Raw genomic sequence first — 144,179 nt, 5'->3', positions numbered from 1 at the left:
AAGACGCAGAGAGGGTGAGCGCATGAGTTCTGCATGTGTGGTTCCCAATGTCAAGCATGGAGGAGGCAGTGTCATGGTCTGGGGTTGCTTTGCTGGTGACAGAGTTGGTGATCTTTACCAAGTCCATGGCAAGCTCAACCAGCATGGCTATCATAGCATACTTCAAAGGCTTCTTCTCCATTCCATTAGGATTACGGCTAGTTGGCCAGTCCTTCAATCTTCAGCAAGATAATGACCCGAAACACACCTCAAAGTTGTGCAAGAACTATCTGGCAAAGAAGGAAAGTGAAGGACAACTCAATCTAATGACCTGGTCTGCCCAGTCTTCAGAGCTCAATCCCATAGTACTTGTATGGGACGAACTGGACAGAAGAGTCAAAGCAAAGCTACCCACAAGTGCACTACATCTCTGGGAATTGCTGCAGAAGAGCTAGGAAGACATGTCAGGTGATCTCCTGCTGAAACTTGTTAACCGAATGCCTCATGTTTGTGAGGCTGTTAAGGCAAAGGGTGGATATTTTGAAGAATCCAAGATTGAGACAATTTTCAATTTTCTTGAACATTGCTTTGATACTCCTTATGTTTTGTATATTGTAACATCTGTTTTCATTTTCAAGTATTTACAGAAACGTATACGACTTAAAACATTGTCAAAAACTAGTTTCCAGCAAGTGTACTCAAACTTTTGACTGGGCTTGTACACTGGGCAGGGCTGGCCCAAATCAGGCTTGATTGTTAATCAAAGTATTCAAACAGCAGACCCTAATTATCCTTTTAATTGGGTTGCGTTAACTAGGGGGGAAATAACTTTCACACCTGAAGATTACATGTTTGATTACCTTGCACGCAAACAAATGAAAGCAGCACCAAACTTTGGTGTAATTTTTTCTCTCAGACTCTCTCTGTATATTACAAGAACCCACAAAAAGATCTGACCAAATTCAATGTGAAAAATGCAGAAAATCAGACAGGGGGCAAATACTTTTTCATGGTACTGTGTGTATTGTGTTTGTTTAATATATATACACATACACACACACACATATATATATATATATATATATATATATATATATATATATATATATATATATATATATATATATATATATTTCCATGGTTCCAGTAGACAAAAAAGATTTCAAGCAAAAATGGATTGAAAGCACTTTGGGTTTCATTTTATCTACTCATCTTTACATGTTAACAGGCACCAATCCATTAGGGGGGTTAGGCTTTACTTCCACAATCTGCAGCATACACAACCCACCAACCACGGATACGACTACAGTACATACCATAAATATCCTCCTACATATGACAAAACAACATTATAACCTATATACCAACACAATTTTTTCCTATGTCACTTGAAATCTCTGGCTGATCACTTTTTTCCTGTGCAGTCTAAACAATCTTTCTTTGTCTGCTGACCTTTACTCAGCATGCCCGTCAGAGTCGCAGCATTCTTTACTTTCATAGGCTTCTAATACTTTTTTTTTTTTTTTTTTTTTTAGTTCAGTTTATTTTGATAAGAATTAAGTGCATGCAATCCGGTAACGTGCATATAAAAGTTACAGTACTTCATATAGAAGCCTACTCTAACAGTAAATAAAACTACAACAAACTAGACATTTCAGTATGCAGTATTTAATGTTTCCTAACAGAGTACGAAGCATGTCAGTGCCAGCTGTACACAAAATAAGTATCATGAAGTAAATCAAGTGTACCATACAGACAGACTCAACTTGATGACGATGACTTGCTAAAGAATGTTCATCAACATAAAGCTCTTGAAGAGACTGTATACATAATGTAAACATGTAACTGACATTGTAAAATAACCAGTAGCTTTGTCATTAGCTTTGGCAAGAATTAATCAGCTCCACAAAATCCAAATCATAAATGGACTGTACAATTCTCCAAAAGCAGCAAATCTCAGGAGAATGGCATAAGCATTTTGAAGAATCCTGAAATGGTGCCACACAGCCTATATAGAGCTGGCTGTCTAGTCAAAGCTATTCTAGGATTGCATTCTCACATGGTTTACAAGTAACCTGCTTACATTGAAACATCTCTTAAGCTATATTTGAACTATTCCACTTGAGGTTTGGCAGGTTAAATCACTTCCTTCAGACCAAAGTCATTTTCAACTTCCCCTCTTGTTGCTTCATTGGAAGTCTGTCATTTGATGCTAACATACTAAAGGGCAATTGTTTCATACAGAATATTTGCATTTATGTTCCTTTTATAGTCTGCAAACACACCCAATTTTAAAAGAAAGGGTTGGTATTGTCGTTACTCAATAGAAGAAAAAACTAACAAAACAAAAAAACCTGACCTTTTAACAAGTACTGCTGTTTTAATGGCATTAAAAGCGGCAAATCTCACTTAGTTTGTGAACCTAGTTAACTGGAAAGCAAACCTCTTAGCCCTGCTGTATTCAAGTGACATGCTGCTCCAAATAGGAAGAAGTTATCTGTCCCAAAGCATTCCACAAGCATGTTCCCAATTCTTCAGTTCAATCAACATCAACCAAAATCTGTCATATAGCATGTTATATTAATTAACCTAAATGAAATTCTAGTGGTTTAGTAGTTACAAAATAAAACTTGCAGTAGAATTGTATTGAAGTCAAGTAGAGAAACTTGCCTATACAGTGTTTTCAGTACCTTTAGTCTTTAAACTCCTTAGGTGTAGATCTTCAGGATATTGTTGAAGATTCTAGGTGATCAAGAAAGAGAAGAGGGCCCTGCACTTCACTCTATACGCCCTGCATTTCCTGGGACTCCTCCCTGCTCTTGAGAATTAGAACCCCACACTCTGCATTGGCCACCACAAGTTGAGTAAAAAGTAAACAATTCTTTAAAATTAGCTGAGTTTATGATGTTTTACAGGGCTGTAACGAAGGGTACATTTTGACCTTTGAAGGTTCAGAACACATTACCGAAGGAAGGTTGGTACTAAATTTGCATAACTTACTGGTGACGTCACCATAGCTACTTGTTTATATTGGATTGAAAAGTTTACAGGCAATCCAGATAAAACTGAATAAAAACACAGTAATCGTGTTTTTATAATTTAAATAAAAATAAAAAACATACATTGTTTATTTACACAATTGATGCTGCTTCGAGTAAGCTTGCACTGCAGAGAACCAACTGCAGGGGACTTAGGAAAAACAAATCTTTATTTAAACATTTTCACCATTGCAAGTAGGTTACCAGTCAGTCACATTTTACTAATACTAAAAATATTATTATTATTATTATTATTATTATTATTATTATTATTATTATTATGATGAACTTGCGCTTTTCAAGTGACCCTGGAGATTAAATGTGCCTCCATGATACATCTGATGCTTGCTCAGTTTGCATTCAACTTTTTTTTTTTTTTGTGTTCTGGGCATTTACCAAAAAAAAAAAAATCCTAAAAAGCAGAGGGGTTTCGAGACATTTTACGCTATAAAACGCTTTGCTGCCGAAATAACGTATTTAGAAATTAAAGTTCTGCCTCTGGATAATACAAGTTGGAGGAGGCAGGGATAGACAGCACTCGGTATTTGAAATTAAAACTATTAGTGTTAGCGTATATTTTGTATGTTTCAAATATTTCTACCATAGCACTTCTTACACTGTCTTGTACACCAGGTATTCAGTACATATTTTGCTGAAGCACTACAGCCGCAATAGGCATCCCCCCTTCCCCCGTGCTTTGGCGTAATAACATACCTTGCTTCATACATAGCAGCGGCGCCATATAGAGTTGCTAGGTATAACGATTTGGTAGTGGATTTGAAACTTTTGTTTAAGTAATATGCATTATCAGTGTTCCCGCCAAAGCTAAAATGCTGTGCATTTTTCACAGTAACTGCTAACAACTTTCGCATTAACTAACTTTTGCAAGTTATCATAAATATCAACCTCAAACCGAGACTCCAGCCTCTCGAGGTAAACCTATTTTGAGACCATTTGTGCAAAGCACTAACAAGCATATTCACGGCTGTCTTGCTGCTCATTCTCCGATTTCCCTATGGAAAAATGCACATCACGTTAGTGCAAAGCCTGCTCAGGCACCAGCAAAGGTTGGCGAAGCAGGAGTCTGGCGATTCTGTCTCTAGAGAGTGCTGCTCATGAGCTTTACAGTTTTTAACTTGTCGTATAATTGAATACTAAAAAATTAGTGAAGCACAACATCCGCATTATTTAGAAGTATAAATACTCCAGTTAAATACAAATCACAGTACTCACAGTGACAGATTTTGTTTTATTTTCTTTTTAAAAAACAACCATTTCAGTCATCTCAAGCGTGGAGTACTGTACATAGGATTACTCTCACATGACATTGCTGGACTGTTACTAAACTTTCATATTGTTTTTTATTGTTATTGTAAATGCTAGCAATAAGCTAAACAGGTCTTTTCAAAACACGTTTATTTGTAGACTGACAGCTTTAACTGTGCTGGACATTTGGTTTTCTGAACTGCTGCAATATAATAATTAGGTTTTCCTGCTTATTTTAATGCCAGCAGTGAGTCAAGTGATGTATATAAACATTATGACAGGTCTGAAGCGTCTTCAGGTGCTTTACTTATTACAGCAACATGAGTCTGATTGAAAAAAAAAAAGGTGGTAATATTTATTAAATGTACTTATTTTAACTAGCAACATAATATTTATGTTCAAATGCCATATTTATTTATTTATTAATACACTGATAAAAAAAGTGTTAACAAATGGAATTGGCAATTTTTGAAAAACCGCATTTTACATGTATGATAACAACTGACAGGGCTGCATAGGCTCAGAGGATGTTTCAAAATCTGAGGCAGAGCCACAATAAATGTCTTGTTTAAATTTAAAGCAAATTGTAAAATTGAGATACTTGTGTCAGAATATTGTATAATGCAACAAAAATATATATATATGGCCAAAGGTTTCTCACTGATAATTTACCCTCTCAGTCAAAATGACAAGATTCTCAGTATTAAAAAAGCTTAGAGAGAACACTGTGCATTATACAAATCAAAAGATCATATTTTGCATGCAAGTGTCATTTAGGGTGTGATTTGCAGTATTCACACACTGTAAAACAAATAAAATTTAATAAATAAAATAAAACCACATGTTGCGTGAATGGCATCTGACAAACAAACCTTTGATGGTTTAAAACAATCTTCGAATTCCTGGCTAGCAAACGAATTTTCTAACATCCCTAGTATTTTACTCAATCCCTCCGAACAGCTCAGATTCTCTTGCTTGGAAAATGCATACTAGGGTTCTTCATTCTCTGTATTTATTTATTTTCACATTTTTTGTGTGTATTTTTACAATTAAAATGTGAAGAAAAAAATAGTCAATGATGTTTAGTAAAATTTGGTATTTTTCAATAATGTGATCGTTTTGGTACTGTACATTGTTAAAATGACAAAAGAAAAAGCAACATACTTAACGTGCTTAGCGTTTCAGAAACACCCGTTTAACATTTTTAAATGCATAATAATGCCATCACTTAACATTTTGCATTAAACAAAACATAACTTCAATATACTCACTAAAGCATTCTATAAAAAAAAAATGATATCACCACCATCAGGTGTGGAAACTTGGTTAATGAAGAATTAACTCAAAAGCTGTTCTCTGAAAACATTTCACTCTTACTCGGCAAGAACCTAAAACAAGCACCAGTCAGATATTACCGTAGCTCAGGTGTCAAGTGATTTTAGAAAATAAAACCTTTTCGAAAGTGCTTTAGTTTTTACTTCTACTTTCCCCACCATTTTCTAGTTACCAAGGAAACCTGCCTAAAAAACACTGGATTTGAGGGAAAACAGAACATTAAAGGACAGGTAGCTAGCAGCTTTGTACAGTTCACTTTTTCAAAGCATTCCAAAGGCCAACATTAAGTGACAGGCAAAGTCTTGTATTTAATCTCAAACAGCATTCCTCAAAAGGCAGTACTACATTACAGTACCAGATAGCTTTCTAAAATGGTGGCCACTCAACCAGCTTTCAACTGAATCAGCACACGTGCTATAAAGCGTTACTCCATTACATGTTCAATATATTACAAAACGTTTTCCTTTGTGGCTCAACTATTTTTCACCAAGTTCGCTACTGTGGCGAAGGCTTTGAAAAATGTACTTGTGCAAGACTGCCAGCACGATTACTTTCAATGCGTGCTGGTAGATGAATCAATAAAGACTGTTTAGTTTGATTTAATTTTGCCCAATGGAAGCCCTTTAGCTTGTTCAAGTAAAATGTATGCCACAAATGTTGTGTTTGGCAGGAGGACAGAGGTTCCAATTAGAAACATTTTCACAGACACAGCTTTTTTTTTTTTTTTTTTTTTTTTTCTTTAAATCTCTTTAAAAATGTATTTAAATATATTTTGGAAATAGTAAGAGTGGATTTGAATGAGCAACAATTTAATAAAAAAAGAAACACTTATTAATTTAAAAAAAGAAGGATTTGTCTCTCGGTTTTAATGTCTGAATCAATGCAACATTATTGTCAGTATTCCCAGGTGAAGCACTATAAAAAAAAGTTTTTAAAACACAGTAGTGGTTGTACAATCCTACTAATATTAATAATTAGTACAAGCTTGTGTAACTAGAGCTGCAGTTGCTCAGGTAGGCATTAATATTAACATACACTAATACTAGCACTGTCCTGCAGTGGAAAGAAAACCACATCACAATCAAAATAATGTAAAGGATTATGCAGTATATCAATCTCTTTAAAAATCTACTTAGAATTTAGGAAATCTGTAATAACGTTCTTTCATGTGGGACTAAGTTTGGCATTTATTAAATGGTAATCAGGAGTTAATGTACACTTTAAATACACTGTTTATGTGTATTGTAAAGGGTAGGGTCTGTCATTTAAATATCTACGTGTTTTCAAATAAAACGCATCTTTTTGCCTTGTGAAACATTATGCTTAACTTGGTTTACAGTATTGTTGAGTGGCTTAATGTTAAAAAGTCTTAGAGGGAACATGGATGTCCTTATTTATAGAGTAGTCTCTGTGTATAGGAACACCGCCAAACGAAACGGCTAAAGGAACAGGAACTTCGCTTAATAAAATACCTTGGCACTGTTAGCGATTCGTTCAGAATGGATACAGTACTGTTTTGTAACCTGATAAACAAAAATTGAAATGATTTAGTCAGTCTTTTCAAAAGTAACTTTCTCTTACTTATTCAGTAAATGTCATAAGTCACGACAAGTAGTACATATGTATTTATATATTATTGGGTGTGGTGGTCAATCAGTCTTAGAGAACGCTTTGCTTGCTTCCCAAGGGGTGTTCTCTTAGCCGGAGACTACTGTACCAAGGGGAGGAGCTGTAGGACTGGAGAGGCCTAAATGTAGACTAGCTGCAGAATGGATTAACTGGGCTAATCTGTCAAACTCAATACAGTATGTGACAAGAAGACACAAACACATTCAACATGCACTTTGTAGTCACATTAAAACAGTAAAGTTCCAAGAATTTCTACGCCCAAGCTCCATTAGTTTAAAACTCAGATTTGAATAGGTGACGTTAGACCCCACGTCTACCGTACAATACAGAAACTGTACTTGCAGAGTCATCCACGAAATGAGATTATTCTTCCACTAAATTAACCTATTTTTACAGTGGCCTTTGTCAGACATCCCCTGATGCAATGTACAAAGCACGCTGGTTTAAAGAATCTGTGAAATGCATGTTGATTCCTTGCTTTGAGTTTGTCTACCGTACGACAACACTCCCACAAAAGGAATTCCTTTTACTGCCTGTATAGGGCTACACAGCAAGCTGGTTTTACTAAAATGAGCCACTGTGCTTCTGCTGGAGGCCAGGGAAAGGGAATCGCAGCTAGGCCAGCTGGGTTTCTTTGTATGGCCAGCTTGGTTTCCTCGAAACATCACAAATCAAATCGCTACTGACTATATATGGGAATGGGATTCCCATGGGAAAAACAGGCCCAGATTAAAAAAAAAAAAAAAAGAAAAAAAAAAGAAATAAAATTAAAAAATCAGAAGCCACACATTTCAGTGTTCGTTCCCACTGCGCAACCAAAACAATAGCTAGAAATGTAGGCTCTGCATTTGTTTCCATGGTCTGTAACTGTCATGAATAAAAAAAAAAAAAAAAAATTAAAAAAACCACACCAACCCAGCATCTGATAGGGCCATTAGTACTAAAGGGCCTTTAAAATTCAGTAAGGGTTAAAAACAAAATTAAGCTTCAAAGTAGATGGTAGAGTGAAATGGTACCGCTGTACTGGTGGGATGTACAGTAGGGCTGTTTGTTTAATTTCATAACCGTTCAGACTATTTTGAATGTTTGTAACCAATTTATTATACCCATCACAAGCAATTTAATTATATATGGAATATGAACTAGAACAAGCAGATACTTTACACTTAGGCCAACTAGGACTTAAGTGAACACATTTGGACTGTATATTTGGCAAAGTCTAAACATTTAGGCAAAATTCTGTTTTAAAAAGATGCCATTAAAAGTGAAACTTGGACAGTACCTGGATGACAATATACCTGGACTATGGTTTAGTTAATAAAGTTACCAGCAGATGTACGATACTTCTGGTTCAACAATTCCTGTCAGCTTCAAGCAAGGGTCCACACAAAAGAATCACCACATCATGCACAACTTCTATGTCTACTCCATATTTCTATGTTGTATCCCCTAGGGATGTAAATATCGTTTAATAAAAAAAAAAAACGAGGGGACACTGGCTTCACATAAAATAAAGCACAATTTAAAAAAACACATGTTAGCATCCCATAAATTAGCATAGCAATCAACAATTCATTTTTCAAGATTTTTTTTGTTGCCTGAAATGACCACAGATAAACTGCAACTTTAACAAACTGCCCACGACTACTGAACAAAAACATCTTCATTTTTTAACTAAGATTTAAACCACTGTAATCAAAGATGAATGAAAATGTAATCTGTTATAGAGCAGCGGTTCTCAAACTTCAATGCACTGTTTTATAGCCAACAGTAACCTAAAAAATTGCTTCTTGGCTGCAACGGTTTACGCTATGGTATCACAAGGACAGCTGCTTGTTGCAGCTTTTCACTGCCGAATAGGTCATTGTTGTCACCACTTCTTTTGCTACGGTGCCGCTCCAGTTTCCAACACTTTCCATCAGAAAACTGTCAATTGTTTGATATTTATAAAACAACTTTTTGAACTCCCTTCCCAACAAAAAATCAGAGACTTTAGCAATGCATCTGGCTGACATGGCAAGTTGGTTGCTAGGTAACCAGTTTAGAACTTTCAGACAAAGGCAGGTAGGGCAGGGATTCATTGAGAGTACAACCGAGTAAAAAGTGACTAATAATAATAATAATAATAATAATAATAATAAATAAATAAATAAAATGAACAAACACCACATTAACATACCTGCTTATGACAATAAAATATTTTGCAGGTATTCAACACCTAACTGTTTTGACTGCTCCATCTTTACACTCCCTTTTCTATTTTGGTGCCAGCTGTTGTGCTCAGGGTACGAAGACCGAAAATCGACAGTTTGTGTTAATGTCAGATTCAATTTCAAAGCAAACCATTTGACACTTAAATACATGGTAAAATTTGGTAAGACTTCTCTCTGGAATGCAACCGACTAAGCAAGATACAAATGAACCAGTTACAACCTGTAAAATAGGATAAACCAAAATAGTTTTCGTATTTCTGAATGACTACCTCTGTGATTTGGTTCGATTTAAAACTGCAATTACTCAGTGTTCTCAAACACCAAACTTTCTTATATAAACGTGCATCTTCAACAACATCTACAAAACCCTTCGTGCAGACATTTCAGATTTAGCAGAGTTGCGGCTCAAGTGGCCAGAGTAAGACCCCAGGGACTGCAACCCTGTTTTTAAGAAGCGCTCACATATGTGACTGAGAAGTAGGCCTAAAATGTGGCGAACAGCCCTTTTTTTTTTATTTTATTTTTTTTAAATGAAACTATAGCCTGCACTCAGAATGGAAGAGCTACCTATACAGTAATCCTTTTGTAGCAGATGTTTCTTAATATCCTATTTTTCAATGCAGCACAGTAGCAATTCTACGGTATATATTAAAAACACATTGACTATTTTGACTATTATGGTGTGTAACGGGTGACGGTCTGAACTTACCGCCACCCACAATCACATTATTCTCGTAAGAACACAGATTTAGTACGTGGGAAACAGCAACTTGCTAGTGTTGGCAGGTATAAATATTTATTTTCGTAATGGACACTTCACTCTGCTTGCAAATGACTATCAGGTTGTACACAATGACTGACATTCACAAGACAAAAACTCATGACTGACCACCTAATAGTACCACTGCTCCCTCCCAAGGAAAGGGAAACACATGTTTCTTCTCATTTATACATATTTATTTAACCTGCATTAATACAGTCTTTTTTTATGAACATGATCGTTAAACTATTCTATCATTTACTGGTTATTATTATTATCATTGTTATTATTCTCCAAGCCCTAACCATTAACAGTAAAGACTGAAGATCAGCATTATCCCTTCTCTTGGAAGATTACCGAACACATAGCTATAACAAAACCCTTGTCCCTCATGTAAACGCCAACTTCATTAAGGGAATTGCCCTAAATTCAGAAATACACCGTCACAAAAATACACTTTGCTCAACAACATGTCCTTTTTATAAAGGTGAACAACATTTTATCATTATACAATTAAGGCGTGAACAGCCTTGTCAACGCTTGTGACGGAAACATGAGTTCTGGTGATGAATCTTCCTCCCAACCTGTGAGGGCGCTAAAGAACGAGAGGAGAAGTATCTGGAAGGGCTGGCCTGACAGTTCGTTTCGGGGTCAGGGAAGTGGGTCAGCCTGGAAAGAAGCGAGACTCTGTTGTAAGACCGTACTGATTTGAAAGGTAAACGAGAGGCAGCTGCAACCGTTTACCTAGATATCATGCGGGATTACATATAGGGGCCAGGGTAACGCTGATCTTTTCCTTCGTTTGGGTAACTCTGACCATATTACGTGTTGTGTGTTGTCTTTGATTATAATTGTCTGTCTTTTTCACACCACTAGACAGTTAACGCACACCTCCAGAGCTGTCGCAACGTAAAGCACTATCCAGAGCACCACTGCAGAGCACCTGCACGTTTGAATATCACCCAGGACTGGTGACCGTGCCTTTGTTTGTGTGTGAGACTGTACTGTGTTCACCATCCCCGCGCTTTACACATTGTTGTGTACTGCCGGGGATTTATTATTTGACGGTCGCCAGACCTGGAAACAGCACAAATAAACACTTGTTCACTGAATCACTGTGGTATGTTCATCACTCCTGCATCGCATCACCGCTACATCTGTTCCCGTTACCAACCACTTTGCCACAACGCTATACTAAATAAACAAATCAATTATTTAAGAGAAGTGACATATAATTTTACAATAAAGTTAATCAATTATATTAAACTGACTGTTGATAATCCAGACAAATGTAAATATAGGACGTTGAAAAAGTATACTGTGCTGCAAGGTTTGGAGAAGGCGATTCTCTAAAAGCTGTGTGCGATGTCAGAAAGACAGCAGCCAAGAGCAGCTGGCATAGCAAGCTCTGGGTAACAGAACGCAGGAATTGAAACATGTATTATGTGTTGCTGAGTTTCCTTCAAAACCATTATCAAAATACAGTAACAGTTCACAGAAAGATCTTCCTTTGGAACTGATAAGGCTGCAGGTACCATCACTTGATCTAGAAGAAGCGTTTTTGCAGTTGAAAAATGCATTAACTGTTGTATAAACGAATTTCGATAACTGCGGTGTAGAATACAAGGAACAGTATTAATACCGTAATGTACCTAAACCGTGGTAAACCGAAAAACCGGTATACCGACCCATCCCTACCCTCACATGGTGCATCAACGGCCTTAATAGTTGTGGATGAGAACAGTATTTATGCGTGTGTAGCAGCTAAAATAAATTTATTTTTATATAATAATAATAATAATATTATAAATGAGCAATTTATATACACTGAAGACCTGAAAGGAGTAAGAATGTGCAATTAAGCCCGTTCTGTTACAATTCGATTTTATTCTGCCTAATCTTGTTTTTTTCTGCAGTACTGACAACTAAGTACACATTATTATTATTATTATTATATTTCTATATAGTATCTTTCATAGTGGACCACTATCACAAAGCGCTTTACAGAGATATGCTGTGAACCATGCATTATATGCAGAGTCACTTGCAATAGGACATTGATTTCACATCTCATCCGCAGGATGGAGAGAGGCAAAATGTATGGGCGGAGGAAGTAACAAACAGTCATGGATAGAGCATGTCAGCGTGAACTGGGCATTTGTTTAATTTCCTAATGCAGTTAAACTATCCAACACCTCAATTTAAGGTAGTGACAAAGTCCTTTCCAATAAACAAACATACACCAATTAATTAGAAAGTTCAACTCAAAAAACAAAAAACTAAAATAAAATAGCAATTGGTCAACATAAGGTTCTGATGTCTGGTGAACTTATAAAGTAACAGGACAGGCTTCACGGCTCGCAAAAACGCTACCCTGACGTTTCAGGACAACCAAAAAAAATCTGACAACGTCTTTTTTTTTTGGCTGCTTGCCCGATGGGCAATCCAGTTTTTTTACTCTATAAAAAGATAACGTTCTGTGCTTTAATCAAACAGCGGTTTCTCAAATCGAGATTCTGCTCACAGATCATCCCAGTAAAACACGTTTCGAGGGATCCATGTTTTTCATTGGTAATGCTTGAGTCATTTCCGAGGTGACGTACATGTAAACATTGCTTGTGACCAAATCCTGCGAGAATTGCCCCGTATAACACCCCTGACAACTCAAGCAATCCTATCTAGTCAGCGCGCTGGCATATGTCATGTGGCTGTGTCTGGTCAGTGAAGTGAAGAGTGAAATGGACACTACGACAGCCAAAGTATACTTTTATATTGAAAGCTATGATTTTTTAAACAAAGTTACACTCTGGAATTACAAGGTACTGTACTCTGCTCACCAAGATTCACACTTATCTTCTTGTTACCTTTATTAAATCGTTAACGTTATTTCCCAACACAGGAAAAAAAGTCAAATATGATTACCACAGACTCAGGTTTAGCATGTTGACATCGCTTTTTTCCTTTCTTTAATGCGATTAATAAAATGTACCAGTAATTTCATTTTAAATGAATGGTGCTTGCTTGGAGCTTATTGTACCATGAGCAGCAACAGTCTCGGGTCCAAACCGTCAGCCAAATGTAGATATACTATTTACATCCTCGCTATATGGCCATAATTGTACGGTTAAATACTGATTAAAAAAAAAAAAAAATCTAACTACTGCTGATGTTGGCTCGTACATGTCTTTGCAACACACACGGCAAATCAACATTTGATTTTTTTTTTTTTTTTTTTATAAGGAATCAATTTCAATTAACATTTGCAATTGAAACAAAACAAACTTTGAAGCGCTTTTTTTTGTACTGTGGGGTTGTACTGTGTTCTTCAATGAATGGGATATAGACAGAATACTGGATGCAGCAGACCACAAATAGGTACTGTACTTGTAATTCTACTTTTATTCACAATATCACTGCTGTTATTATTTTTACTATTATTATTAGTGCTAGTAGTGACAAATACTGTATTAAAGAAAATCAAAGAATAAAACTGTACTAATATTAATAATTTAGCTAATGCCTTTATCCAAGGTGACTTCCTTAACTTATACAGTTCGTTTCGGATTGTCCTTTTACTATAGCAAACAAAAGGCTTAGGACCCAGACAGGGCTGTTATAGCGACGGTGTACTGTATTTAGTATTTTATTAATGTGCTTATATGCTTAATACATGACATTTGCACATTTTAATATATAATGTGTGCAAATTTGTTATTTTATTTTTGTTATTTTTCACCACCCATAATGTTCAGCATTTAAGAGACGGTATAAAGAAGTTTGGATCAGAATCCAATACATCCCCCCCTTACAAAAAAGTAACATACTGCAAGTATACTACTGCCAGAATTGTCTGGTTTTAGTATACTATTGGTACCATTATTCTATCCTTGTTTGGCACACGTATACTTGCAGTATACAACTTGGTATATTCTTTTTGGAAGTAATGCAACGTAGTTCTCAAATATTGGACATTTCTTAGATTGTATCTTACTTCTCTTTTGCATACCTGCATTGTCTCTTGCTAGATATGCACCTCCAAATTCTGACAAATACTTTTAGAAAACCAGGAACAACTTCTGCTCTGGATCAAAAAGCTATAATGCTCTGCCGCTCCCCATGGATAACCATCAAAAAACTAGTAGAAAACACAAGTCTTGGAAAAACAAAATGGAAATCTGGAGAAAGTATGGAATTTTGATGTTGAAAAAGTATATAAACCCTGAGATACTGTACCTATATTGAATACAATGTACTTTGTACAAATCACAGTCCATAGGACAATTATGGCCAACTTGACATTTTTTTTAACAAACAAATGGGTCGACAATGGACTGCCCAAAGGGCAAGTACCATTACAAAAATGTTATAAGCCCTGGGCTTCTTGTGCCATACACTTGAGGGATGTTTGCTTCAGTATGTCAGTATGGGTTAGCTTATCAAGTTTTTGAAAACTGTTAGACTAGCTTACATGTTTAAAAAAGGCCACAGGTAATGGAAATGCCCCCAAAACAAACAGATTACAGTAAGTGAAATTTCACATTTAAAAAATGCATGTAATAATCAAATTTGTATTATATATACACTAGTAAAAAGTATAGACGGGAAAGCAGCATATTCAAATGCTCTTATAAGTTAATTGCTGTTAAAAGCAATTCAGTTAAATGGGAGACCAACTGATAAAAAAAAAAAGTCATATACTGAAAACTCAGCCATCACATGACACCTTCCTGCAGACACTACACTCTAACCTGTTGGCAAGGTGATCTGTGAGGGTATTTGACTTGTGTGTACCCGACAAAAATATACAACAATAACTGGGCTGCAAGTAAGACACATACAGTACCAACTGGGTACAGATAACTGAAATTACTCACTTCCCTAAAACTTGACAGGAATATTTTGCTTCACAGTGTTTAATAACATTTTGTAAAAACTCTGTACCCCAGTCCCCAGGAAAATTATATTTTTCAATGTATTCATTTTTTCTTAAAAAAAAAAAAAAAAAAAATGAAATACACATTCCATTAATTCCTACTGTTCTACACTTGGCTCCACTGCTGTAACGTTGAAAGCACTTCTAAAAGTTACTATTAAGGAGTCATTTAAGCAGACACTTATCCAGAGACCTAAGAGACTAGGGGGTGAACTATGCATTATCAACAAATGCTTTTGCAGAGTTACTTACAATAGGACCTGGTTTGTTTCAAGTCTCATCTGAAGGACAGAGCACAAGGAGGTTAAATAATTTGCTCAGGTTCACACACAGCAAGTCAGTGGCTAAGCAGGGATTGAACCAGGAACCTCCTGGTAACAAGTCCCTTTCTTTAACCTCTGGACTACCAAACCTCCTCCTGATGAGAGGACCCCATTGCAGTAGTGTACTCATTTCCTTTGTACTATACACTGATGGGTTGGAAATCACAGGCCAGTGTATAAAGGTGACAGCTGAGGAATGCCTCCACTCCTATTCCATGGTTTCGACTGATTGTCACTTCAGGAATGTACACTGTAGACTGACAGCCTGGAATGTACCCACCCATCAGATATCGGCACACACACACACCATATTACTGCTCACTACAAATCCACAGGTCCAATGATTCATGCTCCTCTACCTTTTCCTTTTTAAGCCCTGTGTCAGATCAATAATTCAGATTTCAGATGTAAACATTCCTCCTGCCTTGTCAACAGCCTGTTTAAATTTCCAAAAAGAACCTTCCATAATTTGCTTCAGTGTGTCCTGGGTCAGGTAGCATCTGTTTTTTCTTTTTTATAATTAGTAAATTCCAAAATGATTGTACAGCATATATTTTTTACCTTTTTGTATTTCACATGCTGCCGAGATACGACTCAACAACACAATTTTCATTCGGGCGCAGTTGAGTAAACCAATGTTGTTGCACTGGATTAAGAATCCAACCCTGGTGACACAGCAGCACTTAGGGAAATTTAAAGTTTCAACTACCAACTCCAAAACACTTGGTATCTCATTCCAGTCATTCAATCCCCTCCCCACCTCAAATAGATAAAGTAGCTAAGGCAAAAAATAGTAAGCGTTTCATTTCTGTATTAACAAAATTGACAGTGCAACATTTCAAACAGATCTGTTCCAGACTTGGTAATGCCTGTATTCATTTGGTTCCCAAAGTTTAAGATGGAAATAGGATTAATTTAACTGCAAGTGCACGAAAAAGCCATGTTACTTCTGTGAAAGGAGACCAGAATCTCTATAGTGATCAATTCAAGTACCAAATTTAGAATGATTTGATGAATCAGTCTAAACAGGACCTAGTGCCAGAAAAAAAAAAGAAACCAGACACGGGTAAAATGTTTCCAGTATACCTAATAAACATAAAATGTAGGTTTTGGTCTACTGAAGGTAGCACCCATATATTGTCCAGCCCTTATTTTTGTTATATGTAACTGAGGGCAAAAATGCCAATTCAGATCTACTTCCCTTAAGTGTTCTGTATATTCTTAATTTTAACATAAGGAAACTTCAAACGTTATACTTTTATTCAATAAATGGCAGACAACAAAATCAATAAGAACAGCTAGCCTCTACCATCACTGCAGTTTCTGTACCTAGTAAAATATATAATAGGGCTAGAGATTTTAGCCTGCATACCAGATTACTAAATTTTTTCATACTAACCCTACTGATTTCAAAAGCAAAGTCTCAACCATGAGCACCAAGGCACTTTCAAAAGAAGTCCGGGCCAAAGTTGTTGAAAGGCACAAATCAGGGGATGGGTATAAAAAAAAAAATATCAAAAGGCCTTGAATATGCCTTGGAGCATGGTCAAGATGACTTAAGAAGTGGAAGGTGTATGGCACAACCAAGACCCTGCCTAGATCAGGTTGTCCCTCCAAACTGGATGACCGAGCAAGGAGACTGATCAGAGAGGCTACCAAGAGGCCAATGGCAACTTTGCAAGAGCTACAGGCTTTTACGGCCAAGACAGGTCAAAGTGTGCATGTGACAACAATATCCCAAGCACTCCACAAATCTGGCCTGTATGGTAGGGTGGCAAGAAGGAAGCCATTACTCAAGAAAGCCCACCTTGAATCTCGTTTGAAGTATGCAAAAAAAAAAAAAGATTATGTAGCAGAAAGTTTTACGGTCTGACAAAACTAAAATGGAACTTTTTGGCCTAAATGCTAAGCGTTATGTTCTGCGCAAACCCAACACAGTGCATCACCCAAAGAACACCATCCCTACTGTGAAGCATGGTGTTGACAGCATCATGTTATGGGCATGTTTCTCATCGGCAGGGACTGGGGCACTTGTCAGAACAGAAGGGAAAATGAATGGAGCAAAGTACAGAGAAGTCCTTGAGGAAAACCTGCTGCCCTCTGCAAGAAAGCTGAAACTGGGACGGAAGTTCACCGTTCAGCATGACAACGACCCAAAGCACACAGTCAAAGCTACACTGGAGTGGCTAACGAACAAAAACATAAATGTCCTTGAGTGGTCCAGTCAAAGCCCTGACCTAAATCCAATCGAAAATTTGCAGCATCACTTGAAGATTCCTGTCCATCAATGCTCCCCTATCTATGGTGTGTAGATAAGTGGAAAAAAATCCTCATTAAAATGCATGAAACTGAGGCACTGACACAACAAAATGTGAAGAAAAGTTCAAGGGGGTGTAGACTTTCTATAGGCACTTTGTGTGTGTGTGTGTGTGTAATTATATATATATATATATATATATATATATATATATATATATATATATATATATATATATATACACACACACACACAATAAGACCCACAGAAAAACAGATATATACTTTAAAAGGCGATAAGTAGCTTATCAGAAGTCTTCATTTCCAGCATGGAGTTGAAAAAGCAAAATGTACTCTGCAGCTTCAAAGTTTACAGAAGGGCAGTTTTCTTTAACCAAAATTCCTCAGTTAAGCTAACCAAAAAAAGGCAGAAACCAGGATTTACAAAACATGCACTGCTAACACTGGACCTCATGCAATTGGTGCTTTAACTTTTAGTTCATTAGTATAATAGTGTGTACAATTATTATTTTTTCCCCTGATTTCCACCCAATTTGGAATGCCCCATCGCTTGTCCCCTCCCCACAACAATTACCCACATGGCACAGGAGACCTGAAGGTTCAGTGGGCATCATCTAACCCCACAACCAAGCCAGCTTCCTTTTTCACCCAGGAACTCGAGAGCAGAGGTCAGCAAGCTACCGACTTCTGGAGGACAAAGGCCAGCCCTGCAGATGTTCGTCTTTGAGCTCATTGGGTGCTTGGCCAGAGCCAATGCGACACTCCCTTTTGGAGTCTCCAGCGAAGGCCGACCTACTCGCACAGCTAGGCCCCAAATCTGTGCTGTACATCTACAAGGTGGGCCACTACTTTTTTTCACACTACAAGACAGCACGATTTAATTATTCCATAAACGTAAATAATGTGTAATGCGCTGATCCACTTAACAGTGCATAGTTTTCAATTATACCCTAACACTGAGTATATATACACAATACTACCTTCTTTATAAGGCAGTATGGTCATGGCTTCCATTTACACAATTACTTTTCACTAGCAATTGTTTGTTCATGGCAGAATACAAAACCGCAAAGGCTCTTAAACTTTGGATCCTGACTACAGTACAACACATTTATAAAACACAAGGTTACTTATCGACTTCAAAAGATGTGTATTAAAATGGCCTGTTAAAAAAAAAAAATGTGCACTGGTCAAAATAAGGCATTTTTGTAAATGCTTATTGAACAGTACCTGCGACACTCTGAGCCATTCATCTGTTATTCATCTGGAAACACTGTACTTTAAGCCAGCGTGTTTTAAATGATGATCAGATTGTTAATCTTTGCCACAACACATTGTAAACTACTGCATCAGTGACTAATGTAATTCCTAAACGAGATATATCACAGCTGTGTTTCCTTACATTCTCCCAAATGCTTGTGAACACATTTTACACTACACGAAACTATACAAATTGCTTTGTATAAACTCTGCCTTTGTGATGTTTGCTCATTTCATATAAATGTGAAGCTAATTTCCTTATACTAGAGGGTTTTCTTAAATGTAACTGACAAGTAGAATATGGGGAGTAATTAAGAAAAAACAAACTGTATATTATGCGAGATACCAGGACTTGCATGCAAAGCATCAACACTGTACTGGTTGCATGCAAGCCTCGATATTTTTTTTAAAACGCAAATGACAAGTTAGGTCATCATTTTTACCGTAAACGATTACTTAAGTAATTTTATACGGTAATGTCTGCTGTGCATCACTAGTCAATTACTTCCCTTGACCTTGCTGCCATTCAAATCGGCCCAGACACTGTCAAATCAACATACAACTGCTTTTACAATGCCCGTACCTTTCGCTTTGGTATTTTAAGATTTGCAGTAACATAGCTAGAAATCAACATATAATATGATTTTAGCTGGCATACATATTAAACCAAAACAGGATCTAAACAGTGTCGCAAAAGATCCTAGGCTTACTACCAACCAATCGCGTACTGAATGGAGCCTATTTGCAGGGAGTTAGGCCCGAGGGTCGGTGTTTTTTTTTCCCCCCCACAGTGGACTGCGGCATTGCTGTAAAACGAAAAATATTCCTAATACCGCATCCCCTCCCCAAGAAGATTACACTGACCAAGAAAATAAATTAGTGCAACTGAGATCTAAACAAAGCGATGGTAAATAAAAATGTAATGTTTGCGATTATATACGGTGATTGAATTTGAATTCTCTTGTTCTAGTCATAATCTAAAGTCATGTAATGAACAAAAAATTAAATCGCTAAATCGGGATACTGCACCTTCATTACATCGGCCTGCCTGTATCCCTAGCTGCTATTTACACTGAAATAAACAACAAATAAGAACCGTAGAGAAGCAACAGTGAAACAGTCTCATCCTAGCCAGTGAGACGAGTAACACCACCCGTGTCTCTCTCAACAGAGGCTATGCTATTTGACACAATACTTATTGCTGCGGACTACAACAATCAGACTTTACGTTACAGCTTTGTAATCGTTTACTTCCTCCAGCGTCTCCACCAAAAAAAAAAAAAAAAAAATACAGACTCGGGGTGAAAGTGTCCGCAAAAGCAGATTCAGATACGGTTCTCTTTTTGCTGTTGTGTTATTTAGCCACCCAAGGACCGTTTTAGAGACAGGTTTAGATTAGAAGACTACGGAAAAGCCACAAACCTGATGGAGGGCGGTGAGCCCGTCCACATTTGCGTAATTGATGTCAGCGCCCCGGTCCAGCAGTTTGAGAACCTCGTCGCTGTCGCCGCTTGAACAGGCAGCCAAGAAAACGGCGCCATCGTCGAACTTCACCTTGCTCTTGCTTTTCTTGAGGATGGGCGGCTCGAGGTCGGTGTCCGAGCCCAGCCACCGCTTTAGCTGCTCGTTCCGCTTCTGCTTGGCGTCCGCCATCTTCATCTCCCTCCTGCCCTGGCGTCTTATCCTCTTTCCTAGGGGCGAATATATTTTATACTGCCACTATCCTGCAGCTCTCCGGGGCGTGGGGAAAGGGGTGAGCGTCGGGTGGTGAAGAATAGATTTACATAAACTCGCGAGACAAAGAACAGGATTAGGAGGTGGAGGATGGTGATGAGGATGACGGCGGGGCGGCACCGTCTTCAGCCTCCACACAGCTCAGGCGGTGTCATCAGGTGACAGTTCAAACACACAAAAAGGAGGTTTTGCAATTGAACGGTCCTGGTGAAAATGGGAACAGTGACATTTGCCTGCTTCCTAGTAAAATATTGAAGTGAGGCTTGGAGCCTCTAGCAACGTGTACAGTGTTTAATAAAACACAATGACGTGTAAAAAGAATATCTTTGCAATAAAAAAACGACAGTGATCCATAAAGCTACCCCATAATTCAAGCTTTAATTTTTTTAATTACAGTATTTCCAAAAACACTATTTGTATTACAAAAACAGAATGCAGTGAAAGGAAATTTTGCTTCTCTGGGCTACCTTTTCATTTCCAGCAGGCCTAAAGAAGTAGGCGTTTTATTAGTCATGCACCACGATAGGATGTAGTCTCATATGTAAAGTTTTGAAAGTGGTGTCTGGTAATTATTTCATGTAACCCATTTAATTGGTGGGTGTTTTAGTTACCAACATACATAATTCTACTTTTGGTTTAAAAATTAATGTCTATAAATATATATGATTATGAAAGTCATCGATGAAGAGGCATGTGTTACATAATCTGTTTCTGTTTGTTTATTCAGATTCTATCAGTTTTGTTTTCCTTGATCAATTTCTAGGATGCAGATGATCCAATAACTCATTCTCAGTCATATTTGCTGAATGTGATTACAAATTGGGCAATAGGATATTTACATGTCAAATAACTGAAAACAGAAAGCATACAGTATTAATCTATTGCTGATATTTAATGAAATAACACAGTTTCTCCTGTTGTATACCACGTTCATTCCCTTACTGAGTAATGTAAAATGTTTGGAAAGTGCCTTTTGAAAATAAAAGGAAAATTACTGAAGAATTTGATATTTTTCACACCAATGCATATAGACAGTTTGTACTGTATATATTTCGATAAACATCATTATTAATAGTATATTTGAGTACAGTTAGAAGCTGGAAGCTTTAATCAGTTCATATGTCAGGAAATGGTTGGGAGTTCCACGCTGCCTCAGCAGAGTGGGACTTTATGGTAAAGGAATACTGAAACTACCAGTCTCTGCTGTAACCGAGGAGTTTAAGTGCGCCAGAGTCCGACTGGAAATGACATTAGTAGATTCACGTGACAAATACGTAAGGGAGGCGGCACCTGTGTTGAAAACTGGAAGAAAATGTGCGGCAAAGAAAGCTGTGGAAAATGCTAAGGCTGCCCTTCGAATTGGTGTTATTATGGGGCAAGTTCAGCATGGAAGAGGGGGTCTTGGTCTCAATTCAGCTCCTCTTACATGGCACAAGGCAACCCCAGCTCAATGGAGGAAGCTGGTAGTCAACGAGGTGCAAAAGCAGGAGGAGACGATCAGGTGTGTAAAGGCCGTTTCCCAGGCCAAGCAGGGAGCATGGATGAGATGGGAGAGTATGGAACAACGCAAGATCGGCTGGCAAGACCTATGGACAATGGAAAAGAGCAGGATCAATTTCCTCATCAAATCAACATATGATGCTCTCTCATCACCACATAACCTAAGCCACTGGTGGTCTTAGCCAAGGACAGTTTACTTGGTGCCATGACGAGGTGCTGCGATGTTTGCCTTAGCATTGGAAGACAAGCGTAACCTGACCAATAAGTTGCCACCAGTTCCATCAAAGCATTACACACAAAAGACAAAACTCCTCCATCCAGGAGAGCAACCACCAAGAAAAGGTATTAAAACCAAGCTTCGCACTTGAACAACTGGAAGCTGCTAGAGACTGAAAAATGCTGGAAGATGTTGGTCAACAGCTTATATTTCCACCTGAGATTGCCACCACTAACCTTCAACCAGACATTGTCTTGTGGTCTGGATCAGCACGGCTTGTTCATCTAGGAGGAGGATATGGTTGAGGCGTATGAGAGGAAGAAACTTCAGTATGCTCAACTAGCTGCTGAAGCAGAACAGCGAGGATGGAGAGTCCGGATTTACCCAGTGGAGGTGGGTTGTCAAGGATCTGTGACACAATTTACAACCCGGTTTCTCAGAGATGTCGGGTTCAGTGGCCAAGACTTGCGTCGCACAGTGAAGAAGTTATCTGAAGCAGCAGAAAGGAGTAGCAACTGGCTGTGGTTGAGACGGAAAGATTCTGGCTAGGGATCTCAAGCACAATAGAAAGAAAGCAACGCTGATGTACAGGTAAGTAAGCTGGGGGACAGAGGGGGGTGATGCTGGGACACCAGAATCACTGTTGAGCCCTCTTGAGGTGTTGTGGGCTAGTGGACGAAACACAGAGGACAGAAGGTGCCCACTTGAAGAACCCAGAGATAGCTCAATCAGTTGTCATGCTGATGCGCTGGGGAGACCGCACTGTGGTTGATCCCCGGAGCCAGCATCACAGCCGTTGTGTGTGCTGATGCACTGGGGAGGCAAAATTAGCTGATCCCTGGAGCCAGCATTACATTTCAGCCATAAACACCAGACAGAAGGATATCTACATCATCAGATGGAAAGAAACACAAATGGTTGGAGATGCAGATGGATCACATTAGTTTCATGTAAAGCTACGTCTTAGTTGGTGCTTATCTTGGCGAGAGCCGTGTTCAAATCAGCATGAAGTTTTAACATCTACTCTCATGTAATGGAAATCACACACATACAGTGTATAATAAACACAGGGCTATCTGCCTCTCTTATACAAAAATTAAACTACTTGTAAGATAACAGATAACTGTGACACAGTGTTAAAAATAGCCAAGATGGCCAGTAGATAGAAAGCCATACCCTAAAATCATGCAACAATATGCAGCTCAATAAAACAGATTTTCTGCAGATCAGTGGGACAGTGAAATAGCTACTTTTGAAAGTTGGATTTAAAATGCCTTTTACAGTACATCACTACTTTGAGATGTGAGTGTAACCCAATTTAATATATTTGTTTGTAAAGTGAGAGACCTAGAAATGCCCCACGGTGATCAATGGAAAATGATGAAAACCCTATTACCTCACCTCTCATGGAGTTTCCTGAGTTTCCTCATCTAAGTGTTCCCGTAACTGTTTTTATGAAGTCGCTGCTTGAAGTGTTGCTCGTGTCTACCTGAGTAGTCATTATCACTTGACTGGCTCACTAACAGAAGCTCAGTTGTGAGACAGTTAATGTTTAATAGATATGTCAATTCTACGTCATGGCTTTGTCTTAAGGGTTGCTTATTTCCTCTACTGATGGAAGCAGGATAAGCTCTTTTTGTCTAAACTCTCAAACTGAATAAAACTTATCATACCTTTTAAATAACAGATAGTTTCAGTACAGTATTGTCTAACTTTACCCCTAAATATATACTAGGTGTTTGAAGCAATCCAGAATGATTCCCTAGCGATGGAAAATGTTCCAGTAAAATCCATCTGTGTTTTGTCCCAATGTGGTAATTCATGATGAAACTGAACACTAAATACACGAGAATAGGATGAGCTCTATGAAAAAAGTATCAAAGAATTTAAGATTAAGATTAAGAAAGAGTGATCACTTGTACAAGAATTGCAGTTGCAGAAGAAAATCCTGTTCCATTGTGATTCAGCTCTGATTCTAAATGTATGAAAGGTTTCATAATTTAAATGCCTTAGTTATTACTGACCATTTATCAGGTTATGTTTCCATTAAAATGATCTGCATTATTTAAAAGAGTTTCCCCATTCTTTTAGAACAGATTGCTTATTTGTGAAGCCTGATATAGTACATAATTTCTTATAAGGTAACAGCTGTGTGGACTTTCCTGGTAAATGTAATGAGATATTCTATAGTTGACTTACAGTGCAAAACCATCATAATAAAACACCATCATTATACCAAATTACCAAATCATATTGCAGAAAATGACCTAAACTGTCATTTATACTACTGGAAAGATGATCTAATTAATTTAAAGTGTTTTATTTATTTATTTATGTATTTATTTTTTTCACTGATTCTTGTAAATCACGATACAGTTTGTTTCTATGTAGCAATTCCATGATATTCCAGATAGACTTCACGGATCACCTAGGGTGTTTGTGACTTGTCTCTACCAGATTTCTTCTTTTATGGAGTCACAAAAGATCAAACGCAGAAATGAGTTCAAAGGAAGGCAGTTGTGTTTTGTATGATTTACATAACTCCCATTACTCATTTGTGTTTAATTCTCAACACAGGAAATGTTATTTATGCTTCTCCTGTCCCTGTGACTTCTTATTGCATGTTTTATTTAAGAATAATTATCTTACAGCTGATTTGCTTATGTTTTATTACTATTATATGCAGCCTATTGTGAAAGATTGCATTCATAGTTTAGCTTGTTTCTTGCTTTCATGTATTGTGTTGTATTTAGACTTCAAGTGGGTGGTTCTGTCTCCATATGTGGTCATCACAGACCACAGATGGCTTAAAGCAAACCACAGCTCTACCAAACAAAGTTAAAGGTTGTGTTCTTATGATTTTATGAAGAAGTGAGGCCTTTTCATCATAAACAACATAATGACTCAGTCAGTCTCACATAAATCATACTGCTCAGCAGCTTTATGAATTTAATTACGAGTAGATGATTAACTGGCGTAGTAGCGCACCCAGTAGTTGCAAAGTTTGAATAAAGGGATCAGCCCTGGAGAGGTGTGGCATCTCTACTTTCATCATCAAGGAGATTAATAAGAACAATAGCATTTGTCCCACTTTTTTTTTTTTTTACTAATTGTAAATAAGTGTTAAAATAATGAAGCATGACAGGGGATGGGTGGACCTTATATAACACTTAAGGCATTGCAAGGCATGACGCGAAGCCTTAATACAATTATATTATTTAAACTTAGCAAACTACATAAATAAATCTGTTAAAACTTTAATTATATATCTCTGATTTTTGTAATAAAGAGTGTACTTGAAAATTGCCAGATGTTGTGCAGGTTGAAAAGACATGCTCTGAATTCCCTTTCCTGTTTGATGTTTCCTCTTGCATCCAACAATGGTAGCCAAGAAGGCCACAGAGATTGCTGTGGGCACTAACTCTAACATCTTCTCCCTGTTTGAGCAGGCTAAAAGAGTTTAAGAAAGCTTCCATCATCATGGATCAGAACAGGGATAGCATCATCAGCAAGGCAGACATTTTTGGATAACTTTGCAGCTCTTGGGCATGTCTGAATGTGAAGAGCGAGGAGATTGTTGGCTTGCTAAAGGATCAAAGAAGCATCCAGACCAATCGACTTCACCTTCTTAACTATGTCATGTGAAAAACTAAAAGGCTCTCATGCGGAAGAAACCAATATGAAGAAGTTCAGGGTTTTAGACCCTGAGGGCAAAGATGTTCTGAAGAAAGAATATGTTGAGGAAATGTAGACCGCCCAAGCAGAGTGGTTCTCAAGGAAGAGATGGAGCAGATGTTGCTCTCCCCTCACCCCACACCCCCACTCCGCCCCAGATGTTGCCAGAAGCCTGGAATACAGGAATCTGGTTTGTATCATTACTCATAGAGAGGAAACAGCAGAGCCTTCTCCTATATGTGCTATCCATCTTTACATGTATTGTTATTCATTGTGATTTCAGCTTCATTCTTTCTTTCTTCAGCTAGTGTTGTAGTTTGTACAATTCCTTTTTTGTTCCTGATAAAAGTAATGCCGCACCCATTAAAAAAAGCATATTGATACTGCTGTTTAAACTGTCAAGAAGAATGCAGCAGTACTGTATCTGGCAGTTCTTATAAATAAGCCTTATATATCACAGGAAAGCAAAGACATAAATAACTACATGACACAATCTGAGGGAATAGTTTGATTTGGGTGTAGCATTATAGATTTATTGTTCTTTTACAGAAAACTGTTACAGTGTATGCCTATTTACGTCTAGTGGAACTATTGCTTAAGCCAATCTACAAACTGTGCATACTGTAAAGGTCTGTCTGTTATTTGAAGTATTTGAAATCAGTTTATAACCAAAGATGATCTTGGGATACAAGCTATGGATAAGTATGTATACTTATTACATGCTATGAAATGGTGTAGTGCAAATAATACAATATAAAATTCCGGAATGTAGGTCAACATTTATATAGTCATTACGAAACCTTCACTACAAATACAATGACTAGGTTGGGAATATTTAATTTGTATTTATTTATTTATTTAATTTTAGAGTGACCAATTATTATTTTATTTATTTTCCCCCTATTTGTAATGTCCAGTTAAGTTTTATTTTTCTCCTCCCCGCATCAAGTCCCCATACATCACAGACATTCTGAGAGCATGCAAGCGTCCTCCGATCTCAGAAGCCTAAAGCCAGAATCGCTTTTACACCGAGCAATCCAGAGCAGAATGAATATTTCAGTTCTTACCTGTTTAATATCCTAGTATGTGTGTGTGTGTTTTAAATATAATTATGTATTGCTGTTTCTGCTGAGATCATTTACCAGGCCTAATAACTAATGTTCCATTTTTACCCAGGGGGGGTCTGCTTCTGGAAAGACTCCTAAAATCTGAATTTCTGGTTATTGAGCTGATTTCAATTATGACTTTCAGTGAGCTCAACAGTCGATCTAAACAATAGAGAACGGCGGTAAACACACAGAATAGGATATTAAACAGGTGCCAAATTAAATACAGTATAAATTACAATCCTTTTTAATATGGGCGTGGAGACAGAGATCAGAAACAGTATATCCTGGGGGATATAGATGGATCATGGTGGCTTAAGTAACTTCACAATTTGGTATCTTTCACACATATCACACTTCAACTAATAAAAAGCCACAGCATATAAAAAAAAAATCCTTTGCCTAGTGTAACATGAATTAATGTTATCAGGCAGAGGTGGCACTGAGGTACATAGCAACTAATAGCAATGCTGTCATAGGTCTCCTGCACATTTAAGCGTGGGAAGTGGACATGCTTGGGTAGACCTCTGTAAATGGCCTGTCGCCTTGTGAAAAGGGGTGGGAAAATAACAGGACTAAGGGTAAGTGGCTACACAAGTTTAAAATCAACTTTGAATGAAATGAGAATGCAGGGTGGGGACTGAGGAATGCAGGCGACAGGCTGGCCCGGTTTAAAACAGGAGAGGGCATGCGCTGCAGAGATTTTAACCAACTGCTGCCTATTAATCAAAGAGCTTCGAAGCCCAGAGAAAAGGGAGTTCCAGGAATTGATTCTGGAAGACACAAAGCATGAATCAAGATCTCGGCAGTATGAGATGATAACATTGAATGCAGCCCTGGCAGAGATCGTCTGATGGAAAAAAAAGACAGGGAGGCTTTTTATCATCTACTTTTTCCACAATAATCTTATATAGCCTATTATGTAGGTTCTGTATGATTCACAGCACAGCAGTTGTTTTTGATTAGTTCATTATTTGTCATGTTTTCTTACTATTCCAGCAAACATTCTTCTGTAAAGACTCCTCAAGGACTTTCCCACAATCAGCCTTGTCTTTTCAGAAGCAGAAACAACAGTAGACCAATATATAGAACATACAAACTAGATTATATTCTAGAGAAAAGGTAGCAAATATAAAGTATACCTTTAACACACGTTATTCTTTAATTAAAGTAAATACATGAGCAGTCCAATCTGTGCCTCGGAAGATATTCTCAGTAGCACTATATAGATGTTTTTACCTGGGCTTGCATGGAGATCTTGTAGGCTGATTCCAGAAAAAGCATGTGACCCGCTGACCATTAAACTTCGTAGACACTGGCTGTCTGGTTTCTTGCTACCATAGAGCAAGTTGGGTGAACAGGGTTGGAAGCCACCTGCTGGATAGTGAACACACTACAGCTGCATCCTGCATTAATCAAACCTTCAGTGCTTTCAGCCCTGGTCCTCAAGTGCAGTGCTTTCCTTTCCTTTGTTTTTTAAATTTGTATTTCAGTCTGATGATGACTCTAGAGCACTTACCATAGTGACACCATGTTCATAGGCTGTCATACGCTATCTGCTAAGTGCTGTCTCGTGTGCACTGGAAAACAATGTATGGTAAAACCAATTTTGTTCCCGGTTGAAACAAAAACCTTGTACTTGAGCACAGAGGTTGTAATCCACTTTTCTATATAATAAAACTACAGCATTAGATGTTGTCACCGCCCCATTGGAAGCAACTACACTTGTAATTTAGCTGAGAGCGTAGAATTTCAATGACAAAACACTCTAAATGTATAAACCACAACAGATTAAACATCTTTATATTAGCTTTTCATCAGTTTTTTTTTTATTACCTATAACATGTTTCTGAGTGTTTAGCAGCTACCCCTAATCATGTTGGGAGTGTATTTTCTCTTGCACTCTTTCTATGACAGCAAAGATTACACAAGCAATACATTAGAGGGTAACATGGCTACATACTTTTCTGTTGAGTCTTTTGGTGTTTACTGTGTCAATTTCTCCTCTCTATTAACAGCAAGGCAGCAGTCTCACTCAAAGAGCAAAGCTTTAAAGTGCAATGCAGTTTCATCTGCAATGTCTGGGCTATGAACAAGTAGGATTTGAACCTGTGACCTTCTGGTCTACAGTTGTGTATTCGTCGAGCCCCCAGCACCCTTTGATATCCCCCAGTAAGTGATTCCTTTCTTTGGAAGAGGCCATGCAGTGAATTAGCACTGGGACTAAAATAGCCTGCTTAGACTAACAGTGGGCAGACTGGGTCAGTGCTGAGGTCCCTTGGTGCTACAGTGTGGGAATGCTTATTATTCCACCCCATGCTGATTCTGCCTTTCACTAAATACGAGGCTCCCCAAGGCCTTACTCAACCCAATTCCACTCAAAGACATGTTATTTTTTTTCATTTACTCAAAAACATTAGAATTGGAAGCGAATGTCATGAGATCACTATGTCCAATAAATGTTTAGCCATCTCCATTCTCAAGTGACACATACACAAGGGAAAAAAAACAAACAAGCAACAATAGTATTTTGCTTTTTAGAAATACTTTAGCCTAACTGGTAATTCATCTGGCTAATGAAGTAGGTCTAGTGCTCCAGGCATCCAGGGAGAGGAAGTCTTTTCACATATGACTCCTTATTGATTGAAGCCAGCCAAGTAAGTATGTTATTTGGCCTGCATTGTTCACGTTGTAGTTTGTTGGTGTGTCTTGGGGTTTATTCTGGGAGATGTACTTGATATACTTGCATTACTATGCAAGTCCCGAAACAACTCTGCATCTTTGATACCTTACTCTCAGTTTCTTATGACACCACTGAATGTAGGTCTATTCTGCTCAACATGCAGAGCTGTTTAATGTGAGGCTGGAGTACTTTCTAGTTGGTCTGCTTGTTCATGTTATTGGGAGCACAAAGCATAGACCTGTCTACAGCAGAAGCCCATGTTTTGCACTAGATTTAGTTGAACCCTAGAATATCCCTATGAATGAGGGGCCTTGCCTGTGAACTTGGGTCTGTGGATAAAAACTAGTTATCTTACTCAAAATTACCACATGCTGCTACCGGCATGTTGTGGTCTGTCCTGCTAGACTGATAGAGTCAGTCACATGACCACCTCAGGCCATCAACTAAGAGCGGAAATGGAACCACTTCATTCATTGGCAATTTTGTTATTTGCATATTAGACTCCAGGACACAAAACATACTGTAACATGTAAACCAGCTATTTATAGAAACACTATAGCAGCATCTGTTTATAACAGCATGGGGTGATAATGCATATTTATAAGGAAGTAGAAATCTGTCAAACTTCTGTGATGTTAATTCTAAATAAATTAGCAAGAGTGTACATCATGAATGGATTTTATTGTCTTGCTGAGAAACTGGATAGTGTCCTTTATTGTGTCCTTTTGTCTCCAGTAGCAGTATGCAATTTATATATATATATATATATATATATATATATATATATATATATATATATATATATATATATATATATATATAATTTTATCTGATTGTTTTATATATTGCATCCCCTCTTGAATTTACTGTCTTGCTTAGAAAGCATATCTGCAACACTGAAAATGGGGTCTTGAACAGACTATCTGCATGTGCCTTTGCTTCCTGTGAACTGATTTGAACTGGCATGGGAGGAGTCCAGTCACTGTTATAGTAATGGTGACATTGTCTAGGCAAAACTGGAAATACTGAAAACATTTTGATTGGCTCAGGTATTGTTAACAATTGACAGAACAATTTTGCCCTGAATTCAGGACTTAATATCAGCAACATTAATACCTTACTTACATATCATATTTAATTACCTGTATAAAAGCAATGATCACATGTTTTTTTTAATTTTGTCAGCTACTTCTATTTTGAATCTGAAGGCTGCATGTTGCGAGGGTAATGCAACTTTTCTTCAATAATTTTCCGATTTTGCCCTCTGAATGAAACTGACTTAGTTAAACTTGGTATATTTAAGCTATAACTACATCAACTGAACAAGCAGATATACAGTTTTGTGAGTGGCTAAAAACCAAGACAAAGCCATACACTTAATACATTGATAGGTTTACTAATTCAGTGGCAAGCTCTGCTTTGTGACCTTTGCAGGGTTAAACTATTTACAATTGCCATTTAAGTGAATGGCTGACAGTAGTATCTTTATTATGACCATCCTAATCGCTAGAGGAATCTCCATTTCCTGTTTAAACTCATTATGTACACTTCCGTATAAACAACCAGCTTATATTCCTGATGGGTTTGTGTCTTTGAAAGATATATCAGTGCATTGTACTTGAATACATATAATCTTGTAAACTTGTTCTGCAAACAGTAAAACAAGACACAGCTAGACCCCACTACAAACTTATACAATGTAGAGGATTAACAGGTACTGTATCCTAGACACAGATATACGTTATTTATACATATAATAAACTTCAATCTCTTACAGGTGATTTGTCTGCAGGACATACATTCTCTCTGGCAGGCCAGCAGATTGAGGAAATTGCCTTTTATGGTCATTATTCTGTAAAGATTGTCCTAGTTTACTTGGTAACATTTTAGTTTAGTTAATCTTTATAAGTGATTATAAACAATCTATAAACATGTTATTAATTCATAAGCTAAATGGCATGTCAGGATATCCATTAACTGATTAGCCATTCTTACTTAATATTGATTTTCCACAAAGAAGAACAATCACAATCATAATTGTTTTGCAGGTCTCCCACTAAAGCTATGTAGCCCAGCTTAAGTAAACACTATCTTGGTACATATTGAACTCTTGTTAAACAATTAATTTTATTATTAATGGTGTTTTGAATTTATTTTGTATTAAATCTTGCCATCTGAGCTGAATCGAACATATTCTCTCAGTATATTTACCTGGGTAAAGATTACACAAGACTGAAACAGGAACGAAACTGAAGGTTTCCCCTATAGGCATTTACAAAGAAAGAAAGAACTGGGAGATGGAGCCTGTATAGAAAATCAGAGACATCCTCCCCTGCAATAGAGGCGGTCCTACAGAACATACTGTACCCATGCCACACTCATTACAGCTTATCCAATCGCAATGACCCTTGGTATTAACTTTATTTAGCGTACATTATTGAGAGTCTCAGTTTCTGGATATACAGGGCGATTAGAAAGTAAGTTTATCTTGAGAACACATACAACATACTGTAAAACATGATGCAAACACCTCATTTGTGTAATGAAAGGCTTGAAGGCTGCTCCCTCAGTTGCCATGATACCCCCGAGCAAAGTTTCTACTTCACTGTCTCCTGCTGTTAATAGACTAACATGGCTACACGGTATGCTGCTGCAGCTTGTTGCTGCTGCTCAGTGGAGTGTCACATGATGATGCAGAAGGTAAGTGTAAAATGGCTGGGATGAAGCTGCAGAAACAAAGTGCTCCTGGTTCCTATCATTTCATACAACCCTGGAAAGATATTTATGGTGAAGGTGATTTTGTACAAATCAGCAGAATGGGAGAGACCAGTTTTAAAAAACAAATGTCCCTGTAAGACGAAAGAACCTGAGATGATGAAGCAATTACTGAAGTAATAAACATGCTGTTAGACAGCTACTTTCTGCTCATGGATTCAGGTTTACTTGTACAAGAGAAAAGTGGGTGTCACCCAAACCTGAAATGAGAAAACTGTAAATGATTATGATATGTAAAGTATGTTATTATTATTTATTTTAAATGTCTGTGTCCGCTATCAACAACACCCCCCCCCCCCCCCCCCCCCCCCCCCAAAAAAAAATGCACAGCAGCCTTTTTTGCGTGTTAATCCAGTGGCAGGTTCAAGACTAAACTAGCAAAATAATTGTGTGTTACATGTTTTGATTGAATCCACCTAATACTGCTTTTTTGAGCTATTTACCCTAGACTTATATACAGGTCTGCAGTTGTCTCTTCAAATAAGGAGGCCCAAAGTGTCACTGTTGGGCTTCAGCCAACACAATACAGTATAAATCAAGTAGGTAAGTCAAGCACTGAAAGAACCATCCATCATCATTGGTATGTTGTTCCTATGATAAGGAGGATAGATACAGTAGAATGCCTAAGGTACTTGACTTCTTATGCAATGCTTGGTTATCCAACAACAAATTGTTGAAACAAACAGTTCCTAGTTGGTCATGCATGCCAGAATCCCTAGTACTTTTAAACACAGGAAGCGTAGCGTAGTGATCAATAGTCAAAGAGCCTCTTCTGGGTTCTCAGCAGCCTTTTAAAGTGGAATCTTGATTATCTGGAGTCATCCATACAGCCACTTAGGTGAAACTTTACTTAATGTATCCTCTATAAGTGGTTAAACATATATAACACATGCATGTAATAACATCAAATATATATATTATAACTTCAGTTAATAATGGAACTAAATCAAAAGTATGCATCCTCTTTAGTATACAAAATGTACACAAAAGACAGTCGTCTATTTATAAGAGTAAAAACTAAATAAAAAATAAGTCCTATTTTAGTTTAACAAATGCAGTAGTGCACTTATTTAATAGTTTTGTATATATGGCATTGAGATGAGGCAAGCGGTCCCCTGTCTCATATTACAGTGGCACCGATTTCCAAGCGGTAAGTCTGTGCTGCAGGAAATGTAGAAGTTTGCTGCTCCCCAATGTGTTCTGTAATTGCTGTAATTATTACTGTCTGTTTAGTTTTCAGGCTAGTCAGTGCAGTACGTGGATACTGTTGGAAAGAAATCCCTGTGCATACGTCAGTTGGAGGTGGTTAAGAAAATTACCCCCAGTTGATAAGTGAAGGGACTGCTCTGAAATATATGCAGGACTGGAACACTCACTCAGGTTTTAGGTTTGTGTTGTTAGTTGTTTCAATAGTGACAGAAGTGCTTCTAGATGGGTTGATAAAATTGTGTTAGAATAATTGGTAAGTTCTGTTGCTATAGAGCTATGTGGTTCTGAATCTGAAACAGAAAGGTACTTTACCTCGCGACCTGATTATAGATGTTTCCATTTACTTCCTGGAAACTACAATTTGGACCTTTAGCAAAGAAAGTGTTAAAGTACAAGGAAGCAGATGTTTAAACTTTAATTTCCATCATTGTGCTGTATTAGAAAAATCTTACTTATTGTGAAAAAGCAAGGAATCTGAAATATTCAGTTCAATAAAGGAGAGGCCAGTGGTAATGTTTATAATTAAAAAAATGTATTTCAGTTTAACTGCTCACTGATCTTACTGCAGTGTTTGTGCTCTACAGTGCCATTATTGGTACAGTGGTCATGTGTTAAATTACTGTAAGGTTTATGTTTTATGCTTTTCCATCCTTCCAGGTAATAAATAAACAGAAGATAATTATTGTGCTTAATATACATGTTCAGTAAATGTAACATAGATAAACAAAAAGCATTGTAAAGAATTGACTTGATTCCCACAAACATCAAGTTATTACTCAATTGTATCTTTATTCTACAGATATTGCACAGTTTATTATGAGCTGTTAAGTGCATGAACAAAACACATTGTTAACTGGGCAGTGAATCTAATGTAGGAAGATGTTGAGGACAAACTGGTGTCCTCTTCTGATCTGTCACACAGTAATTTGCTGGCTGTCAAATACCCATAAATCACAAGAGGAAGGAGCATTCAAGTCATAAGGGTTTGAGCAACAAACAAACCTGTCATGTAATAAAGCTGGCATGTAAGAACTGTAATTAACTGTGTGGATACCACTTTTTGTAAAAGGCTCGATTTACGATCTGTGACACGGCTAGTTAGATAACTGTTCCCATCAAAATGCACAATCTGTGGGATGTGAATTTCTGACAAACAATCCAGTGATTTGACGTAATTAATTAATGACATAGCGTTGTTTCTTGTCATACAGTTTTCTAAAACATCCTTATCGTCAACCTCTCCACACACTGCTCCAGACTGCCAATATCAAACTCACCAGTGAGTCCCATGAGGAGAAAACTAGGCTGCTGCATGTAAAGTGTTGTGCGTGATTTTACTGACCTCTTACCTTTTCATGATGTCTGTATTTATTCTGAGTAGTTTGTATTGAAATCAGCTGTACACTTAAAGGCAGAAAGCTATAAATGAAGAGCAACTCTTGGGCTCAAGTCAAAGCACCTTATTTCAAAAAGCAAGCACATATAACACTAAAGTATTGCAATAAAAATCACCAAGAATGCTTGCAAACATCAAATACAGGCAACATGAATTTATAATAAACTTGAAAATGTAATTTATTATACAACTTAGCAGAGGAAATGTTCTGTCCATTTTTTATATGGCACAAGTTTTCCTCAATCAGGCTTCCAATATTTTGCTGTTTTTAAAAATCAAAACGGTTTCATTGTCTTAAAGGGCTGATTGCCCTGATTTCACTTTTCTGTACGCTTTTGCTCATAATAGTGTGCGATTAAAAGAGCTGGACAATCTAATTCATGCCTGCCTTCTTTAAAAGCTGTGAGTGGTGAACTAATAGACTTCAGACAGGGATTATTGACAAAGGAAACACAGGAGGCCCCCTACAGGTCTTCAGTTTTTTCTAATTGCATAAAACCATTACTTTTATGGCTCCTGTTTGACTGGTTGCTAAGTCGCAACTAGAAACATATCTACAGTGATGTACCATGTCAAATTAGGTGACGTCTGACCTCTGACTCATTCATACCACTTGGATCTAAAAAGCCTTCTACAGAGTTCAACAAATATTGTCTTAAACCCACGAAACACAGGTCTGTCTGTCCAGTAAAGTTAAAGGTCAACAACATTATGACCTGAGCTTGCGGTTTAGTGACAGAAACCTTTAGAAAATCCTTACACTTCCCTTCTTTACATTGAAAAGGGTCCAGTTAGAGCAGGCAATGCAATGTGCTGGCTGTTCTTCTGCTACAGTACCCTTCTGGCCTATGAAATGCCAAGGCAGGGATCCTTATTGTTATTACATTCTGTGTTGAGGTGCATTGACTTTGATTTACTGCATATACCTATGTAATGTGCAGTAGGCTAGATGAGTCCAAATGTCTTTGTATTAAGTGCATCACCATCTAGTGCACAGCAGTGTTTTCCCAGTTAAATTTGACCCAAAGTGGCAGATCACTTGATGAGGCTGGCTCTTACTTCTATAACGAATCTTCTAGTCTGTGTCACTTACAGTGTATATTAGACTAGAAATGAAAAGCGTGAACTGAGATGAAAGCAGCCTTACACAGACGTTTAATACAAACAAAAAAAAAAAGTTTTTAAGTTACTGTAATAAGAACTACACACCAATTGCCTTTTTTGATTGTTATTGACATTTCTTATATGGTAAATTGAGGGAATTAAAAAAAAAATATCTAAAGAACTCCTTAATAATACAGTTTCCTTGATGGTATTGTAAAACTGGTACTACATGCAGCTAATTACTGTCTTGCCTGTGATCAATATCTAGCTAAATGTACAGAAAATAATTAGTGTACACTACTTTGAAGCCAAACAAGCTACCTCATTATATACCATGTCTGCTTGTAAAGAACTTTAGATTTACTGTCACTACCAGGAGATTAAAACTCCCACACATTCTTACACTGGATGCAGATGCTTTTAAAATGCAAAGAGATGCATGTAAGCTAAAACAGCTAAATTAAAGGAAAGGCTCACTCTCAGCTAATGGTAAATATTGAGCCCCATTCAGTCCCACAAAGCTTCAGCATCATATATGAACACATTTGCAAACAGGTTTGTGCTTCCACTCTGTGAAGATGCTCTGAACGTCAATGGTTCTGTAGTCATTATTAACACACTTTGGTAGAGGGTTGTGTAGTGTATTTATTAATAACCAGGCATATTCCTAATCAATTGTATGATCTTAAGCCCTATATTTTTCGGGCGTATTATCAATTTCCTCTAATTTCTCCTATTGACCTTAGTGTCAGCTTATTGCCATGAAATCCTGTGTTAATTACGCGCCCAAGCATGGCAAGACCTAAATAAAAAGCAAATCTGAAGTACCAACAAAAATACGTTTAAAATAGTACAGGAGCCAATTCTGGTCAAGTGCCATGATGTGGGATTGTAAAGCTATTGGGACAGTACTACTCTCATGGTAACGTTACTGTACAGAGAAGAAGTGGCTGTCACTGGTGATGAGAGCTCAGAGTTCCAGGTGATGCCTCTCCAGTGCAGTGTTTCAGTATAAACACCCAGGCATTTCACAGTCATATATGGTAAGATTTTCAATGAAGATCCAGGTTTTTCTTCCATAAACTTCATCATAGTCACGAACTCCAGCTTTCTCTTAACAGGCAGATTCCCTCTACGATGAACACACTTTCATGGAACATTACTCAACTGTTTAGTAAAAAAAGCCTTTAATCAGATTAGCATAAAGCAAACAAGATATATTGCAGCAGACACACGTTCAGTGCACCACTAAGACCTCTCTGAAATACCATACCCAAAGCAGTCATGCAGAGCATTCTCATGTGGAACGTTGCAATGTCTGGAAAATGTAAAACTATCATGACAATTCCAGTGTGAACAGAGAGGCCTTTGGAGTAACACAGAGAGGAAAAACAAATGAATGTGCACCTCACCTTGGAAAGTGTCCAGAACCTTTTCATGTTAAACATTTGGAGAGAAATGTCAAAAAGCCCCCTCCCCCATTCTTTGCAGTACGTGGGTTTATGCACTGGCTTTTTAAAGGTGGCTCTGCTAGTAAAAGCAGTGCTGTGTAGAGTGCAATGTGGGTCATGTAAGCATGGTTGGAATCCTGTAATCACCAAGTTTCCAATCTTGGCTGGGGGCCCAAAGCAAGTGCTGCATTGCTCTTTGGGAGAATAATCAGCTGCTGACAGTTCAAGTGATTGCACTTCAGCGAACTCTACTGGCACAGATGAGCCCAGGCAGACACAAGCCAGGCTGATCCTTGCCCCCAGTGCCTCCAGATTACCTGATGTCTTCCCTACAGAATCGTCTTTGTTAGTTTCTGGGCTTTGCACGTTGTATCGCCTAAGTCATCTGTAAACCTTTGTTCTTCAAAATGGGCTTCAAAAAGAAATCCTTAACAAGTAGTCCTGCTACCTTCATACTGTACATGTAACCCTCCCAACAATGTTCTAAACAATATTTAGATATAAACAACATTTAGCCTGAATACATTACTCCTGTGTAGTGTGTGATACTCTTGAATAAATACAAAAAAAAAAAAAAACCTTAATTTGGCTGTTAGCATAGGAACCTTTGTCCCTGCACGATTTCACAGATCTGCTCCATCTATTAACATGGTAAATACTAATTAGTAAAAATACTAGCCAAACGTATAGGGGAGAAAAGTCAAAATGTCGGCAACAGAATACACACAATGAAATAAAATAAGCACCCATCTCTGCTACAGTTCTGACAAAACAATAACAGAGATGCACTTTCATTAGGAGTCTATTATAAACACATTCAGCTATACAGTGGATTTGTAAATGTCAGGAAAAAGCTATTTGGATAAGTCATGTTCTGGCATAGAGATTCCAAAGATGCTATCTAGCTATATTTGCCTTTCCAAGCCACAAGATCTGCTCCTACATGGGAATAAGAATGCCCACGGCTTAGTTCAATTGTCTTTATTTCTTTATGACGCTAATAACTATCTTGGGGTAACACAAACATATACCCTTTGTTTTCATTACCCAAACCAGCACACTTTTACTTTCCTTATTGAGTATATACTGCAGAAGATTCAGCTTAAGTATGTCAAGCACTGCTAAGACAATATATAGCTTATTTCCACAGCTGAGGACATCAATTGCGTAAGTGTTTATAACAATAGTTCACATGCAGCTCCAACAGTAATATGACAGAACCAGTAAAGTATTGTTTGTTTTGGATCTTTGGTTTAGCATTGTAAAAGCATAACAAAGTGCAGTGAAACTATAAAAGGAACATTCTAGTAAGCCATGTAAAAATACTGTACAGTTTTAACATTAACGTCTTGCTAGTACCGCTGACAGTGTCTCCCATGACATGCTTTGTTGCTGCATCTTCTGAACCATGATGTTTTAAGAAACTTTGTGGGCTTGGAACAGACCTCAGCTTCCTCTGTGCTGACGTACATTTGCTGGTGTCAGTGATGTTTAGCTTGGTTCATGCTGTGGTGTAAAGGCACGTTTCGGGTTAAAAAACTGCCATATGAGAATAAAGCAGGATAATAAGTTGACATTACTGTATCTAAAAGTACACAAAAGCAAACAGTGCCTTAGTAAGACCACTGTATATATTTGCACAGTAATTTTGGCATTTTACATTTTACTGTTCTTTACTACAGTACATTTTTCTGTGCTTTTACCATGTCAAAGGCCCTCCAAAACCAAGAGCATTGTTAAGGGCTGGTATTTCTAGTAAGCGTTAGCAACGCCCTGCTGAAAAACACAATCAGCTTGTCTACAGTACCAGTTGCAAACACTATGAATCGCTTTATAATTGTTAGCAGTATGTGATGCTCTTATTGTAGACTGTACTAGGGGATTTTTTTGTACTTTAAAAGCAAAACCTCTGATTTTATTTCCTATAAAAAAAATAAAATAAAAAAAAAAAAAAGTTGACAACAGCATTCTAAATGTTGTGTGGGTCTAGGTAGCCTCAACACTCCTGTACATTTGTATACAGTAGATATGCCAACACGTACATGTTTCATATGGTGATAAAACCTGAACAACAATTTCGATTAATAGTGTGCTTTATAACCAATCTTGCATGTAACCAGGTTATAAATAATCTGAACCAGAAAAAATACATTTAAAACCACTTATTTTATCACATGTCTTGACTGGGTGTCCAAAATGATAAGACCATAGAGAGTGTTAGCAGAAGGAGAATCAGCAGAAGGAAATTGTGTTAATACAAATTTTGAGTAAAAGAAACACAATGAATACTCTACACCTAAAATGACCGGAAAACATTACTGTCATCTCAGCCTTTGCTTTTAAAATGGCTTTATCAAACAATTCCACCAGAGGTTTAGTCAGATAAACAACATTCAGTTACAAAGGTGCAATGGAAGTTTCAAATCAGATTTAAAAAAAAAAAAAAGCATTTCTAAGTCATTTATTATTATTATTATTATTATTATTATTATTATTATTATTATTATTATTATTATTATTATTATTATTAATAATAATAATAATAATAATAATAATAGCAAACTTATATATTATATTTATGTCTTTGACTTGAGAATTATCCACCAGACCATTCAACAACCTGCATGCTATAAAAGCTGAATCGACAGCCTGCTTTGGAGACATTATGGACTGTATGTTTCAGATCCGTGTCATCCCTTAGCATGTTTCTAACGCTAATCAACGTGCACTCAGAACAGAGATCAAATCAATTGATGTTGCACAATACAGTGTTGAATGTTAAATGTTGTAATACCAATACCCAATGAAGCCAGCTATTATATTATATATGTTTAGATAACAAGACGTCACAAGCCAGACGGAGTCTCTAGTGTGGCGTATACAAGGAACCATCATGGTCCTGTTGAAATCATTAGGAGGCAGATACAAAGCACAATGACATATTGCATATGAACCAGGCTGACTAGATTAGAAATGAAATGAAGGTATTAAATGGCAGTGTATTGATGAATAACTGTTGAGCAGGAGAATGACTAATAAGAGAATGTGCAGTATGCAGGACCAGGATTGGTATAATCTATGGGAACAAAGGAAGTAAAACTACCCTTATGAAATCATATTCTAGAGGATTTCAATGGAGAATTGGCCCTATGGAGCAACTCTAGAGAATCTCTGTAGAATTCTATAGAGAACAATTCTCTATCAAGAGCTGGTTCTATGGAGCAGCTCTGTGTGATTCTATAGAATTCTATAGAGAAGAACTCTATATAGTTTATATGGAGAATTAGTTCTATAGATAATCTATATAGAATTCTATAGAAAAAAAATATCCATATAGAGTTGGCTCTATGGAACATATCCATAGGATTCTGTAGAAAAAATAGTTTCTATGGACAATTAGCTCTATGGAGCAGCTCAATAGGTTTCTAGACTCCATAGATAGCTTAGTGACACCTTGTTTCATGTTCAGGGTGTCAATACCACAACTGTACATTTATATATGTGTGCTCAAACTTGAGATTGAAACTTCTGAAGAGACTGATAAAGGATCAGTCTCAGTCTAAAAGACATGATGCAGTACCCAGCTCAGGGTGAAAGGGGTTTTTCACTCTTATGCACATTAAAATGTAGTAACATGACAATGTATGACACAGTAATGAAGTGAATGATGTAATAGTGGCAGTGATAACTCCAGAAAGTCTTTTTAGAAAGCAAAGAATACATGATGTATTGTAGTTCATATTTAGAGGATGCCATTGGAGCCGGGGTGCACAACTCTAGCCCTCGAGAACCATTCCAGTCCATGTTTTCATTCCAAGCAGGTTCTAAAAGAGTTAATTGAACCTGTTATGTTAAGAGACAATTAACCAATTTAGGAATATAAAGACCAGGACTGGAATGGATCTTGAGGGCCAGAGCTGTGCACCCCTGCACTTGAGGATTTGCTTTATGTAATTTGTGTTGTTATGGAACGATTGACAAACTACTATTTGCAACACCAGAAGATAATGATCTACCCCTATGACTAAAAAAATTCTTAATTTGAAAAAAAAAAAAAAAAAAAAAATCAATTTAAACAGAAATAATATCCACAATGCACAGTGGTAATACTACTGATTCAATAAGGGGACAAAAATATAATTTTTTTTTCCCGTAAATTGTATTTATTATTATTAGTTACAATACAAATATTTTAATTTGAAAATCATTAGATACAAAAAGTAAAATAAATCAATACTTAAAAAACATTATTTCATCTCCATGTAAGCAGATAGTCCAGCAATTATGTAATTAAAATGTGCACTTATAGTAACAACAATAACAGTGAACAGACTCTAGGTCACATGTAAAAAAAAATAAAAAAATAAACTGGACACACCTTTTACAGTTAATGATACAGAATCTTTTGGAAGGCCTCTATAAATAGTAAAACCAGAGAAACTGATAATTTTGTAGTGGTCTCTTAATTTTTTCCAGAGCTGTGTGTGTATAAATATATATATATATATATATATATATATATATATATATATATATATATATATATATATATATATTATATATATATATATTTTAGAACATGTGACAGTTAAATGTATAGATATGCATTGGCTCCATTCAGTATAGAAGACATGTTTTATTCTATTTACTTATTATACCTTCAGTGGTATTTCGGGGTAAAGCAGGTGTTTGGTGCTTTGTTATATTTGATGTGCTGCCCAAAACAGAATGTTCTTCATTCGTGGCATTGTTTCACCTCTCCAGAACGCCTTTCTCAAGGAGAACACCACTCATGGTTGTAACCCACAGGTAATTGTTAAAATTAGCAAGAAATTATGAAATTTACAATAAATTACACTAGAAGAGAATTCACTAAAAAATTAATTAACCTTGAACTGAGAAGAAAGTAAGCTAAGACTCACTTAATGACACCATTGGATTTCATGTCAGTGTAAATATAAATATTTATAAAATATCATTAAAACAGATCACTGCTAAAATCACTCTTTAAATGCTTCTTTCCAGACTAGACTAATCACAAAAACATACAATTGTACAAGTATTAAAAAAATAAATAAAATACTATGCTGTTTAAATAAAATAATTCTACCTGAGGTGGCTAAAAGTTGGTCAGTTAATGTTTTTTTTTTTTTTTTTTTTTTTTAACTTCTGTATTTGAAACTTGATCGTCTGTACTTTGATCACAAGCACACTTTTGCTTTGGTTGAGCAGTGATTCATCTACACTGTATTCATCGTCACTACTTTTCACCTCTGATTTGTCAGTGTCAGATAATGAATACATATCACTTAAAACGTCCAGGTTTTGTATCTCTTCCTCTTTCTAAATGTTAAAATAAAAACATCATAAATTGTGTTATTTTAAGTCCTGTCACCCAAATAGCAAATATTTTTAAACTGGATTAGGTGTCATATTTTACAGTTATGAGTAATATTCTGAGTGATTAACAAGTAAGATATTGCCATACTGTAGTGAACTACCAAGTTTCCCAGCAGCTATACAAATAGGCAGTACTTTATACTGGGTCTAATAAACACTTTGTTAAACTATAGTCTATAAGAAGCCAGGAGACAACAGGTATGCAGAACAAAACGCATTCATTCTAACCGAGGGAAAATCTAAATGCATTGAAAACAGTCAGTGCAGTCAGTGTGTATATATACTGTGACGTCTGTAACTTTTTGTTTGTATATATTATTGCTATTACTGCCCTACAATGACTACGCTATCACATACATGCCAAGAGAACCTTATGAACTGTGTATTCAGGTGTAAAGCATGGTATCAATTTGAATTCGACTAACAGCTTACATTTTACAATTAGAAACAATTTGGAAATCAAATCAAGATTGTGATTTGGCAAAATAAATAAATAAATAAATAAATGACAATCTCTTTCACGTTCTAGTGTTCTGTCGCCATCTTGTGGCAGATATTGAAAATACACTTTATTAAAGTTCCAAGACTACAACAGTAAATAATAATAATAATAATAATAATAATAATAATAATAATAATAAAATATAAACAACTAGTTTTTGTTTCGCAAAACCACCAGCGTTTGGATTAGTGGTCAAAACCTATTTTATGAGAAAGTCTAAACTCCTCGTGTTCCATAAAAAAAGCATAACGAAATTTTTTTCTATATTAACTATATAACACGCTGTGTTTGTTTTCTTTTTAAACAGCTGAAGGACTTTTGCCCGAAACGTCCTGAAAATAAAATATTTTTTAATCTTTTAAACTTTTTGTGTACATTTTTTAAAAACCTTTTCTTCATATATATATATATATATATATATATATATATATATATATATATATATATATATATATATATATATTAATAAACATCATACATTGCTTTTTATTCTTTTTGTCCTACATCTAAAACCATATAAAATGTCACGACGCCGGGACTAGTCACCCTATGCATAGGATCTGTACAGAGACGCCATTGCATCAGGCCATTGAAACTGTGTGTAGCTCCAAGGCAACCAGGTGACACGTAAATCCTGTCAAACTGTCGTACGGATCACCCCGCCACCCCAGTGCCGTAAACGTCTTTTCCGGTGTGGTTCTGCAGCCCCTGATAGCCTGAGTGGGAAACCCGCTCGGTCTTTCCTGCCGCTTCCGAGCAGAGCTGGGTAAGTGCAGCGGGAGCTCTGGGGAGGGGAGCGTGATTATTCAGTTAAATACAACTACAAAATAACAGAGTGGCCTTTTATTTTACAGGAACATGCCGACCAAAGGTCCTCTGCAGTCAGTCCAGGTTTTTGGACGTAAAGTGAGTAAAAGTAGTTTATTTCAGTCCACGTGTATACAGAACTGCTTGCTCGGATATTAACACACTGACTGATCGCGATGCAAACCAGTTGACTATTTAAATATCTCAGATGTAATACAATGTGGTTTTACTTTGTCTTCGGTGGTGTTTGCGTTATGATTTTTCTTTTGCTTGTTGTGTTTAGCGTGTAATGGCTTTTAAAAATGACGAATGTATGTGGGGATGTGCATTTTGAGCCCACTGCGGCCTTGTTAGTTGAGCTCGCGTGGTGGCCGAGGAGGCCCGTTATAATGATTTAGAAATTCAAATTAAGATGGTTCTGGTTTTAAAAACAGAAACGGCAGCTTGCCTTTCTGACAAGTGTTTGTGACCTGGAATTACAGTTGGTTGTCTGTACCAAGAAATCGCAAGAGTATTTGTGTGTGCTAAATCTTCTATACGTACCGTTCTAGATGGTGTCTTTTAAAAATACTTTTATATTCAGTATACCAGATACTATGTTGAACACTTGCTCCTTAATTTGAGCTAAGTAATTATACAAACTAAAAACACCATTTTCGGGTCCCAACTTTAAGCAGCTATGATGCTTGTGATGTGGTTTTGTATAATTTGTAGGGGAAACGCTGCATTGTCTTCCTGTAGGAGTAAACACAAGCAGGATCAACGTGAAACGCTTGCTGCCAGTACTAGGCATCGAACATGGCATTGATTCTCTGAATTCAGTCATGATAAAAATCGAAATGTTGTTCCTTCCAGAAAACAGCCACAGCTGTTGCTCACTGTAAAAGAGGCAATGGTCTTATCAAGGTGAATGGGAGGCCCTTGGAGATGATTGAGCCTAGAACTCTGCAGTACAAGGTAAGTGACAGGATTACTTTACTGTAAATATTCAATGATTAGTCTGTTGTAATCAAACAATTTCAAATATTCGTGAAATGTAAAAATTGCTTTTTTTATTTCAATTGTTTACTTAAATTGTGAAATAAAGGACTTTTATATATTGTATCTGTAGTCATAAGTATTTGACTGTTGTGAAGTGTGGTAGCAGTTGAGTCATTATACAGCACAGCACAGTATTTTTTTTTTTTTTACCTAATGCAATAAAAATCATACTTCATGGTAGTTTGTGTCCAGTGATCACTTCTGACATACACAGTACATTTTATAATGGTAAAACAAGCAAGGCTGTAGGATTAATCAAGTATTAAGTGATGCAGTCACTTCATGAAAGTACTGTAAGTATCTTGATGTCTTTTTTTTCTCTCTTTAGCTGTTGGAACCTGTGCTTCTCCTGGGCAAGGAACGATTTGCTGGCGTTGACATCAGAGTCCGTGTGAAGGGTGGTGGACATGTAGCACAGGTTTATGGTGAGGAAATTACTTTTGAAGCGTTCTATTTTTATCCTAACAAGTATGTCTAATAGCCATCCTTTGACTTTGAATTGAACTTCCACTGGGAAAAATCAGAAATGTGCTTGTGTCCTCGTGGTATTTAACACCCAACACTTTTTTTCCCAGCTTGTTGCTGTGTCTTGTTGGGTTTTGTGCATGATCTGGTTTTTTCAATTTGTTATTGGAACTTTACCACCCAAGTTTGGCAAAAACACCACTGTATTGTTTGTAGTGGTTAGTGCACTACTATTAGCATGTTTAAGGGTAATTGTGCCTAGCGTAACTTGGGCATTGAAACATCAAACTAATTGTATCTCTGATTAGGGATGCAGCGTTTTTTTTCCAAAACCGACATTTGCGTAAAACTCCAAACTGAACGATACTGACAAGAGAAAACCGAACTAAAACCACATAAAAGGTGTTGGTTGTTTCACCAATAAGCTCATCACACATCGTGCTGCATACTATAGACAGTTCATATTAACATCCCTTAATTAATCTGGTTACATAAATCAAGTTATGACATGACTTACTAAATTGATTCTGACAGCCCTAAGTGGGGATAACTGCAGCTTCATACTTGGTCTGGGTGGTCAGATGTCTAGGGCTGTTCATATGCCAACACTAACCTATCCTAATTTAAACCTTTTGTTAGTTATCCTAAAGTGAAAAGCTAAAGCTAGACATCTCACAGCCCAAACTGGGCGACGCTGCAAAACTAAATGGATGTTCTCTCATTCCCTTGGCTGCACAAATGGTTAGTCATTTTGGCTTTATGGAAAGCTTATTGGATGTCAAACAGTTAAAAGAGGATGAAAGAAAAACAAACCGATTTTTTTTTTTAACCGACTTGCATCCCAACCTCAGATGAACCCTTTGCGCTGTTTATTTTACATGCGCTGTTTACATTTTTTCAGAGAAAAACAGGTTTAAAAGGCATCGCAAAAGGACACTCGGTACTGCATCTCTAGCCAAGCCCCACTCCTTGTTCGCTGTATTTTTCTTACATACGTCTTCATAGTTGTGCATACTGATAAATCCTCAGCTATCTTTTGTTTGTGTCTGTGTTATCTCTGTGGTGCAGGGGCTATGTGTTGCTTTCCCCCCGCAAAGGGTTAAGTGTTAAATTGCCAGACTGACACCAAAAAAGTAGGGTATTTCTGTCTTTATGGCATGCACTTTGATTTAGAAATAGGTCAGCTTGTCAAACTGCTTTTGTGATTTTGATTTCATTATTTTTCTTCTACAGCTATCCGCCAGGCTATTTCCAAATCACTGGTTGCTTACTACCAGAAATGTAAGTTCATATTCAAAATTTTTGGCTGTTCACATACTACACTTTTCTGGGTGTTCAGAAAGTAGTTATTCCTTTATATGCAAAACAGATGCATTCAGTTTTACACAAGGTGAGTTATTATGCAATCTTAATGACCTACAGTACAAGGGTTGTATTGATATGTGGGTTTGATATGTGGGCTAGCGTTCATCAAATGCATCCACCAGTGTGATTTTCTGCAGTGGCCCTGATAGACTGATCTCTTAATCAACATGGTGTTTAAGTGCTGTGCCGCTGTCATTCAGTCCATTTTGTAACAGGTTAGGGAAACTGCTTCTTCCCTTTGTTACTTTCTACCAGTATAGTGTGCTGCCGCCAGTAGGTGTTGGTGGTTGCAATCTGCAGCCACTAAATTATCTTGAGCCTCTACCTAGTGCCTAACCTGCTGTTCTGTTTTTTTCAGATGTGGATGAGGCCTCCAAGAAGGAGATCAAGGACATCCTGATCCAGTACGATAGGACCCTTCTCGTTGCTGATCCCCGTCGCTGTGAGAGCAAGAAGTTCGGTGGACCTGGAGCACGTGCTCGTTACCAGAAGTCCTACCGTTAAATTTATTCTGTACATTTTCATACAATAATAAATCTGGACAAAAGTTCAACCCACACTGTCTTGTCTTTTTATTTAAGTATTTAAATGTAATCCACACGTGTGTCTTAAAAGATTTGGGTCTAAATGTGAGTTCTGATTTAGCCGTTATGGTGAACCGACACAAATGGAGGTGTTATATTGATTTAGTTTGAACTATCAACTCCTGGGCTAACTATTTAAAGGCTTTTCTTTTCGCAAGACCTTCATTAGCACCAAGATTCATTCTTATCGCAATCTGTCAAACTACCTGCACGAGAACTACAAAAGCACTAAAGGTTAGGGGTCAGATCCATTTAAATTTACACCTTGTCCCGAGTTGCTAAAAAGTAGTGAGGTGTTCATTGGCGCTTCCCAATGCACCTAATAGTTTTTGAGGGTCACCCATTCGGTACTGATTAGGAGAGAAGAATCCAAGCTCGTGTAGCTGGTTTCACATAACCCAATTGGCATGGATTTTGGCATACCAAATTTTTACAGAAGTAGCCCCAAGATTAGTGCAAATAGGTTGTAGTAATTACTGTTTATGAATACAAGAATTACAGCTACATATAATACAATTAAAGTTTTATCTTGGTGATTTTATAATTGTATGTAATATTTCCAACCTAAATGTTGCATCCTGTGAATACATTTGTAAATATTTTCATGTATGTAGTTGGAGGTTCAGTAGACTGGGCAATTTATTTTCAAAGTGGATTATGAGTTCTATAATCTAATGCCCTTGTTTGTTTTTTTAATTTTATTTTGTTTTTATCTCCAAATTGTCTTAAGTAGTACCTGGACCGGAAATTGTACATATGTATCTGCAGTAATGCTACATGTTTTACACTAGATGGCAGTCTTAAAAAGATTAACAAATCTGGAATGACATCCATTGGAATCTGTTTGTATTTTTCATCTATTATATTCTTTCTAAAGTGTTGGCTGTTGGTAGCTATGATCCTGTTATCTGTTTGATGAATTTAAATGCTGATCTAAACGTTATTACAAAGTGTAGCTTTAATATAACATGTTCGCCCGTTTATATTAAATTGTCATGTTAATAAAATAAAAAAATAGTGTTGGTAATAAATAACAAAGTGTTACTCATGTCACAGAAGCTGTGTATTAGTGATGTTAGTCTTGCATCCATTTCGTGAAAAAAGGAAGGGCTTTAATCATCGGTTGAAAACTTCCTCTTTGAATGCCATGTGCAAAACATGGAAAATATGAAGAGAGCATTTTAAGGTAGTTAAATGTTTACATTTTTAACATCAGAACATTGATTTGTCACCAAAGGTTGATTTAGAAACATCTGAATGACACTATTAATAGATACAGAGTTCTAAGAGTTTTTTAAAGGCTTTAAAGAGCTAAGCAGCTTAACACAAATCACTTGTACACTGCTTCCAAAAAATCTAATGTTGAAACAAGAATTTACTTCAGAAGACATTATTTCTTCAGACAGTTTTAGGGGAGCCCAAACATACCTTACATACCAAAATAACACAGATATGGATCACCTGCAGGAGAATAATGTACTCATTGTCTGAATTGAGGATGACAAGGTTAAGATTTGTATTGAACTGATTATCTCAAGCTTTATCTTCATTTTTAATTATCTTCTAAGGTACCCTGCAGGTCAAGTTAAATTACAGATTCAATATGAAACTGCAATATCTCGTTACAAATGAAATAGTCAGAATTTCAAAAACTTACATTCAATGACGAATGTTTAGACTAAGTCGTTCTTAATATCTTTTGCCATGCTTTCAGTAAGGTTCATGTATGGTGACTGGCTGGACCATTACAAAACTGTCTAGCTCAGATTTCAAAGAAAACATGACAAGAAGCGATGCCAAAAAAAGTTTCAAGAATATATATATATATATATATATATATATATATATATATATATATATATATATATATGAATTGTATCTTACATACATTGTTCAAGTGTTTTGAATCAATAATAGATACCCTACCAGTACAGTTAAAAATAATAATAATTGCAGAGAAGGTAGCTGTTACCATTTATAACAAAGACAGTAATTTTAAGGTCCACTGTAGTTATTAGGGAGTTACCTGTGTCAATGTACTGTACATCTGCCTATCAAATTCCATAGCAGAGAAAGTGAAAAGAACCTTCCGACAGTTAACACGTGTGCCCATCCTTTGTATATCCAGTTGCATGTTTAGGGTCCCGTCAGGTATTTTGTGCCAAAATGGAGAAAGAGTATAGGTCATTAGGGAATGTGAAATACAAAGACGGGTGCAAACTAAAGATACAAATTGATCCGATAGTAGGTTACAAATCTGGTACAGGTGCGAAAATAACAGATTGGTCAACACATTCTCACAATTACAAATGATCTAGGGCAGTCGGTAAGTTCAGGTGTTGTTAACGCGTGACATGGCATTATATTTTGCTAGTCGAGTAATTTAACTAAGAAGGCATTAATTCAGGCTGGGCATTAGGACAGGTAGAATTTGCAAGACGACTGTGAGTCAGTGTAACTAATACACCCGCCGGTAAGGAGTTACCAAGCATTACTAATGAGACCAACTGCTCCAAGAAAGATTTCATGAAGATTTGAGAGTGCCTGCAAAGATTTGTGTCGGAGGAAGGATTTCTGCCGCTCAGAAAGACATAGCGACGGCATTTCTGTACAAATTCTGACAACACAGATCAAAAAACACATCTAAACTAACACATACATTAAGATGCCCTCATAATTTTATTACTGATTTCTATTTAGGACGCAACACTGAAATGATCAGTAAGAGGAATTTAAAATTAATGATATCCTGGACTGTGGTACTGTTTTACCTGTTGCTCTTGTTTCAAGGTAAGCTGGTCTTTTTCTCGTTGCTTTGTAGTCTAAAGCCTTTATTATAACATTTGTTGTTTTATTATTAGAGTTATACCTTGTTGTCAACTTACATGCCTTGGTTTACGCTTCTCTATATGCTAGCTACCTGTACATGTTTCTGTGTCATGAATGTATTATTATTAAATTCTGTAACGTCTTATAAGTTAGTAAACACACACACACACACACACACACACACACATTGTTTTGTGCAGTGCACTAGGCATCTATCACCATACCTTAATAGCACAGTTATCGTAAATGCTGAATTACTTATAAGCACAAACAAAACAAAACATTCAGTAGACTATGGTCAGATATATCATTTCAGAGTGATAATGTTAGTTCACTATTATTGGAAATTAACCTTAATTTCTGTAATCTGTGTAGTGCCTTTTAAAATCCTCATATGAAACAACATGTATATATAGCTAGTAGTATGTACTTCAAGAAACCATCACTGACAAACGCTTCGAAATACAATACAGAAGAATAGTATGTTCACGATGCTATAATACACACATTTCATAGTATCCTGTTTGTGTTTCGAATAATTTGGCAAAATAGCTGTGTTTTTTGTCCATTAGGTTTTAGCTGTCAGTCTGCAAGTCTACAAAGTAGAATACAAAGGTAAGTCAAATTAAAATCTCCGTGTTAATAAAAATGTATTACAAAATAATTGTTTTCGGGGGGGGGGGGGAATGCAATACAGAATTCCAAAAGCTAATAGCACAGTGGTTGACTGACTCTAAATACTACGGGTATTAAATCTATACTTCAATGCATTGTTAGTCCTTTATGTTCACTTGATGATTACATGCACATTTAAAAAGATACCTACACTGTAGTATTAGAAAACAGGTATAATACATTTGCTATAATTAGTATTTAAATTATGTAAGATATACTTGTTTTAAAATAATGTTACATCTTGTTGTTTGATAATATGGCCAAACGTTTTGCATCACCTAGAATTTTAGGATTGATGCATTAAAATAAATAAATAAATAAAAACAAAAAATACTACCATAATAGTAGTACAGTACTTCATGTTAGATTTCAAAATGTCACATTTTTTCGGTTTTTGTCAGTTTTTTGTTAAGTGTATGGAAAACTACAATAAAGCGGTATGTAGTTAAATGTGTTAACATATGTTAACGGGTTTCATGCGACTTTATGAAGCAAAATGAGTTAATTCTATAGGGTGATACAACACTTTTGACCATAGCTGTATTTGTGCCAGAAAATGAACTTCTTTAGGTTTCTGTAAGGCAGTTCAAATCTTGGGTAACACAGGCTGCTTTTTGTTCATTCCAGGAAGAGATTTAATGCATTTCGACAGAAACGAGATCTCTTCACAGAAGAGGTAGGTTATACCTAAGAGAAAGAAAACGAAAAGAAAAAAAAAACCCTAAGATCTTGAAGCACAGCTGATTCTACAAAGCCCCCTTTGTAAACCGCACACAAATAGCAAAACTGCTCAGGGGTTTGCACTGCAGTCTGCTGTACCCTGTCTGTGCAGATGCCGTCAATCATACTTATCAGCACTCGAGCGACGGCATTTCCATTTGTAGAACTGTAGCCTTCTGGAATATAAAGTCTTACAGTATTATAAATTAAATACAATCATAAATAAATAAAAACATTGCCATTAACATTGAACCACCTTAGAAGAGTTATCCCAAATCCCTTTTTTTCATAACAGACGTACAGACCGATGCTTTCTGAAACTGCCTTGCCAAGCAGTGTTATTCACAACCGGTCTTACACCCGAGACGCCGACACCCCTACAGGTAACTTTTGTTTTTCACTACTAAACAAGGATTTGGTCAGTAAACATAAAATCAAAACAAAAGTAGAGCCCTGTGTCCATCAACATGGACATAAAGGTATGTATTAAATATATAAATTACTTATGTTGAGAAGTTCGTTAAAATTATAAGTTTATTTAGCCAATGTATGTGTTTTAATTGTTTTTAAAAAATATTGCAACTGTAGGGGATATACAAAATTTCAATATGTTTTATTGACGTTACAGTATCATTTATAAATGTTCTACTGATTTTAGGCAGGATAACTTTATTATGAAAATTGTACAAAGAATTAGGTCATATTTTCCAATAGTTTTTTTCATATGTTTTATCATCACAGTAATATTTGTGCATTTATACGGTATAATATAGCTACAACCTTTACTGTATAACAAGTGGACTAATAACACACAAGTGAGAAAGAGAGACTTCTGGTATTTTTAGTCAGTATTACTACATTTGAGATACTGAGCCATGCAGTGTCTTTAAATACAGCATGTAAAAAAGACACACAGTGACTAGAGGTTGCCATTTAATATTTGAGGTCAGAGGCGGTGGAGTTCTTAAAAGGAAGTTCGATGTTCTCAAAAAAACAAAAAAAATTGTGTCAAATTTTAATAGAAATGTTGAAGCTGACGAATCAAATGCCTGGAAATAGTGCATGTGGTGTGTGTTTCCCAAAATGTCAACGACAAACAGACACACCCTTTAATATCCATACGTTAAAGAATGGAGGCTTTTGACATTTTGTGGCGTCGCTGTCACTTGAATGCACTGTTGTTCAGTGTTCCACGGATTACTTAGAAACTGCTGAGAAAATAGGAAGCACTATACAGGCATGGGGGTTTCACAGGAACATGACCAGGGACCTGTCCATATGCATGCCAGCCAAGTAAGCAATGATTCTTTATTTCCAAATGAACAGCAAATGCAGTGCTCACATGATGGTTGTAACACATACTCTCATGCTGCCTTTACCTTTCAGCATCCTGCAATTGCCTTAATGGGGGCTGGTGCACAGAGGGCGGTCTCTGCGACTGCAGTGAGTTACAGGCTCATGGAGACCGATGTCAGATCAGTGAGTACCTGTCCTGTATTCATTGTTCTAACAATAGAGACTGGTCTAAAATAACTGCTTGTTCGTTGGTTTGGTACCTGCTTTTATACAGTGAATAAATTCACTGATTATTTTCCCCCAAAGACCAGATGCAGCAGAGTAAAATTAGAAGATGATGTCTCTGCTTTATTAGGTTCACCTCTTGAAATGAAGTAGGCAACTGAAATTAAGTTTTCCAATGCAACTGAAATCAAGTTTTCTAATGCAATTGAAATCAAGTTTTCCAATGCAACTGAAATCAAGTTTAAACTTAAGAAATGGCAAACAGGAAAAAAAACACTGCTCATTCAAAATGTGACCAGGTTCATTGTCTTCAGAGGTGCACGTCATGGTAAAAGACGATGAAAATTCATGTCGTGGGGTTGGATAGATATGGTTTCCTCACTACTGGAATCCAGCGACTCCTCTCACGTCACAATCCTCATCAAAAGTTAGTTACCAGTTGCATCTGGAGATGTTAAATGTTCCAGTCAGGCACCTAACATCTAATATGATAAATGTTTGCTTCTACCATTTTATGGCCAACTAGAACACCTAGCTGCATGCTGTACAGTCACATAACAAGTCATGTGGTTTAGGCCCTTTGCTTAACATTTCTTAACGTTTCACATTATATCGATACAGTTCCTCAAATAGCGTTCCCTGTAGAGCTCCGTATATTTGTAATGCATCTTATTCAATTGCATGTTGCATTCCATCTGCAGTTGTAATAATTTAATCCCAGCAGCGTTCAGCAGCTCCAATTGTGCAAGCCGCCATTTGGGCTGCAGCAATACACACGGCACACAAATAATGGGCATGTTCTCATATTTGGACTTTGATCAAACTCTGCCAAGAAGTGGATGGGAGGAGTGTTTGTCATCTCAGCATGCAGAACAATGATATCCTTTCTTGAGATCCTCAAGTGCCATTTCCATTAAATGCTAAAAAGAAACTGTGTGGATGTGTATTTTAAGCTTAATGGCATGACGTGAAGTGATGCAGCCAGTATTCTCAAACAAAGAGAGCCTTAACTTCCCTGGCAGGGTGGATTACCACCTGAGTGCCCACTATCTAGGTGCCCCATATAGAGGTTCTAGAATTTCTATAAGTGTGGCATTCTAGAATTCTAAAAGATGTTTTGTCTGGTGTCAAAAATATTTCTTCAGTTGTGGGTGATTTCGTTAAGCAAAGTGTTTTGCTTGTCATGTTTTTATAGTAACTCTACTGATTAGGCTTTATTAGCATTTTCTATGCTGTTGGGTTAATTAAATAATGAAGGGTTCTATATTAAATGATTAACCATTCCGGTTGAAACAGTTGAAGAGCAGGCGTTTGAAATTGTGCTGATTATCCCTAGTGGTGAAAAGCTGTCTTTATTATGTATGAAGATGGGCTTAATTTTGTGATTTTCTGTTTCAGGCCAACCCATTAAGTGTCCATATCCTCATTTGTGATTTTTTGGAGCATTTGTAACTGGCTTCTGTGTACCTGTTATTTAAATGTTTAATTTTTATACTGCAAAAGTCTCAATGTAATGTATCAAACTACATAAATACAGCTTGTGTTCTGATTTGATCAAAGAAAAATGCATTTGGTACTTGGGTTCAGGCCATTCACATAACAAGCTATGTACCCCAAGCCCATAACTGTCATACAAATCATGCAAAAAATGTAACTGTCATCAAATCCAGTACATGGAGGTACCTGACCTTCCTAGCAATTTCTGATGAGCAGTCAACTAACACACAGTAAAAGGAAGATAAATGAAAGAACAGACCAGATGTGCTGTTAACAACAATTGCATGAGTGATATTTGCATATTGATAGAAACATGTGTTATTAAGATGTTTACTCACTTTGAGATCTTCCAGTTTTGTTAACCTGTTACGTAGTGTATTTTGTTCATGGCTTCTCTTTCCTTAGTCCCTAACATGGGACAGGACCGGGATGGAATCTGTAGATCCTGGGGACAGTACCACTATGAATCCTTTGATGGCATCTACTATTACTTCCCGGGAACGTGTTCCTACATCCTTGCCAAAGACTGCCACGCAACAGAACCGCAGTACACAATCTGGGTATGGACAAGCACATTGTTATACTTAGATAAACAAAAGCAGCTGCTAATAGATAAGCCACATGTTACGACTTGATATATGATTGAATTATTATTGGACATAAATGTGAAGGAACAAACAGTAGCACAGCAGCATTAGATAAACACCATTCATGAAAACAGTTGGATTCAGTAGTGTGTTACGTGGCAGAAGATGGCCATATTTACCACTTTTAATGTATATAACAATTCTCCAAGTATTCAAGTAGCATTACAGTAAGGGGATGTTAAAAATTCAAGGATGTCAAGAATTGCTTAAAATTGGCTACACATTCTTCTCCTAGTTACACAGTACATTGATGCACAGATGCATTTTAAATAGAAAAAAAAGCTAGTGCTTTTATCACTAAAAGCATAAACTTTGCATATGTGGATATCTAAGGCCAATACATTCCATTATTCCCTATGCCAGAGCACTCTTAATTGACTCGTAAAAGTATTACAATTTTAATATCGCCCAAACCAGCCTGTGAATATTCTTTTTGTGCGGAATCCAGACAGTGGCAAACGTCAAGCGAAATTGTTGGTGAAAGCAAAGCCCTTTATACATTAACTCAATTACACAGAAGTCCCCAGGGGTTCGAGGCTAATCTCTAGTAATTATTTTCTCCTTAATTTGCAGGTTCATAACAGCCGTGACTGCGATGGCTCAGTGTACTCCTGTCACAGATCTCTGAGTCTGTTTTTCCACAACAAAGATGAGATCCACATTATTGGCCATGAAGTCAAGAAGGGTGGCATAAGGTAACTGCCAAAGAACTTTCTGGAAGTTATGATGTAGACAAGATGCTTACAGGGGTAGAATGTTTTCTAATTCATGCTTGGAACTTGAGAATACATTTGATGCGTTGTTCAGATCAGTAGGAGTATGGACAAAGAATGCCTTCAAAGACTATTTGTAGATACCGGTACTAAGTTGTGTCAAATATAACAAGTGTAAAAAAAGGTGATATTAAATAAAATGTAAAAAATATTTTAAATTAGATAGCCCTTTCAGTGTCTTTTTCAATGTATTTTGTGTAATACACTACCATAAATGCATTAAGTTTAACTGAATACTATCAAGTATTCTAAAATAATTTTATTAGGGTTTGTTGCAGAGTCTTTAGAGATGAATTATATTCTCCAAAAGCCAGAGTATAACCCTAAATGAAAGCAAATTAAAGATGAAATAATGTAATTGTTAAGATTCAATGACCCATTTTAAAAGGGCTGGAGTAATGTGGTGTGGCTGCCCACCGTTGGGATTTCATTTTGCCAGGGTACTGTGCTTTAGGTATGATGTGTTCAAACCAAAATGCAGTAGGATTGAAATTCAGCATTCCGAGAGGCAGTTTGCTCTGGTGGATAGAGCCAAGAACTAAGAAAGAGGAGGTCACAGGTTCAAATTCCAGCTGAGCCATCGGTATACTGGACGACCTTGAACAAGTTACTCGATCTCTCTGTATGAGAGTCCTGTTCATTTTGCTCACACGGAAGAACAGTTAGAACTACTGTAAATGGCTTTTATTCTCTTTGAAATTAAAGGGACATTTTAGGTCATCTACATTGTCCTAATATTTTATGTCTTCCCTGTTTCGTATCCTGTTATGTGTAGTCTGTATGATCCTTTATTGCTGTTTTTGCTTAGATCATTATTCGCAGTGCAAAGCATTTCAGCTGAAGGTACTTCAGAAAGGATGCTGATGTAGGGAAGTGAGGTGGGGAAACAAATTAACATTACACTGTGCACTGCAGCTGGTGCAGCACTGATATGCTTCCCTACAGGAAGGTGATGTTTTGCAAGCAGTGTTTGCTGGAATAGTTAGTAATCATGACAAACAATAAAATAACAGATGAGGATATTAAACAAATTGAGAAGTTCATCATTCTGTACTCTCTCTTCTACCTGCAGTGCATATGGGGTCCCCATCTTCATTGTCAGCTGGAGAAAATATGGACTTGTGTTGTATTCAAGTGAAAGCTTCCCTTTAGAACCATGTCAGCTATAAATCACACACAAGAAATCAACCGATCACAGTTATAAATTGTCAAAAGTCCTCCAATCTTGATCACACTAATGTTTTTCTGTTACTATTTTTCTGTTTGTGTTTCAGACTGGCTCTGCCCTTGACCATTGGAAATGCATTCATAGAGCGACTGGCTGATTACATCCTGGTAAAGAGCACCTTTGGGTTTTCCCTGGCCTGGGACGGGAGCTCTGGCGTTTACGTCAAAATGACCGAGGAACACAAAGGGAGGCCTTGTGGACTCTGTGGAAACTACAATGACGATGGATCGGATGACCTCACCACCAGCTACAGTAAGACAAACAGGCCGGCAGTAGCTCTCCATTCATTCATAGCCAAATTGCATGTAATTATTTATATAAGCACAATGTACATGTATATAGGCCTTTCATGCCAGCATCTCAAAACGCTGTATAATAGCAGCATTAAAATATGTCCTTGGTGTTAGAGTGAGACACCTAGCCAGCCTTTCAGCCAAATGCCTCATTAAAGGAAAAGCTGTACTGTTTAAATGGCTGAATGACTTGGCTTGCCTTGTTTTAAACTGTGGCAGGTTCTCAGACTGAATACGTGCTGATCTTCACCTGAGTGATGTGCATGATTTCACTTATAACTTTAAACTCTGTTTTCAAAATGGCCACTCTAGTGTCTTGGGGGTTGAGATCTGTCCTCCGAATCGCTGCAGGAAGAAAACAAAACAAAACAAAAAAAAAAAAAAAAAGGTGCTGTGGATTATCTGTTACGTACCACATCGTGGAACACTATTGCTGTGTTATCTGTTTGACAATGTGGGCAATAATCCTTACACTATCAGCGCTCTAGAGCGGCCATTTTGCAAAGGTCTTTGAAACAGACTTTAAAGTTATAAGTGTAAAAAGTTGTCAGGACGTAAACAATGAAAAGAAAAATTACAGGTACATTATTTAAACAGTTCTAGCAACATGTGGGGACATGAAACACTATATTTTTTTCGGAACCCTGCTACTTTCTCTTTAAGGATCTGCATGCGTGGGGTGACCAAAGCTGTCCCTTCCACTCCTGGTCTTTGTTCCAGACCTGTTCTATTGAACCAGTTAAATCTCCATCTAGACCCTGAAGTACTTAATTATATAATTTTACCTGTTAAACCTGGAGTGGAATAGCCCTCCAGCACCATGATTGGATACCCCTGAGTTAATGTATTTTTTTTGTACTTCCTTACCTGTCTAATGTGACTTGCTTTTCTCCAGATGTGCAGACAGAGGATATTGCCCATTTTGGAAACAGCTGGGTGGTACAGCTGCCCTCTGAAGCATCGTGCCAGCCCCCGGAGGAGGATTTCCCTGGCCCTTGCTCAAGCGAATTTGCCATGGAAGTGAGTTATCATACGCAGCTTGAGAGACATCAGTTATATCCCTCCTGACAGAAACTGTTTCATAACTCATAATTTAATACTTTAATTATCTAATGAAGAAGCATAAGTCATGGCCCCATTAGGACCCAACAATAGAAACTGTAGAGTGTTGTCTCGTGCACAAAGACAGAATTGAAATTCTCAACATTACAATTTCTTAAGCGTCAATGGGTAAATGTAGACTGGTAACTTTGAGTTAATTTAGGGACTGTAGTCAGTAACAGTTATGAGAGCTTGTATCGAACAGAGATGAAACCAAAAGGCAAACCTTACAGTAGCTACTTTGCAATTGAAAAGAGTTTTCAATCTAATTTTAACATATTGTATATTATTATTATTATTATTATTATTATTATTATTATTGTTGTTGTTGTTGTTGTTTCTCATTCTCTCATTTTCTCATTCTGTTTGATGCAGGACGCATTGGACAAGTGCACTGCTATCTTGTTCTTCCCTTTTGTCTCCTGTCACAAGAACATTGATCCTAACCCATATGTTGCTAGCTGTGCCAGTGATCTATGTGTGTAAGTTTGCATATTGCTTGTAAGTGTGTCTACTAGATTAGATTGTGGACAGTCCTGCTGAAAGAGATTCACATACATTTTACCAGGGCTTTCCCTATGAAACTGTAGACCACCCCCTGGCAAGCTCCTATTCTCCTATGTAATTAAAATATCCTTGCCCACCTTAAGGGCATTTGTATTTATTTATATATTTATTTTGGCACCTGTTCAATGCAAAAGTTTCCCTGAGGAGATTTACCTTTTATAATGAGAGGCTTATATTTATTAAGGGACGTAATTAAAAAATCTTTGGGGCTGCTTCAAAGAATTAAGTTATAAAGGACTGCTATTTTGTCGCTGAGTGAAACCTTCTCAATATTGCTATGTGGGAATGAAGGGGAGGGTTTGCCTAGGAACTCTGGGCAGGCCCTTATGGCATTCTTCACCGTGGTTGTTGACTGGGGCCTGTGTGAATGCTGGCAACGTATTTCCTTTATAGCTGCACCTGTTCTATAATATAGAGAAGGGAGCCGTGAGACCAAGTCTCGCCGCTAAGAAATGCAGGCTCTTGTTAAAGTGGAAAGTGTCCGAATGCAATTCAAGACAGCTTTTTGTTAGTGATACATTTCAATGTTTGTTTTTAAATCACCACTACTTTACCTTAACTATACAAAAGAAAAGTATTGACAAGGCATTGATAAAACTCTTCCTTAAAGTGATTGAACGATGGGTTTAGTTTATTCACTTTGTGCATGCCAGGGCCCGCACAGGTCCATCTCAATAATTTTTGTTTTAGTTGTGATGTCTGGTACTACACTTAACTGGGCTATTGCAGCCACTCGTTCATCACCTCATTTCCTGCATTTAATACTTGTTTTAGCTGCAGTCACATTAATATTGTGAGATCATTTTTAGCATTTGATTTCCTGGAACAGATCAGAGGATGACGACACATTCTGCCGAGCGGTAACTGAGTACACCAGGGCCTGTTCCCACGCAGGCTACCCTGTGCGGGAGTGGAGAGAGAGCTTCCCTGCTTGCAGTAAGTAAAGCAGCGTGTACGTACCTGGTGCACTGTGCTGCATGACATCCACTACAGCCCTCACCGCCAGTCACACTCTGTCATACTGCACTCTGTTTGCAGCTGACGGGTGTGAAGACAGCTTTGTCCACCGGGATTGTATCAGCTGCTGTCCCCCAACCTGCACCTTTGAGAGGGAATGCCTGGGGAGCAATCTGCACTGTCTGGATGGCTGCTACTGCCCTGACGGTAAGCAATGGAATATTTTAAGCAGTAACTGATATACTGTAGTGACAAATACCCCCCCCCCCCCCATGCAATATGTAGCTCCCCCCCCGGCCCCCCCCTCCCCCCCCCCCACCCCCACCCACACCCCCCCACCCCCCCCCCCCCCCCCCCCCCCCATGACAATATGTAAAACATTTTGTGTAATGCATAATTTCATTTATGATATATATATATATATATATATATATATATATATATATATATATATATATATATATATATATATATATATATATATATAAAAGGCTATCAGTATAAGAACAACCATTATTATTCGTTTTAGTAACAAACTATAATACAGTCATCAAAGAGTTATTGGACAGCTTCTCATGGAATTTACACTGTATTAGACCTGTGTCCTAGTTCCACTGAGTTCTGTTCACATGTGAAATTGTCTTCAGTACTTGAACAATGACACTGCCAGTTTACATGTTTGTTTTGCAATGCTTTTTCTTCCTGTGATCAGGATTGATCATGGAGAATGGGAGTTGCATCTCTGTGGCAAACTGCCCCTGTGTGTACCATGGGACGTCCTACCCTTTGGGCTACGTACTGGAACAGGGCTGCAGTGTCTGGTAAGACCACTCTTGAATTGTTACTGGGCCCCTCTGAGCCTGTGCCGGAGCGAGCAGGTAGAATCCTGGCAATGGTAACAGACAAATGTACCAATCAAGAGAGAGGAGTCAGGAACCAATGAACTGTGACTGACTGAACAGGTTGGACTCAGCCAAAAAATGTTTTGAATTCAAAAAGCATTTTGACGGGAAAACCTGATGTGCATAACCGATGTAAAATGAAAATTACTACCCAAAACTGATTTATGACCAAGGATATTCTCATAAAAATGTCAAATCAATTGTGATTATATTGAAAAAGTATTGCAGGAATATGAAGAACAAAGCAGAAAATTAAGGAACGTAATTGCTTTGTGTTTAAAACCCACAGCCTGTTCAGTAACACTTTGAACGTAGCTTCCGTAACTAACAAGTCTAGCTGATTTACAGGCCAGTCACATTTCTCATTCAGTTCAGGTAGACGTTGGGGTCAATCCTGAATCATTTGATCAATAGAATAAACTTTGTTGATGGTTTTATTGCGTGTTAAAGTACACAGTTAGGTTTACGCCAGTTACTGTGTTATTGCTGAGTGATATGTGATTATTATTATTATTATTATTATTATTATTATTATTATTATTATTATTATTATTTTATTATTATCTCTTGCAGCATTTGCAGTGGTGGACTATGGAACTGCACAGAAAACAACTGCACAGGTAGTTATTTTATCAATGAAGTTGGGATTCATTTTGATCTTTTCCAGTTATCTGATGGTAGTGTGTTTCACACTCTTGTCTATAGTTGCTGATAAGACTCAGCTGGCCTTTTTCCTGATTCCATTAAAGACAAGCACTGATTACAATCTATGCACTTACTATCATTGCTACACTACCTGTACAGTTTGCCAGAACTAAGTTTTTAATCCAAGACTGTAGATTGCAAACTGTACAAACTGTGCAAGCTGCTGCCATGACAACACATTTGCGAACATAAATTGACACAAAAGTATACAAAAATTGGTATACAAAAGTAAGGTATTATATAGATTACAGAGAGTACAAGCTTCATATTTATATCATGTAAAGTTGTCCATTCCATTCCTGGTCTTTGTTCCAGCCCTGTTCTAAATTGTTTAGTTGAAACAATTAAACCTCCATCCAGACCCTGAAGTAGTTCATTACATTATTTTACCTGTTAAACCAGGAGTGGAATAGCTCTCCAGGAGCGTGATTGGTCACCCTTGGTATAACAGTTATAGATATATAGATACAGTACAGCTCTAGTAAGGAGACATTTATAAAAAGGAAGGATGATTTACACACATACAAGTGTTAATAATAGCTATTTTTGTTGGTACAGCGGAGTGCTCAGTCACAGGGGACACACACATCACCTCCTTCGACGGGCGCATATTCACGCTCGTGGGCACCTGCCAGTACGTTCTGGTGAAGAGCTGGAGAAGCACCAGGTTCACCCTGACGTTACAGAACATGCCCTGCGGTGAGGTAACACAAATTCCTCTGCTAATTCAAATTCTCAGTGTGATTATTTGTATTAAAAAAAAAAAAAAAGATGCTGGGAAACAAAGTGAGCTAATCTTTTTATTGGATGTAGCAATTTGTAATCTGCGCAGACACATTTTTAATAAGCCTTCAAGTGAACTCCCACAGTAATAAAGACTTTATATATACAGACTCAGCTGCTCATTTCAACACCTTGTTTGAATTTTGTGACAAAGCTGCTGTCTGAAGTGAACTGCTTTGAATTCATTATCAAAGAAATCGGTTGAATTATGATCAAATAGAGACCTTAATCTCCCTGGAAATATTGAGATCCATATCTGTGTTGCTATCAGCATGCACACTGTGGTGTGATGCACGGTTTCACTATTACACCTGACCTTCAGTTCTCATTGCACTGACAGACATAGCTGATTGCTGGAAAAAACAAACATTTCTTCTAAAGGGCAATTCAGGTTGCAATGTATTTTCTAGAACCAACATAGCCTAATGTACAGCATTTTGTTTTATTGACCCATCATACAGCTGAAAACTAGCGCTGACTATTGTTAGCAATCACAAATCCTCAGCACAATTTAGCACCATGTCAGTGTCTGCTCCAGATAAGTCTCTTGTTTGGCCTGTTTTATTACCTGCATCTGACATAAAAACAACAATTTATGTGAACTATAATTTAAAGCTACTGATATGATACAGATGTATTTTTTATTCAGAAATGTCACACGTATGTGTTAATTGTGTTCTGTTTATATTTATCAGATATTTTGATAGTTAGAAACGTGACATACATGTGTGTTTCTTTCTATTTTGCATTTTCGAGAGAGAGAGAGAGAGAGAGAGAGAGAGAGAGAGAGAGAGAGAGAGAGAGAGAGAGAGAGAGAGAGAGAGAGAGAGAGAGAGAGAGAGAGTGAGCCACAACATTTAAACAGCAAGGATGACATTGCCATTATAACACTCGTGCTACTAAAGGTTTTGTGCACGTTCAGAACACGTACAAATTTATTGCTCAAAAAGTGAACTTGTTTGCTCAAGTTGTACAGTTGCCATGTCCACAGCCCTGTGGTTGACACAACCTTTGCCTTCCTCTTCACATTAATGTCTGTTCTTGTGCAGAGCCTGGAGCACTCTTGCATCCAGTCGATAACGCTGGTGGTGGATGAGGATGTAACCCGGCAGGTGACCCTCACTAAAGATGGGGAGGTGCTGATTGGAGTAAAGCAGGCAGCCAGCCTCCCCTACTCTGATGGTAAGACACTGTGCCCTTCAAAGAACTGTGTAGGTTTTTAGAAGTGGTGGATCACATAGTAAGTAAGCGTGGTAAAAATGAACTGAGCAGAAACAACAGTGGAGAATGATAGTGGACACACAGCATAGGATATTAAACAAGTCAGAAATTAAATAAAAAGAAACCAGGCCATTAACATCATGTTACAGAAAAGAGCTTGGGGAAAGCTAGATATAATTCAATTTTAACTTCAGTTGTAGAGTCTGTGAACTGTATGAAAAGTACAGTTAAACTACACCCTGCTACTGTTTGTACGACCTGTCATTTTAAAGCTTTCAATGAGCAAGCCAGCCCATAACGGTACCCCAAATATTCTTTATAGACTACCAGTACAGACCGACTGGGTGGGACGTTTGTTCTTCATTTTACGCCGCTGAAATTTGTTGAATGTCGTACCATTCTTGGCAGTCACCTCTGTGGAAACCTTTTTTTTCCTGGTAAAATTAATAATACTTGTCCCAATACTTGCTGTTTCCCTTCAATCATCCCTTCTGGTAGCTTATTCTTAATCAGTTAAGAAATGCACCAGAGCACCTGTGCTCATCCTCCACAGGTATCACATTTTATTATCTCCACAACATTTTAAATGGTGCAACAGGTGTGGAATAAATTCCAGTGAATATATTGGTATTTATTCTTAAAGTCAGCTCCCAAACCCCAACTGGCCTTCTTGAAGATCAGAGTCGGTTTGAATGTCAAGGAGGCAGCAGGGCAGATTAGTCCTGGTATCAACACACCACTAGATCTCAACAACAGGTGCTGTCAAGATCTTATTACCTGACTTACACACCAACTGGAAACACAGTAGGGGGTTAGATTTGTCTTGTCAATGCTTTTTTTTTTTTTTATCAAATTACTCACCTTTTACCCTGTTCATAAATTTTACAAATAAAATAAATATGTTACTGTGTTCCTATTTCTCAATTTGTAATGTGTCTTTACCAGTGTTTGCTTTTCAAGCTTACTGCCCAATGTAACTACAACCCTGTATGGGGCCCAACACCACTGCATTCTATTGCACGGAGTTCCTTAGTGAGAGGTTGAATGTGAACCTACTCTGGTTACCTTCCTTGGTTACACCCAGAACTAACTGCAGGCACTTCATATAAATTAGTAAAAAAAATAGCTCATTGCAGGGCAGCTGAATACATGATGGATTGCAGGAGGATTTAAGTGTTTGTTTCCCCTTGCAGGTGATGTTGTCGTTTCCAAGGTGACCTCCTTGTTCACGCAACTGAAGACCAGCTTTGGTTTGCGGGTCCAGTTTGATAGAGGAGGGGGCAGGCTGTACGTGCAGGTCGAGAGCAGCTGGGAAGGTGGACTCGTGGGTCTCTGTGGCACCTTCAATGGAAATTTAAGAGATGATTTTTTGTAAGTCTCTTCATTACCAGAACTACAAATCCTTCTTCATTAAAAAAAAAAAAAAAACAACTATGAATGCAATATTGTAGTCTGCGGATTTGAGTTGTCAAGGTTGGACTGTGTATCGCATTTCGGTGGCAGATGATATTAAATGATATTGATTCGATTTTAATTGATTATTACAGTAAGAGGAAATGAAGATACTTGTGTGCTGTTACAAAGTTACTGCAAAGTCATGCTGGAAATCCTGTGACCATCCTGTCACCTGATGCCAGTTCAGCTAGTTGACATGTCATCACCTTTCTGCTTGAACCACACACACCTGATGGTGTCTTACTTAATTAATATCATTGACTGTAGTTTACTTTCCTAATTTTTGCACATTTCAACCACAGTCAGACTGCACAAAGCTTTCAACAGAATTAACATCCTGTATCCTAGAATGTTCAGCTGTGGCACTGGGTTTCCTTGGCGATCCCCTATCCAAGCACTGACCAAGCCTATTACTGCTTCGCTTCTAAAAGCTGATCAGATAAGACTCCAAGAACATATGGCTGCTCCCTGTTCTTGTGTCAGTCAGAGCTTGCTCAGCACGATGTTCATGAAACATCATCGTGCTGATAAGTGCACCACTGCAATTCCGTCGTGAGAACGGCCCTTTGTTTCCCTCCTGACCCTCCATGTCCATGCACCTTGCAGGTGATATATCTTCTATTATTCTTTCAGATCTCCATCAGGCATGATTGAGGGAACGCCCCAGCTTCATGCCAATGCATGGAAGGTCTCAGCAGCTTGCACAAGCCCTGTGAACATCCCCATCATAGATCCCTGTGAGATGAACCAGCAAAACGGTACATAAACTCCATTGCATTTTGCAGATGCTGATACTGCAGCATCGTCTGTTGTTTCATCTTGTTGGGAGCACTGGTTTCACTCAACTGGAACTTCCTGCAATTCAGATTTGCATGCTTTTTTTTTTTTATCAACCCATTCATACATATTTTTGAACCATCTGTATATGTGTATATCATATCCCGACCAAATGTTCATCATTCATGTGATAAGGTTGTTGTTTAAATTAATGACAGTTAGTAATGCTTGTAATAGATAGCTAAGTCTGTTGCTTGTTTTTACTGCATCTGTTAACATGGGTTGTAACACGGTTGGGCAAGTAGACAAACAAGTTGAAAGTGGTATTGGAAATAGTTTGCTTCACAGATTTGCCTCAGACTTTCTGATTTAGGAATGCATGTAACGATGGAGATACATAGCATGTTATCAATGTCAGAGCATGCTGACAAGAAAGAAATCATACATGTTGCTCGGCAAACTCGTATGATGATTTATAGAGGGGCTTTCCTATAAGAGAACAAGGCTAAAGGACAATCCCATTTGTTTTCTAACAACGGTGTCTGTTGTTTTAGTTTTTTATGCATCACAGTGTGACATCATCAATGAAGGCCTGTTCTCCCCCTGCCATTCCTACGTGAGCCCTGGAGTCTATTTCCAGCAGTGCCGCTATCAAGCCTGCAAATGTGGGAGCAACTGCCTGTGCACTGCGCTGGCACACTATGCATACATCTGCACCAAACACAAGGTCTTCGTGAATTTCAGGACCCATGTCTCGGAATGTGGTAAGTGGAATAATATCGATTACGAAATATATTTGATTGTGTTCTACATGAAGTTTAGAAAGTTCAAGAGAAACAACAACTTCCAACGCACATCACAACAGAGACCTAATTATCCAGTCAGATATTAAAAAGAGGCCAGGGTTCCTACTCTTTTTGGTTTCTCTCCACCTCCTTCATAACCCCTCTTAGAGCTACCCTTTAGTTTATTGCTATTCTCATAGGCAGGCAATCATCAGCTGAGTCAAATGCCATATAGAGGCAGGCTTTCCAAATTGAAAAGGGAGTAGTGTTAATGGTGAGCTGCTCTTTACATGAAGCTGAGTAAAACTAAAACTAAAGCAATGATTGAGTGTTTAAAGTTATGTGTTATTGACTTAGGGTTGTTCACAATGAGGAAGTTACATGTGTTGTGTATGTAAAACCATATACAGTATAGCACCAGCACCTTCTAGTGCACAGCAGTGTTTTGCAAGCAACAACAACAAAAAAAGTCCAAATCTGCATAGTGTCAGATCACTAGATGGAGCAAGTTCTTACTTTTATAAAGACATTTTGGCTGATCTAGCCTGTGTCACTATACATATATCTATGGCAGGCAACTGGAACTGACAAGCTGCTCCTGAGCTTAGGTGAAATCAACGCAGGCTTATCAAAATACAAACAGCAAAAGTACAGCGTGTGATAAACTGAAATAACCTCTGAATGACTGAAAACTACAGCAAAATGTAACTTTAAAGTGGCTCAACGTGCACTTTGAATCCGCTGAGCGAAGCTGCTCTTGCTGTAGGAGTGTATGTGTGTTTTGAATCCGCTGAGTGAAGCTGCTCTTGCTGTAGGAGTGTATGTGTGTTTTGAATCCGCTGAGTGAAGCTGCTCTTGCTGTAGGAGTGTATGTGTGTTTTGAATCCGCTGAGCGAAGCTGCTCTTGCTGTAGGAGTGTATGTGTGTTTTGAATCCGCTGAGCGAAGCTGCTCTTGCTGTAGGAGTGTATGTGTGTTTTGAATCCGCTGAGCGAAGCTGCTCTTGCTGTAGGAGTGTATGTGTGTTTTGAATCCGCTGAGCGAAGCTGCTCTTGTTGTAGGAGTGTATGTGTGTTTTGAATCCGCTGAGCGAAGCTGCTCTTGCTGTAGGAGTGTATGTGTGTTTTGAATCCGCTGAGCGAAGCTGTTCTTGCTGTAGGAGTGTATGTGTGTTTTGAATCCGCTGAGCGAAGCTGCTCTTGCTGTAGGAGTGTATGTGTGTTTTGAATCCGCTGAGTGAAGCTGCTCTTGCTGTAGGAGTGTATGTGTGTTTTGAATCCGCTGAGTGAAGCTGCTCTTGCTGTAGGAGTGTATGTGTGTTTTGAATCCGCTGAGTGAAGCTGCTCTTGCTGTAGGAGTGTATGTGTGTTTTGAATCCGTTGAGTGAAGCTGCTCTTGCTGGGTAGGAATGCTTTGCCTCGGAGGGATGATGTACCACTCCTGCACCAGCACATGTGGGAAGACCTGTCTGTCCCTCTCTAACAATGAGGCCTGTGACGATGACTGCGCTGAGGGCTGTAACTGCGCTGAGGGGCTGTATTACGATGAGGCCCGGCAGCGCTGTGTCACGGAGTGAGTACCCTGCTGTTGGGTCATCTAGCAAGATAGCAAACGCTATTTACAGCTAAGACACCAACGTATATATTTTTTAACACTTGATATAAATATATTACAGACCCTTGTTACTGGTGAAGTGCCCTTCTGTTTGTTGTTTTTGCTATGAGTCTTTGTTATTATTGCTCCATTCACAAAGAAATTGTTTCCTTCACTAGTAAGCAACCCCCTCTGTTGTGTGGAAGTAATACTCACTTGTGTCTTTGTTACAAATCGAAATCGGCAAGGAGAATTCAGTGTATTGCTTTTTTGTTAATTGTGCAATATGTATTTAAATGTTTGCTTGAATATCACATTGTATACTACGCTACACAACACTTGTACTGTGCTGAGATACATGGTGTCTGATTTTTCTTGAAAACTGCTAAATAAAGATGCAGAAGGTATCAAGCACATGCACATTAACACCATTTGTTTTCCCCAAAGCTACTGTACAAGGGAAAAACCTCTGCTGTTTTGTTTCAGGTCTCAGTGCCACTGCTATTTCATGGGGACTGTATACCAGTCTGGTGAAGTCTCCTTCAGTGCATCAGGCCCCTGGTGAGCAACGTTATTATTTGAAACTGTTCAGCTGTGGCCAAAAGATTGCATCACCATTATCTGATTGCATCACATAATTTAAATATTTTATTTAATCCGATGGTTTATCATGTAATCAAAGAAACTACAAAATGATATCACAACAGTCTACCGGAAGCCATAATAACAGCACAGTATTTCATGTTAGATTTTGAATTTTTTTTGTCGTTCAGTAAATGGAAAAATACAACGCGGTATGTAATTCAATATGCTAATGTAACATTATTCAGCAGGTTTCATTTGACTTTATTTGAATTTGTTAATTCTATAGGATGATGCAAAACTTGTGCCCATAGCTGTACATTCATATTTATATCTATTTAAATCAGAACAGTATTTCTTTTCCCTGTCTAAAGACATTAATTTAAATATGAACATATGAATTAATCAAAATACACAGCTTTTTATTCTTGTTTAAAATGTTCATAGTTTCCATTTATGTTGATTAAATAATAATAATAATAATAATAATAATAATAATAATAATAATAATAATAATAATAATAATAATAATAATAATGTTGTTGTTGTTGTTGTTTTTTAAAGTCTGTGAAAGAAGTTGATTTTTTTAATTAATTTTTTTGTTCTCCAGCCTCTGTAGAAATGGACGGATGGAATGTGCTCCCCAGGAACCAGGTATGTTTTTTTCTCAATCAGCGTGTCTTGTCATACTATTAAAAGCATGCTGCCCCCTTTTCAGATGCGTAGTAGATTAAATGACTTAACCCAGTATAGCCTCCTATTGAAACTTTTGTTTGTGCCTCATCTGTTTTTCCTCTGAGCTTATTTAGACTTGCTTTGATGAGAGAAAACATCTGTGTTCGATTTGTCTGTCATGCAAGGACGATATCGCTTAAGTTTCATACATATATAGATGTTTATATTTGATGTAACATAAAACAATAAGGAAGGATTGTGACTATCTAGTTGTTCTTCTCTGTTATACACTTTTTTTTCCAGTTGTATATGTAATTCTTTTGTTCAAGATTTTTTTGTTTCAAAACACCTACTGGTAATGTAGAGGGAGGCGTTTATAATACTGATATGTTGATGTTTTGAGTTTAAGCCAATGCCCTTGGCAGAATTAGAAGAGTCATTACATCTTATATAAGTCCTATTGGTGACATGACAGTAACAATATGAATGTAATACTCCTAAGAAATGTGTGTGTTGTTGCAATGCTCTGTGCTGAGCTGCCTTGCTTCTGAGATCAGACGAGCTCCTATTAGGTGGTTGTGTACTGCTACTGAAAAAAAGCAATTTCTGCAGAGCCTGATCCAGGGGACTGCCCCCCTGGGAAGACTTATTTTAACTGCCGAGACCACCAGCCTGGCCAGCCCCGCACTGGCATTGCCTGTGAAGTAACCTGCCGCAACCTGATGCTGAACCTGACCTGCCCACCTGCCACCCCCTGTGTGAGTGGGTGTGGCTGCCCAGCAGGGTAAGAGTTCTGCACACCCAGCAGCAATGACTGTGGAATTGTTCTGAGAGTACAGTGCCATCACAGGATCGCTGCACTGTAGTACTGCTACATTACAGTTTATATTGTAATTCTCTGTAATACCACTAAGTGTCTTTTTACATTGTTACCTTGCTAATAAAAGTAATTACTTATTAATGGATTGCACAAGCCAGCTGACATTGTTTCATATTTGTATCAGAACAGAGAATATGGGTTATTTTTCTATGATCAGTAGGTGACAGAAAACGACATGCAGAGCTTAAAAATCTTAATGCCAGTTTGAAATTACAAATATGGCACGTGAAGGCGAGTTCAGCGTAATTTTAAAGTGCTACAGGTAAGACAGCCTGACATCCTGTGTATTATTCTGTCAGTCTACATGTTTGAGCTGCAGTCCCACCCTGGCATGAAAAGTCTTTAATAAATGGTCCAAGCCGCATTGTCTCTTGGTATCTTCCCAGGCTTGTGAGGCACAAGCAGGAGTGCTATTTCCCAGAAAACTGTCCCTGTGCCTGGCTGGCTCTGGAGTATTTACCAGGAGAGGTGGTGTCCACACCTTGTTATAAATGGTATGTCAGGTAATATGAATGAGGTTGATAGATACTGGAAAATGTTGCAGTAAAAGCGATGCACCAATGACTAAGGACAATGTTCTCTTTAGTTTGTTATTGGCCGCGGTGACCAGTTTATCACTGTAGTGACATCCAATTAACTGAGTTAACTTCCTGTTATTGTATATGTTTTTACATTCTGAAAGAAACTATAGGGACTCATCCATTAGTTTGTTAGTGACCTTGGTACCCGATAATTGTTACCCAATTTAACTGCAACTATAATCATAAACCTCTGTTGGTGAGCATTTAATACAAGATTTTGATTTTCACAGCACTGACACCTGTAAGGTGTTACTTCCACCCTTGGCAAGGGTTACCTCTCTACCTAGTTGAAAACTTTAATATCTGATGAGCTTGCTAATAATAAAGGTTTTTTTTCAAGTCTTAAGGTGATTAATACTGTACATTTTACCCTATGTGTTTAATCTGAAACCCCTCACTCTCTGTTTTCTCTTTCCAGTGTCTGCCACAGAGGGTTTTTCAACTGTACCCACTACCCCTGCCCGTCTGTGTGCACTGTTTACAGTGATCGGCATTATCATACCTTTGACGGGCTGGAATATGACTATGTCAGCGACTGTCAAGTCTATTTAGTAAAGGTAGGGAGAATTGTGTTTGAATTAAAGAGTGGCTTTTAAAGCAATATGGAAATGAATGCTCTTATTTTAACCTGCTGTATGTTGATGGTATGAGTGGAGGATTAAGAAAGCATTACTTTAACAAAGCTTCCAGTGCTAAGTCATTGCTTTGAGTTTGTAATTATTTATACCAATTGTGGTCAACCCTGGTCCTCAAGTAAACCCAACAGTCTTTGCTTGAATTGTTTCTCATGTCTTAATGTGTATTGTAGTCTGTTCCAAATAGAGCATTGTAGCTACAGACTATTCAAGTTAGAAAAAGAAAATAGCTGTTATGCTTCTCTAAAACCACAAGGTGGCACATGTGAGTCACCGGCTACAAAATATTATTTTCCAATTATAAATGGTCTATATATGTTAAAAAGCAGTTTTATGTTAATTACAATTAAAGTGATGCTTTCAGCCAGTAATATGCTTTAACACAGAAAACACTGCTGAGGTGAAATAACCCAGGAGGAAGTGCAATTGTAACAGATGACCTAAGAATAAGGCATAGAAACTGAGAACTTTCTTTAACCTCTACTAAATGTCATGCTTTAAACAGAAAATATGTGTTTGCTGTAAAATATGTGTATCTGTCAAAACTGCACATTTGAGACCAATGAACTAACGGAGGTATAAAACATATTTTAAGGATTATAACACAGTTATATGTGGGTTAAACATCTAGTTAGCTAAATGCGCTTTATTATTTTTAGTATTTTCGCATTTGAGAGACACCACCTGATCGAGGCTGGAAGTAGGGTTCAAGAACCGTGCATGTGTTAAAATAGAAGAGAATTCACAGTGATAGCCTATGTTCTGTTCCCATGCTTGAGTCAGACACCTGATCTCTCTTCGAAGTCTTTCTGGGTCAAAGATTTGTTTATTTTAAAGCTATGGAGAGCAGCACTGCATGTGTAATAAAAGACGTTTGCGTGTCTTTGGTTATATCTGCACAGACCCTGTTTTTCCTGCTTCCATATCTCTCTGTAGTGTAAACTGAATTCTGGTTAACAAGTGACTTTTTACTACCTCACAAGGAATGGTTTTCAGAGCAAGTAACAGCACCACGGAGGGAGGGGAAGATAACGATAGAGTGGAACAATATGCCAGCAGCAGAGCCTCATCTTCTTGAATATTTATGTGTTTATGTATTCATTTATTTACAGAAAAGAATGTTCTAGACACAGTGGCAAGTATTACAAGCAGTTCACCTTAGGAGGCCTGGGTTTGAACTTGCCCCCAACCTGTGGGCATTAGTTCACATCACCAAACCCTTATGCCCACTCCATCACCAGTCGGAAAACACCCTTTAGGCTGCTCATGTTATTACATAAGCTGTTCAGGCAATGTAGTCACCTACAAACAACATCAGTAGAGCTGGGTTTACAGACAGCTGTGCTCTCTTTTAGGTACTGCGGTGCCATTCCCCAATACACTTGTACTGGCACTGTACTACGAATTCTGAGACTGAATATCCCCATACTTTATTATAGTATTATATGTCATTGTAAGTATTTTCAAAACAGATTTGTCCAGATTATTAAACTACTGCATCCATTAATGACTTTATAGAGCTGTTTTCTGAATCATGTCACAGATTGCTAGTTTTTGGTCCGTGTTGATAAAATGTTTACAAACACATTAAACAGGGGAGCTCATCCATTTTCTGTGATTTTCAGATATTCTGATAAATGGAGATTGTTAATGCAAACTTGCCTTGACTAAGTGAATCGCCCCCCCCCCCCCCCCCTATTCATTCCATCCTGTCTTTGAACTTTAGGGTAGCTTTCTCATGCCTGAGAAGCTGTTATACCCTGAGACCTGGCTAAAAAGATACTCATTGTAGAAGGTTATTTTATGTTGGTGGTTGTTCACTCAGACAAGAATGTTTAGGTCAGGCTGGGAAAAGTGGTGTTGAGTGGCAAAGGTGTTATTGTATGTAGTGTACATGGTAACTTGCATTTTCCAGTAGCTTTATTTAAGCATTAAAGAGAAATTGTAGCAGACTGTTCCTAAAGGCCAAATCACCAAAACTGATAAACAATCCCTTAGGGAGCCTGTATCACGTCCATATAAGTTATAACAATACCTGTAAGTATTGAACCTTGCTGTGCCATGTCCTGTCTTTGACTGCAACGACAAAACACAGCACAAAAGCTTTTCAGGTAAGGTGCAATTGTTTGGAAATAAAAAAGAACGCATGTATAGCACTATGAAGTTTCCACTGTGATACTGGATCTTTGAATGGGTGTGGTTTGTGTATCATTGTGGTGGAACATCTCTTTAGTGCAATGGTTAGCACACCGGTCTCCTGCCCACAGAAGGGTTGTTCAAAGCCAGCCTGCTATGCTTATATGACGTTTTGATGAATAATGTAAGTTTCAGGATTTATAATATCTTTGTGTTTCATAATGCTGTCTAACCACAGAGAGCATTGACATGCATTTCTAAAAACATTTTTTAAACAAAATGTGAGTTGATGTTTTCAGTGTAGGTTGCTAAAGGGTTTACAAAAAAATTTCATAGGAAAGGGATGTCAGCTAAATACTGAGCCATTTTCCTTTTCACTATAGAAAAACTTTCTGGTCAGTTTTCTTTATGATAAAAGCCTGTATTGACCTAGGAGAATAGATCCAAAGGTGGTCTCAAAAAAGCATTATAAATCACCCTTCCACATCTAATTTATAGGCTTATTAGCAGCATCTTCTGTAAATGCCCTTAGAAAAGTTTACTATTGTAAAAGCATAGCCAAGGTTTTAAAAAAAGCCTAGTGAAAGCGTACTAAAGCATAGGTAAGCATTGTAAATAATGGCAAGGTATGGTAAAGCATATAAATAAACATGACAATCCCTGGTAAATGCATACCATTTTACTGTGGTAAAACTTACTATACTGAAAATACCAAAATATCATTATGTGTTTCCGTGAAGAGTTGTAATTGTGCTTTGTCAGCTTGTGGAAGAGAGTTAAAAGTGTTTGAACCCTAATATGCTGTGATCTATACTTCCATCTATAGAGTGCAGTGATCTATACTTCTATCTGTACAGTGCAGCGATCTATACCTCCACCTACAGAGTGCTGTGATCTATACCATCACCTATAGAGTGCTGTGATCTATACCATCATCTATATAGTACTGTGATCTATACCATCACCTACAGTGCTGTGATCTATACCATCACCTACAGAGTGCTGTGATCTATACCTTCACCTACAGAGTGCTGTGATCTATACCATCACCTACAGAGTGCTGTGATCTATACCATCACCTACAGAGTGCTGTGATCTATACCATCACCTACAGAGTGCTGTGATCTATACCATCACCTACAGAGTGCTGTGATCTATACCATCACCTACAGAGTGCTGTGATCTATACCATCACCTACAGTGCTGTGATCTATACCATCACCTACAGAGTGCTGTGATCTATACCATCACCTACAGAGTGCTGTGATCTATACCATCACCTACAGTGCTGTGATCTATACCTCCACCTACAGAGTGCTGTGATCTATACCATCACCTACAGAGTGCTGTGATCTATACCATCACCTACAGAGTGCTGTGATCTATACCATCACCTACAGAGTGCTGTGATCTATACCATCACCTACAGAGTGCTGTGATCTATACCATCACCTACAGAGTGCTGTGATCTATACCATCACCTACAGAGTGCTGTGATCTATACCTCCACCTACAGAGTGCTGTGATCTGTACCATCACCTACAGAGTGCTGTGATCTATACCATCAACTACAGAGTGCTGTGATCTATACCATCACCTACAGAATGCTGTGATCTATACCATCACCTACAGAGTGCTGTGATCTATACCATCACCTACAGAGTGCTGTGATCTATACCTCCACCTACAGAGTGCTGTGATCTATACCATCACCTACAGAGTGCTGTGATCTATACCTCCACCTACACACCTCCCTTCCTCCCAAGCTCATTGCTCTGCACACAGCATACCCCAGAACAAGGGTGACAATGGATTTCATCTTTCATCTCCTCTCCGAATTCTAACAGCAGCATACAACACGTTATTAACATCTTTCACCACGTTTCCTAATTTTCTCTCCATCCTATGAAAGGGCCTGTTCTAAAGGTTTATGAAACCTCTTATTACGCTGACAAAACAGGTCGACACTGTAGCATTTCTGTTATTGTGATTGTGACAATTTAAAAAAAAAATGGTCAAGATTATTGATATTGTAGGTACCGGAAAGTTCATATCATTCACTCCTTCGTAATTTGGTTGAAAATCTTTAAATTCTATTAGATTGGTTTCCACCTGTACAGGCATCAATTATCATGACATTTCTTGAAAATTAGTTTTCCCATGCTTGCAAACAGAAGGTATTTTCCTCCTTGACACTATGCCATTTTCTGATCTTTGAATTTCAATTATTATTATTTTCTACAGGGGGTCACTTTCGTAGAGATTTAGCACAGGAAAGGTCTGTATCTGTTTGTATTTATGACACACTGTGAATATTGTGTTAAGGCTCAAAGAGAAACCTGGGATGGAATTAGAATTGGACACAAGTCTGCAAGGTGTTACATTATACTAATTTTGAGGGATTCTCAATAAGAACCACCTTTAATTCCATCAGGAAAGTTTGACATTGTCACATTTGATGTCTTAAGACTGGAACAGGCTTGCAACAGGGAGATGCAGCTTGTATATGGTGACATGTGGTATTTAGTTTTCTCCTTCTGCTCTATACCACGTGTAGCAGTGCAGAGCTGTTGTTTATTTTAGGAAACACCTTGCAGTAGGTTTAGCCCTTGTAGTCTAGAATAATTCCTTCAGTACAACCTTTATTGTATGGAACGAAAGAAGGTTTCTTGCTGGAATTAAAACCTGTCCCGGTTTCCTTCGAGTTCTATCACTGGAAATTGAAAGCCTCCAGTTCAGGTATCCAGCCCCGGAGTGAGCTCCAGCCGCTTTCAGTGCCTCAAAGCAGCCCTCAGCAGGGTGGATTGAATCACTCGAAAACAGATATGTGCACATTTTCAAAGCCCTAATCTTGGGAAAATCAGAGGCATTTTTAATTAGAACAGGATTGCTGTAATGTAATCCAATGAAATGTGAAATCCATTGGATAAACAGGGCAAAGTCAAAATACCAAACAAAGGCGAACTTGTTCCAATCAGTTTGCAGTTTCCTTTTTCCCAGACTTTAAAGCCAGTCTGAGAGCTCTTCTTAAATTTTAAGGGTTTCTGTTTTAAAAACAAAGAAACTAAAGCTATGTCAGCCCTTGTCTTAGTTTTTGCTGCGTTTTAACTTTTAATGGCAGCTTTTTGTTGTTGCTTTGTTTTGCTTTTTAATTAAAACATTTGATTGATTTCACGAAAAGCGACCTTGAAATTGCCTCTTTTTCCCAGTGAATAGTTTGTTTTAAAGGGCAACAATTCCCCAAGGATCAAAGTGACCTGCAAGAATGTCTGCTTGCAATACTGAGAAGATCATTGGGTTTGTACAGAGCGAGCGTGAAGGTACATGTACGGTAGCACTCATTGCACAATACATACAGATACACCCTGGTGGCACAAATACCCTCCAGGACTGAATGACGGACCTTACCTTCTGCACAGTGAAAAAGCAGACTTTATGAAGTGAGCTGGTTTGAAAAATGACTACTAAGGGTGTACAACTGTAATTTCTGCCCTTCTATGTAACTGTGGCAGAGGAGTCAGAAATTACAGCTGCACATGCCTACCTCCTCCTATCATCAGTGATGTAAAAACCAAGAAACAGCAAAGACTAGTAAAGTGGCTTCAGTGAGAGGGGCTGGATGAGAATGTGTGATGAAAATGGGTCAGTTTACTGAGCAGCATTGATTGATTTGTTAATCTGTTTTGATCTCACAGACCATAGTTAAGGATCACTTTCTTTTTGTTTATTTTTTATTTCAGAGTACCAGTGGAACTGAAGTCTCCATTACAGCTCAAAATAAGGACTGTTATGAGAGTGGAATTATTTGTATGAAATACCTTGTGATCTTTGTTGGACTTACCAAAATCTATTTCATCGACAATTCTGGAGACCCGGTTAGTAGCATTTAATTTCCTTGTATTTCATAGCATGTCATAGTGAAGTGCCTTATTCAAGTTTATGTCAGGCCTGACAAGCACTGGTTACTGAAAGCTATAGGGATACTTTCTGGCGTCACTGTGCAGTACCTCAGTTTATAGGAATTCATTTCGGTCAGGCGACTCTATTGTCCTGAAATCATTGTCCTGTCCCTGGCAGGCTGTCAGCTCATTTGAGGAAGCTTGTGGATTGTCTAAAAATGCTTTGTGGATATGTTTTTGTTTAGAGTTCATCAAGTGTAATTGGAAAGGGGTATGAGTTTCAGCTGTGGAAAGCTGGCTATTACACAGTCATACACTTTCCAAAGCAAGCACTCATGATCCTGTGGGACAAGAAGACAACAGTGCACATTCAAGCTGGGCCTGAGTGGAAGGTGAGCATCTAACAAGACCTGCAGCAAAGGGGTGGTCTTCAAGACATTTGAACTGTGAGGCGCATGTAATTGTACACAATGGGGAGGGCACAGCTCCATCTAAGAAAGAGCATCCAAAAGATTGCATTTGTATAGATGTAGCAACTTGTTTTTAATGATACATACGGTATATGTTATCTAATAGTTATCTACGTGCAGTACAGTAAGTATCCAATTTTGCTGAATGGCCACTGTGGCTCTATAGCACTGTATATTGAATATAGAGATTCTGCTTAAATATATAATTGCATTATTATAGTGCTGACAAGAAAATGGTTACAGAGTGGCAACCATTTGGTATACCATGTGGACCATGTGTTCCATGTTGACATGCAGTAGTCTATTACTGTACATACACATATGTAAAACATTTGCCATCCCTATTGACAGTTTTGCAAAATATGTGACCTTTTTGTTCTCCATAACTTCAAGCACATCAGCAGACGAAGATCATTCACAGTGTATGTTTCAGTGATTTTAATATTTGGCTGTGCTGTCTCATATGTACCAGAGAGCAAGCAAGTTTTAAAATAAGAACATGCAGTGGCTTGCAAAACATTCTGTTGTAATTCAAATATCTTTACATTTTCAGGGTCTGCTTACAGGGATGTGTGGTAATTTTGATAAAAACACAGTAAATGACATGACCACTTCCAGTAACATGGAGGTGAGCAATGCTCAAGCCCTTGGAGACAGCTGGGCCCTTGGACAGGTACAGTAGCAGCTACTGTTTAACTAGACTTCATTTTACACTCAGATTTTGTTAGTCTTCCTACAATGATTTATGAATAGTTGTCCAGAGCTGATAAATGAGTTCACAGTAAACTAAGATGATTGAGAAGGTATTTTGGATTACACTGATCAACATTCTACGTATATGAACTTCACCACTAATTTGTTCTGCATTGTTATACTAGAGTCTCCACTAGCTAGTGTTTTTGGTTTAGTGTTTTGTGTAATATAAAGAAAGTAACAAAGTGTCAAGTAACAAAACAGCGAAATAATTGCTTCTTTTCCCACAGTGTGAAAGTGACTATGTGGTTAAGAGGCCGTGTGAAGGTGACCTGATCCGGCAGCCATATGCTAAGAGAGAATGTGCTATTTTATACAGCGATGTCTTCGCCTCCTGTCACAATGTGGTAGGTAAAACTACGTGGTCTCACGTAAAAGTACTTTGTCTCATATACAGGGAGATTTGAAAAATAGGACAAGTTGTGGCAAAATCAGTGAAAGTGTTTGCAACACCGTACAAAGCAAATAATGTGAGCTACCACAAGCCTGGCATCTTCCAGGTCTGACACCGTCACCTTCCTGTTCACACTTGGTGGAAATAGTGGCTCCAAAAATCATTAACAGCCTCCTAATGTTCCAAAGTAATACTGTGCCAACAAAGAAACTACGGCAAATAAAGGAGCTGAATCATTATGGCAAATAAAAAGCAAGCTTATAAAGAGGGATTACAAGATACCAATGCCCTAATAAGCTGGCATCAAATACTCTACCAATACCAAAATCATTGTTAGGTTATGAAGACAGTGGCCACTAGGTGGCAGTGTTTTGTTAGTAGTCGAGCAGTGCTGTTACTTTAGAAATGGAACTGTATTTCTACAACTGCAGGTAAACCCTGTGTCTCTTCCTGCAGCCTAAACTAGCCTTAACCCAAGTTAGATATCCACAAACAAACAACCAAAAAACAAATACATAAAGGAGCAATCTAAGAGAGATTCAGTTTTTTAAAGGTAATAAAGAGAACACACCTAAGATATAGACTTTTGTGATCCCCTGCAATGTTTAATTTGGCAGTTTGGTTTGTTGTTTTTATTAGTTAGCCAGTTTCAGTGCGTTTTCTCTTCTCCTCAGGTTGACGTGACTTGGTTTTACAAGAACTGTCTGACGGACACCTGCAATTGCAACCGTGGTGGGGACTGTGAGTGCCTGTGTACCAGCATTGCTGCTTACGCTCACAAATGCTGTCAGCAGGGGGTAGCAGTTCATTGGAGATCTCCTACTGTCTGCTGTAAGTACCATATCCACATAGTGAAAGCTGTATATGGTGCTTTGTTTATTGGGAAATTAATAGACATTGAAGTATTGTCTTGATTCATAACTGTTGAAGATTACAGTTGATAATTACATGCTGTTTCGCCCCTTTGGATTAATGCAATATTGAGAAGTTCAAAATCATAGAGTTTGTGCTTTTCTTATTAGAAAAAAATTTGAAGACATAAATAGTAGCATTTGAGGATTTGCATTGTAATGTAATGGTTTTATTTCAATCACATCTTGACTACAATATCAGTGTTTTCATTTAAAGGGACGCCATACAGTCGTGATAGATACAAAAATCAGGCTCTTATGTCTGAAATAACTTAGCCCAACCCCTTTACTGTTTTTATCTTTACTGCGCTTCTAATGAAATGTTGACAAACGCTGAAATTACAGAATAAGGGTCTTGGGATCTCCTGATTAAATCACAGCGAAAATCTCAATGGAGAAAGTTGTATCTGAATAACATGAATAAGTGTTTTAGTAAAAGCACAGTATTTCTTTTTGTGCTGCTTGAAAACTATACAGCTTATCTCTTGCTTCACCTGATCTCCCCTGGCTGCCTGGAGAATAGCTTATCAATAGTTTAACTGTGGTGCTGAAATAACTGAGGCAGAGGGAGTGGGCTAGCCTAATCCCTACTTGTTTTCTTGCATGCAACCTGCCTTATTTCCAGCCTCCTCTCAGTGCTCCATCTCTTCTTCAGTTCCTGTTCTGACCATGTCTCATTGTATTCTGACCCAAACACTCCCTCCTGCTCCTTCAGTCACCTCCATTATCCTCCTGCCCTGCTCTTGGTCCTGCCTCCCAGTTACTGTCAAGACCCCAAGCCAACCCTGTCCTCGCAGGGTTTTATTTATGTTAAATAAATACTGTATATGGGGCCCTGCCTTGTTACATTAAAATAAAATTATATTCGGTGTGCCATGTTAATGTTTTTCTCATATTGAGAAAGCACCCTTAATGAGCACTAAGTGTTTTAGTTGCATGGTATTATGTCTTTATTAATTCCTTATCACTGACTCTCTATAGATACTCTAATACATATATTAATAAAACCTAATCACTAATAACATTATAGTATGCCATAAGTCATTTTCAATAGATACTGTATTCAGCGTGGCTTACAAATCAAAACATTATTGCTATTTTGTAGCTGTGGCATGTGTGCACTAAAATGATTTAACTTTTCTGTTTTGTTTTTACAATTTTCAGCCTATGACTGTGAATACTACAACCAAGGTATGTGACATATGAAGCTGAAGTTTATGCAGAGTGTAGATTGCTACCACTGTATGAGCATACTGCTTTAACAGGACATGTAATAGCTGCAAACCATTTTCAAAGAATATTGATTAATAAAACAAAGGCAAACAACAAGCAGCTCACATAACAAAGATATTGTGTGACACTTGATTGAGTCGTGTATTCTTTTGGAATAATGTAATGATAAATTAATGGAATATTGTATTGAAAATAGAACACTGGCCAGTAAATATATATTAATTATATATATGGAAAATAATGAAATTAATGGAATATTTAAAATATATCTTATATTTTAATAATAACATTAACTATATATATATTATATAATATATATTCTTATATATATATATACATATATATATGTTATATATATATTATGTGTGTATATATATTATATATACCATCCAACACAGTGTGTGTGTGTGTGTGTGTGTGTGTGTGTGTGTGTGTGTGTGTGTATATATATATATATATATATATATATATATATATATATATATATGTAGATGTGTGTGTCTGTGTGTGTGTTGAAAAGATTGATTATCAACTTGAAGAAGTTAATAGCTATGTAGCATTACACAAATCAATACATTTCTGTTTTTTTTAGAACTTGGTGATGGACCCTATATAGTGTATAATTCTGCGTACAATGACACCGTCTTTGGGGCCAACCTGACCAGTGGGGAAGTTTTTCCCTTGCCCAAAATCAGTGCTGAGGGGAACGTGCTGTTTAACTTCATGATAATTGCAGGCCTTTACAAGGACCGATACTCACGTAAGCTTCGTATCACAAATCTTTTGAATCTTACTTTGCACATCTTTAGCGCATTATCGTTAGGGCTGTACTGTACTCAATGTGTTTACGCCAGTCTTTAATTAACTCAATTTTTTTAAAGAGGTAAAACATCTGTTAATTTGCAAAACTAGAACCAAGCAACTAAACCCTAACCCTAACCCTAACCCTAAACCCTAACCCTAACCCTAACCATAAGTTCTCTTAACCACTCTCAATGTTTTTATTTCTCCTTTTTTAACATTTACATAATTTGTTCTCTTTTAAAAATAATAGGAGTTAATAAAGACTGGAGGTAATGCTTTCAAAATATGGCCCTTAGGATCATCTGAGGTCTGTTGTCTTGTGTGTAGAAATCCTAGAACAAAATGTCACTGACATGTTTAATAACCAGTTGTAACTGGTACCAGTTGTAACCAGTAACTGGGTTAAAGTTAAGCCATATTGGATGAATGCATTGGGAAGTAAGAGACAGAATGTCAGTGTGTGTTCTATTATCAATTACAGATTCAGTAACAATAGTCTTCCTGAGGGGCATTTCATTTTCCAATGAGCCGAGTGTGCAGGATATATTTTATATATAAATCAGTGAAGAAAATAAGTGAGGCAAGGTTGGATAGTAAATATGATTTTATATATTTTGTTTAAATATAGCTGATATAGCTGCATAAATAAATAAATAAATAACAGAAATAAATAACAGAAAATGTTTTGAAGTTCATATCGCATAGTTATCAAAGTCTTTTTGGCGTACAGCTCTCCGCCTGGATTCCTGACAGCTGCATAACACTCTCTTAATAGTGCGTTTAGATCCTGGCCGTCATATTTCTTTATATCGTCGAGTTGAATTTGTTTGAATTTCAGAAAGTCAGAAAAGAGTGACAGTGACATTTTAATCACCATGTTAGTGTTCGGAGGTTCTTTCTTTTGTAGTGTGTTTTGTAATTCATTTTCTGTTAAGTCACAGGTCTTTTACTTTCAGCCACTTTCTCTTGTTGTGAGGAGGGCAGGGTAAGGGTGGTGCATTCTTTTGAAAATGGGTGGGACTGACAGTGGTGTGAACCAATCACATGTCAGATAGGAGACTATTGCCCTGTGATGTAGGGATGTTTGGGCAATAGTTTTGGGCAATTTATGTTTGCTCCTATGATGACGTTTTAACCAATCACAGGCCAAAATTTCCAAGCACTTATTCATATATATATATATATATATATATATATATATATATATATATATATATATATATATATGTAGTGCAGAATGGTAACATTTATTTCACTGTTTTGCTGGACAACCCAAAAGCCACTGCAGAGAAACAAAGTTTGGCATGTGGAGGCCCTAAACAATTGGACAAAACCTGCAAGGGCTCCTGGCAATGCGTTGTTGATGCTCAACAGTGTTAATATTATACCGCTTAATATGGCCACCAATGCCCACCATGTATGCAGAACAGGCTTCTATCAAGGAGATGACATTGAAAACTGCATTTTCACAATGGAACATACACTTTGTATTGGATGGCAAGAAATAGCCCAGTGACATAGCCAGCACTTACTGGATATATCACTCAATGGCATTTAAGACAACTGAATTAGGACCCATATATACAGTACATGTGTACTGTGTTTAGATCATTTTTAGCTAGACAGAATCGAAATATGTTAGTTACAGACATAATACTCTGGACCCGATAACTATACTTTCCCTTTTGAAGTTGGAATGCCCCTTCCTAACCTTACATATCTATTACTGCATCTAGGATCAGTGTCAGATATGAAACCTAGACTTGAGTTTCCATGATCTGTCCCAGATGGGTGGGTATCACTTGAGATGTACGGATCATGCAAGTATTCATGTAGATGTGCTCTACAGCAATTCCGTTTCTGTACAAGTGCAAAAGATAAAAAGAATACCTCCCCCCCAGCTGTGCCTTACAATAACTTACATCAGCCTCAATAATCCTGTGTGGTAACTGAATGCCTCTGACTGTGAATTAGAGTGCTGTACCTGATCCTCCAGTTACACATACTGGACCAGGGTCTGTTTTATCGATCTGAGCAGTGCATCTGTGAGTCTTTAATTTATGTAAAATGCCAGGGAGGGAGGTTTGAATTTTAAAGATTTAAACAACTATTTAGATATGTTGAATAACAGTTTGCTGTGGTATACCAAGAACCCTAATGAAGCCTTGAAACGCATGGTCACCTCTGCTGGATTACAGGTGTAAAGACTGCAACTGCAGACTGGCAGCCTTGTGGTTTCCAAGTGAGCATATTGCAATGCAAAAGATCCCCCTGAGAAAGCACACAGCTACTTTGTCTCACGTACAGGGTTGTAATTTATATATTATATGTAAAATATACAAAACAGCACAACTGTAATACAAGTTTATTGGCTTGCGTTCAAATAGATTTGGGTCATACTGGATAATATTTTTTTGCTTTAATAGGATATTATTTCTCACAGGGCTGCCAGTTATCTCCTTTGAATCTGCTGAGAGACCCAACTACTTCCTGTGCGCCTCTGAGGATGGTTCTCTGCGCCTGGAGCAGTGGAGTGCCAGCGAGGAGTTCCGCAGGCAGGCCACCTACTTCCACCACCAGGGCCTGGGGATGGCAGGCTACAGCTCCTTCGAGCTATACAGCCAGAAGGGCTTCTTCATCACTCTCACGAGGACTGCCGCCAGAGCCTTGGGGTACGACTACTCTGAGGAGTTCAAGCATATCAGCAGTTTTACCATCGAAGGTGAGCAGCAAGTGGGCTCGATTCTCCAAGCTTTTTACTTACTAATCGTCATTGGCATGTTTTTTTCAGAAAGGCCCCCCCCCCCCACCAAATAAAATTACTAAACAGAAATAAGTATCTCAGGCATTTCATGTAGGTAGTCTGGATTGTTTATTTTAGATATTTTTTTCCAAAAAGTATTTGGAGTAAAAAAAGGCTACTTGTATTGCTTTGAGAGCGGTCTTAAAAAAAGTCTTTCCTCAGCACTTGCTTCCAAAAACAACCTTTGTCTCTAAACAGGGATATAAAACTTCATATAGTAAAAAAATGAAATTGTATGACAAAATCTGCTTTTACCTGGGATTGTTTCAGACTTTAGTCAGGCCTTCTCCATGTAATAATCTTACAACTATACAATGTTATCAAAATAAGCGTTGCTCCAATTAGATACTTAAAGGTCTAACACATGAATAACACTCAGTGTTTTCATTTAAAGTGATGTCTTACTGTTCCTAAATTGGGCTTGGTTCATTTAACACCACTTATAGTGCAATAAAACCGTATAGCTCACTGGTTTCTTTCTAATAGCAATTAGATTGTGTCACATCGCTGTCTAAAATTACAACATTGAACTACCTACACTACACAAATGCCAAACTTTAATTAGACGTGCAAATGCACTGCATTTCAGCGAGCACAATGGGAGCTTAATAAACCCGAAGTGTTGGAATGTAAGCAGAGAGGCCTTGTGAGCCACAGCTAAGGCTGGCCTAGAACAGCCAGCCCAGCACTGCAGCCAGAACAATGTACTGTTCAGGGCCCTTCTCCTGTGTTAGCTCACATCCAGCTTTCTTACCCCTTGCATATAAACAGTCAGTTGATACTCTGAGGGCGACAGAGTCACAGAATGTCCCTTCACTGGGATTCTGTACACAGGTATAAATGTCAAAACATATTAAAGATGTGCTTTTTTGGGGGGGGGGGGGGGGGGTATGGGGGTATGTTTATGGTATGTAGTACTATAAATCTTACTGTTTAATAGATTTATTAGACATACTAATATTACAGTTCATCAGTGAGTAACTTTGCAGAAAGATTAGGATAACTGATTAAATAGTTGCACTGTTATTATACATGAATATAAACAGGCATAGTAGATACACACATTATACTGTATCTTAGATTAGTGTTCCTGGCTGCTGTTTTGACTGGAGTTATTTTTCTTCCAGTATTGAAGAGATACACCCAGTGCTTTTAGTTATGCTTGCCTCTAATTATTTAATATGAAACAACCAGACTTCATTGATTTCCCAGTGTACACCGTTGTGTGACTTGCGTAATTCCAAGCATGTTCCTCATGAGGCTGCTGCTAAATAATATTACTTGAAAAATGTCAGAAATGATTAATGAAGAAGGCTAGGTAATATTTACTAAAGTAATGTCTTAGATTTGTAAGTATCTGGCTACAAAGTAAAATCCCTTAATCATTTTACACGATACATTAAACACAACTGGTATTTAATTTTGTCAGACAGCAGCACGGTTATTCCATACAGGATGATGTGTGAATGGAGGTACCACAGCTGTGCAAGTCCTTGCGTCAAAACATGCAGTGATCCTGATGCTGTGAAGTGTCAGTTTTTACCCCTGTAAGTACCTGCATTCAGTACAGTGTGTAAGACTTACTAATTGGATTTTATCAAGCAATTGCTTTAATTCTCATGTGTTTGTATTGTTGAATGTTAATCATTCTTTTTTTGGTACTTCAAATAGGGTAGAAGGCTGCTTTCCTCGTTGCCCTAAGAGCATGATTCTAGATGAGGTGACACGAAGATGCGTATATCCAGAGGACTGTAAGTATAATACTTTGTGTGTGTGTGTAGGACACTGCAAATAGGGTCTGTCCAAGCTTTCAAATAGCCATGTACTGGCTATTTGATGTACTTCTCCATATATCACCATTAAACCTACTCTCTTTCTCACTCCTATTTTATTCAGAGATAATCTGAGTATATTACCTTCATCAGATCTATAAAAAGACCTTTTATTTTCTGTATACAAAATGTATACAGTCTGTTATTAAAATTACCCATATGTTCTGCTTTCATTTATACAGGCATCACTCTACCACCCACACCAAGTCCGTACATGTTTGTGACAAAGTCAAACAGAACTACAGCATCACCCAAAACAACATCAGCCACTACTACTGTCTTAACATCCCTGGCTGTAACCGAAGCAGAGACCACCTCCACATTAACTTCTACCACTGAGCACAGCACTGCTGCAACTACCTCAAGCTACGCTACTGTGATGACAACCACAGCCTCCACCCTGGTTCCTTTGAGTCTGCTCTCTGCAGTAACCACCCTTTCCACCTCACCATCATTTTCCACTGTCCAGACGTCCACTGTAACTGAAAGCCCCACAACTGCTCCCTTCCTGACCACCAGTCGGATCACTAGTGCTCTGCCAACCCTCAGTTCAGAAGACACTAGGATGACTTCAACAATGACCATCACAAGCCAGCCTGAAGTGTTGACCACAGAAGTGGGAACAACTACCCAGGCTCCGTTGTCTACCGTGACAAGTAAAGTGCCTCCAACCTCTTCAACTTTGTACACTAGAGCTACAACCACATCAGAAGGGACAGTGTACTCATCTGTGAGTACCTTCTCAACCGAAGGCCCGTCAACTTTACAGCCAACCACCGTTACAGAGCCTTTTACAACTACGGCTTTGGTGACAGCAACCACAAGTGTTTCCTCTCCAACACCTTACAACGTGTCCAGTGCCGTAACATCACCTTTAACAAGAGGAGCCACCACAGCTGCAACAACCGAATTACCATCATCATCCATAGAGCTGAAGACAACTCTTTCCACTGTGTCAGAATCCCAGCAAACTGCAACAATGCAGCCAGCAGACTCAGGGCGTACTTCACCATCTTTGCCTGACACAACAGCGTTCACGAAAGTGTCAGCTCCAGCTTTGACTCCCACTGCGGTTGTGCCAGTTCCCCCAATCCCACTTACAAGTGAAGTGATGCACACATCCTTGGCCACTTCAGTGCCCTCTGCTGTTACAAAAACGACACCTCCAGGGCTATCCATAGGCCCCATCACAACAGCCCTTTCCACGACCGAAACCATGACAACCCCCGTAGAGGTGGAGACATCTACACAAGAGGTCACAACTGCTACACCCCCATCTACCAATACCACATTAGCTGACCATACCATCTACAGCACAGTGATGCCTTCAATACTACAGCCAACATCAACGTGCACAGTAAGAGTTATATTGAATAAGTAGCATGTCAGTGGATGATATGAACGCCTTGTCCTTGTCCCTTAGTTCAAATCTGCCTATTATTAAAACTGTGGAAAACAAACTTGGGTTTGAGGTTTTCATTAACTTCTCACTTCATTGGAACATCCCTCCAGGTACGTTAGGGCAGATAGTTGCAATAAAACATGTTCTGTATTTTATCTGTTTTTTTCTTGTCTTCTTTAAGCCCCCATATTCCTATCAAGTGGATGAATGCAGTGAATATATCTGCTTTAACGGTCACCTGATGTTCCACAATGCCTCTTTGCAATGTCGGAATAACGTGTCTCAGCCTAACTGTGGGCTCCTGGGAATGCCGGTTCAGATTAACAAAGACAACTGCTGCCCACAATGGGAATGCCCATGTAAGTGCCCATTTTCAACATTCGTGTTTGGTATAAGTTAATACGTCATGTGTAGGGTGTCATCTTGAGCAGTTTTGGCAAGAGGGCCACAAAGCAAAGCTTGTCAACACAGGATTAGACATATTAGAATGCTGACAAACCCTGAACAGTGATTTCTCATATGTGATTACAATACATTATATCAAAAAAGACAAATAAAAAATATATTAGAAATGCTGTTGTATGAAATCCATATATTTTTCACTCATGTAATCATATGCAGGTCGCTGTTCCATCATTTCTGATCTGCGTGTCATCACGTTTGATGGCAATAACGTTGCGCTTTACGATAATGGCTCCTACATTCTGGTTCACCTGCCGAGAGAAAACATTGTGGCTCACATTGAGAAATGTCCAACCAGCGAGGTACAGCTACTGCCTGTAAAACTATCTGGAATGGAATCTCTTTTCTGTATTGATACATATTTTGAAAAGCATTATTATTCATTTTGACTTTGTCAGCATGTAGCTGTACAGTACAAAGTTGTCAAAGGATATCCTGGGTGTGAACTCCCTTGTACAGTAGAGCTGCCATCAGTGTTGATTGCAAGAGCATGTTGCTTGAGTAGCATTATCCTGAAAGAGCTCGCATTGCCACTCTCTGTGCTACCCTTGCTCTGGCTTCAATTGCACCAAAATTCATCAAATAATTTATTTATTTGTTCTCAGTTTTTGGTTGCACTCTCTTTCAGTTGAAATGTTTTATGTTCTCTGTCTGTACCGCACCACCTTTAAGTAAATAATGTACTGTATTTATTTGGTTCACAGAGTGTTAACTCTATAAGACGCCCCGTAAGTAATTTTCATTTCATTATCTATTAAAAAAAAAAAAAAAAAGAACTTCATAGCTTAGATTATTTAACAAAAAATAAATAAACTATTTTTTTTATTTCAAAGACTTCAACAGGTGGAACATCTGGGCTGTGTTTTAAAAAGCTGAATATAACAACACATTCATACAAGGTTCTCATTAATCGACTGGAAAGGAAGGTACGTTCAAAGCTGCTGTAGCTTGAATGGGGTGGTGCCAGTATGTGGCGCCCATAGATGTAAATGTGTTGGTATTTGGATTTTTGTGATTTCCAGTTTCCATCCACCACTACGTTGTGACTTTCTTTTTCTTCCAGGTATCTGTGAACTTCATTAATGCTCGCCTGCCATTCACAAGGCAGAGTCTGCATATAGATGACACTGGCACCATGTATATAATCAACACCCCGGGGGGAGTGAGCATCCAGTGGTACCACAGTACTGGCATCATAGTGCTTCAGTACAGCCCTCCGTACAACACAACCAGCAGGACTCAGGGCCTTTGTGGTCAGTTTGCTTATATGCATTCAGTAATGCCCTGTACATCCTTGTGTAGTGCTTATATATACCATTAATTAGATGCAGTGCTACATCTGCATATCAAAGTTGATCATTAGAATTTTTAACTTCATAAAGTCCCTGAACCCAATAGAGTTTACAAATGTCAGTGTGAAACTTGGATGGATGGATGGATGGATATATATATAGGCCGTTCCATATACCCCCACATATCGATACTAGCAATATCTGTAGCAAGTTTCGTTAGGATTGGATAAGGTCTAAAGTTCGACATAGAATAGGAATGAATATGCAACCCAAGTGGGGTATAATTAACACCTTCTATAAGCATATCCTACTGTATAAAATGGAGAATTTGGATTTTCTTAAGGATGAGAGGTGTTCAGTCTAAGCTACTGATAAACTTCAGGTTGCCCCTCCATTGTGTTAATAGTATAAAAAGCAGCTGTGACACTTCTCTCTCCTTTCCAGGCTGCTGTGATGGAAACCCTGCGGACGATCTGAAGCTTCCCAATGGGACTGTCATTAGAAACGTGGAGGACATCCCCGTCTTCCTGTACAGCTGGATGGTGCACACGTCAGAAGAAACCGACTACTTCAGGAGGGTGGGAGACAACTGCACCACGGGCAACTGCACAAAATGCTTCCAGATGCTGAACCAAAATCCTTTCACTGTGTGCCATGACAAAGTAAATCAATTCAAAAGACTAATAGGAATGTAAATTATAATGTAGTCTAAATTACCCAATTGAATTAAGTTATGCAATGCTGAGGGATTTGCCAATAGGACATTTATGCATCGCAGGTGATCGTATCGATTAAATAAATTGTATTTAATACTGTGACACAGCCTTGGGAATCTCACAGTGCACTTGGTTGTAGGTCTTCCCATTCACCTGCAATTAGCAGAAGCTAGAGGGGCAGGTGTACAATGAGAAAGTGGTGTGTACAATCCCTGAGTCCAGTGGTGTGTACAATCCCTGAACACTCTTCCTGCTTCATTACTCCTAGAGGATGTCCTAACCCATGTATTATGCAATATAATTTTATAATCTTGAGGTGATTGTCAAATAATCTTAGTTTGCCATAGTGTTACTATGGAGGGTTAAACAATAATCACATCAACTGATTATGTTATCAATAGTGGTGATGGTGCTGTCCATTGCCATCATCATCTCATTTTATAGACATGAGACATCATTGAACTGATATTATAATATAGAACTTGTCCACTATAAAGTAGAACCATGGCTGCAGTTCACAGCAGAACTCTGGTTGCACTCAAAGCATCAACAGCTCTGTAAATTGTACTGAATTATAATGAAAAGCAGAATCATATGTTGTGGGGGCAAGGTGCAGGATAGCAGGGGGGAAGGGAGAAGAAGGGGTGACAAGTGCAGAGAGGGAGAGAGACGCAGAGTGCCTGGGAGTGTAGAAGGAGGGAGAGAGCAGGGAAAGTGGGAGAAATCTGATGAAAGTAATTGAGGATGTGGGAGGAGTGTGCGAGAGAGGCCAAGAGATATGGAGATATGGCAGTGAGAGATTGGGTACAGTGAGGGGGCAATAGAGGAAGGGAGTGAGGGAACGGTATGGGTGGAAAGAGAGGGGAATGAGTGACCAGGGTAGTAGGGTGAAGAGGGAGAGAGATGAGCCAAAAAGAAATGCAGTGTAGACAAGGAGATATAAGATGACAATGAGAACATGAAAAACAAAAGAAGCAGAGCAATTAAGTAGATGAGAAGAAGGACAATGGAGGAGCAGGAGAAAGAAGATGAAGAAATCACAGACACCTGTATGGGCTTAGAGAGGAAAGATAAAGAGGTGATGAAGAATGGAGAGAAGGGTCCAGAGGAACCAGAAGAGATGAAAAACCAAGTTGAAGGAAAGACACAGTGAATATCTGGAAATGGTGCCAGGGCGACACATCCCCCAAACAGGAATACACAAAGGAGCCCTTGTAAAGCTCTGTCCCTTCTCCTTCTCCCTCCTGCCCAGCTTCAGCCTTGATGTCTGAAAACTCAGCTCAAGGCCTGCCTCTGTGCTTCTAAGTAAAGCAAAGTTGTGGCGTGGAATACAGTTGTACGAGCCACACTGTGCTGGATCCAGCTCTACTGTCCTCCACACTCCCCTTCACCAGCCTGAACCTCCAATGTGGAATGCCTCTAAAAGTTCTTAGTGTCTAATACATCTCCATTATTGAATCTTAAGAAAACAGTGTGTGTGTGTGCTCTTCTTTATTTAGCTAAGTTCAAATGATTTTCTATTGGTTTTGTTGTTTGTGTTTTACTGTTATAAGTATAAAGTGCTAGTAGCTTACACAATAATGTCATGTTTTGCTCTTCCATTCACTTCATACTCATTGTAAGAGTGTCATTTAATGGGGGTAGCAGTTGATTGGTTAGGGACAGGAAAGAAGGCAGTGAAGTGGTGTGGAAGTGGAACTTTTCAGGTGAAATTACCAAGAAAGAGTAAGACTTCCTAAAGCACAGAGCAGGCTTTAACCAAGTGTAGTACCTGGACAGGGTTCTTTTTAGACCTAGATAGTGAATAGAAGTGTAGCAAATGAAATAATTATGGAATTAATTTGTTAACAGCAGCCATTTGAAACTCCAGCTAGAATATAATCCAGTGTTGGGGAAACTGCATTCTAAACCAGATCTTGTAAGTGTTCATGAATTCAGGGAATTGATCTCATGTCTGGTCAAAATGCACAAGACTTAATTGTCTATCTTTGGCATTTTGCTCCATTTCCAGCATTCTCATCTGACAGTTAGAATGAGAAAGTACAGTGCCTAACAGACACTGATGTTATGTCCACAAAGGTTTCACCAGAGCAATTCTGTGATAAGATCTGGGCTGGAGATCTTCACTACAAGAACCATGAATGCGATTTTCTTGCTGCCTACGTGGCAATCTGCTACACTCACAACACCTGCATCAACTGGAGGACGCCGGGATTTTGTCGTGAGTAGCTTCCACACTCATTACCTCTCGCAAGAGATAAGCTGATGTGAACCATTGCTGTGGAAAGCCTAATTGCAGAACCCATGTTCAGCAGTGCTAAGATTATTATATTAGGATTACTTTTTAAAATATGGGTCCTATTTCACAAAACTTAAACTTTTAATTTACTGATAAGACCATTTGCCCTGTGTCTGGAGCCGGTTATTTTTTATCTTTTTTTTCCAATATGACACAATCCATTATGACTCTGTGGGTAGCTTTGAACCTTGCCTTTGGTTTGTATTTGTTTTTGATGTCCTTATAGTTTCAACCAAACAAAAGATTTGGGCTTTGGTTTTGTATCTGGAGCAGAGCTCTGCTAAAGACATGAAACCAACTACAGCTATAAGGGTTCTGAGACCAATACTGATGGAGAAATTGAGCACTTAAATTAGAATATGGAAAGCCATTCTAATAAAGACTGGCACCTCTAATATATTTTTTCCAATTGATACCTTATAAAGCTCTGAAGTGTCCCCCAGGAAAGGAATACCAGGCTTGTGTGAGCACCTGCAAAACAAAGACCTGTCAGAACAGAGAGTACTACGAGGAATCCACGTGTTCCTACATCAGGGAGGAGTGTGTGTGCAAAAGTGGGACCATCCTACACCGAGCTGACTCTGCATTCTGTGTCACGGAGGAGCAATGCGGTCAGTAATGCAAATCCATTGACTATACAATAAGACTCTAATCCTAAATGTGTTGTTCTGTGTGTCTGCCTGCATCTATTCTTTGGGGAGTCTCATCTTGTCAGCTCTCTGTAGTTGAGCAAGGTTGGATCTGGTCAGTGTGCGATAGGTGACCTTCAGGATTGGGAACTTAGTAGAGGACCCTTTTACTGTAGGCCCAGGGCCTGACTCAATGTTCCAGTCCAGTTTCAAAATATGGTAACAACTGGTAGTAATTGTCGTGCTCTTATGATTGGGGTGCTGTACATCCTCTGCGAGGAATGTCAATGAATTGTGAATATTCCCCTTTGTTCCTCAGTTTGCACTGACAATGAAGGAGGGCCCCGGGCCCCCGGGGAGGTTTGGACGGGCTCCAGTAAGGGCTGCTGCATGTACAAGTGCATGGAGAATGGCAGCGTCATTGCAGTGGAGCCCGACTGCAGCGAGGTGCCGACCCCTATCTGTGAACGGGAGGGGGAGTATGTCATTGATGTCATTGAAGAGGGGGCTTGCTGTCCGAAGAAGATCTGTGGTGAGCAGCTGACCTCACTGTATATTCAACTTCTTCTCATAAATGCTGGAAATCTTTTCTGAACTTAAATAATAGTTTTCCCTTTGCATGTTACCTCTACTGAAAAAGTCATATGAAGCAAAAGACTGGAAGACTTTGTCAAGTTCAGTGTTCCAATGAAAGGCTACAGTTGAGATGAACCCAAGCCTATGTGGTACTTAGTATGACTTCCATCTCTAATATAAAGTTGTCTGAATCATAGGGTAGATTATCTGAATAGCAACATAAACTAGTACTTTTACAATATTCAGTAAAAGTAATCTTTCTTTTTTTTTTTTTGCAGAGTGTAATTTAACCTTATGTGACAATGAGGTTCCTGCTTGCGAAAATGGGAATAAACTTATGGTTGGCTACAGCACTATATCCTGCTGTCCTGATTATAGATGCGGTAGGTTTTAATCATTTGTAGTAATGCAGGTTTAATTACTAATCCGATTGCTAACTATAATGTATTCTTTCCTAATAGTGACTCCAGTGCAGCAATTTGGAAACAGTACATTTGACTTTTTAGTGGTGCACCTCTAATTATGAATGAGTTTGTAGTTAACATTTTTTCATTGCTGAATTGTATGAATCGCCCTCTTTCTATTCAACAGAATGTGACTCTCTGGTCTGTCCCACTGCTATACCCCCTGAATGCAGAGAGGACCAGTTCCTGGTAGAAATCAGGGAGGATAAGTCATGTTGCTATTCCTATCTGTGTGGTACGAATGCTTTCAGAATAATTCATTTGAATTTCATTGAAAAAGATTTTTCAACCACAGCCTGAGGTCTATTCATTTGATATGAAGCGTATGTTTCTTTTCAGTCTGTGAGTCCTGCATCGACCCCATCCCTTTGTGCAGTGAAGGAGAGATTCTCGCAGTTGATCTCAATACAACGCATCGCTGCTGCCCACAATACCAGTGCGGTAAGAAATGAAAAGGGGTAATGAGTCAAACCGCAGAATCTCAATTTTCTTTTGAGAAAAGTCGTAGCTGCTGCATTGGAAGGAGCTCAATGTCACCCATGTGGGTGTTTCAAAACCTAATGCCAGCTTCTGATGAGAAATACTTTACAAACACCAGTCCAGCCTGCAGATTTTCATCTGTTTTTCAACAGGCAATTAGAATCAAAGCATTGCAGGGTGTGAGCTAGTACTGTACCTTCAACGCCACCACTGAGGTTGTATTGATTTATCAAGCAGGCCCCTCAGTGGTGATGCCTTCCTTCACATACTGATTATTTTGCCGTTACCCATTTAGAACCGTCTCCAATCTTACTGCATATGTCTTGCATTGCTGGGATGACAGCGCCCATAGCATAACACAGCATGGCTGCACAGGTCTGCAGGAAAGCAGCTAAATGCTTTCCACATTTTAGACTCATGGTCATTTTTTTTTTGCACTATTTTCTTTTCACTCCAGTCTGCGATGTGAACCTGTGCCCTGTAGCTCATCCGGATTGCACGCCTGGCACAGTTCTGGTGAAGAAGGGCATTGATGGACAGTGCTGTCCGGAATGGGAATGTGGTAACTATTTCCTGTTTTGCATTATTACAGGTTCATAAGTAATCAAGCTGCAACCGGTTGTTCATCTGTGGGTATTGCGTATGATACAGAAATTAACAAAATGAACAGGATACTGTACTGACAAATTGTAGTGGCTGTAAAATATTTTCAGAAACTTTAAATTAAAACTTATAGAATTATTTCAGTCATCTGCAATTCAAGTTGTTTACTTCAAATGGTTTTCTTTTCAACAGAGTGCAGCTGCCAAAATAATTCTGTCCCATTTTGTCAGGTGGTAAGTTTAAAAAATATTTATGTTATTTAAATAACAGTGCATGAAATATCATTAACTTCATACTGAACCATTTAACAACAGCAGTAAAACAATGTACTTGATACTGTAAGAGGGCGGAGGCAGGGCATGAACCAGCAACCCTGCCCGTCATGTTCCTCAGCATCCGTGGTTATAGAGCTTTTAACCTAATCTAATTTCACCGAAAGAGGACAGAATTCGTATAGGCAGTGTATCACACACTTCCTGTTACACTAACGTACAGAAATGTCCCCTTTCTGATGAAGAAGGATGTTAAGTATGTGGACCAATCAGGGGCTTGGTTCCCAGGGTTCTGTTTAATTACACTTCATTTTCTTCAACAACCAGGGGGAGACCCATGCAGAGGACCCTGACTTCTCCAGTGCCTGTGGTTGTACTCAGTACTTTTGCAGTAAGTTTTCAGGGGGAGGAGGACAATCCCTACCTTTCAAACTGCACTACTCTACAACTATGCTCAACTGTTCATTCAAATATAATCAATACTCTAAGTGTACATAGTTCTCTTTCTGTACATCTTTGCCAGGGCATGGCAGTATGGTTTGGCTAGTTTTAGCATAAGGACATAAGCATCCTCCATCTTGAGACTTGACTGCCATGGGAGGAGGTTATGGATAACAACTGTTATAGCTCTGGAAGAAAGATCTGCATGGGACAGAAAAAAGCTTTTAAAGCCTTAGCGAAATGAGTCTTGTTCTCTGTGTGTTTGCCATTCTAGAGAAAACCGACGTGTGCCTGTTTCAAGGAGTGACTGTGCTGAGCCCTGGCCAGTCCATGATCCAGTACTTCGAGAGGGATCTCTGTTACATGGTGCACTGCTTGCAGGAGATGGACCCTGGCTCAGGCTTCCATGCTATGGATGTAGTCACTGTCAATTGCTCAGAAAAATGTGGCGCTGTAGGTGCAATTCATCTGGCCCTGTTTTCATTGAAGATCAACATAATTTTCTTTGCTGTTAACTCCAATATAACCCCCCCCCACACACACACTTCTCCCTTCTTAATAGCATCAAGTCTACGTTCCATCTTCGGACCCCCATATTTGCTGTGGCTCCTGCAAGAATGTGTCATGCACTTTCACAAATGAAAATGGGACCATTGACTTATACAGGGTAAGTACTAAAACCTTTGCAAACATCTTAAAGACAAACTACTGTGGAGAAGCTTGGGCTCTCGTGCTTTAGTAATCTCTGCTCTGTGGATAACTGAGAGGATTTCTATACCCTGTACTGCACCCTTCACTAACCAAATTAATCACACAATGAGGTCAAATACTCTCCTGTGGTCCTCCAATAAAGCAGCATCTTGTGGTTTTAAACCAGGGTCTTCTGGATTCCAGTTCTCCTTATACACGTAAATGCATACTTCCTTACATATTTAGCTACTGTTTGAATTGTGAAAAAAAAAATCTTTGTATTGCAAAATTGTATGCATGTCTTTGGTAACAATGCCTTGTGTCTGTTTTCTCTTTGAATTGTAGGCAGGGAGTACATGGGTATCTAACTGCACTAGATTTGATTGTGTGGAGTCAGCTGTCGGGGCTGTGGTACTTGGCTCTGGAGTTGTTTGCCCCCCTTTTAACGACACTGAATGTGTGCAGGTTTGTACCAGAGTTATTGTGCACAATGTGGTTTGATTGTTCGGTTGTTTATAACGACTTGAATTTAGTTAAGCATTATTTATTCTTAAATTCAGCAGCTGTGGCAGTTCTATAAGTTTAGTCTGGAAGCTTTAAACCTGCACAATGATTAAGCAAAACTAAAAGGTATCCAGTTTAGGGTAAATTTGGTTAAAATATTGTCTAGATTGATAGATAGGTGTCAAATTGGGCCAAGAATAAGCAACTGCAGTGGCCTACAGCTGTTCTTAGAACTTTCAAAGGTAGAATATGCCAGAACAGTGCCATCTGGTGTTCCAGAGTTAATGTCAACATCAAATAGTCTGTACTACTGTATACACCTAAACTAAAGGTTTTAAATGTTTAAAAACATGTGCAGCTGGCATTAACATATTCTGTGCTCTTGCCATTGCATCTCCAAACTGCAAAGAAAAAAATGGGACGGTGTCATTCCTTCTGACTCTGTTTCCAAGGCTGGCCGATAGTCACGAAACTTATAGAGCAATTTTTTAATGTGTTAGGATGGTGTTAACATAGTAAAGAGAAAAGAGTGAAGTACCGGGCTCTGTGACAACTACAACATGAAGGTCTAATTATTAACGCTCCATTGTTTATAAATAGATTAGAATCAATTGAAGATGTCTTTCTTTAAGACTATAATGTTTGATGAAGGAATCAATCACAGCCTTTATTAACAAAGAGACTAACACAGACCGTTTTCATCTGGTGAAATGTTCCTGCTAGCGCTTGGTCTTCTTCGGTTACTTTGGGAAAGTGCCAATCTCTTTGTCAAGAGCGCACAGTTAGCAGTCCACTCACCCCAGCTCCTGCAAAAGCTGGAAGTGCATCTTCAGCTTGGTGCAGTCTCCCTTGATGTGTCCCTCTTTCTCTTGTTTTAGAATGGAGGGACTGTGCAGAGCTACATCGACGGGTGCTGCAAGACGTGTAAGTGATCAGGGCTGCACTATATGCTTGTTTGGCTTCTGGTACTGGAGTGCTGCGGTCTAATTAAACACAGTGGCTGTGGGTGAAATGAGGACAAAGCATCAAAGCATGTAGAGCCCCAATCAAGCAAAAGTACAGTAAGATAAACACAGAAATAATAACGGCAACCTGGCTTACTTGTGGCTGCTGGTGTGAATACCTGTTGCAGGGTGCTGACTGATTTCATTGATCTGACCCTCATTATCTATTATTCTGGAGTATAACCGTGATAGTCACAAACTAAACACGAGACAAAGGAGTGTTTTTTTAAGATGCTCTTTAGAGCCTACTTTTGGTTTCATAATCGGATGTACTGTACCAATTTAACAATTCAGAGGAGATTTGTTTTTCTTTCTGGGAAAGCTGCATGACACAATCCCCTGAAAAGTCGAAATCCTGTCCCAATTTATTTAAAACAAACATGGAAGCATTCATTGTCTTTAGCGGCACGTGCACAGCGAGAGACTGTTATACTTCAGAAAAGGTGCTAGCTGCAGCTGCTAGGAATGTGATGCACCATGTTTCAATCTCTTTGCTAACCTGATGTGTTCGAATGCGCAATGTTTTAGAGCGGACCTGGCAAACTAAAAGCATGTGCTCTATAAATTAAAAAAAAAAACAAACAAAAAAAACAAACAAAAAACAGAGCCTGAAAAATGCTTCTGCCTTAAGGCATTTTTTAAAATATAAGCCGGTAATACTGATTTAATGCATGCTGGAATGAGCTGATTCATATGAATGTGTATTCATATATATATATATGAAACTGTTTTTCCTGATAATTCTACTAGGTTCTGGATTGGGTATTTTACCATTTACCATTAGGCCAGTAGCCCCTACTGGTAGTACAAATTGTGACACAGGTACTATTACCATTACTGTACTTTGTCTGTTCTGTCATGCTGATGTATGTGTCAAAGCAATGTCATTAACATAACTATTCTTAACAGTTTTGATACAGCTACAACATACGGGTCAATGCAGTGTGTACCACTAATGTTAATAAACTGAGGAGTAATACATTGTAAGCATACTTACTTTACTTAGTAACATACTGTATATAAGAAATATAAGAAATCTGCCATGAAAAATAAATGTAAATTGTCCTAGTAATTTTTTCAAGAGATTGAGTTTGTATAGTGCAGTTGTAAAAATTTGTACTGCACTTTTTCTTACTTTAAGACTTGAAAAATGAATTGGTGTACTTAATTGTTAATCTGACTTTTGAAATCCAGGTACATGATTTAAATACTTCATCGTTTTCATTTAGTGGGTAATAATATGATGTGTTATCACATCTTTTGCAACGTGCTCCAGTATTTTCAATTGCAGCCTGTAGCACTACACAATATCCATTTGGCCAATAGGGGTTGGCCTAAATGCTATGCTAATACTATCGTTATAGACCTACATTTTGATGGTGATGGGTTACTGTAGAATGCACATCCCTCGATTTTAACAGTTAATTAATGATCTCTATTGGAATAGAGGTAGGCTTTTTTTAAAACTTTAGATACCCATGCCCAGATGGGTATTGGTGTTGGGAATTAGCATTTTAGTACAACATTTGTTTGTATTTTTTTCAGTGTTGATGCATGTAATTGTTATTTATTGTATTCATATTCATAATGTTTTACACACATTTAAACCAAATGTATTGGTACATGCTCGTTATGATTCAAAAGCTGCTTGTCAGAATCCTGCTATGTACAGAGTCACAGTGCTCCAGTTCCTTTGATAATAACATGACATGTAGCCTACATATAGGGGTGTAGAACAGCTTTACTCCCTCATCCTTGAAAAAACAAAACACAATTACAGCGTTGTGGTGACATGGGTTATATGGAAGAACTCAATTAAAAGAAATCACAATTACTGTATGAATGGGCAAGGTAAAATCCCGTTCATAAACTGAACTGACAAACTAAAACATTTTAAAGGGAAGGTACTTAACCCACAGTATTCAGGTTTTTGTTTGCGCATTCTAAACATGTATATCTAGAGTATTGATGATATGCATTACAACGAGAGTAATATGATTTCATAAGAAACAATAAAGACCCCCACACATGAACCTGATATCTTTCATAAGACAAAACAAAGAAGACTTCACGGAATTGACCTGACTATATGGATCTGGGGTTAAAAGCACAGTTCAAGGTTTTAACTCATAGAGTTTTGCATTACGGAATTGGACAGCAGTCCTGTACTTCATAAAGAAAAGAGACTTGTAAAACGATATATATATATGTGTGTGTGTGTGTGCGTGTGTGTGTGTGTGTGTGTGTATATATATATATATATATATATATATATATATATATATATATATATATATTATATATATATATATTTAAATATTATATATGACTGTTCCCTCCTAGTCTGGGGTATCTTGTTTTGGTGCATGGTGATCCTTATAGAAGTAGGCCTTAAGTTTTCTCAATGTCTGGCAGGATCCTGAGAAAAGGCTGTGCTGTGGCCTGGGCTGGTTACTGCAGGAAGCAAACCCAGTTGGAAAAGCTACAGTTTAAGCATGGCAGCATGCTTTGATTAACAAAAAACAAAGACAAAACAAAAGATTTAAACAAATACACAAATCAATAATACAAATCAAAATCTCACTCAAACTGGACTATCATGGCACTTAGACTGAGAGCACACCCTGCTGCTCTCAGCCTTTCCTTAAACTAAATCTCCCAAACAAAGGATCTGGATCACTTGCAAACCAGCAATTAGTCAATCAAGACCAAGCCACATTCCATACACGAATCTGACATCCCTGCCTAACTGAAATTAAGAAGTAATCTTTCACCATAACACAACACACTATTTATATGCAAGGCGAAAGAGATATTCTCAGTAAGAGATCCCCAGCAAAGGCATCTGGCATGTTAGACTTATTCAACACTGCCCTTGTTTATTTCCTTGACGAGACCACTGTGCTTTTTGTTTTTGTCTTGTTTTGTGACTCATGCTGTATCTCTGTATTGTCAGGCAAGGACGATGGAAGAACATGCAAGAAAGTCACAATCAGGATGACAATAAGAAAGGACGACTGCAGGAGCAGCACGCCGGTCAGTGTTCTTGCATTAATATCAGATTATATTACTCTTTGTATCATTTGATGTCTCGCTTTTTACAGTATCTCCAGGGTTTTCGTTATTAACTCTGACCAGTAAAACAAATCACACCCCAGAAATGACTGTATTCTAAACATATACATCAATAGCACCTGTTGAATGGATATTTATTACTTAACATCACACTGATGTGAATGAACAACACCCACATATATGTGAGGTCTGATTTCAATCAAAGAGAGTTTGCTGATCTAGTTTGGACAAGTGAGAATTCCAGTACCTGCATACCTCGATCTCGATTGTTATCATGAAAAGATAAAATTGCCCTTGTAATGCTTTTTACTATAATAATAATAATAATAATAATAATAATAATAATAATAATAATAATAATAATAATAATAATAAAGCATCTGTAAATGTAACCACTGTGTGCTTGCTAATGTTGAACTTTCTTCTTTTTTTAGGTGACGGTGACCTCCTGTGATGGGAAATGCCCATCGGCCACCATTTTTAACTTCAACATTAATAACCATGCCAGATTCTGCAAGTGCTGTAGAGAAAGCAGTCTGGAGAGCCGCACAGTGCAGCTGTACTGCATTAGAAATAGCTCTTCAGTTGACTATGTTTTCCAGGAGCCAGCAGACTGTACTTGTCAGTGGAATTAGATGCCAGTGATGTTGATCTTCAGTTGTTTTCTCAAAGGGAGTCTTGGCATTGCTCCGGCACACGCTTCTGATCAGATGTTATTTTACCAGGCTTTAAGAATCTGTGTTACTACATACCAAGTTAGGATTGTGAATAAGCTTAAATATCCACACTGACAGTCACATGGGGACTAAATATATTATTATTATTATTATTATTATTATTATTATTATTATTATTATTATTTATTATTATTATTATTATTATTATTAATATTGCAGATGCCAAAGTGACATTTTACAAGGTTTAGTTCAACATTTTAGAGAATCATTGAAGGTATTTTAAATGACTTGTATAACATCTGATCCTCTGTTCTCCTTGTAATTCTGAATATGATGATATTATATACAACTTAATTATCAGCAGTAGTGCGGCAAGGACCATTTTATTGGTAACTCATTGGTTTTCTCAATAAAACTTGATAATGTTTTCTCTTGATAATGTTAAAGTGTTTTATTGGGCTTTGAACCATAAGTTATTTCATTATTTAGAAGTCAGTACAATGTGGGTTATACTGTATACTTTATAAACTGCAACTTTTGCATGTGCATTAACACTTAACAAGGCATTTACATTTTACTAAGGAATACCGAGGTTGTAAAAAGTACTGTGACAGTGTGACAAAAAGATTTGCGCATCATTTTATTGGTCTTATATAACTGTTTGAATCGGCTACAGTGCAATCCCCCTTGCGAATGTCTTGACTGCTGAACAAACAGTTCAAATTGCTTTGCACAGGTAGGTAATATCGCTTATATACTATTACCTTCTGTTACACTTGAAAGCTTTGGTGTTTTAGTTCTTATAATGTAGATTGTAAAACTATGGCAGGGAATAGTTTCTCATAAGAAAACCAATTTGACTTTTTAATAATGTTGCAGTCTGTGTACTTCTTTTGAACCTGAATATCTGGTTAAAGTTGAATGTCCTTAACATTTCTACTAGATAACAGCTGTTTCACTGAAGTCAGCATCCCACTCAAGCACACAATTAGAAAACTGACTTTCTAGCTGACTCTTGTTTTGTCAATAAATAATGCAAAGTGTGCCCTTTTTCCTGGTTCCCCAACTACAAAAACATGCTGATTCAAAGAGGAACACCAAGCTGTCAAAGATGCATTTCAGGTGAGTCATGAAGTTCTGGGTTACAAGTACCAACAGGTTAACAATGCAAGACGTTCAATAGGATAGAAACGAATTTTGTACTTGACCAGAGCAGGTGTAATACTACCGGTGACATTCATTTGTATGTTATTTTAGTTTAGCTAGCTAGCTGGCAAAAAATTGAATTCGGTAGTACATACTTTTGTTTAAATGGGCTATTCCTGACATCATGATAAGTTAATTTGTCATGCAAATATAATTACTAAAGTGCATTATAGAAAACATAAAAAGATGTGTCTCTGTTGCAATTCAGAATTCAACGACTTATAGTAGATGCTCAGTTGGCAGGTGCTTCATTATCCAGGACTGTCCAAATTCACCCTGGACATGCCATCAAAGTATGAACCTGCTGCTGGTAATAGTCTATAAACTCGTTACAAAAGCCTGTTTTGGGGGTCGAATTGTAAACTTGGCTGTATTTCCGGAAGGAGACTGTGACCACTAGTCAACGCATCATTTCTAAGCGCCGGCATTAAAACTGCAGCTTGCATTCATGTTGCTTCTTTTAGTTTTGGCCTCCTCCTGCCCTGCCTCCACCTCGCAGCTGCCTTGTCCGGGGGGAGGTGGCCCATAGCCACTTTCTATCCGCGGCACAAGGACTGCATGACGTTCGTGTATTCGCCTGGCCGGCCAGCAATTCGGATAACAGTCGTGTACCCTGGACAGGGCCTCCGGCCAAGTTTATTATTGTCATTAAATCATATGTTATATTGCATCAGTCATTAATCAACTGCACTCAATCATTCTCCTTCCTGAAGTAGGTATACTCACAGGTTTATAGGGAATGGTAAAAAAATAAAATAAAATACATTTTGAACATGCGGCTAATGAAAATATTTTTCATGTATTTGAAGATGTTCTGTTTTCTATTCAGGGATACAAAGATAAACAGGCAAAACAACACACCCCACTTGAGTTATGTATGCACTGTATCTGTGAAGTTTACTGATAAACTGATCCTGAATGCAATGGAGTTCTCCAAACAGGTTTTAATTTGAATGTTACTAAAGCATTATGGTCTTCACTCCCTTTTTTAGATAATGAATTGCCTGTGGCAACTGTTGCTGTTAATTATTTTGATGCTGGATAACCTCCCTCTAATGACACTTAAGTCAACATAAATGCAAAGCAGCAGGTTCCACCCCAGTGTTTTGATGAATGATTCTCTACGCAGAGCAGCACCCACTGAGTCGGCAGTTCTGACCCTGTACTGCAGGGGAGAAGATAATAGAATCCTCTGGAAAGAGAAGCAGTGGTGATTATATTTATAAATATATATAAATATATATATATATATATATATATATATATATATATATATATATATATATATATATATATATATATATATATATAAATATATAATTGATAATGTATCAAATGTGTCAAATATACATATATGTTTGATATGTTTGTATACAGTGCCTATACTCACCCCCTTGAACTTTTGTTTTGTCAATGCCTCAGTTTCATGCTTTTAAATTAGGATTTTTTCCACTTATCTACACACCATGTTCCATACTGTTAAGGGGAAAAAAGTTTTTATTGACAAAAAAAAAAAATACATTTTTAATATATTAAAAATACAAAACTGAAAGATCATAATTGGATAAGTCTCCACCCCCTGAGTTAATACTTGGTGGAAGCACCTTTGGCAGCAATTACAGCTGTGAGTCTGTTGGGATAGGTCTCTACCAACTTTGCACACCTAGATTTGGCAATATTTGACAATTCTTCTTACAAAACAGTTCAAACTCTGTCAAGTTCCTTTGGGAGCGTTGATGGACAGCAATCTTCAAGTCATGACACAAATTTTAGATTGGATTTAGGTTGGGGCTCTGACTGGGCCACTCAAGGACATTTACCGTTTTGTTCCTTAGCCACTCCAGTGTAGCTTTGGCTGTGTGCTTTGGGTCGTTGTCATGCTGAAAGGTGAACTTCCGTCCAAGTTTCAGCTTTCTTGCAGAGGGCAGCAGGTTTTCCACAAGTACTCTATATTTTGCTCCATTCATTCTCCTTTCTATCCTGATAAGTGCTCCAGTCCCTGCCGATGAGAAACATAACATGATGCTGCCACCACCATGCTTCATAGTAGGGATGGTGTTCTTTGGGTGATGCGCTGTGTTGGGTTTGCGCCAAAAATAACACTTTGCATTTAGGCCAAAAACTTCCCTTTTAGTTTCGTCAGACCACAAAACTTTTTTTGCCACATGGCTACAGAATCTCCTGAGTGTTTTCTTTTGCATACTTCAAAACGGGATTCAAGGTGGGCTTTCTTGAGTAATGGCTTCCTTCAGATTTGTGGAGTGATTGTGATATTGTTGTCACATGCACACTTTGACCAGTCTTGGCCATAAAAGCCTGTAGCTCTTGCAAAGTTGCTATTGGCCTCTTGGTAGCCTCTCTGATCAGTCTCCTTCTTGCTCAGTCATCCAGTTTGGAGGGACAGTCTGATCTAGGCAGGGTCTTGGTGGTGCCATACACCTTCCACTTCTTAATAATCATCTTAACCGTGCTCCAAGGGATATTCAAGGCCTTTGATATTTTTTTATACCCATCCCCTGATCTGTGCCTTTCAACAACTTTGTTCCGAGATCTTTTGAAAGTGCCTTGGTGCTCATGGTCGAGACTTTGCTTTGAAATGCACTACCCAGCAGAGGGATCCTACAGGAACTGCTGAATTTATCATGAAATCATGTGAATCACTACAATTTAACACAGGTGGAGGCCACTTAACTTGGTGTGTGATTTTGAAGGCAATTGGTTACACCTGAGCTAATTTAGGATTGCTATTACAAGGGGCGTTGACACTTATCCAACTAAGCTATTTCAGTTTTTATTTTAAATTAATTTTCTACAAATTTTTAGAACATTTTTTTCACTTGGAAATTGTGGGGTAGGACGTGTAAAAAACAAAAACAATTTTAATGCATTTTAATTCCAGGATATAGGCAAGAAAAGGTATAAATAAAATAAAATAAAATATCAAACAGAACAAAATGTACCATTTGTAATTCAGTAATATGAGTGAATTGGTCAAGGGTCTGAATACTTTTGCAAGCCACTATATATATATATATATATATATATATATATATATATATATATATATATATATATATATATATATATATATATATATATATATATACATACATATACATGCAAACATTTAAAAATTCAGAAAACTATGTTGTCCAGCAGGTGTCTAGGACTAATAAAGAAGCTGATATAGTACAGTAGGTGGCTTAAAGTTATAGGCAGCATAGTATAGTGCTGTAATAGAGCCAGGACATGAAGTATGGGTTGAACTAGGTTTAAACTACAGTATCTCAATGTCCTTGTGTAACTGGCTACTTCATGACCCTTATGCAGTTATCAAGCCCTGCATCAAGGATGACTGTTTCAATGGCCATCAGAAACAACGCTTTGATCTAGAAGTATTATTTATCATGAAGCCCAAGTTTATCAAAGCGAAAATCAATACAAGTCCATGCCTGTTTATTAATTCATTTTGCATATTAATGTGATTGGTATAAATTTAGTTTGCTTTATCAATAAAGAACACACAGGTAATTCTGGTATCCATTCAGTTAGAGCATGATCTTGTGTTCATTATTAGTATTTATGCATTTGTTTAATTTAACTGATTATCTCGTTACCACACAGTGGCACAAAAAGGTATTTTTTACAAAACAAATAAAATCTACAAACTGTCCTCTTCCCTTTGTTGTTCAGTGTAATACTTTAAGCTCACACAGTTGATTCATTCAGAGCTGATGTCACAAGCAGAATACCCTAGAATTTAATGTGACTCAGTTTTATCCAGAATACAATAACAAGATGCAGAGGAAATGTAAGGAAAAGTAAACCGTTCACTCCAGTACTCTGTTAGTCATTGCATATTTTTTTCACCAAGCAGTCTGAGCAAACTCTCCACCAAAAAAATATAAGAGAATCTTACTACACAATTTACAAACTACATTTTCATTAACAAGAGAAACACTATTATACACTCAAATTCACACAAAAACATAACCCTAAACATACGGGAGAAAGCGTGCCACTCTGCTGTGCCCCTGTTTAATTCACATGCCACGGCGATGCCACTCCCCCACCTCTTTTCTCTGTGGTGTCCAGTTGTGGAGAGGCTGCCTCCTTCCGTCGTCATGGCAACTTCCTTGCAGTCCAACAAAGAGAAAAGGGCAGCAATGGCCAGAACAAATTGTGGAGAGCAGAGAGGGGAGAGAGAGCTCTTCTCAAAACTGAATGGAAGAAAGAAGTGCGAAATAGAAAATCACATGCGTCCATTGCAACTGTCTGGCTGCTCAGGAAACACCGCAGAGTGGAAGAAGAAGAAGAAGAAGAAGCGCGCTAAATTTGAAAAATAAAACAAGTCATCAAGTAACGGAATAAATCATAGCAGGTAACTGACTTTTTAATGTCAATTAGAATGTCTAAACAGCCGCGCAAACTGATGAGACAAAGGATAGAATGTTGCACCAATGTTTGTTCTTTCGTGAGTAAGAACCTTTCAAGTTTTTTAAACAGATAGAACAGTGTAGTATACTGTAATAGAAACATACATCTGCCTTTATTTATTTATTTATGTATTGCTGGGCAGCATTTTGGAATATACATTAGCAAAGCCAAAACTTTAATTCATAATTCCATGCGGGTTTTTATTTATTTATTTATTTATTTATTTATTTATTTTATATGGAACTATGCAACAAAAAATATATAATATTATATTATATTATATATATATATTATATTATATATATATATATAATATATATATATATATTATATGATATATATATATAATTTACTGTGTCACGCATAATGATTTGTGTTTGTTAACCCAGTGCTTTACTGTGCAATACACACATTAAAACACTGTACAGTATGAATACACAATGTTTGAAATGTATGGTCGACATGACAGTACAGTGTGGCTGTGACTGTCAGCTGTGTTTAAACAAAACTTTCAGCATTCTCCACGTTACATGAAATCAGAATACTTGTTTGACTGTTTTAAAATGCCTGCGTGTGTATGTACAAATGCATAATTGAGTATATATACATAATATATATATATATATATATATATATATATTATATATATAATTGTGGATTATTATTAAGAATATAAAAAATAATCTTATAGTCTACATTGTCTGCTGAGCGACGCTTTTTAGTTTAAGGTTTTTCAAAGTCATAATCCAAAAACCATCAACGGTGTAGTTTATGTTCCGTGCCCTCCTCTGTAAAATGTTTACGACACTGGCCTTGGTGCTTATCATATTACAAATCACTAAAAGCGTGCTTTTTGAAAAAAACATTTTTTAAAGATTAACACGTTTTACAATGCATGCAAAGGGTGGTTTTGCCATCTGTTTTTCTGTTGTTTTATGTTATATATTTCCCTATGCAGAGTAACCCTTCTTTGACCTCGATGACAGGTTGCTGCAGGGTCACATGCATTACTAGAGGAATGAAACACCGCTGCCAAATGGACAAAGCAGTTCTTCTGCTACTTCTGTTAGATTCCTGTCTACAGGTTAGTAATTACTCCTTGTACTTGCAGCTGTTTATCATGTATCATATTGTGTACATTGATCATATAATCCTATAGTGGAATTGGAACCATGATTAAGAGGCAACAGAACAGGAAAAAAGTAAAATATAATTTGAAACTGCTTTGATCTTTAAATTTAGGGGTGGAAATTTGCTCTAGAATGTCCAGAGATATCGTTTTTGACACTGTAACATCAGTACTGTAATGTGTGTGATCTTGGATACAGAACCACTTGCCAACCCTGTGGCCCTCTAACGCTGTCAAGTCTGTTGTGGCACTATGCATGCATCCTGACAGTCTCAAATGAAAACTGCTAACTTCAAGATCGTTGCAGGTTGTAGATTGCCTGAAGTGCCAGAAAACATCAAGCCCTGCAATGCTTTTTGTTGAATGGAATGATTTCCCCAAAGGAGAAAAAACAGAATGTTATTTAATAACATATCAACTTAGCAACCAAACGGTAGGAAATATCTTTTTACTGAATTTAAAGAATGTATGCTTATTACAGTAAGTAGTAAAATAATATTAAAAAAAACAAAATCTTTTAGTAATATTATATTAAGAAGGTAGCATTTCTAGTTGATAGTTGATGTGGACAAAGCTGTATATAACTAGCAAATGTATCTGCTGTATGTGGGTGTGTCTCAAACCACTTCACTGAAACCGAAACATGGGAAAGAGCAGCAATATTTCTTTATCGGAAAATAGTAGCATTTTTTTTTATATAAATAAATGTAACAGCAGTTTCTTATTCATTGGAATGGTTTACACAATTGTAGCAATCGGGCAGGAAGTCTTATTCTTTTCTCTTTTTTTATTGTGCTGCCCGTTTATCCTAGTAAGTTACAGTGTACTTTTCCTTGGTCATACTGAGTGCATTTGCTGTGCTTCACCACTATGGCTTTTTACCAGGCTTTACTATATTGTGCATTAATTGCTCATACTTTTCTGGACTTAACCACAATAGACTATTATTTAATATGCTGTAGCGTGGTACTGTTTAATATTATGTAGCATGGTACTCTTTCATATGCTGTAGCATGGTACTGTTTAATATGATGAGGCATGGTACTCTTTCATATGCTGTAGCATGGTACTGTTTAATATGATGTAGTGTGGTAAACTCTCTGTATAGAGCAGCATTGACACTGAGTTGCCAGAACAAGATTGTAGATGTTCAGCCTCACAGGTTTCTGGTTTAACTCTTGTCTTTGGTGTTTACTGCAGCATTTGCTGAATGGTTCCGCTGTATCTGGATGTATTCCGGATTCCAGAGTCCTTATCAGCGAATTAGAGGAAAATGAAGAGTACCTCATTATCTTAAAGGCAACAAGAAACAAAAACATACTGGGCAAAAAATCCTTCAATATACGTGAGTTAATATAGCTGGCATCTATACACTGTTTATTTTGGTTTCTTAGATCTTAGGTAATAGGATTTCTTTAACTGCAAGGTATGCAAAGTTTATGTTTTACTTGCTTTGCTATTTACACTGTGATCCTTAACAATTGTACAGCTTGTGTTTATTGTGCTGACTACTGATGTGTTGGTTTTACTGTTTTCTCCTTTAAAAATGTTTGTATGCTATTCTAAACTACTGCTGTATTCTATTTTTAGGCACACTGTCAAGAAACAGTGTAAGAACAGTAACAACAAGCACCACTGGCTTTCTGAACTGGAGCGTGCCAGACTTTGAACCAACAGTTTCAGTTAAGCTTGATAACATTTCATGGATTGTACCACCGCATGAAAATGCATATACGTTGACTGATTTAAAACCTGGTACCCTTTACAATGTTTATTTGGATTTTAAAAAACAAATCCATGAAAACATAATCAATGCCACTCAAAAACTACACTTCCTTCTTGAAACAGGTACGTTTTCTACTCCTTTGCCCCATTACGTTCCTATGCATTTACTGTTAATCCAGTCAGCTCCTACACTCAAAACAAACAAAAACACAGACAAGAATAGCAATATGTGAAAAACACGTTGTCCACATCGACAATATGTTAACTTCAAGAAAACACTTGTTGACCACATCTAAATGTGCTTTTTTCACAAAATTTGACATTGGAATTAAATTCCTTTTTTTGGAGTTGGGAAATATGTACACAGATGACATATGAAGAATATGAAGTTATACAATGTTCATATCTGTATTAAACTGGGGTATTTCAATGTTACACAAATGGCTATGTGTCACAAGTCATTCAGCTGTTACATTAAAAGACAATATTGCAGGTGCAGGTAGTAGTGTTGCACCAATGACCAATCGTTTCTGGTTCAACAAATTATAATCTGTGAGGATAAAATAGACATTGTTGACAGCCAACTGTGATAAATTGCATACAAGTAGTGAGATCAATCTCCAAAATCTTTTTACAATGATTGATAGAAAAGCTTTATTACTTGTGCCAGCTGGGACATGATTGATACAAACATAACAAAACAGCAGAGCAATGCAAAACTTAATTAAACTGTAACATTCACACTAACAAACTCTGCAAAAAATATATGAGTGACCAATCATCAGTCATCTAGGAAGGCCCCATTATCAACGCTGAGTTCACCCACACGTTCCCATGACTAGCTGGTAGGCCAGCCAGTGTGCTTATACAATACCATAAGTGATAGGCTGTGGAAGAGGAGCCCCTACAATAATGGAAAAGGTGCCTCTGTGGGAGGTCCAGTAAATCTTTCTCAATGTGTCTTCACAGCTTCATGTCCACAGGGATGGGTCCCTTTTAAAGGCAGCTGCTATAAGACTGGGAAAGGTATTGAGCAATGGAGTGCCGCACAGAAATCCTGTGAGTTGTCATTGCAGAGAGCCCATCTCACTGATATAGAAACTGAAGAGGAGTACCTGTTTATATCTAACTACCTTAAGACCTTCAATCACATGATCATGCTTTGGACTGGCCTCAATGACAAACAGGTAAGCCTTTTTTTCTTAGGTAGCAATGGTCCATGGCATTAGATGCTTGTTAATTGCTGTCAAAAGAGTGCAGAATGAAGTTTTGCTTAAACCACCCCCTCTCCTTTTTTTATCTTTTTTAATGGGGTAAATTATGTTCACTGTCTCTAAAAACTACTAGCATTATTTCTCATCAAAAAAAAAAACAAAAAAAAAACCTTTTAACTAATCTGCTGTTATATGTTTGGTAAACTTTTTGAAGTTTAACTGACTGCCAGCCGTAGATATAAAATAAGAAAACAACAAATAAAACTTAGTTGCTCCCTTGTTCTATATATAGATTTGTAGGGCCACTTCACAAATTCAAAAGGCGTCATTGAGGTTGTTTAAAGCCTCTCTGAAATGCTGGTAATAAACCCTTCCTCCAATGATTTATAAAGGCTTGTAGCCCTGAAGGTGTTGCTGTTAACTGCAGGTGGTGCTTTTGAATAAATACGGACTGCCAGTCTGGTAGACTCAGCGCTAAACAGGTGCTTGTGTGTAAGCACCCAGTAATAGGCAGGTAAGAACAGACATTAAAACTTTGAATTGTCAGGTAGCCAGACACACTTAGCATATCAATACACACCTTTGTAAATTGTTGCAATGTCAAACAATGAACCTTAAGAGCTTTCTTCATCAGATAATGCTAAATTATTTAGATTTGTAGCAGCTTTCTTATTTTGGCTTTGAAAACGGTTGTGGTGAGAAGGAGTCACACTATATGTACACAATACTTATTACATGCTGATCCTAATGCTCTGCAGCTATGGTTTTGTTACATTTTGCCATACATTTTTATATGATGGCATATCCAAAACATGAAGACCAAGATCAATTGTGAGGTTTAAAGAAACAGTTACAAATGTGTGACAACATCCTTGTTCTATCCGTTTAGTGAACAACTAATGTGGCTTGCCAGAAATACAAAATGAAACTTGATTTAAAGCTGTCCACTAGATGGTGCTGGGTCTTACTACTACACAGGGTCTTACTACTATACAGAGTCTTACTACTACACAGGGTCTTACTACTGCACAGGGTCTTACCACTATACAGAGTCTTACTACTACACAGGGTCTTACTACTGCACAGGGTCTTACCACTATACAGAGTCTTACTACTACACAGGGTCTTACCACTATACAGAGTCTTACTACTACACAGGGTCTTACTACTATACAGAGTCTTACTACTACACAGGGTCTTACCACTATACAGAGTCTTACTACTACACAGGGTCTTACCACTATACAGAGTCTTACTACTACACAGGGTCTTACTACTATACAGAGTCTTACTACTACACAGGGTCTTACTACTACACAGTTACTACTACGCAGGGTCTTACTACTACAGAGAGTCTTACTACTACGCAGAGTCTTACTACTATGGTGGGTCTTACTACTACGCAGTCACATTGAATGATCTTGCCTGTGTAAGATATGTATATGACTGGAAACCAAAAGTGCAAGTGAAGAGCAGCTCGTGAACTTGGGTCAAATCACCTGCAGGGCTCCCTTATTTGAGTAATACCAATGCAAACCACTCGGAATGACTGCAAACGTCATCAAAAGTGAAGCGTCTTAATTCTTATTCAAAAAGGCTGAGTCACACAACCCTTGGAGTTAGAGAGACAGTCAAAATTAAAAAAAATACAATTAAGAACACAAACGTTTTTGTTGAATGAGTAGTTCCATGTTTTTATACTTTTCATTATGTTTCTTTTAACATAAAAAAAAAAAAAACATAAGCTACTGTGCAGCGAGTGGGAAATAATAATCGTTTATCTTTATATATATAAGTTCTGTTTGACAGCAGCAGCTGTTTCATTTTAACTTGTTATCTTCACTGCTATGTTGTGGGAGTAGGGTCAGTTTCATTAGCCTCCAGAAGTTATTCCTTCCCACAGAAACAGTTCCGTATTGGAAAATTGACTTGCTGTTTTTAATGTTAACTTAAATTTACTAAGACTTTTTTTTTTTACTTTTTCTCTTGAGTACTATTAGATGACAGTAAAAGTAATATTGCTAGTGTTACACATTATAGTGTTATCACATTATATTAAACTCTACTTTTAAAAATGTACTGGGTAAATATTTAACACAGCTTTGTGTGTCCAATTGTGTGCATATTTGTGTTCTGAAATGTGTATTAGATTTCCCTCAATGAATGAAAATAAAACAGAAAGTTCCCTGTCAGGCATCATAGGCATAATTGTTAATATAGGTTTGTGGCAGTGTGCTCCACCCCTGTGTGTGTTATGTGTTGTGTTGCGTGTGGTGTGTTAATGTTGGTGTATAGGTATTGGTGCATGGGATGTAATGAGGCTATGTGGATCACAAGTGATTTAAAATGTATATTTGTAATATGTATTTAGGCACGGGGATTGCACAATCACTTCAAGTGCAGATTAGTATGTGAGCACTGGGAATGCAGCAATTAGTTCAGGTGCTGGGATTCAAGTGGATAATTAATTAGTAATTGAATCCCGGCACAACTGTATATATAGGTGCAGATTTCACTCAACTGGGGTTGTGTGTTCAAGAGTGGAGAATGGGAAAGAGAAAGTAGGGAGTAAAGTTTAAATGATAAAAATAACAACCAGCTTTCAACCAGCACGATACTTGTTCGTCCAGTCTGTTTTGTCTGTCTATGCTCGTTTGTCCATCATTCCCTTTATTTTGAGTGTTTTGTTTTTTAAACTTTTTATTTGTGTATTATTAAAAAGCGCTGTAGCGTCTGCACTCAACCCAGCTGTTTCCTGCCTTGTTTCTGGTTTGACGTTACCCCTACAGGTGAGGCTGACTCTGTCCACAAAGTTGTATCACAACATCATATACAAGGACATAAAAGCACTTTATCACAAAAGATAATGAAGGACTTGGAAGTTTTATTGTTTCAAAAACAGTAAATGGAAAACAGAAAGATCGAAGTTCTTGCATGCGCTCATTTACATTTCAATTCTAAACAAAAAGTAGTTTCATTGCAGTTAAGCACCGACTCACAGGCTCCCCTGAGCTTGTTGTGTGAAACATGCTAAAATGCTGAGGTTCGTCAGCGGAATCGAATTATAAATGTAATCTGAAAATAGTAGACAGGCACGTTTCACTACAGTCAGTTCAGTTTTTCACTTAAAAGTACATGATCTATTCAATTTTCTAATTTTAGACTTTTTACTAAGAGCATTTAATGTTACTCTTATTGATGTAGTTTGGGCAGGATGTTGTCTCATGTTGCTGTTTTTCTCATGCTGTATGAATTCTGTTAAGTCCAGCATAACAAGGCCTTTAGACTGGAATCCTTTTTTGACTCGAGGCATTACAGAATATTTAGAAGAATGCAGATACAATGTGATGCCACCAGCCAGCAGTCATTTTGAACCACCAAAGGCCAATAGCATCTTCTTATCCTTAAATTACGCCACACCCCTGGGAATGCTTGCAAATGTTAGACAACAGAGACGTTTCCCACTGTAACAGATTAAAATAAGCTCTGCAGAATAAGGTGACTGTCTGAGTTCTGGCTGCACAGACATCATCTGATATACTGGCTGTAACTTTTATTCATCGTCTTATTCTAACAACAAAGTAAAGGATGTGTCATGTTTCGGGTGGTTCTCAAACTTCTTTAAATTACTTTGGTCTGGTGGTCTGATAGAATCTGGAATGTTTTGTGTAAATAGCAAATATGAATAATAATTTTAATAAACACCTACTGCTTAACTAATAACATATGAGACCCCCTTGCAACACGTTCTCTAATCAAATTTTTCAGTAGTGAGTTTAGGCATGTCTTGATTGGAGGAGGGGGGGTCAATTCCTGGGTAGATTATTTGGTGAAAGGTCATCTAATGTGGAAAAGGTGATATCGGTACATTTTGAAATGCATTTGTCCTTGTAGGAAACGTAACACTATGGTCTGAAGGTTTTGAAGAATTGTGAATTGGTTTGTACAAGTATTAGAGCACATGTCAGTAAACCAGGCCGAAGATGTGCTTTTCCTCAACTTCATGTTTTGTCATTTTAACAGACAGAGGGGGAGCTTCGTTGGACAGATGGATCTGCTTATAATCTTGGGACTGTCATGACATCAAATTTGCCACACAACGAGACAGACTGCTATGCCCTGCAAATGAATGCCACTGGTCCAAACTACTTCTTCACTGGGTTTTTCTGCTATATTCCCTTACCGTATCTTTGTGAATATGAATGTAAATACATCTTTATTTTGGTTTCTATACTATTTGTTCCCTCATTAAAACTACCATAGAATTTTTGCCAGAATCACCACCAGTTTTAACCAACATCCAAGATCTCTATTTCCAAATACTGTAGTATTTTTTTTATATGGTAATTAATAAGTTAGGTGCAAAATGGCTGTACTGTTCAGTATAAAGACAGATAAAGATAAGTTTGTCTGTATTTGCAAATATGTACCATATCTGATTATAGTCATTGTGGAACAACTGCTATAAACAAAATACAATTGGTTGTGATTTAAATCAGAATTTGTTCTTCATTATAGTATGCTAATTATGAATGTGCTTTATCAGTTCCATCAGCACCTGAACATTTTGGATTTCAGCTGGAAGATGTAAAGGAAACTGAGGTGTCTTTCATATGGAGTGGGTTACAAGACTGGATGGAAGCTTTAGTGAAGTCTGACGTGATCATTCAATATCAAATGAAGTTTTCTAGAGTGAAGCGGCAGTCTAGGATACTGCCGTCCAATATCACAAGGATGACTATTTCAGGACTGTCCCCAGGCAATCTCTACCTGTTTTCATTTAGAGTGACAAGTGCTGGTGGTGCATCAATAACTCTGGGCCCCGTTCTCTCAGCTGAAACTAGTAAGAGCTTTTTTATCATTGACTTCTTAAAATACTTTTGCCTATAGGGTGAGCACATACTATTTGAAGGATGGAGGATTGTGTATTGTGAGATTCCTTGTTTACTGTGCACTGTAGTAAAAGTATGATAAAGTATAGTTACACTTCTGGGGGAAATCTTCGTACTTCATGATGGTTCTTGACTATTCTGACTGCTGGCATGGAGGAATTGGTTGCGCCCGTAGAATTAATCTTTGGTTCTTCTGTCCACCATCTTTTCCATGAACCTGGTCAATCTGGGAGTAGTAGAGATGAAATGTGCTTATAACAGACCAGTGCTGTGTTTATTTCCGGCCATATGTAGTGACTCCTTCTCCTCACAACTTTTCTTCCCTCAACTCCTTCCCCGCCCATCACTGCCTCTTACAGGTAAGTGTCATTTTGGTTGTGTACAGGCCATCTTTAATACACCCAAATAATGAATACCTGGATGTATTAAAGATTGTATTTACACAGGGTGGCCTTCAGAACCAATCAAAACACTGAACCCTCTGCTGTCTCCTCAGTGCAACCAGGCATAGATGTGGGAAGAGTCAGGTACCATCTATGAATAAACCTAGCCTGTACTGTAGCAATATCATGAAACAGTAATTATCATTTTGTTCACAATTACAGTGTTTTCCATGTACAGAGTAAGAATTCCATTAGAAAAAGCATTGTTCCATGGAAGCATTGTTGGTTTATGATTAATCTTTTTTTTTTTTTTTTTTTTGTGAGGGCCCAATCCACCACTAAACGCCACAGTAAAGACAATAACTTCAAGGGAGATCCCTTTGTACTGGACTGCTCCAGATAAGTCCCAAGATGCGTCTTTCGACCACTACCTTATTAGCTACGTGGATGTACAGACCAATACTAAAGAAACTTTTGTTGTGGAAAACTACAAAACATCTGCAGTTATACCCAGCATCAAGCCGTACCACCCTTACAGGATTAGCATACAAACTGTGACTGCAGCTGGCTCAGGGAGCTGTGTGGACACCTCAATATCTGTAATCACTGGTATGTCTCTTTAAGATAATTTACATGCATTCAAGGTGTTTCTCAATTCTTAGTTCTCATTTGTGTTTTTTTCCATGTGTTTCATGTTTTTACTGTATTTTTACTGACAAATGCATCTTTAAACCTCTTCCTCACAAGCTGCTATGGAAACCGATATTTAAAACTTGAGTTCTCATAAAAAATACAATTTAGTCCCTATTGGAAACAAGCCATGAGGGAATTAAGAACGATTGGAAGTCTTTCTTCAGATACAGTACATTCCATTTCTGCTACTGTACAGATTAAGTCTCTAAGTTCTTGGCACTGTAATGACAATTTATTTTGGATTAGGATGAGTTTTGGAGTAAATAGCTTTGAGAATCTAGTTCTTTAAAATGAGAAATGTGTGCTTTTATTTGGGGTTTTGTGGCTGCCATGAACATCTTTATACACTACTTACTCTTTCTTTTCTGATGTAGCTGTCAGCCCTCCCAACAGTGTTTCTATAAACCCAGAAGATGTGGGTGAAGAGAATGTAACCTTGCAGTGGGATCCACCACAAGAGCAGATTGATGAATATTATATCTTAGTGAGATCAGTCACTGTTGGAGGTGACAGTAAAAACTACTGGGTAAACAACTCAAACAGTTTTGAACTTAGCATGCTAACTCCTGGCATGACGTATGAAATAGGGGTGGCTGCAGTTAGGAACGGAAACATGAGTGAGTTGAAGACTATCCAACAGACTCTAAGTAAGTGTCATCTTCTATCAGCACTTCACGCTTCACTGTAACATTCAGAATTAGGAAAACAAAAGCATCCTTTAATCTTTTCCTGCATAGACAGTCTGGATTTTTTTTTGGCGTGCTTGAGGTCTCAGATTTTAGATTTGTATAAGACTTTGAATAGTGAACCGGGACCATTGCTACAGTAGTTCAGTTATTGCGTACGCCTTACTTGACGATCTCTGCTTTTAATAAAATGAATGACATGTTTGTTTTCTTGTAGGGCCCAAAAGGGTTCAGATTGTCGTTCCATATGAACTAAAGACTCACTCGGTAGTGCTGTATGTTCAGAAGCCTCATGCTGGGATATATGATGGAATTAATGTCACTTACAAAGAGGGCAGCCAAAGAACCCCTGTGTCTGTAGGAGGTGATACGATAACCATTGAAAACCTGACCCCTGGAACTGCATATGACTTCTTTGTGTACACTACAAGTGTAAACATGGCCAGTGCAGCCTACCAGGTCCCAGCTGTGAAAACATGTAAGTACTGATCTCCAGTAAACCTTTTCCATATGTTCTCCGGCAAGGTTTGATGTTAATCCATTCTGACACTGATAAAAACACTTGGCTCTTCAGTTTGAGCAATATGTAAATGGTTGCCTACGGTAAGGCGATATGTAAGTTATATATATATATATATATATATATATATATATATATATATATATATATATATATATATATATATATATATATATATATATATATATATATATATATATATATATATATATATATATATACAGTAGGCTTGAGCTCTTTGGCTCTGCAACAGCACTGTATAGAGTTATTTGGGATGGGTTAAAGTACGCAAGCTCAAGTTATTGGTTAAAACATTGGTACTTACTGATTATACCACTTTATTATTTGGCACGTCACATATAAAAAACATTTTCCAATTACTAAAACTGCCAGCTCCATGCTGAATAAACATACTTTCTGCTGCATATGTTAAAGAACCAAAAGCACCTTTACTAAATGGGCATTTCATTAAAATTACTAAAGAAACATATGTATTTAACCAAACAGTGCAACAACAGGGTAGAAAACCATACCTGTGATTGTCCATTGAAATTATTATCTGTTCATTTTAAACCATCCCAGGCTTGGCTCCTCCAACAAATGTCAGGGAAGGGAACACCTCAGAAACATCAGTAGAGATTGTATGGGACAGAGCCGATGGACGGCTTCAGAATTATGAAGCCATGTGTGTTAACTGCGCCCCTACTTTTATGGTAAGCATATTTACTTTACTAATACCATGTAAACAATACAATAAGTTATAGGTGAGTAGGGAATACTTAAAGGTATGCTAACAGATGTTATGAAATCAATCTTCTTACTCTATTTGCTTTGTTAGCATTTTACTGGTCCCTCTTGCAATGTGCTGAGAATCTTATGGTCCTTGACTTGTTTTGATCCTATTCCTCATTTATTTATTTTTTTAAATGCTACATCCTGGTACCTTTCCTGTAGCTACCATGGTCAGATTGATGTTAGACCACTGGAGTTTTTGAATAACAACATGCGTTGATTTAGTACCAGGAAGCAGCAGCAACTTTGCATCCACTGTATGGCATTGTCTTTGAACTTGCTGCACATTCCAAATTTAAGTTTAAGCAAAGACCCAAAAGATCTTCAACAGGAGAAAGGGGGGACTACGGAGTACCGTTTTTTTGTCGGCAAGCAAGAAAAGGGATTGCAAAATCTTCTCAAAAATAATGTATTTACTAACATTAATGCTCATTTTTTCATATTATAATTATGTTTTAAATTCTGTTTCTTATGTTTTTGCATGCTGCAGTGGTTGCATACTGTTTAGTTAAGTGTGTGTATTTCAGGTGCAAAAGGTTGATCAGGAGAGAGCAGTGTTTACACGTCTGGTCCCTGGCAAGATATATACTTTTTCCATAAGAAGTGAGAAGGAAAAATATAAAGATAGCATACAAGTGTTCCAGGAAATCCAAACGGGTAATAGATTTATGCTGCATTAAACTGAAACTCACAAAGAAAACTAATGAGCAGTTTACAATAACAAATCCTATGGTTTGATTTGTCTGAGAAATTCCCACACAGTTGCTAGCAGTAATCTCATATTACTTTTAAAATTATTTCCCAACTGACCTCTCCTTTAAACTAACTACAGTAGAGAGTGAATTATCCAAACTAACGAAATAATCGAATAGGTATTAATAACGATTACAGTTAACATAAACAAGTACTTAGTATGCAAGTAAGTGCTGATGATATATAGCGAGTAACCTATTCTATCACATTAAGCATACAACATTACAAAGCTTTACACATTATTAAATTAGTGCAATTCAGTAAAATGTTTGTATACTTTGATACTTGCTGTTAAGGCATCGTAATAACGTGAAGTTGAAATGCATAAAATAAAAGTTCTTAGCTGTTCAATAACAGACAGGAGCCGTTTTAGCAGAAGAATCTGTGTGTGTAATACACCCCACGTAATTCATCACCTGATTACAGGTGCATTCGGTTGATTAGACAGTACTGTTGATCAAAGATCGGACAATTGACTCTGTACTTTACTGCAGAAGTATGTTTACCTCACGTGGAAAACCACACCAGTGTGTGTGACACTACTTAATTAGTGTTTTGGGGGAACAGTTTGGTCTAAAATTAAGTAACTGTTACAAGACTGTATACATCATCAATGTGTTCAGAAGTTATAGAAACAAAATTCAAGAAAATGTGTAAAACAGTTTGTGCGCTGTGGACATAATAGGCAGTCTATACTTAAAAAGTAGAGTGAATGATAGTGCTTGTTACATTTCATTTTTCACAGTAAGCTGACATTCTCTTTGTTATTGTAGTCCCAAGTCAAGTGGAGAGTTTGAATCACAGTAAGACCTCTGACACCATAACAGTCAGCTGGACACAAGCTCAGCATGTATTTGATGGCTACGTTGTTTCCATAACTAATGGGAGTTTTCACAAGGAGAAAACCCTCTCCACTAAAGATCCAAGGTGGGATGACATATCAAAGATGTTTTTGCAATAATAATGCAGTCTATATTATATTTAATAACTTCAGAAGATAAAACTAAACAAATATCTAAAAAGTGCCAGATTTGAATACAGAGGCCTTTTTACATTATTAAAACCAGTAACTACAATGAAAATGCAGTAAACTCCCCCCCCCCCCCCCCCCCCCCCCTCAAATTCTAGAGCTTTAGGGTGGTGGTTTAGATCATGAAAATAATGAGGTTTTTTTTCCACAATGACTATATTGATTTTTATCCTTTACATAAGTCTTAACAATATTGACCACACATTAACTCACAGGTGAGCACTGACATGCAGTCATATTTACATAGCAGATTTACATTATGAAACCTCTAGGGGGTGCCATTTTTTAATTAAAAATTCCCTTAAGGGAAATTCCCTTAAGTATATATATATCTATATATATATATATATATATATATATATATATATATTATATATAATATATCGGACCATAATTAGGTCTATCGACTATGAGGATATCGGGGGGCCCCATAAGAGTCTCACTGTTAAATTTATTTATTTATTTGATCTGGATTTAAAATTAATAATTTTATAATACATTTATATAGACAAAACAAAAATTCTGTTTTTTAAAAAATTTGCTTACTGTTGTTCAGTAATATATATATATATATATATATATATATATATATATATATATATATATATATATATATATATATATATATATATATATATATGAGAGACAGGTACAGCATTATATATATATATATATATATATATAAAAGAAATATCTAAATATATAATATTAATTAATATAAAAATTTTAATATAAAAGAATCACTTAGTGGATAGTTTGTATTATTTATTTTTTCATTTAATTGGTTATCAATTTGTGAAATGTTTTTTTATTTGTTGTACTTACCCAAAATGTGTTTTACAAGATACAAAATCTTCTATGTGTTAATATATTACAAAGACTAAATTCTGATTTCCCTTAGATAGACTCTATCTGAATGTTATACGTTATACAATACCTGGACCTTGTAACATTCGTTTCTATTACTCCAGAGAGCACTACTGTTTACCTTCAATATACCCTGTCATTATCAGTGTTGCATAACCACATTGTGTTGTTTACACAACCAATGCTTTGTCTTACCAGAATGTTGTAAATACCAGAGCAAGGGAAATGGGTGATTTAAACCAGGCAGTTTACTGAAACAGAAAATAATAGCTTGTTTCCAGAGTCAAGCCAACTCGACTACATGCCCTAATTGCCCCCTCAATGCTGCATTTCCATGTTTTTGTAAAACTCGAGTTGGTACCATTTCACTATGCTGGCTGGCCCGAATTAATTCATAGATACAGAGTGAATCTCTTCTCAATAGAGCAAATGAAATTTGCATACTAATCAGATACACACTCTTAACAACTGCATATTTTGTATGCAATTATTTATTAAAAAGTAATAACAGTGAAACATTGTTATGTAATTTTACAGAACAAATGAGTTTGGCAGCCTTTCACCTGGGAGCAGCTATATAATTAGCGTGGTGACAACAAGTGGACAAAAGAGAAGCATTCCAGCTATAATCAGTGTTACAACATGTGAGTTCATATTTCACCAGGGCTATTGACAGCTTTATCTGGAAAGCTAATTACTTTCACAACTGTCCCTTATGATTATCTACTACATGAAGTAGTATGCTAGAATTTTACTTTTACTGTTATAATTTCAATATACCAACTTATTTTGATGATTATAGTAAAAAATCATATAGTAAATGTAGATGTAATTAGATTCAATGTACTACATTCTGTATATAATTCAGATAATAATATAATACCATGTCTAAGAACAATGATACAGCAATTACACAATGATGCAACTGACTTTTTGGCATGTTCCAGATCCTGAACCACCGCTGGATGTCCAGTTTATTGAACAGGATGAAAATTCTGTGTATGTGTCCTGGAAACAACCCAGGGGACTTGTTGATGGATATAAGGTAAACCCATTTGAACCACAGAGTCCATTATTATTATAATTATTATTATTATTATTATTATTATTATTATTATTATTATTATTATTGTGTTAGTTAATCACAATAGAATTGTAAAGATATAACAACTTATTTAGAAAGTCGCTCCCAATTTTTATTTTTTGTCTTACCAGAAACATACACCTATACACAACTGCTCACCGCACACCACCAAGGCAGTGAGACGCTTTGCCTGTACAAAGTACATTTGAAGACGTATATACAGTACATTCATTCTATTAAATAGTCAAGTCATTTGTTTACTATTGAGATAAATATGTTTCCAGTCCTTAGATGAGGGGCGCTGTGAAAACAAGTTGACATGGTGCTCAGTTTACACCTGCCTGCATGAATCAGCATGAGGCTTTTATATAGGAATGAGGACACTGCTTAATGTTTCATGAGCGAGGCATTATTAGCCTGGTTGCCAAGCAAAGAGGACCTGCTAAGGACAGATCGTGTTCCTCATCATTTATGAATTCATTATCCTGTCTTAATGAAAGGATGGATAGTGTGTTGATGGCCTAGCACAGCTCAGTACATCACACCCTACAGTACAAATATAAAAGCAACTCATGCTTTTAGAAACATGTTATTTTACTATTAACTATTAACACTGAAGTATTTTGTTGTTGTTGTTGTTGTTGTTGTTGTTGTTGTTGTTGTTGTTGTTGTTGTTGTTGTTGTTGTCTGGGTCTTGCTCATTGCTAATTACATAATTTAAGACAGAAAAGCCCTTTTGTCGTTACTGTTTGAAAGTGAGTATTGCTGGTCCAATTTCAAAGTGAAGCTTTGAAGACTGAAGTCTTTAGTTGAAAAAACACATTTTCAAGCTGGTATCTTTTCAGTTCTTCTATATGGAATGACCAAATTTAAGGCACTCAGGTGTGTGACAGTCAGCATTGGCATACATTTGTACCTCATGTCAACCTCATGTCAACTCTCATGTCAGCCTTATTTAATTCAATATTTTTGTTGTACATTTGTTCATTTACACTTGTTTTGTATTGTTCTATACAAGTTTCATTATTTTAATCAGTTTTAAACCAGCATGCAGCGTATCAAGTAGCATTTGTGTTAAATGACTGCAGGGACTGCAAAAATTTATACATTATATATATATATATATATATATATATATATATATATATATATATATATATATATATATATATATATATATATATATATATATATATATTTTTATATATATATTTTTTGGTTCAAGATGTTATAGCTCACCTACAGATTGTCGACTGGAAATGAAATACTTTATAAAACTATTTTAACCAGCAACAGCATTCGAATTCAAAATCTAACTCCTGGGACGGAGTACATATTTCAAATCCAGTCTTTAAAGGAATCTGAAAGCAGTGCGGCTGTTACAAAAAGAGTTATAGCACGTAAGAGTTTTTAATTTTATTTATTAACCGTACATTGTATCATGATTTAACTAACTATTTTTTATTTAGTTTTACAACTGTTATATGCCTGTTGTAAAAGTAAAGATGATCACTGACACATACATCCTTGCATTCAGCTTTAATTATTCCTCCCTAACTATAATAACCAATATTATTAATCGATGCTGACTACATTTGTGTAGATAAAATTTAACATATCTTCATTCCCCCTTTTCTAAAAAAACATATTGTTTTGCTTTGTGGTCACTTCAGCTTTATCTTAATAAAGTGCTTGCAACAGATGTTTAGCACAAGTTGCTCAATGCCACTTTAAACAGATTTTAATTTTGAATTAAAAAAGGCATTTCGAAAGTTAGGTAAATGTTTGTGCTCATGTCAACACATTCTGTAGGACCAGCTGGGATCTGTACCCTCTCACTGACATCTGTGAGCACCACAAGAGCTGGAATAACATGGAAACCAAGCAGTGGAAACTTCAGCCATTACAAACTCACACTTTCAAACTCTACTTTCATACAAGAATTGAATGTTTCAAAGGAATGGCTGAATTACACAGCCACAGACCTGGTGCCTGGAAGTATCTACAATATTACAGTGCAGCGAGTTAGTGAAGCAATTAACGGGGTGACTGCATTTGTGATGGTGACTACAGGTGGGTAAAGTCTAAATAACATGTCTCTGGGAGCTGGTGAATTCAGACAACTTTTTATATACATTGTTACTGAGGTGCTCCTTTATTTCGTTATTTGACTTACACAGCTTTTTAATGTTATTATTAGTGAATTAGTAAAAAGCCTGTATACTGGGAATAGTGGAATTTCATTGTTACTGACAAGATGTCCTAACAACAGTGAATAACCAAATTAGTAAATTAAATTGTTGAAATATCGATGGAGCACAAGCAACAGAGTATCAGTTTATCTGTTTCATCTGAGGTCAATGTGGAGTTAACATCAGGGAAATCAGTCTTAATGAGGGATGGTGCAGAATCCACAGGTGTATTCTGACAGACGCCATAACCCTTCCAAACACTGGTTTGACAGCATAAGTACTGTTTTCATTCACAGAAGTAAATATGCAGACACATGCTTCTCTTATAAACTAGAATAATTTGAATGTGAATTAGCTGTTAAGCTAATGTATCTCTAGACTGTAGGTCAAAAGACTCAATCAGGCACTTTTTTAAACATTTTGCTCTATTATCTGGGCTCATTGTTTTAAAACTTTTTGCTACATTTGAGACCACTGGGAGCTAGTTTAAGGCTCCCAAACCTTCACGTGTGACCTAAGCCATATTTGAACAAAGACCAGTTATTGCTGAATAATGCTGTTTTTACTTCTTTTAAGTTCCTGAGAGACCACAAGAACTACAGGTCATGAGTATGTCATCAAGCAGTTTTTCTCTGCGCTGGAGAACACCTGAGGGTCATGTGGACAGATACCAAGTGGATCTCATCCCAGACCAAGGTTTTGTTACTGTTACAGAACTTGGGGGTGGAGAGCTGCAGGTACTGGATAGTATTCATGAGCCTGTCCTTAAGGCTTGCTTTCATTTTCTCTCACTCAAGCATGTTGCTGAGTGCAGTAGCCTTTTAACATGGATTATAGACACAACCGTACATGTCCCGAATACTTCTAAATGTGTCCCTGCTGTACGGGCTGGTTTAAAAGAAGTTGCTTTTTGGCATGTGGTTTGCCAGGGGTTCAGTGTAACAGAGTAGTAGTGTAACAAAGGAAAGGCAGTGGAATAGAGTACTAGGACTCATTATTTATTACGTAGTTTCCTGGCAGGTCCACTTTTAAATTAATAATGTGGTGCACCATTTCGCAGTTTGACGGCAGGAGAAGAGCAGCAAAAACTATTCGATCATTTTGATGAGATATGTATGTAATAGTATTGATTATAGCGATTTGCCTGGAATCTAAAGCAGCACAGGTATTGAAAATGTTTTTTTGTGTGTGTGTGTGTGTGTGTGTGTGTGTGTGTGTGTGTGTGTGTGTGTGTGTGTGTGTGTGTGTGTGTGTGTGTGTGTATATATATATATATATATATATATATATATATATATATAAACTATTAGATTAAAAATTTGTTGTCATTAAATGTTTTGAAGGGTAATTTATAGTATGAATGTCTGCATGGGCCATTGCAAAATAGGACAGTGCTTGTAGTATATGCTAGTGATATATTAAAGTGCTAAGAAGTTAACCCAATTTATTGTAACTTATTTAGGTAATTAAAATGTAACTTCTAGTCCTTTTCCTTTATTGTTTTTCTTTTTAAATGTTTAGGCTAATGTCTCCAATACGACCCCCGGACAGCGCTACACTGTTACAGTCTCTGCAGTTTCTGCATCAGCATTCAGCTCACCAGTTAGCAGAATTCTAACAACAAATGAAACAAGTAAGCCTTGGAATGATGTGCCTGTTTACTTGATGGGTCTGAGTAGAAATGAAAGGGGTCATTATAACTGGTGAAATACATGTATGTTTAGTATATTTTGTTTTGAGTTTTTGTAAAATGATCTGTCTCCTTTAAACCAATGGTGCTATGAGAAATGAATTTATCAGAAAAGAAACTTAGTTATGAAACTAAACTTTTTTTTTTGATCGAGTGTATAAATTTAGGATGAACGCCAATTAACAAATTGATTGGACATTTCTATATGTAATGTATTCTACGACTAATGTAACTGTTAGAATATCATTTAGGCTAAACTTCTATCAGCTGTAAGTTAATACCAAAGCTGCAGGGTAATATTACAGGAGAATTATGATATTCACTGCATTGCTGTCTTATCACCAGCCAAGTCAAAAGTTCAAGCTCTGCTGCACATCTATCTATTGCTCATTCACAGTATTATTTATGTGTTGATTATATGGCTTGAAGCCTGACAAGATGATATGTAGCTTAATATGTAGAATGTTGAAATATATTGTATTTTTTCATGTCTGATTCAATGTTACACGCGAATGAAAATATTATTAAGTATTATACATTTGCACATTGCCATCTAGTTGCACAAAGGTCATCTTGTATATATTTAACCATACTACCAATTGCATGTAGTTTGGAATTTCTGTTCTGTAATAGAATCATGTGACCAGAAAAGAATTGTCTGAGCACATAGCATTGTTCCAGTTGGTTTGCTGTCCGTTGTTAAAATCTATTCTCTTTGTTTAAAAAGATCCAGGTGCTCCTTTAAATCTAGAAGGAGAAAGAGTTGGGTCTACAGCTATTCTGCTTTCCTGGACGGTCCCACCAGTTCTAAATGGAAAAGTGTTATCTTACATAGTGCAATACAGAGAAGTCTGCCCTTGGCCTGAATCAGTCTTTAGCCAGGTGTTAACCTATTCGGACAGTCCAGAATTTCTTCTCAATACTTTAATCCCTGGATCCACTTACAACATTAAGGTAAATGAATGTAACGCTGAAATGTTACCTGGTCTCCTGCTTCTGGCTTTGTAAAACAGGTTCCATACCAAACCATAGTAGAGTATGGTCATGCAAGTGGACTCTTTGTTATTATTTAAATTCAATTCACTTTATAGTCTCTTAGGACTTGTAATACAGCAGCATTATCATGGTATCCTAATGGTATTTTTCAGACTTCTCTGCAATAGAGTTTTATGTGCAGGGCACCATCCGGTTTGTCTTAGTCTTCTGAAATGTTTCTTTTTTTTTCCTAAGCTCTTTCTTGTTCAAAACATCTGTTATATAAGGGGAAGGTTTGAATGCATTCCAGTGCCTTTGCTGATTAATGAAAGATTCATTATTAACCCAACGCATACCTCCCTGCCATATTTCTACAGGACAACAGTTTATCATCCGAGTGTAAACTCTTTTCAGAATGTGCAGTCAGAATGTTTGACACCACTATCGGTATTTTATTTAACAGTGTATACAGTTCTATATTTCTGCACATGACAGCAGGCAGACGATACATTGTTGCATGACTCGTGTATACAAGTTTAGAGCAGTCTTCATGACAAGTTACAGTGTGGCTGAGCACCTCACATCAGCAGCAGAAGCAGGTTTTTTTTTTTTTTCTAAATTTGGTATTGGTGTTGGTGATTTGCTGCAGTTGCCTAAGTGGAATGGTATGATCTTGATCTGCTGGTGCAGTTTAAAACTTAAACAGATCTTATATCATATCACACATTTCTACTGTCCTTTATCATCTGATCCTGATTAGCACTACCAAATGTTAACTAGTGATAACCGTCTCTGTGGAACATGTCGTGTGTGTTTATTGTATTGCACTATATGTAAAACCTTTGCATTACTTACTTGAAATCTAAGAAACATTGTTGACTACAATGTACTACATACATGCCAATTCTGTTACAGTTTATCAGGTAAAATATGAGAACGACCGCAAATGTTCTGTCAAGTTTATGTTATTTACAGTAGATGGGTGCAAATAATGTTGGATTATTTGAGTTGGTCTTTGTTCAGCAAGAAAAACACAGTCTTATCAAAACATTTTAACTACCATACCATAGGACCTTCCTATAAAGCAGGTTATACTATAGGAATAAAGACAGATTAATCCATTTAATTCCTATAATAGAATAATATGGATTAAGACTAAAACAGACGTCACTGTGTAGACCATACCATTCAAAACTGTGATTGTTAGGCTTCGTTATTGAGTGAAAGTGTTCAGATTCTGTGTTGCAATAATTCTAAACATAGAGCATTCATTGAGTCTCTGCGTTAATGTGGTATATGTCTTGAAAAGTTGTGTCTACCTAACAATTCAGTAGGAAATCATTTGTTTTAGGTTGCTGCTGAGAACAGTGCTGGCAGTGGTCTTTTCAGCAGCTCAATCTTTTTCAAAACTGCTGAAAGTGGTAGGTACAGTGGTAGCATTTTTACAAGCCTGATTTTTAAAACATTTATTTTGCATTAACACGTTAATCAACCATTGAGTTTCTTTTGACTCATTTTTACATCTTGTATTTTTTTTTCTCTATGTTTTAGTACCTGGTCTCGTTACAAACCTCACAGCATCCGCGTATAACCACACAACTGTAAAAGTAACATGGTTTTTACCAAAACGTCCCAACGGGCTTATTACTAAGTTTCTTATAAATGTAAAAAATGCAAGAAGTGGTCAACTGGAAAGAAGATTTGAAATCAACGCAGAGGAGATCATGCAAGGAACACTACCTAACTGTCACGTAAGCATTCGTTTGAACTGTCTGTCGATTTGTCTACCTATACACCCAATCTATCTGCCTATACATGCAGGTATATGTATATTTGTAATAACTTGCTTTCGCTGTGTTTTTCTAAAATTATTATTCTTTTTTATTCAAGAACATTGATTTATACAACATTACAAAAGTTTTACAGTAGGCAAAAATACAATGATTCGTATTTTACAACTTTCAAATATCACAATAAAAACATTCTCACTTGCAGTTATAGTTTTTCTTTTTTATAGTACGTAGATTGGCTGTTTCTTTTTAATTCCTGTTTTTTTTTTTGTGGCGAGAGCAGCCAGTACAATGGCAACATAACATTAATTTTGCTGTTTCTTGAATGCCTACTCATTGCTTGTAGATTTAGTTCAACTGAGATCCAAAGTAATTATAGTTAAACAGTTGTTTGCTTGTTTAACAATGCTATGGAACAGGATATATAAATCTGTAGTTTATGTAAAAAAAAAAAAAAAAAACTGAATTTAAATGACTAGGTTTAAAGCATTAGGAATAGGGCGCAATTATCGTGTGATTTCAAGGTAACCTAAGTTAACATAATTTTGACATAATTATCTTGTGATTTATAGAAAACCTTTAAATGTCAAAATCTGTTGATGTGATCTTGCATAACAAATTATTATTTTATTCAGGGTTTTCTTACTTCAGACTTCAAAAATCAATTATCTTATTGTAAGATTAAGCTTTTCTCAAGTTTGTTTTTTGGTTTGTTACTAAGATCCTCAAAAGCGATACAACAGGCTGTACTTACATGAGCTTTTAGAGCATTGTATTCTTACTTCCTAAAATATTCGTTAGTCCAACACTGAGAATAGGATTAACTTTAGCCAAGGTCAAAGTTTACTGTAAACTTAATGTAGTTATATACATATACACACAAAATACAACAATGTAACAACTGGTATAGTGTGTTTTACAGGAATATAAACTTTACCAAAAAATGGGTAAAAGAAAAAACAAATAAAGTTGGAACTTATTTTGTTACCTTGGTGGTTCGCATGTTATATCATATTTACAGATGCTTTGAGAGCATGTAGGGTCATTAGGTCTGAAGTAAGATCTGATAAAAGATGGGCCTCTTAAGTTACACTAAGCTTTCAGACATTCAGTTGTTAGAACAATTCATTGATTGTCAGAATAGGTTAAGGCTAGGTAAAAACATTAGGGCAGCTAGTGTGATCTGTCACCAGACACTCGTAAGCTCCTGGGTGTGACACGAAGAGCAATAGATTTTATTTCCCTGAAAGCGTTGAAAGAATGTATTCATAATTTAAGTAAAGTATTTTGAGTTCAGTCACTTGAAAACTCGAGTGATACTGACCTACACCAAAGTTATTGTCTTTGATATTTATTAACGTTAGTGTATTTTTGTACATGCCAGGATGATGCAAAAGTTTATTCACGGAGCACTCCCAGCCCCTCCACCTCATCAGCCTCTCCTCCTCTGACTTCCACCTTCTCATCGATGACCACCTCAGCCTTGCCAGCACAGTTTTCCTGGGCCAAGCCCATCACCTTAATAGTGGACCAGCTGAAATCTTACACTGCATACGTGTTTGAAGTGTCTGCATTCACCAACGAAGGGGAAGGCCTAATCGCAAGCTATATGGTCAGAATGCCAGAGTCAGGTAACTTAGCATTTCATTGCTTTTTACATGAATCCTGCCAGTGTTGTGCAGCTGGCATCAAGAACTCTGTAAAGATGAGACCGTGGGCAAAACCCTTTCATTATCATCATTTCAATTTGTATTGTGCAAGTGGAGACATCCCAAGCTAAAGAGCTTATTCGGCAACTAAAACTAGTAAAAAGAAACTGGTAAAACAAAAAACAAATAACTTTGAAGGCATTTTCGGAAAGCGTGAAGGGACTTGAGTCACTCATGTCCCTTGAAAGGCCTCGCATAACTTGAGCATATAGCAGCTAAACACCTGGTCACTCACAGCATCTACCTAGTGCAGCTAGGGAAACTTGGTCAGCTGGTCACTTGGGTTAGGGTTTGGTTAGGAGGGTTAGGGCAAGTAAGAGGCATCATGCAAACTTTTGACGGTTAGTGTAAGAATTCTTAAACATTTTATGGTGTGCCAGTGTAGTGAATACATGATAGGGGTGTCGTGATTATACAAATTAGACTGATTGAGAAGTCTGGCAGAATGCTGCAAATTAGCTATAGAAGTATATGAAAAACATGAATAGAGGACAGCAAATGAAGACTGCTCTGAAGTCTAGCCATTTAAATCTTTGATTGAGTTGATACACCATTGGGAGTAACATCTAATAAATAATTTTCATTTGGTTAAACCTGAGAGTGTAAATCGGATGTCAGGCTGTGATACCTGGCATCAGTTACTGTGTTGTGGGATCATCTGATTCTGTTTCCCTCCCGGTTCTGTTTCCCAGGTGCCTGTATTGTAAAAACAGCACACTAAACAATGAATACGCAATTACAGTGTATTCTTCATTCAATAGGGGTGTTGCTAATGGCAGTACTGTATGTGGCTAATGCGAGTTTTCTCATCCCAACAGTACTTGTGTTTGTTTAAAATGCACTGGGTGTAAAATGGAGACTGGCAGGAAAACATAAACAGTGTGCAGTGGTGTTTGAAACCAGCTGTATCAATTTATTTTTTGTACCCATCTTATCATTATATTTTTTAACCTGAGGTAATAACCCGTGAGGGGATTTCAGTTGCAGTTATCGGAAGGTAAAAAGGTTAAGATGGTATTATTGCTGTAATTTATTGAATAGATAACAGAAACGTTCTTAGCATTTTGGCTTTCATCTGTATTCCTTTAACAACCGTGGTGATATATATGTGGTGTTGACAGCTGGGATTGATTTGTTTTCCGACTCAGATAACTGACTCAGATAATGTTGCACAGTTATTCCACTAAGTGAGGAAGGGTTTGGTTTAAAATATGGTGAACTCAATTTTGTAAATGTGGAAAGTCATACATTTTGAAACCAGTCAAACCAGACATTTGTAAAACTATGCAAAATATGACATTTATTGTTTTCTTTCATATTTAGGTCATTTTCCTGGTACAGTATAAAAGCTTTGTGTAATTTGTAATCACCTCTCTGCTTACCCCATCTTTTTCAGTTCTGACACCTTAAGAATATACAGTAATATTATTTTCCTATTAATTAAAGGTGAGGTGGGGAAACATATTGGTGTTGCACAGGCTTCAGTGCACAATGTTTCACCTATGGGCTTCAGTGTACCACGCACTGCTCATATGCTTCCCTACCTCACTTCAGAAAATCAGCTTTGAGGAGTCTTTTCTTAAGCATTTTTTAATAGAATAGTTTGTAAGAATGGCAAAATATTATTTAACCAGAAACAACAATAGATAACTGTGGAAGGGGTGTAGGTAATTCACTGACTAGGAGACAGACAGGTGTAATTGAAAACACCACCCAGGTACCCAGTTTTATTTGAGAACAGTTCTTGCTTTTTCCGGCAGAGGGCACTGTTGACCGTGGGCTGCCTATCAATGATGATAGACAGCACCACGGAAATACCACAGCTGGTACGCGAACAGCAAGTGCACTCGCAGGTGCTCAAAGAAATAATAATGAAAACAGAAGGCGAAAAGAACAATGGAAAATAAAACAGTAATAAAACTACAAATAAAAGGTGCTGCACTCGGCAGCATTATCCCGGTCGCCACTACCCGCACGACCCGGATCACCGTCCTATTCTGTCGGCTAACTAGCCTGCTCTTTTAGAATACGCCGGGGTCTGCCCAAGGGTTCCCCGCTCTCTCTGTCTCGCTATGAAACTCTTTGTTTCGCCTGATTCCCGGTCCTGGATCAGAGCTTCCACACTCTCGTTGCGTCTAAGTGGGCAGACCTGAGGAAACAGCAGAGCATTTTTTTATAGGGCTAGCAATCTGCCAAGACTCGCCTCTCAGCCATTCAGAGAGGGGGAAAGTCCACACACCTACCTTCCCACCTCCCCGTGTCACTGCCATGACTCACAGGCGGTTGTTGGAAGACTGCCGCCCTCTTCCTGCAGTACTGTGAACACGCCAGCAGAGTCAGCACAGATGCTACAATAACACACTATTATGATAATTTTGTAAGAGACATTGCAGCCTACAAGCACCTACTTAACAATCCCCCACAAAACTAAATAACTGGTTTGAGTCCAGGTTATTCCAGGCCAGCCACTCGCAGGGGGCGGCGCACAATTGGCAGAGCGTTTGTGTTCATCTTCGTCTCTCCCAAGTCAGAGCAGGGGTTGTAGCAGTGAGCCAAGCTTAAAAATTGGGCATTTCAAATTGGGGAGAAAATGGCCAAAAAAATGGTTTACTGTAAGTGTGACCCGTAGGCATAACTTTTGTTTCAAAGAGGGGGAAACACGGGGAGGATTGCTATAACTGGGGCAAGAAGGTAATTTTAAAACAATTCCCCATTGAGGTCCCCCTCTCTCCCCATGTAAACTATGCCTGTATATACAGTAAGTAATGTGGCTTTTCAGCTGCCCAGATGAAGCGGTCCTGCTAAATGAAAACAGCTCCCAGTGATGATTAAAACATAAGGATGGGCTGCAATGCCAATTTTAGCTCTGATGCCGTGGGATGACATTTAAATACCAACTCTGGGTCATTAAGCCAAAGAAGGAGAAACATAGAACTGATCAGCTATGAAGGACAATGTCTGCCTCTGAAGAAGAAAGAAACAAGAGGCTGTCGAAGCTCTCTGCGCATAAACCTGAAACCAGATATCTCCAAGCAGAAATGAAATACTTCTCCGAGACAAAGAAGAACTTCAAACAGGATCACTTCTAGCAGGCACAAATTCTAAGTGCATGTTGACAATCCAAAGTGGGTAATGTGATTCTACACAGATATGCTGCTGCGTCCTATCTGTGGTTTACTGCATCAAGGCTGTTTGGGCTCTCTCAAAGCAGATGAACTGGTGTTTATATTTTTTTGGTCCAATTTCAGTTTTTTCTGTTTATATATACATCAATACAAAGCATCCAGGCGAGCTGATTGCTCTCTTTCTGGTCCTGATACCCAAGAGCTCTTAGCGACACAGTTTTTTCTTTTGTTATTTGTTTTGAACTAGAGCAACCACTTTAAAGCTCTAAAGCTATTTGATAACAACACAGGAAACTGAATTCTGTGCAGTGCTGTAGCTTGGCACACCTGTGTTCCACTACCGTTATGAATCCAAAGTAACATGCTTGCCAAACCCGGAAATATCTCCAGATAAACTCAAGTAAAATTGAGCTTGGTGGTGTAATTTAACAAATGAGTTTTCATCTGTTCAGAATATTTGTACTGTTCGTTCCTTGAATAGATGTTTTTGCAGGACAGTGTGTGAATGTTGAATGACAAAGTTGTAACGGTGATTGGGAGGGTTAGGGATGTGTAGGAACTGAGATGGCTCTCTGAACAAACTCCTTTTCCGCTATTAAACATGAATGCCTTTTTAATTTCAATATGTGGATCTGTCTGCTGTCTGCTGTCATTTAGGATGATATACCTCTGCTTGTCAGTTAAATCACAGAGCTGTTGACACAATATACAAGATTGAAACAAGATGGGCAGATTGAAACGGTTACCTGGAAACAGGGGAAGAAGATACATGCATGTCAGGGGGTTTAAAGATAAGAAGGGGCTGTCTGTTTACTCATTTTGTAGACAAATGAAAATTACAGGGCTTTGTAACCACTACTACTATTTAGGATCAAACAAACAACCAAGTGTAAACATATACAGCTGCATGGTGTGTAAATGCACTGGGTCCTGGGTTTGAATCCATGGGCCATGAAGAATATCAAACAGTGGAAACAAATACTTAGAAATGTTGGGTGGTTTGCCAGATGTAAGTTTAGTAATAAATAAGGTGCATCTGCAACGGGTACAGTCTTGGCTTTAGCCTAAGGTGTAGCAATGATTTATTTGTGAGGCAAATTAAATCCTTAAACAGTGCCAAAAAGCATGCAGATGGTTTCTATTTTTCTAAAGTTTGCTTTGATTGAACACATATTTTAAATCAGCTGTCATTCTAGTAAAAGCAAAGTCTAGTAGACATTGTACATTGTACATTGTAAAAGCATAGATGAGCATGGTGAATCAGAGAAATATGGTAGAGAATGGTGATTGTTTGGGACAAGTTGGGTAAAGCGCAAAATGACCAGACACATTTACCATGGAGAACTTTGCAGAAGGAAAGCTCTTCTCTTTCATTGACATTTTGAAACATTTTTAATTGAAGACACCTGGTCTTCGTGAAACGACTTTAAAAAACTACAGTCAAAGGTATGTTAACATGTGGAATCTACACTGAACAAAAATATAAACGCAACATGTAAAGTGTTGGTTCCATGTTTCATGAGCTGAAATAAAAGGTCCCAGAAATTTTCCATATGCACAAAAAGCTTATTTCTCTCAATCCCTTCTATCCCTGTTAGTGAGCATTTCTCCTTTGCCAAGATAATTCATCCACCTGACAGTTGTGGCATATCAAGAAGCTGATTAAACAGCATGATCATTACACAGGTGCACCTTGTGCTGGGGACAATAAAAGGCCACTCTAAAATGTGCAGTTTTGTCACACAACACAATGCAGCAGATGTCTCAAGTTTTGAGGGAGCGTGCAATTGGCATGCTGACTGTAGGAATGTCCACCAGAGCTATTGCCATAGAATTGAATGTTCATTTATCTACCATAAGCCGCCTCTTCTCGTTTTAGAGAATTTGGCAGTACGTCCAACCAGCCGCACAACCTCAGACCACGTGTATCCATGCCAGCCCAGGACCTCCACATCCGGCTTCTTTACCTGCGGGATCGTCTGAGACCAGCCACTTGGACAGCGGATGAAACTGTGGGTTTACACAACCCCCAAAAATTTCTGCACAAACTGTCAGAAACCGTCTAAGGGAAGCTCATCTGCGTGCTCGTCTTCCTCACCAGGGTCTTGACCTGACTGCAGTTCGGCGTTGTAACCGACTTCAGTGGGCAGATGCTCACCTTCGATGGCCACTGGCATGCTGGAGATGTGTGCTCTTCACGAATGGCAGACAGCGTGTATGGCGTCTTTGGGCTCGCGGTTTGCTGATGTCAACGTTGTTAACCTGTCACAAAGACGGCCGGAGTGGGTGACGTCAGACCGGAGCCAGAAAGTAAATAAACAAAAAGAGAGGTGGAGTTTGGTGGAGCTGAGCGAATGGTCTCGCTTAGCATTTAATGAATGAACAGACAGACAGAAAATAAACGGTTGTAACAATACAAAAACAATTCGCCAAAATAAATAGACAAACAAAACACTATACAGACAAAAGACGGTGAGCAGATATTTTACCTATTATTTATCACAATTATTACTATTACCTCCGCCTCCAATCCTGTTCTCCACTCACCGAACACACAACCCCGAGTATGTGAAAACATGCTGCTTTTATACAGCTGTACCGAGACTCGACTGCTAATCAGTCATTCAATTGGAGTCTCGGTACAACTGCACGTGAATTAATAAAGTGCAATTCCCCGTGCTCACATATTACATTTTACTTGCACGTGAAGTGCTGTGCAATCCTCGTGCCTAAATACAAATATACATTTTAAACACTCGTGTTACACAGACCCGTTTAAATCCCGTGTACCAATGACTATACACCAACATTTAACACACCACAAGCAACATATAACAGAAAATACACACAGGGGCAGGCACTTCGTCACAGTGCCCCATGGTGGCGGTGGGGTTATGGTATGGGCAGGCATAAGCTACGGACAACGAACACAATTCCATTTTATCGATGGCAGTTTGAATGCACAGAGATGCTGTGACAAGATCCTGAGGCCCATTGTCGTTCCATTCATCCTCCATCACCTCATGTTTTCAGCGTGATAATCTTCCATGGCCTGCATACTCACCAGACATGTCACCCATTGAGCATGTTTGGGATGCTCTGGATCGACGTGTACAACAGCATGTTCCAGTTCCCGCCAATATCCAGCAACTTCGCACAGCCATTGAAGAGGAGTGGGACAACATTCCACAGGCCACAATCAACAGCCTGATCAACTCTATGCGAAGGAGATGTCTTTGCATGAGGCAAATGGTGGTCACACCAGATACTGACTGGTTTTCTGATCCATGCCCCTACCTTTTTTTTTCTTAAGGTATCTGTGACCAACAGATGCATATCTGTATTCCCAGTCATGTGAAATCCATAGATTAGGGCCTAATGAATGTATTTCAATTGACTGATTTCCTTATATAAACTGTAACTCAGTAAAATCTTTGAAATTGTTGCATGTTGCGTTTATATTTTTGTTCAGTGTAAATGAAGGAGACCTGCTGAAGTGAATAATAACTCCTATCTGTTTTACTGCTTGTACTGGGTCATGCTGTGCTCTTCAAAGTTGTGCAGAACTGAGATATATGGCCTCTTTAGAAATCTAAACTTGAAAGTAGGACTGCACAAGTATGTATGTCCTGCATACATGTGTGCTTTGACTTTGATGGACTATATTTTCATGAAGGGTGTGACATGCAATCACAAAAGAATGGCAGTAATGTTTTCACTTACATCTCTTGATATGGAGAAAGACACTGTTAAATTGAGTATATTGTTTGCTATAAGTTTTACTATAAGTTTTACCTCATATAAATGACAGTCTTTTAAGTAACATGATGATTGGAAATTGAAAAAAACTGATTGTATGAGTTTTAACAGAAGAATCTGATTCTTCCCCTTATAACAGTTTACAACGGTAAAAGCAAGGCTTATCAAAGTCAATACTACTGTATATATTCAGTATTTTGCTTAATGCCACCCACCAACATTCAATAGGATAATTGTGGCTGCATGGTGGTGTATTTGATGTGGACATGTATTCCTATCTCACATGCTTGAACGTATTTGTTTATTTTAAAGTTAAGCTTTATAATATAAATTCTTGATTTTTTTTGTTTTTCAGTTCCTGAAGACCCACCCCAAAGCATTGCAAAGTGGAACATCACCTCAAAATCTTTCACAATTTCTTGGGATCCTCCAACTGTTCAAACAGGAAAGTTCAACTACAGGATCGAGCTGTACGGGCCGTCAGGTAAACAGTTAAAAAAAAAAAAAGCTATCTACTGTGTGCAGACTTGGTTAGCGCAGAACACAAGACCCCTATTACAGTAGAACCCCCTTTATCTGAACTATTGAAATGTCCCTCATATATATATCTATATATATATATATATATATAGCATTGGGTTGGAACTGTAGCTGAATGTTTATTGGGTACAAGCTGTATCAGCTGTAAATCCCATGAACTCCAGACTATCTCAATCCACAGCTCAGTGCATTCATTCACTACCCTGTCTAGTTACGCCTGCAGAAGATGAAAAGGAGCATGATACGTTAGTGTACATTCGTTTAGTTACACTATCTAATACGTTTAGATAGCCAGTCATTTGGAATCTGAACCATTGAGGCAATGTGGTTTAATGTGAAGGCACTGGGTTGTGGTTGGAAACAAGATTCTATATTTTAGTAGTTTCTCACAGTTCATTTACTTTTCCGCATTCACCCTTACCCTGCTGTATTACCACCACCACAATCAAATTAAATACTTAAAAAAGAGAGCCATCATTGGAACATCGTACATGTTGCCCACTCCACAGCACAGTAAATGAAGTCTGACCTTTTTAATATTTATTAGTTGCTGATTTATTTAAAACTTAATTGCAATTATTAATGCAGCAAAAGCGAAAAAAAAAAAAAAAAACTGACAGCCTGTTGCGATACATACGTGTTCAATTTTATATTTTTGCATTTAGGTCACATCTTTGACAACAGCACCAGGGACCTAAAATTCACCTATTCTGGCCTTACACCATATACGACTTATACAGTGTTTGTTGGAGCTGAGACTTTTGCAGGGCCTGGACCAAAGACCAATGTAACCCTCATAACTCCAGCAGAAAGTAAGTACTGGGTACTTGAAAGAGCACTACAGTCCACATTACTAGTGCATTTAAATAGCACTCGTAATGTTATCACTGCCCCCCTTCTGTTGAAGATCTTTTTTGTTCTTTGCATGTATTTTATACTTCAGTTTGGAATACACAGTGCAGAGACAGCACTACAGATCAACCGTTTCTTGTACCTAATCACTGGAGGTGTTGTAGTTCCAACTCTCTCTCTAATGGTCTAGCTGCAATCAGTCCAAGTGGTCTACTGCAACGGTCCAAGATGAAGCAGTTTATCTATAGGTTTATATTTAAAATATTAGCATATCCTGATGTAAAAACAAAAACAAAAAACAAACAAAAAAATAGGTTATCATTATTTTAATTATTTTAATGCTGTACTGTAGTTCTAATAAAAATAGGTTGAACTGAAACACTGTGTAATATGCAGTAGATTCATGTCAATGGTCTGTTTTAAATTCCAGTAAGTTTCTGCATTTTACAAAAGGGTTTCCTCTTTCATTATCTACTTATTATGTATTGCAATTGTCGCCAGAAGAAAAAAGTCCTGCACAAGCGCTTCTATTGAATGTTTAGTGCCCCCTTGTGACAGGTAGGTTAGTTAAGGTGAACTCTGCCTGCAGGTGGCAGTAACAGACAGATTAAAAATTGTAAGAGATGCATTTTGCCTGTTTTATTGGTTTTGTGGTAAATGATACTTGTTTGTTATTTTTTGTATTTATTTATTTTTTTTAGCAGATGTTATTTTTATTTTCTACCTAATACAGACTTACATTGCAACACCCCCAACTGGTTTCCTTTCTTTTACTGCAGATTAAGTAATTAGTGTTTCCTTAATACTATAATTCGAAATGATTTACACAATGGTGCAAAGATTACCAAAATGATGAAAGCAAGATATATGCCATTAGAATCAGTTAAACCAATTGCAATAAACTGTTATGAGAAAACTGTATTTCAGTGTGGGTCATGGGATTTTTAGCAGCACACTTTGTTTTTGAAGTTATTGATGCAGTGGTATTATTTAAATATGTGCAAGTTACACCTGATCATACTTTGCACTAAATATTTTGACTGTTACCATATTTTTCAGCTCCCAGTGCGGTGAACGGTTTGAAAGCATCAGAGGTCGATTCTACATCTGTGACGCTTTCATGGAAAAGCCCACTGCAGCCAAATGGAATCATTACCCAGTATAGGATTCTGGTTTTCATAACACCTCCTGACATTCTTGTGCAAAACATTACACTCACAGGAAAAACAGAGGTATTTTTCCATTGGTTTCATAGATCCATCTTTTCGTTTATAGTATTTAACAGTGGTTGGCCACCTCCTCTTTTTCCCAGCCTCTTGCTAATACAATTTGCCTAAAATTGTCTAATGTGATTCACATTTTCATGCATCTGTTTAAAATGTGCTTACATTGTGTGTGTGTGTGTGTGTGTGTGTGTGTGTGTGTGTGTGTGTGTGTGTGTGTGTGTGTGTGTTGGGGGGGGGGGGGGGGGTTTGTAAGCTTGCTTTTATAATAATAAGGTAATATAACTATCTCTGCAGGGATGCTCAGGAGAAATGTATTCCTTATAACTGACCTGGTCTTAAGTTAGTTCAGTTCACATTCAGGATTAAAAGTCTATTTGAAATATTTAGTTTATAATTTTCAGGCCAGCAATGTTGCTCTTCTTGCACATCTCATTTAACAAGATCTTTTTTTTTTTTTTTTTTTTTTTTTTTTTTTTTATAAACCACATTAACAACATTTGCTAGCCAATTGGAGTTCTCTGTTGTAGCAAGGCAATTTGATTAAATGTGATACTTAAAAAAATGCTTTTAATAACAATTTGACTTTTTGATATGATATTTGTTTAAGAATGAAACTGATAGACCAGTCTGAAACTACTTTATGCTAATACTAATTACATTTCCTATATGGGAAAACTTTATACTATATCTGATTAGAAAACCAGATAAGCTTGTTTTCTAAAAGTACTAAAAACATACTGTATATTTATACAGATTTTTTTTTCTTTTAGGATTTAAATGACTCAACAGTAGTCAATGACGGTATGTTAAAGCCGCCTTCCAAGAAGGACACTGCCATACTAACTGACCCTTACGAAGGCTCGGCAGACTTATTTTCATCGTCCCAATCGCTGGTCTCTTCAGTTACTCCACCCTACTCTTTATCAGCTAAAATACCCCTCCTCACTGACAAAATGAGCACCACTTCAGGGGCGTTGGAGAGAAGCATGCTGTCAACCACACAAACCCCACTAACTGCCACACTGACACAGACCTCCTCAATTGCAAAGAGTTCAAGCGCATGGTTATATAACACTGTCTATTCACTGCCCTCCACTGGCTCCGGCACTACTCAGCTTACTGACTTCACAGTGCCACCTGGATCGTTACCTACAGAAACGCTGCCACCGCAGCGAAGAGCCTTAAGATCAGTTATTACAGTTGTCAAGGCAGGTGGAGCAGGCGAAGCTTCTTCCCTACACTCAAGCCCCACACAGCCTCCTGCTTCCCCGAGAGCTCTGGGTAACGGCTTTCCAAATGTCACTGGAGGTAAACAAGTTCTTGATATACTCACCGCCCAGCTGCATGGAGAGGGACAGGTGGAGCTGACCCTGTGACGCGGTGATGTCATTAGTATACTCACTTGCTGTGCTGTGTCAGTTTAATGTTTCTTTACCTTTACAAGGAATGTGGTGTTATGACTGTGTTAGCAGAACCCGGAATGTTTATATTGGAGGGTTTTAGATAACCTGCTCATTCTTTGGCAGGTCATATGATCCCAAAACATCTAATAATGTATATATATATATATATATATATATATATATATATATATATATATATATATATATATATATATATATATATATTTATTATTTTTTAAAGAGCTCTGTGATGTGTACTTTTTATTTGAATTGCAATG

The 144,179-nt window shown here is 37.6% G+C and overlaps 4 protein-coding genes and 1 pseudogene across 11 annotated transcripts in view; 4 read left to right on the top strand and 1 right to left on the bottom strand.

The window, feature by feature from the left end:
• LOC121320035 (protein phosphatase 1 regulatory subunit 12A-like) overlaps positions 1-20,803 on the bottom strand; it is a 66,201-nt gene extending 45,398 nt beyond the window's left edge. For 2 of the 6 annotated variants that reach the window (XM_041258158.1, XM_041258160.1), the window contains exon 1: positions 20,436-20,802. In XM_041258158.1, coding sequence (XP_041114092.1) covers positions 20,436-20,672 — 237 coding nt within the window. In that variant the 5' untranslated portion in view covers positions 20,673-20,802. Of the gene's footprint in view, positions 1-20,435 lie in introns of all 6 variants that reach the window. The other 4 variants (XM_041258156.1, XM_041258159.1, XM_041258157.1 and 1 more) reach the window with 3 other exon arrangements.
• Positions 20,804-25,844: 5,041 nt separating this feature from the next.
• LOC121319146 lies at positions 25,845-26,416 on the top strand (annotated as a pseudogene).
• An 18,061-nt stretch (positions 26,417-44,477) lies between these two features.
• Positions 44,478-47,996, top strand: LOC121320034 (40S ribosomal protein S16). The gene is made up of 6 exons (XM_041258154.1): positions 44,478-44,531; positions 44,620-44,671; positions 45,428-45,529; positions 45,942-46,038; positions 47,312-47,359; positions 47,802-47,996. The coding sequence occupies exons 2-6, from the start codon at positions 44,624-44,626 to the stop codon at positions 47,945-47,947; spliced, it is 441 nt and encodes a 146-aa protein (XP_041114088.1). The 5' UTR covers positions 44,478-44,531; positions 44,620-44,623; the 3' UTR covers positions 47,948-47,996.
• A 2,467-nt stretch (positions 47,997-50,463) lies between these two features.
• Positions 50,464-103,663, top strand: LOC121320033 (otogelin-like protein). Of its 3 annotated transcripts, none has more exons than XM_041258152.1 (58): positions 50,464-50,817; positions 51,429-51,471; positions 52,159-52,207; positions 52,547-52,634; positions 53,638-53,730; positions 55,675-55,829; positions 56,490-56,611; positions 57,964-58,169; positions 59,106-59,230; positions 59,687-59,793; positions 60,708-60,814; positions 60,917-61,042; positions 61,548-61,656; positions 62,311-62,357; positions 63,001-63,146; positions 64,275-64,407; positions 65,640-65,817; positions 66,535-66,659; positions 67,233-67,442; positions 68,869-69,034; positions 69,542-69,616; positions 70,248-70,291; positions 70,925-71,096; positions 71,579-71,686; positions 72,192-72,330; positions 78,285-78,419; positions 78,689-78,835; positions 79,467-79,586; positions 79,897-80,013; positions 80,735-80,891; positions 82,136-82,162; positions 82,797-82,964; positions 85,452-85,730; positions 87,241-87,358; positions 87,483-87,562; positions 87,826-89,000; positions 89,227-89,404; positions 89,667-89,809; positions 90,212-90,235; positions 90,341-90,433; positions 90,571-90,760; positions 91,244-91,461; positions 93,595-93,736; positions 94,240-94,425; positions 94,763-94,975; positions 95,298-95,345; positions 95,611-95,718; positions 95,823-95,924; positions 96,421-96,525; positions 96,759-96,799; positions 97,166-97,229; positions 97,554-97,732; positions 97,842-97,946; positions 98,315-98,434; positions 99,352-99,397; positions 100,228-100,299; positions 102,434-102,513; positions 102,987-103,663. In XM_041258152.1, exons 1-58 carry the CDS (start codon positions 50,742-50,744, stop codon positions 103,185-103,187), a joined length of 8,130 nt encoding a protein of 2,709 aa, XP_041114086.1. In that variant the 5' UTR covers positions 50,464-50,741; the 3' UTR covers positions 103,188-103,663. The 3 variants fall into 3 exon arrangements, with proteins under 3 accessions (XP_041114086.1, XP_041114085.1, XP_041114087.1); XM_041258151.1 differs by having other exon boundaries at positions 95,298-95,402; XM_041258153.1 differs by lacking the exon at positions 100,228-100,299 and having other exon boundaries at positions 50,465-50,817; positions 95,298-95,402.
• A 6,227-nt stretch (positions 103,664-109,890) lies between these two features.
• Positions 109,891-144,179, top strand: part of LOC121319145 (phosphatidylinositol phosphatase PTPRQ-like) — a 74,059-nt gene continuing 39,770 nt past the window's right edge. Inside the window, exons 1-25 of the mRNA XM_041256327.1 lie at positions 109,891-109,956; positions 111,202-111,346; positions 112,696-112,913; positions 116,964-117,144; positions 117,487-117,783; positions 118,540-118,824; positions 119,283-119,555; positions 119,812-120,072; positions 120,697-120,827; positions 121,434-121,563; positions 122,433-122,586; positions 124,094-124,200; positions 124,504-124,601; positions 125,875-126,040; positions 126,453-126,713; positions 127,409-127,569; positions 128,354-128,465; positions 129,250-129,476; positions 130,849-130,918; positions 131,049-131,248; positions 132,672-132,918; positions 140,236-140,364; positions 141,086-141,232; positions 142,332-142,504; positions 143,269-143,806. Of these exons, the coding sequence (XP_041112261.1) occupies positions 109,891-109,956; positions 111,202-111,346; positions 112,696-112,913; positions 116,964-117,144; positions 117,487-117,783; positions 118,540-118,824; positions 119,283-119,555; positions 119,812-120,072; positions 120,697-120,827; positions 121,434-121,563; positions 122,433-122,586; positions 124,094-124,200; positions 124,504-124,601; positions 125,875-126,040; positions 126,453-126,713; positions 127,409-127,569; positions 128,354-128,465; positions 129,250-129,476; positions 130,849-130,918; positions 131,049-131,248; positions 132,672-132,918; positions 140,236-140,364; positions 141,086-141,232; positions 142,332-142,504; positions 143,269-143,806 (4,777 nt within the window). The remainder of the gene's footprint in view (positions 109,957-111,201; positions 111,347-112,695; positions 112,914-116,963; positions 117,145-117,486; positions 117,784-118,539; positions 118,825-119,282; positions 119,556-119,811; positions 120,073-120,696; positions 120,828-121,433; positions 121,564-122,432; positions 122,587-124,093; positions 124,201-124,503; positions 124,602-125,874; positions 126,041-126,452; positions 126,714-127,408; positions 127,570-128,353; positions 128,466-129,249; positions 129,477-130,848; positions 130,919-131,048; positions 131,249-132,671; positions 132,919-140,235; positions 140,365-141,085; positions 141,233-142,331; positions 142,505-143,268; positions 143,807-144,179) is intronic.

The sequence above is a fragment of the Polyodon spathula genome, chromosome 8 (genome assembly GCF_017654505.1).
Source record: "Polyodon spathula isolate WHYD16114869_AA chromosome 8, ASM1765450v1, whole genome shotgun sequence".
Lineage (NCBI taxonomy): Eukaryota > Metazoa > Chordata > Actinopteri > Acipenseriformes > Polyodontidae > Polyodon > Polyodon spathula.
The sequence above is the reverse complement of the archived record's forward strand: the minus strand, read 5'-3'. Positions and strand labels throughout refer to the sequence as shown.

Bases quoted from the DNA above. Each gene is read 5' to 3' on its own strand.
- LOC121320034 (XM_041258154.1), top strand. From the start codon at position 44,624: ATGCCGACCAAAGGTCCTCTGCAGTCAGTCCAGGTTTTTGGACGTAAA. The intron at 44,672-45,427 runs GTGAGTAAAAGT...TGTTCCTTCCAG, and splicing joins TCCAGGTTTTTGGACGTAAA to AAAACAGCCACAGCTGTTGC. The intron at 46,039-47,311 runs GTGAGGAAATTA...TTTCTTCTACAG, and splicing joins ACATGTAGCACAGGTTTATG to CTATCCGCCAGGCTATTTCC.
- LOC121320033 (XM_041258151.1), top strand. From the start codon at position 50,742: ATGATCAGTAAGAGGAATTTAAAATTAATGATATCCTGGACTGTGGTA. The intron at 82,163-82,796 runs GTATGTGACATA...TGTTTTTTTTAG, and splicing joins CTGTGAATACTACAACCAAG to AACTTGGTGATGGACCCTAT. The intron at 97,733-97,841 runs GTAGGTGCAATT...CCTTCTTAATAG, and splicing joins GCTCAGAAAAATGTGGCGCT to CATCAAGTCTACGTTCCATC.